The sequence below is a fragment of the Hibiscus syriacus genome, unplaced genomic scaffold (genome assembly GCF_006381635.1).
Source record: "Hibiscus syriacus cultivar Baekdansim isolate YM2019G1 unplaced genomic scaffold, ASM638163v2 tig00000738_pilon, whole genome shotgun sequence".
NCBI lineage: Eukaryota > Viridiplantae > Streptophyta > Magnoliopsida > Malvales > Malvaceae > Hibiscus > Hibiscus syriacus.
The window spans coordinates 1541793-1650844 of NW_024061816.1; the positions used below are offsets into that span (position 1 = coordinate 1541793).

The 109052-nt window shown below is 32.8% G+C and overlaps 13 protein-coding genes and 4 pseudogenes across 19 annotated transcripts; 11 read left to right on the top strand and 6 right to left on the bottom strand.

Moving 5' to 3' along the window:
* The first annotated feature begins 318 nt into the window (after window positions 1-318).
* Window positions 319-3068, top strand: LOC120213959 (probable serine/threonine-protein kinase WNK9). Its single transcript, XM_039211990.1, has 7 exons — window positions 319-605; window positions 698-735; window positions 901-1128; window positions 1230-1450; window positions 1599-1756; window positions 1850-2294; window positions 2377-3068. Exons 1-7 carry the CDS (start codon window positions 528-530, stop codon window positions 3066-3068), a joined length of 1860 nt encoding a protein of 619 aa, XP_039067921.1. The 5' UTR covers window positions 319-527.
* Window positions 3069-6463: 3395 nt separating this feature from the next.
* LOC120213348 (40S ribosomal protein S24-1-like) lies at window positions 6464-8693 on the top strand. Its single transcript, XM_039211531.1, has 5 exons — window positions 6464-6633; window positions 7071-7112; window positions 7218-7388; window positions 8319-8405; window positions 8519-8693. The coding sequence occupies exons 1-5, from the start codon at window positions 6562-6564 to the stop codon at window positions 8549-8551; spliced, it is 405 nt and encodes a 134-aa protein (XP_039067462.1). The 5' UTR covers window positions 6464-6561; the 3' UTR covers window positions 8552-8693.
* A 2742-nt stretch (window positions 8694-11435) lies between these two features.
* Window positions 11436-13937, top strand: LOC120213339 (guanosine deaminase-like). The gene is made up of 5 exons (XM_039211521.1): window positions 11436-11560; window positions 11941-12000; window positions 12797-12987; window positions 13434-13538; window positions 13677-13937. The coding sequence occupies exons 1-5, from the start codon at window positions 11545-11547 to the stop codon at window positions 13863-13865; spliced, it is 561 nt and encodes a 186-aa protein (XP_039067452.1). The 5' UTR covers window positions 11436-11544; the 3' UTR covers window positions 13866-13937.
* Window positions 13938-16008: 2071 nt separating this feature from the next.
* Window positions 16009-16773, top strand: LOC120213329 (rubredoxin-like). The gene has a single exon (XM_039211513.1). The coding sequence runs from the start codon at window positions 16168-16170 to the stop codon at window positions 16756-16758; it is 591 nt and encodes a 196-aa protein (XP_039067444.1). The 5' UTR covers window positions 16009-16167; the 3' UTR covers window positions 16759-16773.
* Window positions 16774-22584: 5811 nt separating this feature from the next.
* Window positions 22585-22736, bottom strand: LOC120214033 (annotated as a pseudogene).
* A 3919-nt stretch (window positions 22737-26655) lies between these two features.
* LOC120213359 lies at window positions 26656-28331 on the bottom strand. Of its 2 annotated transcripts, none has more exons than XM_039211546.1 (3): window positions 27965-28331; window positions 26974-27637; window positions 26656-26940 (listed from the first exon to the last, which is right to left on the bottom strand). In XM_039211546.1, exons 1-2 carry the CDS (start codon window positions 28300-28302, stop codon window positions 26983-26985), a joined length of 993 nt encoding a protein of 330 aa, XP_039067477.1. In that variant the 5' UTR covers window positions 28303-28331; the 3' UTR covers window positions 26656-26940; window positions 26974-26982. The 2 variants fall into 2 exon arrangements, with proteins under 2 accessions (XP_039067477.1, XP_039067472.1); XM_039211541.1 differs by having other exon boundaries at window positions 26657-26943; window positions 26977-27637.
* A 3713-nt stretch (window positions 28332-32044) lies between these two features.
* Window positions 32045-32449, top strand: LOC120213967 (S-protein homolog 2-like). The gene has a single exon (XM_039212001.1). The coding sequence runs from the start codon at window positions 32045-32047 to the stop codon at window positions 32447-32449; it is 405 nt and encodes a 134-aa protein (XP_039067932.1).
* Window positions 32450-42287: 9838 nt separating this feature from the next.
* On the top strand, window positions 42288-50203 carry LOC120213375 (annotated as a pseudogene).
* A 1765-nt stretch (window positions 50204-51968) lies between these two features.
* On the top strand, window positions 51969-55512 carry LOC120213385 (probable nucleolar protein 5-1). The gene is given in 10 exon segments (XM_039211554.1): window positions 51969-51998; window positions 52273-52377; window positions 52724-52765; window positions 52856-53035; window positions 53127-53291; window positions 53804-54004; window positions 54176-54673; window positions 54763-54894; window positions 54982-55206; window positions 55208-55512. Coding segments are annotated over 9 exon segments (1665 nt in total). The 5' UTR covers window positions 51969-51998; window positions 52273-52299; the 3' UTR covers window positions 55352-55512.
* A 2789-nt stretch (window positions 55513-58301) lies between these two features.
* On the top strand, window positions 58302-61926 carry LOC120213397 (annotated as a pseudogene).
* A 9361-nt stretch (window positions 61927-71287) lies between these two features.
* On the top strand, window positions 71288-73289 carry LOC120213406 (myb-related protein 2-like). 2 transcript variants are annotated; one of them, XM_039211567.1, is made up of 7 exons: window positions 71288-71458; window positions 71548-71730; window positions 71826-71902; window positions 71979-72036; window positions 72114-72198; window positions 72291-72360; window positions 72448-73289. In XM_039211567.1, exons 1-7 carry the CDS (start codon window positions 71359-71361, stop codon window positions 73096-73098), a joined length of 1224 nt encoding a protein of 407 aa, XP_039067498.1. In that variant the 5' UTR covers window positions 71288-71358; the 3' UTR covers window positions 73099-73289. The 2 variants fall into 2 exon arrangements, with proteins under 2 accessions (XP_039067498.1, XP_039067505.1); XM_039211574.1 differs by having other exon boundaries at window positions 71292-71458; window positions 72120-72198.
* A 1169-nt stretch (window positions 73290-74458) lies between these two features.
* On the top strand, window positions 74459-80588 carry LOC120213423 (CCR4-NOT transcription complex subunit 3-like). 3 transcript variants are annotated; one of them, XM_039211580.1, is made up of 16 exons: window positions 74459-74737; window positions 75101-75232; window positions 75435-75572; window positions 76071-76121; window positions 76331-76420; window positions 76508-76654; window positions 76827-76931; window positions 77194-77250; window positions 77400-78113; window positions 78194-78349; window positions 78550-78715; window positions 79110-79252; window positions 79486-79761; window positions 79853-79993; window positions 80077-80258; window positions 80396-80588. In XM_039211580.1, exons 1-16 carry the CDS (start codon window positions 74645-74647, stop codon window positions 80460-80462), a joined length of 2658 nt encoding a protein of 885 aa, XP_039067511.1. In that variant the 5' UTR covers window positions 74459-74644; the 3' UTR covers window positions 80463-80588. The 3 variants fall into 3 exon arrangements, with proteins under 3 accessions (XP_039067511.1, XP_039067522.1, XP_039067517.1); XM_039211591.1 differs by having other exon boundaries at window positions 75456-75572; XM_039211586.1 differs by having other exon boundaries at window positions 77403-78113; window positions 80396-80587.
* A 7760-nt stretch (window positions 80589-88348) lies between these two features.
* On the top strand, window positions 88349-91272 carry LOC120213508 (glucan endo-1,3-beta-glucosidase 8-like). The gene is made up of 2 exons (XM_039211622.1): window positions 88349-88890; window positions 90132-91272. Exons 1-2 carry the CDS (start codon window positions 88550-88552, stop codon window positions 91228-91230), a joined length of 1440 nt encoding a protein of 479 aa, XP_039067553.1. The 5' UTR covers window positions 88349-88549; the 3' UTR covers window positions 91231-91272.
* A 1672-nt stretch (window positions 91273-92944) lies between these two features.
* On the bottom strand, window positions 92945-95205 carry LOC120213978. Its single transcript, XM_039212008.1, has 5 exons — window positions 95122-95205; window positions 94571-94737; window positions 94218-94296; window positions 93191-93245; window positions 92945-93102 (listed from the first exon to the last, which is right to left on the bottom strand). The coding sequence occupies exons 1-5, from the start codon at window positions 95203-95205 to the stop codon at window positions 92945-92947; spliced, it is 543 nt and encodes a 180-aa protein (XP_039067939.1).
* A 1017-nt stretch (window positions 95206-96222) lies between these two features.
* Window positions 96223-99121, bottom strand: LOC120213516 (TATA-box-binding protein-like). 3 transcript variants are annotated; one of them, XM_039211640.1, is made up of 9 exons: window positions 98824-99121; window positions 97911-97998; window positions 97731-97802; window positions 97521-97571; window positions 97354-97398; window positions 97119-97211; window positions 96791-96892; window positions 96637-96710; window positions 96223-96565 (listed from the first exon to the last, which is right to left on the bottom strand). In XM_039211640.1, coding segments are annotated over exons 1-9 (606 nt in total). In that variant the 5' UTR covers window positions 98904-99121; the 3' UTR covers window positions 96223-96564. The 3 variants fall into 3 exon arrangements, with proteins under 3 accessions (XP_039067571.1, XP_039067568.1, XP_039067564.1); XM_039211637.1 differs by having other exon boundaries at window positions 96223-96568; XM_039211633.1 differs by having other exon boundaries at window positions 96223-96710.
* A 1028-nt stretch (window positions 99122-100149) lies between these two features.
* Window positions 100150-101715, bottom strand: LOC120213989 (annotated as a pseudogene).
* Window positions 101716-101947: 232 nt separating this feature from the next.
* On the bottom strand, window positions 101948-105646 carry LOC120213496 (T-complex protein 1 subunit theta-like). Its single transcript, XM_039211612.1, has 13 exons — window positions 105343-105646; window positions 104944-105206; window positions 104692-104838; window positions 104418-104579; window positions 104207-104284; window positions 103950-104083; window positions 103689-103761; window positions 103522-103599; window positions 103317-103439; window positions 103039-103133; window positions 102508-102732; window positions 102338-102395; window positions 101948-102245 (listed from the first exon to the last, which is right to left on the bottom strand). Exons 1-13 carry the CDS (start codon window positions 105488-105490, stop codon window positions 102177-102179), a joined length of 1653 nt encoding a protein of 550 aa, XP_039067543.1. The 5' UTR covers window positions 105491-105646; the 3' UTR covers window positions 101948-102176.
* Window positions 105647-109052: the final 3406 nt, after the last annotated feature.

The window sequence follows — 109052 nt, forward strand, 5'->3', positions numbered from 1 at the left end:
TAATAACAACAGTGAATGGCAATGGTAACTAAAGGAAACCTAATATTTTATAATAAAAAAATGAAAAGAAAATATCCGATACGATGTTAAAAAAATTAATAGTTAACATATTAAAAATAAAAATATTAATGTTATAATCATAATCTTTTATAATGTAATAATTAGAACCAAAAGCACAATTAAAGTTTAGTGATTAATATTATAGGTTATCAATATATAAAATAAAGAAAGGGCAACTATCTTAAAGAGGGTCTATGGGAAGCTGTGTTGTAAACAGGCCAAGCCAACCTATGAAAAACTACCCTCCAAGTAGCCAAAACCCCATTTCTCCTTTCTCTCAAAAAAGCTTCAATAAATTAGTTTAATTTATTTTCATTTGTCATTTTGTAAGAAAAAACCCATTTCTCCCCTTGTTTCTTACACAGTTTACAAGGATAAATCTCTGTAATCACAAGGAGAAAGGGAGAAACAAGGATAACATTAGCAAAATAAAGACTTTTTTCTGAGAAAAAATTGAACTTTGGAGGATGAATGGTCTTTTACATGTTGAAGAAACAGATTGCTCAGAGTTTGTTGAAGTTGATCCAACTGGAAGATATGGCAGAGTATGAATAAACTAACTCTTCCTTCTTTATCCCCTTTTTTAGAGCTTTGAGTAGCAGTTTTTTATACTTTTAGGCCTTTTCTTTTGTTGCAGTACAATGAAATCCTTGGAAAAGGAGCTTCAAAGACAGTGTATGAGTCAAAACTCCAATATTTTTAATTTTTTTTCAATACCCAATTCATATTTCTTCATCAAATTTGCTTCTATGCATCTTTTTTAAAAACAGAATTTGAGCTCTATTTGCTTCTATGCATCAAATATTGTCTTTTAACACAGATTGTTGATCTTTGTTGCAGTTATAGAGCATTTGATGAGTATGAAGGGATTGAAGTTGCTTGGAATCAAGTCAAACTGTATGATTTTCTTCAAAGCCCTGAAGATCTTGAAAGGCTCTACAGTGAGATTCATCTCCTCAAGACATTGAAACACAGGACTATTATGAAGTTCTATACTTCCTGGGTTGATACTGCCAACAGGAACATTAACTTTGTCACCGAAATGTTCACTTCTGGAACTTTAAGACAGTAAGCAAAGACATGTCGAAATCTTTGTTTTTTGATGTAGTTTAGATGTTTGATCTTTTTTCTGTGTTGGGATTCCCTTGATTTTTGTTTATCTATGGTAGGTATAGGCTAAAGCATAAGAGAGTCAATATTAGGGCAGTGAAGCATTGGTGTAGGCAGATCTTGAGAGGTCTTCTTTACCTCCATAGCCATGACCCCCCAGTGATTCATAGAGATCTTAAATGTGATAATATTTTTGTCAATGGCCACCAAGGAGAAGTTAAGATCGGGGATCTTGGCCTCGCTGCGATCCTCCGGAAATCTCATGCTGCTCACTGTGTTGGTATGTTTAACTTGACCCATTTTCATGTTTACTTGAACTGAACTTTGTTTGGCATCTTGTATGATAAATATCGGACCTTTAGAGTAATGGGAGGGGGCTGAGTCGATAAAATGAAAGTCATCGTTTTTGGGGCTTGCTTTTTCTCCAGGAACACCGGAGTTTATGGCTCCCGAGGTTTACGAAGAAGCCTACAATGAATTAGTTGACATTTATTCATTTGGAATGTGCATTTTAGAAATGGTTACTTTCGAATATCCTTATAGTGAATGTACGCATCCGGCTCAAATCTACAAGAAAGTTATCTCTGTAAGGGATTTTTCACTTTGCTTGACTTGCTTTTTTGCTTTCTTTCTTCTGCTGAACGACCGGACTTCCATTAACAAGTTTTGTTCTTTTCAGGGTAGAAAACCGGATGCTTTGTATAAAGTTAAGGATCCCGAAGTTCGACAATTTGTTGAGAAATGTTTGGCGACCGTGTCTTTGAGGCTTTCCGCGAGAGAGTTGTTAAATGATCCTTTTCTCCAGATTGATGATTGCGAATCTGATTTGGGACAACTAGAGTATGCTTATGGGAGAGAATTTGATGGTATGGGTCCCCTTGTTAGGCTGCCGTATCTCCAACTTCATCACAATAGTAATTCTTATTGCAAAGGATACTCAAACGGTTATGGTTACGAAACACCAAAGGAATGGGGGTATCATCCTGCTGAAATTGAACCGTGTGGAATCGAGCTCTTCGAGTATCAGGAGGATGAACATGCTGCAAATGTAGACATAAGTATCAAGGGGAAGAGGGGAGATGACGGCTGTATCTTTTTGAGACTCCGGATTGTGGATAAAGAAGGTTAAGAACTTATTCATCTGTTCTTCTCAACTTTTTCGTTGAGAAGATCTGACTCAAACTTTCTCTTTTTGTCGACTTGCAGGTCGGATCAGAAATATATATTTCCCGTTCGATGTTGAAACTGATACAGCATTGAGTGTTGCTACTGAAATGGTAGCAGAATTGGATATCACTGACCAAGATGTTACTAAAATATCCGACATGATTGATGGAGAAATTGCCTCCTTAGTACCCGAGTGGAGACGAGGGCCAGGAATCGAGGAAACGCCCCGTTTTTCAAATCAAAACTTTTGTCACAATTGCGCTTTGCACCGCACATCTACGGGTTCCCTCTTAGATTTTTTGACGCATAATGGAGGTGTCAATGACTCGCGCCTTCTTCAACGTTGTAGAACCGGATGTACTTCGATGCATGGCCGGTTTGAAGAGGTTACATTTCAAGTCGAGGAATCCGAGCATTGCGTGACGGATGGTGCACCGAATGAGTCGAGCCAATCAGACAATTTGCATTACCAGGAAATATGGGACCAGCAAGAAAGCCATGAACATAGCCCGGAGGGCTCTGGACACAGACATTCAGACGAAGAGTTCGAAAAACCCGATCACTCGTTCACCGCAAACGACGAGAAAGAAGCTAGAGAAGGAAAGAAAACATCACTCCCTACAAGATTTCTAATTCAATATTTGGCAGGTCATCGTTCTTTCTCCACAGCTCACTCATATTATGCTGCGATATCTTCGACGATTTCGAGAATGAAGTCCTACAGGAACTGAGATGGCTTAAAATCAAAGTACCAGATGGGAATTAAGAGAAATCAACAATTAGGGACTGTATCATACTCTTCGAACTGCAGTGACAAAGACAAGAACAGGACCGACGGGGTTCTGTCATTATCGACATTCACCCCTAACAAGCACTCCAACTCCGGTTCCACGTACCGGTGAAATCTCCAAGAGTTAGGGACATGGTGAGACTCTTCGAAGGACAACTTCCCCTCCAGTTGATGATGTTGATACATAAGATTGAATTTGGAAAATGAGAATGTAAGTCATCGTAATCATAATGAACCCACTACCATTTTCTAAATATATGAAATAAAAACTGATATTTAATATGATCTTCAGTTATACAAATCGAACTAACATATGATATTTGGTTATAACACGTACCTGTTAGAGCTGAGTGGACGATGAATCATTAGGCAAATTGCTATTTCTAGCTGGCCAGGCCGGTCAGTCATGTTCAACAGAAAGCAAATCTAATTAATTATTAAATGGAAGCTGGCCAATGAAAAGTTTTCAAAGAGCTTTAATCCTTGATCTGGAAATTCAATCCATTTCCATTCACTTTTAGTATTTTTCATGCATTATAATTTTATTTAAAATACTCTTATAATTTGAAGTCGAAATTAAAGTCGGGCCGAATAAGTTATAATGTATTAATTGATCGAGTGGTTAAAGATGTTCATAGTATCTCACTTTGCGTGGACTTAAATTCAGACATATATTTTAAACTATAATATCTATTTATGTAATAAAAAAAAGCCTGAATTGATATATTTTTTTAACCAATTGATATCGTATTATTTTAAATTACTTTATGTATTGGTATTATTCGGAGATGCCGGATCTAACCCCAGAGTCTCAATGATTGGGTTGTGTTCATAAATTAGATGGGACCCCGATGGATAATGAGATTGAGAATCATGTCCCATTCCCATGCATTGCATGTTCAGCACTTTGAGATTGGCCTCACACCATGTTCCAATGACATCATTTTAGCTGACTTTGATATTATCTTTTCTAACAATTTATATATTTTTTTAACATGGATTACATCATTTTAATATAATATTAAAAATTAATTAATGTGACATTTTCATTAATTTAAATCCTCGTTAATTATTAAAATATTGATATGTAATAATAATAAAATGGAGGCCTTACAGGTTGTACAAATTTGGGTACAATTATAGGGAAATGAGCACTGAAGTTACGTGTTGATTTGGTCAAATTTTTCAAAGCAGTGTTGTGAATAAGATGGATGTTCCTTTCATGCCTCCACTCCAATTGGAAACTCATTATTTCTCAAAACAGAGAAAGGAAACGAATATATATTTACCCAAAAGTATATACTTGCATTATTACAAGAGTTAATTGCATCATATGTCCTCAAATTATGACACTCATTTTAAATTAGTCCTTAAACTTTTTAATATTCTAATTTCACCCTTAAACTATGACTCTCATTCTAAATTAGTCCTTAGACTCTTGAACATTTACATTTCATCCCTTAAACTATGAATCTCATTCTAAATTGTTCCCTAAACTTTCAGAACTTCCAATTGCATCCCCAAATCCATCTGAATATGCAATCAATTTCAACAATAGTTTAACCTAAATTTTATTTTTTTAATACATATAATAATATTACTTGGTCTAATGATTTTATTAGCAAGAGATGTGATTAGTGTATACACATAATTTAGGATAAATTTGAAATATTAAAAAGTTTGGGAACTAATTTAGAATGAAGATAACAATTTGGGGATGAAAATGAAATGTTTAAATTTTTAAGGACTAATTTAGAATGATAGTCACAGTTTAAGGATGAAAATAAAATGTTTCAGAGTTCGAGGACCAATTTGAAATAAATGTCATACGTTGGGGATGTATGATGCAATTAACTCTTATTATAAACTTAAGGGTAAACTTCAAGTTTAGTAGTGTATTATTGACATAATAATATAATTATCCACAATGTTTGCACAAATGATCGCTCTATCAAGTATTATTTTTCAGCATTTTACCTTAATGTTTAAATTTTTTGTCAAAACAACCCTATTGAATGAAAATTATTGACGTGATATTTTTTACATGTGAACAATTATTGACATGACATGTGTTATGTTATCTTTTTGTGGTCATGTGGCACATTCCACATTATCATTTCGGAATGACATGACATATGACACGTCATTATTTCAGGTGATATGACACATGACATGCCATTATTTGGGTAACGTGATATATCTCATGCCATCAATTGATCACATGTAAAATTGTCACGTAAGCAACATATGTTGGCCGTTAGTTAACTAATTATTTTCATCTAACATAGTATACTTTAATAAAAAATTAAAACGTTAGTAGTAAAATATTTGTGTATTTATCACGCTTTTATAATAATATTTGTGGAAGATTATTGATAGTTGCTAGGTCTTTGTGGAAGATGAAGTATGTATTCAAATGAAGATTTTAATTTTATTTTTATTCGCTCCATTCGGGTTTTTATGTTGGATTTTGCTATCTTTGCTAGGTTTGTAAACGAGTCGAATCGAGCTCGAGTACTGTGGAGCTTGACTCGATTCCAAAGTTTAAAGTCGAGCTCGACTTGAAAGCTCGTGAGTTTAAAAACTTGGGATAATTGAAAAAACTTGAATTTGAAACATTCTTAGACTTAGCCCGTGAGCTTACGAATTTGGTTATAAATGAAGCTCAAGGGTTTGTTTCAAGCTCAAACCAAGTTCAAATATGAGTCGTAAATACATAAAAGTCTTATATTGTATTTAAAACAACAATTTATAAATGTTAATTTTATTAATAATTTAATTAGAAAAATAAAAAAATAAAATACTATTTTATAAAATTACTCACATGCTTTTCGAATAAGATATCTCATATCCTTAAGAACAAAAATCGAGAAATGAATTAGACTTAAATATCTCACGATACGTCTTATTTCATTTATTGCCCTCGCATCTTTATTTTACCTTACTTTTTATTTAATAAAAACTTAGTTTTATTTCAAAAATAATTATCACGCCACATTAATAAAAAAATGACAGTTAATTGACTATTGATTGTATAATTTCTCATCAAAATTGTATTTTTTTTTGAGAAAAAAATTGATAGTTAAATAACAGGGTGATACTGCGAAAGAAAAAACGTTAAAGAGTGAAACTAAAAAAAGAAGTAAAGGTTAATAAAAAGGTAAATTTAACCGTTTATTTAAAAAATAAATAAAAAAGCAAGGCTAACGGGCCTTATTACGGATAGCAAAATTAATGTTAAAAATTTCAGCCCAATTCAAAACCTAAAATAAACCCTAATCGGCTTTGAACCCGATCCCGTTGGCAACCCTATAAAACCTTGATTTTTCTTAAGGGTCACTATCTTCCTTTGAGCTGCAGCTGCTGTTTGTAATCCTGTGGTGATTACACTGCGTCAAAACCAAAAAAGAAAAAAAAATTCTTTTAACTTAAACATGGCGGACAAGGCAGTGACCATTAGGACAAGGAAGTTCATGACGAACAGGTTGCTTTCCAGGAAACAATTTGTAAGCTCCATTTCCATTTTTTGGCTCATTTTCTCGTTAACCAAACATGTGCCAGCGTTAATTTAAGTCTTGCAGTGTATTTTTTCGTTTTGTTTGATTTTTTTCCCCAATGCATACTTTTGGCAGGGTTCAGTTTGAGTCATAGATCGGTCAAAGAAAGAAAATAGAGAAAATAAGTGTTTATTTTTTGTTAGTTTATAGAAATAGAGTTGGATTTTTGTAAGTTTACTTATATGATGCTTATTTTAGGACTTACCTTGATTTGCCATTTGAGAATAATAGACCTTTTTGCTTACGAAGTATGAAGCGCTCAACATTGGTGAAGATGAATTGTTCGGGAAACTTAAAATTAAAATGAGCTTTATTTGTACAACTTAATTGTTTACTTGGAAAATGGAACTTGTTATTTACTTGTTTTTCTTTTTTAATTTTTGTAGATCATCGATGTTTTGCATCCTGGGAGGCCCAATGTTTCCAAGGTAAATGTGCAATGTTTCTCAATAACACTGTTGTATTATCTTAACTGCATAAGTTTAGACTGCTTGTGTTAATGTGTTTCTGATTTGTTTATCATGTTTTGTTAGGCTGAGCTGAAAGAGAAGCTTGGCAGAATGTATGAGGTGAAGGACCCAAATTCGATCTTTGTGTTCAAGTTCAGAACTCATTTTGGAGGTGGAAAATCTACTGGATTTGGTTTGATATATGATTCTGTCGAGAATGCGAAGAAGTATGAGCCCAAATACAGGCTGATCAGGGTAATTTCCAATTCTTTTCTTTTCGTTTTCTCTGGATTTTGTTAGTAGCGTGATTGTTTCATTACTGGTATGTTGAAGTCTTATTTCTTGACATATGTTTGTTTGCGGTGTTTGCTTTCATGCTTAAGTACTGCTCGAGTCCTAGTTGATTAAACATCTTCTTATGGTGACGCTAGTGAACATGGAAACAAATTTGTCTTTTAAGCCTTACAAGTTGGATTTAGAAGTAGAGCCTTTGTTATAATTGGTGCTTGCAACTGCTTATTGATGAAGAAAACATGTACAGTAAATTCACATTTTAGGTCACTTAATGTGCGTCAACTTTAATTAGGTCATGAAATCCCAATGTTGGCTATGTTCTGCAAATGTCACGTATGCATGCTAAGACTGCTTTTATATAAATATAGTCAGCAGGGGTGATCTGATTTCTTAATAATAGAAGTTCATTGATATGATTGAACAGAATTAAAGGATTACAACTTTTATGAAAGTTGATTTTCAGTGATCCCGCATATAAATCACCCTATAACATAGTATGCAACTTTTCATTTTTCTTTAATTACCCTTGAATATGATTGTCATCTATATCGGACATATATTAAGTCATGGATACGAAGATATGACCTTCTGAATTTACTTTTATCTGACATATATTAAGACATGGATACTCACACTTCAGTGAACATAGTTATGCAATGCATTGAACCAGTGCTTCAATTTTCTGCCAAGTTGTTTGAGGTCAGAAATAGGTTGTGTTAACTTAAAAGTAATGTTATTTATCCTCTTGATATTTCTAGCATTCCTTTTCTTTCAGTTAACCAACCTGTTTTTGTCTTCTCATTGTTGGTCATGAATTTCATTTGACCCCTTTGCTTTTAAGGGGCATGAGGTATGATACAACATGCTAATTACTTTGTGTTGTTATTTCAGAATGGATTGGATACCAAGGTGGAGAAATCAAGGAAGCAAATGAAGGAAAGGAAGAACAGGGCAAAGAAGATCCGTGGAGTAAAGAAGGTAAGATTAATCGTTTCTTTTTTTTCTTCTTGTTGCTATAACCGCTTTCTCTTTCGAACCATTCATGACCGATGACTCTTATTTTCCCACTATTTTGCTTGTTTAATATATAGACCAAGGCCAGTGAAGCAGCAAAGAAGAAGTGAGGTTAAAAGGGGTGAAGGAAAAGATATGAAATCTGTGTTTCTGGGTGGCAATGTTTTCCAACAGCTGTTGTTTACTAGTCTCAACTATTTAGGTGTTATTGAACATGTGTTCCTTTTTGTTTAATGGAATTGGATTTTGGTGCTGTATTTTGGTCTTGCAGAGTAGAATTTGGTAGGAATTTTATTTCCGTACTCTATATGTCGGTGCGAAAATCATTTATTCAAATTCAACGAATCTGGGTGTTCCGTTGTCACTTTGGATTGGATCTTGTCGAATTTTAGAGCAAGTTTCGTGGAAGCAAAGAACAATCTTCGATATGAAATTATTTCGAAGCAAACTGTTTATCACTAGGAATGTGCTTGCGCATGGGACCTTATTTGATGGGTTCTGACTCGATTCCATCTAGTCGGCATTTTTAAATTAAAAGAAAATTTGAGTTTGGGTCAAGTATGGGTTTAGGGTGAGAAATATTTGAATTGACTAAAAAATATAATTTTACTTTATATATTTGGGTATAATTATAATAAGTTTTCTGTATATTTTATTTTTTATTAAAAAATAATATTTGTTTATAAATATGTTATTTTAGGTCGGCAAACTACTAGTCGGATTGGGTGGAAGGTATAAAATTCTGGGTTCGGATGAAGTAGTGGGTGTATAATTTTTAGGTTAGATCAGATTGATCAAAACCTAACCCGACTCATATTCATCCCTTTGTATTTTTTTCTCGAGAAAAGAGTTTGATTTATTTTGAAATAGAAAAATAATATTTTGTAAATAAAGTGTAAATGTGGCATGTTCATTCTTTTAAAAAGCTATTTTTTAACAGACATATTTTTATCAACACTTAATGCAAAAATAAGCAATTAAATTATATTTAAAATAAATTTTTGATGTTTGAAATTTTTTGAGTTTAAAATATGTGTCTAATGTTTTCTCTGTTATTCTTTTATATGTCTATTGCATAAAAAATATCATTAAGTGACATATATCACATTTATATTTTTTATTTTTAAAAAATAAAATATTATTTAAAAAATATTTTTGCAAAAAAATCTAAACGTGGCACACGTCACTTAAAGGTTTTTTTTAATAGTAGGTACCTAAAAGTATAATAGAAAAAACATTAGACATCTATTTTTAATGAAATATTTTTTAGGTCCTAAAATTTAATTTTGAGTATAATTTGGAGACTTATTTTTAAATTATACCTTTTATTTAAAATAAAAAATATTCAAATTACAATTAAAGGTATTTAAATACAATTTAAACTAAACATGTAATAATGATATTTTTCTATAATTATTAACACAAAAAATTAGCGACTTAAATCATACAAGACCATACAAGGAAAAAATTAAATAACCTAATGAAAAATACAAATAAAAGATATATAGGAACAAATATGACCGCATCGACAAACGAATCACAAAAGAAAATTAAGCTATTGAAAGACCATGAACAAACTACAAATTAGAGTCGAGCGACATGATAAAATTATCTACGAACGTAAATCGTATTTCTAAATCTAATTAAAGGTTTCAATGGAGGAAAGATTAACATAATGACAAATAAATGTCATCTTAATCAGTCGTAACGATATTAAATTCAATCATTAAAAAGAACAAATAAAAAACAACAATTAAATAATAAAAAATATACAAAAAAGTAAAGGAAAACGTGTTTAAGATATAATCATTAAAAATAATAAGTACTAAAAATATAATATTATAAAATATAAAAGAAATAATAAATACTAACGATTAATACTAAAATTGATGTCACTATTAATAAAAAATAAAAAGAAAAAAACCCGATAACGGCACAAAGAAAAAAGAAGAAGAGAAAATCAGGATTTTTTTTTTATTCTTAACCTTTAATTAAGATTTAAAGGCTAAACTTTTAAAACGTGGATAAGTATCATTGTGTCTTTACTTTGTAATTTCTATCCAAATAAGTTATTTTATGGTAATACGTATCTAAATAAATCTAAATTAATAGGGGATAAGATATTAATTTTTTAACAGTTTAAATATTAACGTCGCCTTTTGAACAATTTTAGCAGATATGGTATTTGTGCTCTTGTACTTAAATTTGTTACTATTATAAATGAAATACTCGTGTGTTCTTTTTATCAATTTAATATTTATATTTTCAGATATTACATATTTGATATTTATATTTTTTATTCGAAAAGTGAAATCTTCTAAAAAGCAATATAAAAATAAATAAATAAATATTACATATATAATTAATAAATATAGGTATTAAATTAATTAAAAATAATAGATTTATATTATAAATAATATACAAAGTATACACTTTTTTATTTAAATATTTATTATATTTTAGTTCAAATAAATATTTAAAATTATTTTCTTGATCAAGATAAGTACTTAAAATATTCAAATATTTTTCATCTAAACACCTAATTTTTTTTTTAATTAATTCAACGTGTCAGTTTTTTAAAACTTAGATGAAAAAGATAGATTCTTTAGGTATCTATATTTTAAGTACTTATTTTAATAAAAAATAATTTTAAATATTTAATTTGATCAAAATATACCTTAAATACTTAGAAAAAGTATATATTTTACGTAATTATTTATATTATAATCAATAATAATAATATAATGAGTCGTTTTTAAAAAATAAAATTAAAATGAAGTTGGTGGTTGAGAAAAGCCTCCTTTAAGAAAATATAAATTATTTAAAAGACGTTGAAAAGGAGAACAAATGAACTGAATCAACCTCAAAATAAAAGTTTATTATTATTATTATTATATGCATGTGTTCGAAGTTTTTCTACAACTTAATTTAGTTTTCATATTTTTTTTCTCCTCCAAGCGTTTATATAAATACGAGAACAAGCCTTGCTTGTTCTTGTATCAATCTCTCTATCATTCTATCTTCTTCTCTTTTTCCCAGTTTTCGTTGACTACCAATTGCTTTTGATTAATCAAAGTTCTTAATTTTCTTCTTCTTTTTCACCATGGAAGGGACAAAGGGTATGTTTTTCTTTCCGGGTTTTTTGTTTTTGTTTTTTTTTTATATATTTCATTGAGATCTTTCTTTCTCTTTTTGTTGTTTTGTGATCTTCCATGAGGATTTTCAGTGTTACTTTAGCAGAATCTGGGTTAACTGAATTTCCCACTTTGCCTTAGCATTTCTAGTTTTAGTATTGGACAGATCAATTGAATTTGTTAATGCCTGGAATAAGAAAAAAAAGGAACTCACTTTTCCCACAATTTGGTGAGGAAAAAAAAATCCAGTTTTTAGGGTTCATGCATACATTTGAGACTAATATTTGTCTGAATTTTCAATCTTATTTGTAAATATTTGGTTACGATATTAATGGTTATTTTGCACCCTTTTGTTTTTCTAATAGTGTTGGAAGCTAAAGAAGGAACAATTGCCGTTGCTTCTGCTTTTCCTGGTCATCAAGAAGGTAAATTTCAACTTTTTCGGAGGATTTAATGTTAAAAAGCTAATATTAATTGGCCTCCTAATAGTAGCTACTAGCTAGCAATAGAAATATTCCGTTGAATTTTACCATTTGTTTGGTAATGGAGATTTACTTCCATGAATATTCTGGTTGGATTTTTACTTTGTAGCTGTGTCACAGTTTGTAGATCAGACTGATGGTTATGGTCTGGAATATTCCTTGGGTATGTTGTGTTGATCTGGACTCGTGGGTGGGTCAGGACTCGGGTTTAGGAAAAAACGAAGAGTCGGATAATGTAGGCGTTATCTAGTGTTAGATTTTTAGTTTTGTCACAGCTTATTGATCATAGTGATGTCTATCAGGATTGATGATCTGGTGTGTCGCTTAGATATGTCGTGTTAATCTATCCTACCCGGACTCGAGGATGAGTGCATGTCCATGTGGGTGTTAGACATGGACATGGTTTAGGAAAAACAAAGATTCCAATGAACCTAAGTGTTATCTGATTGTAGTTTCTAATTAGTGCCACGGTTTTGGGATCATAGTGATGGTTTTCATCATTGATGATCTAGTAAATTGCTTGGATTTGCTGTGTCAATATGTTCCCAGACTTCAAGCTGAGTGCAAATCTGTATGTCTTAGATATGGGTTTAGGAAAAACGAAGAGTCCGGACAACCTAGGTGATAATGATTCGTACATACTTGATTGCCGATGTAGACTTCTTGGGAAGACCTCCATGCTTGATGTTTGTTAGATGGATATAAAAATGCTATTTTTTTCTGTTTATTGTTCAACCAGCTGTACAAAATAGAGACCACAAATTCTTAACACAAGCAATTGAAGAAGCATATAAAGGGGTTGAATGTAAAGATGGAGGGCCATTTGGTGCGGTCGTAGTTCACAACGATGAAGTTGTTGTGAGTTGTCACAACATGGTTTTGAAAAACACTGACCCTACTGCCCATGCAGAGGTTACCGCTATTCGAGAGGTCAGATCAGAAGAACATAACAAACAAACAAAAAAAATAATCAAATTGCTTCATCTTATTCGTATGTTTACTTTAAATGTTTGTACGTTTCAATCCCCGAGATCATGAAACGCTTTTAAAAAGATTAGATTTCGTTTGTTGATTGTAAGAAAATGTGAGAGCACCATTGGAAGAAATACATTTTAACATGCAGGGTTGTTTAGCATCATTCTGTGATTTCTACTGGGATTTGTTTGCCCATCTTTTTATACTCATCTCATAATGTGTTCCGATTTGGTGAAAGTTTATCATCATTAGGTTTTTGTATTTATAAGAGTCATGTAATAGTTAATAATTTTTGCATATATGTTCCTCAAGATTAGATGGTAATAAATGAAAATTACTAAATGCGTGCGAATACACAACTGATTGATCTCGATTGTAATCAATGGTGAAACCTATGTCAGGCATGCAAGAAGCTGAATCAGATTGAGCTCTCAGACTGTGAAATATACGCTTCCTGTGAGCCTTGCCCAATGTGCTTCGGTGCCATTCATCTATCGAGAATCAAGGTGCGACGCCAAAACTATTTCTTAACGTAAATGATCTTTTGTCAGGCTAAAGAGGCTGCTGTTTTAAGGGTAAAAAGGAACGGGGTCGTTGCAGAGTTGGAACTCTCTTTAATCTTTTATTTTTGCTTTTTGGAACAGAGGCTGGTTTATGGAGCCAAAGCAGAGGCAGCCATAGCAATAGGGTTTGATGATTTCATAGCTGATGCATTGAGAGGGACTGGGTTTTACCAGAAGGCTAACTTGGAGATCAAGCAAGCTGATGGCACAGGTGCTGTGATTGCTGAACAAGTATTTGAGAAGACTAAGGAAAAGTTTACCTTGTACTGATTTCTTACAGTTCCTTTTCAAATCTTTCACAGCTAAAAACATCTTCAAGTTTATGCTAAAACTGACCTTTTTCTTTTAAAGTTTTGAATAAGAAGTATGCATTGTTTGATTTCAAAGTTATTATTTGTACTTTTTGTAAATGAGACGATACAAGTTACACATTATTTAAGTTTGATTTGGTTAAAGTTTGGTTAACATTTGATTTGAATGGACTCGAGTTCGATCTTAAACTTGAACTAGACTCGAGTTGTCGAATTCTTAACGTGCCAAAGTTAATTGGTACCCAACTCAAAAAGCTCGAGTAACTGGACAAAATAATATATATTTTTTCAAAATTTTTAAATCAAATTATTTTAACATTGGCATTTATATAGATGTGTATAAGATTTTTATGTATTTAAGGGTCAGGCTCGAGCTTCAATCTAGTTAAGTTTGAGAATGTTTTGAGTTCAAGTTTTTTCGAGCTCGAGTCGAACTTCAAAATTTATGTCAAACTTAATAATTTTGAACTCACAAATCTTTAAATCAAGTCAAGCTCAATAATCCTCAAATTCTACTCTATTAGTTTACAACCCTAGGTGGAGCCACCCAGTGAGATTGAAGTTGAACCTGTTAGGCCAATGGCCGAACCACCACCCATATGGTGGTGGTCTAGTCCCAAAAGGAAATGGCCGCCCACTTGAGGGCCCAAAAGACATAAATGAAACCACATTTGGAGGCACATTAGGTACGGGGATCAAATAGGGTAATACCTGTTTTAGTTTGTACTACTCAAATATGGTAAAGCATATTGGTAACGGCTGTTTATCCCATGTGTTCAAATCACATAAGCATGTGGTAAACATACTATTTAGACTTAAATTTCTTTATAAACTTAACACTTATTATTTAGAAAATATTAATTGTTATTTAATAGACTTTATAGTTTTATAGCTTTTATTATTTAGCAAATGAAATATTTTGTTTGGATTTAAATTTTAAATAAAAAACAATGTTAGTTTTTAATAATAAATGTGAAATCTATAAAGAATTTGATATTTTTATTGTATAAATATTAACTAAACCATTTAATATTAGAAAGATCTAATAAATACTTTCACTCTTCAAATTTAAACATATAAATACATATAAATTAAATTATCTATTATTATAATAAAAAATATTATAATTTTATGTATATTAGTTATTAATTGATTTAATGAAATAAAAAATTTAAATTATAAAAATATGAATAAAATAAAAATAAATTAATAAAATTAATTTATGATAAATTATAATAATATTTCAATGTCAATCAATCAATAAATATTAAGATAAAGTATACAAATAGTCACGACTATAAGTTGTTGTTTTGTTGAAATAGATTAAATTAATAAAATTAATTTTATGATAAATTACTATAATACTTCAATGTCGATTAATCAATTAATGAATATAATATTAAATATTAAGATAAAGTATACAAATATTTCCCGATTATAAGGTGTTGTTGTATTGAGTCTGTTGACTATTAAAGTTATAATATAGTTTTGACAGTAAAATAAATTAGTTTTTTGTGTTGACCAATTATTAAAAGTTACAAAATGATCGCCCAATTATTTATATGTTTAAAATCGTCATTTTTTTTGTTAAAAAATTGATGTCCGTTTGAGTTGGACGTTAAGATGTTGATTAAGATATAATAAAATTGTACTTTAATGATGCCTACTAGTAATATAGTTACTTTTAAGAATTGGCTTCACAATATAATGTTTCAAGTACAAGTTCGATAATATAATATAAATATAGATATGATCTATAAAATACAACTAAAAAAATTTTAAAATCAAATTCTATTGTATCCTAGTTAACAAATTATCGTTCATCTCAGATTATTATCATTTTTTTATTAAAAATAATAAATTTAAAACATATAAATATCGAAAAATTATTTTATAATTTATAATAAAAAAAATCTAACAAAGCAACATCGTATAACTAAAATACTATTTATGTAATTTATCCTAAATATTACATATAAGGAGACAATAAAATTGGAATGGACACTTGGACCTAACACAAACCAGGTTTATCCAGATCAAACAAAAGGAATTAGCGCACTACAAGAATCTACTACATTCTACTGGTAGACAGACACTTCCCTCATCTTGTCCGAACTCATTTCTTTTTCAAACGACAAGAGCATGTGCCCCTCCCATGGATCCCTTTCATTTCTCCTACACCCACTCCCATAAAAATCATTAAACAAACTTAACAACAACAACAACAGAAAAAATCCAAATCAGAAACGAACTCCATTGAAATGGCATCTGCAACCACAAGGCTCAGTTTTTCTTTTCACCACTTAACACAACCTAACCCAAAGCCAAAAAATCCTCACCTCTTTCACCTCTCCCACAAACTCCCCAAAACAAACATCAAACCCCAAAGAAACCAACACCCCCACCATTTCATCATTCATTCCATTGATGTCTCAAAAGAAGACAGCCAAGAAACGCCAGCTTCAAACTCAGAAAACCAATCGCAAGAACCGAGTGGTGAAGAAGAAAAGTTCGATAAACGGAGGTTAGAGGAGAAGTTTGCAGTGCTGAACACGGGGATATACGAGTGCAGATCATGTGGGTTCAAGTATGATGAAGCGGTGGGTGATCCTTCGTATCCCATACCGCCGGGGTATCAGTTTGATAAGTTACCGGATGATTGGAGGTGCCCTACTTGTGGGGCTGCCAAATCTTTCTTCCAGAGTAAGAGTGTTGAGATTGCTGGTTTTGCTCAGAATCAGCAGTATGGTTTGGGGGGCAATACTCTTACCTCTGGCCAGAAAGCTCTCTTGATTTATGGAACTTTGTTCTTCTTCTTCGTGCTCTTCTTGAGTGGCTACTTTTTGCAATAGGTATCGAATAATGTGTAATTCTTCTTTGTTTGTGTGGAAACTTTTGCAAATAGGAAAATTTATCCATTAACTCCCCCAAAAATAAAATAAAAAACATGTTTCTTTAAATTTTTTGTTCAATTTTGCTAAATTTTTGAAACTGTAGGGTCATTGATATAGTAATTTTAAAAATGATTTTTACTGGTTGTGAGAATTAAATTAAAATAAAATATAATTATACAAAATTAAAATTTATATATTATATTCAAATCAAATTGTAAGTTTTATATTTCATATTACATTTTATCTATGAGAATTGCATATCAAAGTTTATATAACTAATTTAATTAGTTAATTACTAAAATTTAATGATATTATTTGATGAAACAAAAGACGAATTAAATGGCTTAAATAAAAATTACCCAGATTTTTAAGTACTAATCATTGGCTCTGGCATGAGACTTTGGGTTAATATGCACAAGACTTCAAAGAAAAGATTATATTATAGCATGCTACTAAGGAGACAGCAAATCAGAAGAACTATTAACAGGGCAAAATAAAGTTCCAAATATAGGCTGTCATTTACATATGTATAATGACATAAAATTCAGCTTTTTCATACAAGAAATGACCTTGAAGTCAAGAACATGTTAACAACTACATTTTCTCTACTGGCGGCTTTGCCGGTTACAACTCCTACTGAGAATAATAACAGCCTGTATCGCTCGAGATCGACATTCTATGGTTGTACAACTTCTACCCAACTATATAGAAGAAAAAGCTTACGCAGCTTACAACAGACGTCCTCCTGGTATCAACACAAGTCCTAGTTTTGGATGTCACACAAACAATTATGGTGTTCTGAGAAACCTATAGTTTAAGCTTCAAATACATGATCCTTTGAACTCTGATGCAACTACAGGCTCCGACTCTTCTTAAGGTTCGATTCTAAGATTAATCACCTAAACCACCTGTCAATATCCATTTGATTTTGAAAATGAGCATTACAGCAACATTGCTTCGGCCATATGACCGAATGTTGCTCACATGAAAAGTTCATTGATAAAATCATACATGCCTGTGTCAAAGAAACAGGCAACAAGTCCAGCCGATATAGTGATCACTGCTGGTTAACTGGAGCAGTCACTCCCCGTGGACGAGACTTAATCTGATAAACCTTCTTTTTCTGCTTCTCATAAGCTCCGCTCGATGTATTTTCCTGTTTCCTGGTATTGTTTACACTCACTGGTTTACTGATCCGCGTGTTGGGTGGTGTGGGAGGAGTACCAGTGTTCTCAGACCAGAGATCTAAATTCTGCGAGTATCCAGAATTTGGCATCTTCGAAGACACCTTATGTGCACTCCTCTGCTACTTCCCTCGAATGTCAAAGCAGACATTCCGGCCCTCAAATCATAATATTGTTCCTCATTCTGTAATCTATCTTGTGACCTGAAGTTGTTTCTGATTTGCATACCGTTTGGCGATGGATGTCTTGGGTTTCCCAATATCCCTTGTGGATGATTGTATTGGCCATAATAATTTGTACCATTTCCATATCCCCTTCCATAACTTGATGGTCCGGCTGGGCGTGGCTGGCTGCAATAATAGTAATTTGGGTCATCAAGAAAGCCCCTTTCATAATCTGGTGGTCCTGCAGGCCTTGGTCTAATGCTGCAGTAGTTGCTTGAGATATTAAAAGATGGTGGTTGCTCTGTTGACGAAGAGGTTGACCTGTTCAATTTTACATTAAGAGTACTCTTAACAAGACGATGAGCTGCCTCTCCTAGCTGAGGCCCAATTGCTGCACCAGGTACTAGTGCCCTGTCAAACAAATTCAACAATGAATATCATGGTAACCACTGGCAGTTTTGAAAGCATTTGAATAAATTCTGAGGACATTCTGAACAGAAAACATATACATAAGATCTCTAAGATCTTGTATATTCCATGAAACTAAGATAATGCATTCTCACCTCTCTCTGGCTAGCTGGCGCCGACCACCATTGTCTTCATGCCAAAGGAAAGAAAAGGTTTAATGTCCAATGGTGCAGAACCTGCAAGCGTGACATGTATGTGTTTAAAATTAAACTTGGGTGACGGATCCACAATGCTTCTGTAATGTTTCTCAGGATAAAAGAAAGGATTAAGGAAGAAAGGTAAATGGTAATCTTATGCATCCTTGAGTTCCCTTATCAACCTAATAAATTTAAAGCAATGCCTATGTCAACAATTATATACCTTTTTAGGTAGCACAACACCCTGTGGAGGCCTTGGAATGTGTTTATGATCTGAAGGATTAAGATACGTAATATTCCTGTGAAAATCATGAAATGAATAATTAGGATCACTAGGATTCTAGGAGCTTTCGAGAAAAAAAAAAGGTATAGAACCATGGAAGACTTACAAAACTTGGCTAACTTCTATATCTGGCAACCCCATGACAGGGGACGAAACTACACGGTGCCAACCATTCATTTCGGATAACCAAAGAAATCCATTCATTCCATCACTGTGAAGGACAATAGATGAGGATGTAAAACCAACAGATATTCCCTAAATAGATTCAAATGTATGCACTCAATTAATGATGAACAATGAAGTTAACCCACCTAGCATTTGTGTTGATTGGCAATAAAAATCTTTCATGAGGGCCATTCTGGAAAACCAGAGTTTTTAAATTTCCAGATTGACCACACTATGACTCCTAGGATAAGAGTCCATATGCACGAATGAGGGACAAGATCGTTCCAGGCTGACAGGAGAGTGGGAATGTCCAGAGGAAGTGTGGTGAGAAAATGGAGGTCGGATTCGGATTTAAGTTGTCGAGGCAAAGTGACCCATGAAATTTGGACAGAACAACCACCATCTACGACGGTCGACGGTGGCTGACGGTAGCATCCGACCACCTTATTTTTATTTTATATTAAATAATAATAAGAAAATGTCATGTCATACATAAATAACAATAAAATAATTTAAGTGTTCAAAACATCGAAAGTTTAGTGAGTAAATTTAAAAAATTGAAAATACATTGAGTAAAATATGAGAAAGAGTATAACTCAACGAAAAATGACGTAATTTACCCAAATTAAATTATAAAATAAAATAAAGTCTTACACTTTTACTCTTCGTGATTATAATAATAAAAAATATATATTTTATCTTGTGTAAACATATAAATGCCAAAAAAAATATCATTATATTTAATATTTTAATTTTAATTATTGATTTTTTTTAATTTTTTTGGTTGTTCTCCCAGTTTCAAAGTTTTACCTTAACTAATCGGACCGACTTGCATCACACATTTGACTTTGGTGGATGAGTCTCCCAGCAGAGATTTTCTGCATACACAATGACTCAAACTCGAAACTTTGCTTTGATATCAAGTTGCTTTGATATCAAGTTGCTTATCACTTGAACTGACCATGTTAGTATTGACTTTTTAATCTGTATATTATAAATTATAAAATGTTATAATTACTTGATTTGATTTTTCTATTTATTATTTAGTGTTATTGCTTTTTATTTTTTATATAATTGAAATTTAAAATAAATTTTAAAATGTAAGTTATAACTTAATATAAGCAAAAAAAAAAAAAAAGCAAACTTTTAAAATTAAAACAAACAACATTTAAAGAAATTTATTAAGGTAAATACGCTTCAAAAAATTAGAGTAGGGATAGGAGAAGGGACACAATTAGAGAAAATAGTCTCAGTGACTAAAAATCTCAGATAATATACGATTTTGACCAATTTTTTTTTGATTTGTGAAAATGACCAACAAAATCGCAATGCGATCTCTAATTCGCATTGCGATCTCCACTATCGCAAATTCGCGTTGCGATAGTTGAAAATCGCATTGCGATAGTCTAAGTTGTCGTTGCGATAGTTTCCAAATTCGTTGCGACAGTCTACAGTTGTCGTTGCGATTTTCCAAATTCGTTGCGATAGTAAAAAAAAGATTTTGTTTCTTAATAATTTTCTCTAAAAAGATAGTATCCGCGCGTACGTGTCGAAGACATGTATTACCACGACCACGACTCGAGACGAGGCGGCAGCGACGCGCGAGAGTCCCCCTTGTTTTCTTCCACTCAACAAGGAAGTGGGAAATTCAAGCCTTAAATACCATTCCCAATAGTGTTTCCAATACTATGTGAGATTGAGCATTACCAACACCATAAAATCTTAGTTCCCGACCACATATCAAAACCGTTTGATTATTTCAGATTCATTCGATTAAAGAAGAAGAAAGATATATACCAGACCACAGATTTGAGATCGCTTTCCATTATCACTTGAAAGGCATGAGTCATATCTAATTCACTGCTACTTCCCTAACTTGACTTTCAAAAACAGTGGAGAATGAACATAGACAACTATTGCTAACTCAATCAATAAAAGACGACACCGCAAATCAAGCCCTTGAACCAATCATTTTAGCGATTAATTTCCAATAAGTTACTCTTGATACTCATGGATAACCATCATAAGACGCATTAAAACCACCGATCAAGTAAGATTATCTAATACTTTCACATGTTCCGCTACCATAATATTAACTGAATAGAAATGTTTCGAGGAGAAAACAACTGCCTGTACTTATTTACTATATTCTATTAGCATTTTCCTATGCAGAGATTTAGAAAAATACACATATATCAAAGAAATGCATGCTCATTACATAGTCAAGGAAGCACTAAAACAGATGCTTATGTATGCAGTTTAACAGTTCATTCATATTTCAGTCTCTTTGATTAGTAAGTGGTGGTCGGGAACTAAGATTTTATGGTGTTGGTAATGCTCAATCCCACATAGTATTGGAAACACTATTGGGAATGGTATTTAAGGCTTGAATTTCCCACTTCCTTGTTGAGTGGAAGAGAACAAGGGGGACTCTCGCGCACGCCGCCGCCGCCGTCTCGTCTCGTCTCGGGTCGTGGTCGTGGTAATACGTGTCTTCGACACGTTCTTTTTAGAGAAAATTATTAAGAAACAATTTTTTTTTTAACTATCACAACAAATTTTCGCAACGAATTTGGAAAATCGCAACGACAACTGTAGACAATCGCAACGAATTTGTAAACTATCGCAACAACAACTGTAGACTATCGCAACGAATTTGGAAAATCGCAACGACAACTGTAGACTATCGCAACGCGAAATGCAACGCGAATTTGCGATAGTGGAGATCGCAATACGAATTAGAGATCGCATTGCGATTTTGTTGGTCATTTTCACAAATCCCAAAAAAGTTGATCAAAATCGTATATTATCTAGGATTTTTGGTCACTGAGATTATTTTCTCACACAATTAACTTCAAACCTTATATGGTACAAAATATCTTCAAAATTGTATTAAAACCCAACGTACACTGAATAACAAAATTGAAATCAAACTATTATTTACTTTATTATCCAAAAATGTCACTGAAGTGACCTATTTTTCATCTTGATTAATGGGGTTTTATCTGTGTTTAATTTAAGAAAACAATTGCTAAAACATTGGTAATCTTGTCGGGTTTGAAATGAACAGTTGATTGGTATTGTAGATGGATTCATGGCTCGAATTGCGGTCAAGTTAGAGTAAACGAATCCCTGCTCCAGTGCCGAGGATATTGTTATTACAAAATATATGAACATAGCAGAACAAGCAAAATTCTCTCCACTAAGCAACTCACCACACGTTTCTCAACAGCAAACCATTTTTAATAAACAAGGTTCTTCGCATGAAACATCAGGAATTTGTTTAGTTTTTTGCTAAACAGATCGGTTTATAAATTGATTACTTTGGTTTTTCAAAGTCAAGAACACGACGGAACAAGCAAAATGTTTAAACTAACATCAGACGAGGGCCGTTCGAACGCAGCCCCCACTGCCACAAATTATGACGTGGGCTCTCCCTCTTGGGGAGACCTTAGGTAAGCAACTCTCCCAAGTGCAATGGAAATCACTAACCAAAGCCATGGGCCTTAATGATCACCCATCGACCCCATCTTCTCTTTTTATCTCACTAATCAGAAATGGTTGTAAATCAAACATTTACCATCTAATGCAACAAATGTTACAACAGCATCAGCAAAGGATATAAAAACCATTAAAATGCAAAAATCCAGAGTTTTCTATGCAATGTGATGAAATACAAATGCAACGACAATCACATGCAAAAGCAATGCAACGATGTAACTTACTATGAAAAATGTATACGATGGGCACAAAACATTCCTTAAAATTGTGTAAAACACATTTTTTTTACTACTATCAGTGGCGCATAAGATATCATTTTTGTTTATTTTTCCGATATAAATAAATATACATGGGGTAACAATGGCAACTTTCTTATTGTTTAAGGGGGTAAAGAAAATAGCACCAGTATATCTAATGCACTTCCATCTGCACTTGACATTACACCAAAGCCCAGAGCCACAAGAGTTAATATTGTATAAGCTTTTACACATACGAAATTACAAGCTTATTTCAATTAATTGATGGTGTTCGTTCCCTTCTTTCCTGATTCATCAGGCTGTCCAAAAGGAGAAGGCGAAGGCAAAGGAGAAGAAAAAGAACCTGCATCACTTTGTAAATTCGTAAATTTTGTTCGTACATATTACCCAGAATCGATAATCTCTATATATAAACAAATATACCTCGACGAAGAGTGGCAGCACTTTTAGAGTCGAAGGGTCCAAAGAAGCTACCAGCGGAGATCTTATGCACTTCCATTCACACTTGATGTGACACCAACCTGAACCACACGAATCGTTGCAGTCCTTCATACAATCGGCTGCACTCACAACTGCCTCATGCCCCCAAAATGATTATCACCATTACTATCATAATCATCTTCCTCCCTGCATTCGTCATTCTTCTCTTCTTCTTTTTGATTCGCCTTCAACGTTGGAAAGCTATTGGTTTTGTTGTATTGTCCCCACTATGAAAAAAATAATAATAATGGTTATTTTAAAGGAGAATTCATGGGGATGATCTTTTTCACATATGTAAACAATAATAGTATATTGAACTTTTATGTATGCTAATAAGTTACAAACTTATTTGCAATTAATCCATGATAAGCTTTCTCATCTTTCCTAATCCATCAGGCTGTGGAGAAGGTGAAGGCGAAGAACCTGCGTCCAAATGTTGCATTTTCATATATATTTCAAAATATAAATAAATAAAACGTGTGATAACTTTAAAAACATTCGTTCATACCACTAAAAAGTTTGAAATTACCCAGAAATGATAATATACAAATAAGGTATAATATCAAAATCCATCCCTAATATTTAAAAAATAATCATTTTGATTCCTATTTTTAATTAAAGCTTGGTCCCTAACACTTTATTTTTGGATAAAATGTTTCGTGGTTGGATGAAAACTATTAGTTGAGTAACGATCAAAGCATGTCGCTGATGGAACAAGTCATATGTGTCCAAAGTGATAGCACAAGATGCATCATATAAAAACTTATACACACATGACATGAGTAATATCATCATTTATATATATGTAGTATGTGTCACGTCATCACTTAAATACACACAAGAATGGAGCCATGATTAAATATTAGGAGGGGCAAGGTACACAAGTCCAAAATAGTAAGGACTTATTATTTATTTAATCTAAAAATTTGGAAGGGAACAAAAATCTATTTTTAGTTAAATTTAAATTAATAAGAACCTAAAATGCTATTAAACTAAAAATTTTGGGAGGGATTAGAGTCTCTCCCACTCTCTGTATAGCTTCGTCTTGTCACATATGATCACTTATGTACACGTAATGTTATGTCATCACTTTGGATACGTAAGACTTGTCACATCAACGATAAATTTTGACCAATAATTAATTAATAATCTCCATCCAACTAAGAATCATTTTACCCTAAAATAAAATATTGAAGATTAAAATATTAAAAAATAAAATGATAATTTTATCAGATGTTTTAGAGCGTTGCGCCTATAAATAAATAATACCTGGGAAAGAGTACTAGCGTCCGCGTATATGGGGGCATAGGAGGCAACACTAGCAGATTTAATGCACTTCCATTCGCACTTCACATTGCACAAAAATCCCGAACCACATGAATCATTGCAGTCCCTCATGCAAGCAACTGAGTCCTCCCCGAATACCGATGCCCCATCGCGCTCATCACCATTACTACCATCGTCATCATCTTCTTCATCCCTGCATTTGCCATTCCGTTCCTCGGTCGAGAACCCTTCCTCTTCGTCTCGCCTTCGATGTGGAAAGCATTGGTTTGTCTATTTCCCATTATGTTAATCTCTTAGAGAATTTTTCTAAATTTAGCGCCATTTTTAATGCTAACAAAACGGACTTTGTTAGGGAAAATGAGAACGAAATTTCTGGTAAATATTTTAAAAAGGAAAATTTTGTCAACTAAGATCCAACATTATTGTATTTACCTTTAAAACATCTGCATCGATATGTGAATACCATGTAGTGAAGATGTATACTATATTACTCGAAATTTGGATGTGAATGTAAAAGTACGACTGTGTACTTGAAACTAGTTTCTGCTTCTGACTAATAATTCCACGTCCCTTCATTGGGATCTTCTTTTTCTTTCATTTCCACGAAAGAGATGTTCTCGGTCCATTTTTTTATCTCAACTCTTCTCACCAAAACGGTGCTTTTTTTTTAATAAAACCAAATCTGGAAATAGCGTGTTAAATATATTTGGGTAAACTACGTATTTAACCACCCAATTATTTCTATGGTTCTGCTTGGTCACTAAACTATTCTCTTTCTTAAAATCATACCTAACTTATGTTTTGTTTCTATTTTGGTTACTCACTGTTAAAAAATAAATAAAAATGATGATTTGATAATTTTCAATGATTTCAAGTGTAACATTACCTTATGATACACATCAACATCATCATTTTTTTATTTAATTGTATATATTTAATTGACTTAAGGGCTACTTTTACCCTTAGTATACCCAATTTATCATTTTTGCTCTTTGATATTTTCGCATCAATTTAACCATTGAAGTTATTTAATCGTCAATATTTAAAATATTTATTATTTTTTAAGGTTTTAAGTTAGGGTTTATGGTTTAAGGTTTAATGCTTTTGGTTTAGGATGATACAATTAAACAACTTCAAGACTAAATTGATACGGAAATACCATAGAGCTAAATTCTAGTGCAAGGAGTTTTGCATATCAAACACAATTCTCTTTTCCCCACATACTTGGTGATGATTTTGAGAAAAAAAGTAGTTGGGTGATCAAAATGAAATCATTAAATAATCGAGTAATTAAATATGTAATATATGCTTGTGTTTTTAACATTAGTAACATTTTTCGATTACCGTCCCGAAAAAAACCTTAAAAAAACAAGTTGATACAGAGTACATTGTTTAAGAGGAGACAATACATTTAAATCCTAAATACATATTGTGATATTCCTTCACATGTAACACACGTGAGAAGGAAACGAATCAACCGAAGTATATCGAATATGGATAATAAGTATCTAAATTTAAATCTATCATCCGTAAATATAAAATAGACCCAAATCATAAACATCCGCATCCGATGCATAACATTGAATGTAAATATGATCTAAACCCACCAAACAAATCAAAGCATCTACAATACTCAAATTCACAGCATGAACCATTGCCATCCCAATTTGGAAATCACGAGTATAGATTATGTTTTGCAAACTCAAGTATTATAGCCAGCACGTTCAAATATGTATTATGAAGATACACTCAATCCCTTCAAATGTAATAGAAAAAAATGAAAAGTACCATTTCCCCATACAAATTAATGAAACCTGCAGAATCGTGCATGAGAATGAACGACAAAATTAATGAAATTGTTCAAATAATGTTTACCACGGGAAACCAAGCATCCATTTAAGCAGGCAAATAGCTTTGCAATAATGTTCAGATTCCAACCAGCTTAACCCAATACATCACTTGACAGCCATTTAAGTTCATGAAAGCTTCAGCTATCTGATTGTTCTATTCAGCTTGAATACCTACATTAATGTTTACTGCACAAACAGATTATCCATTCAAACAAAAATATGATAGTGATTAAAGCCCCCCTTTTTTCACTTTCCTATCCCCTTAAACGATGGTACAACAGCCTTAAACCTTCTAAGAGAATGGTGGAATTGATCGAATGGATACGAAACCGAGGACATCACCTGTATCTTCTCTCCTGGCTTCCTGAATTCCGAATAACAAATCTCCGAAAGAATATTGGAACATCTAAGCTTTAGTCCGCCTAAACTCGAACCAAATCTCATAGTGATTGAACAATAAACTGTCGTGTGTATGCTTCCCGAGATACTCGAGCCCTAAACTTGCAAGCCTTTTCGTGCATTTTTCCCCTCCCAATCGCGTACAAAACTTTATGTTATGCGAAACAAATATGCGCCCGTCATAAGGTTTCAACTTGTTCACTAAACTCTCGAGTCCAACCCACACGAGCTTATCCGGCATGTGAAGAAAAACAGCGCTAGCATATATCAAATCATACACAACATCCGATCCAAACTTCGTGAAATCCATATCCTCACCACGAACGATTAATGGTCGCTTATGTAAAAGCCCTTGCGAAGGAAGCTCATACCTATATGCAGCCATTAAGGAAAGCTCATCCCTTTCAAGACAATGGAAGTGCTCCGGTTTAAGATACCGGATAAAATGCAATCCCACACGAAGTGTTCCACAACCTATCTCGAGAACATGAGAATTAGGTGTTAGGTGACTAGATTCTGCAAGGAACTCGAAGACGTCCCGGCCTCCAGCCCATGGCTCCCCATAATTACTATGGTGCTCTTCAACAAGAAGCTCACCCGGACATGGAAGAGCAGTGTGGTTGTCTGCTTCAGATCCTTCATAGTGTGAAATACCCTTAAAGCTGAACATTCCACAAAATTTTATCACTAATTTGAAATATAAACACAAGTTCAATATAATTCTTTGATATTAGAGTACAATCAAGCTCTCTTTATTTATTTCTTCTAATTTCTTTTATTTTTATTTATGGTACAATCTAAACAAAGCAACATTGATCGAATTTAATATCAAATAAGTTAACCTTCACTACTGTTTAAGCTAATAACCTTCGTTAATCCATCTATCTTCTCCATTTCAACTTATTTCGAGGGAAAAATAAAACAGATAAAAAAACACAGGAATTGAAATCCAAAGCTTAAAAGGAAAAAAGAATTCGATCGAGAATTACTTGTTCAGATCTTCCAATTGTCGAGCACGTGTTCGAGGATTGATCCCTTTACGAAGCACATTATCGTGCATATGTAATCCATTAGCTCGGATCTGATCTTTCACCCACTCTATATCATCTCTGCTGGTAGAAATCCTCCGATCCGCATCTTCTTCCCTCATTGAACCACCGGATACGGCGGCGGTAAAGGCGGTGGGAGGGATGGAAGGAGGGAAAGTGCAAGGAGAAGGAGAAGAGAGGTAAGAAGAGATGAAGAACAAGAACACGGCGGCGGCGGAGACTGAGAGAAGTAGAACTGGAATCGTTATCAATATCCCTTTTTGTGATGATTGCGCCATTCGTCAATTCCCCTCCACATACGAACTCTCGACAGTTTCTGAGATTGGGAATTTTTTATTTATTTTTGTTTTAAGAGCTCTTTGAGAATGTCGGTTTCAGTGGAGAAGAGAAGACCGACGTCGTTTGTGCATTTTTTAATTCTTCAACTATAAAAGTTTATGAAATAACGCTCGATTTAAAAAATTAACAAATTAATCTGTTATTGTAAAATATTATGGTTAAATTCCACGTTTAGTAACTCAGTTATCATTATTGTTCCGTTTTGGTCATTCAATTATTTTTTAAAATCATACTAGTGTTCTGTTTTGATCTCATTTTAATCAACTACCGTTAAAACATTTACGGTAATGGTACGTCATAGTTAAATTTTTAAAAAATTATCATATCAGCAGTTCTGTTAATTTTCTAACGACAAATAACTAAAAGAAAATTAAAATATAACACTAAATATGTTTTATTGTTTGATCATTAATAAAATTAACATAACAATAAATTTGTCACCCAAAGTTAAAATTTTATCTTAATTTAATTTTTATTTTAAAAATAATTTTTTTAATTTTTTAATTTTTTATTGATTTAATCCCTACTTTCACCTCATCTTTTTCCTTCATTTTTTGTGACATTTTGGTTATTATTTATTAGTTCTATTTTCTTGTCGTTAATATTTTAGAATTAGAATCAAACTAATATAAGAAATAATTTGAAAATTAACTTTTTTATTGCATTATTTTTATTAACTACCATATCATTTATATTAAATTTTTAATAATAACGAATTCAGAGATATGCGTAAGATTTTATATTAAGGGATAAACTTATAAAATTTTAGGAGAACATAAATAAATTATCAATAAAAATATATATATAAATTATAAGAGAATTTAAAATTTTTAAGGGCAACAACGCCCTATCAACCCTCCTCAATCCATCCTGAACAAATCAATTTATTACTTTTTTTCAAAATAGATGGTGGTTTTATAATTTTTCATAGTTGAGTAATTTAAAAAAAGAGACCTATAATTATGGGACAATTGCTCGTTTTACCCTTATTATTATTTAATTTCTGATAGCGCGGGTTCTAAATATATAATTTATATTATTTTATTTAAAAAATATTGCTGTCGGTCCTCGGATCGTGGAAAGTTCGACTGGGGAACAGAAACTCCTCTCTCTACAAGAACTTAAAATTATAATCGAAGATCGACACAAAGAGACTGTCGGAGACAATGGCAGCAAAACCTAGATTAGGTTTTGAAAATCCAACGGATTTTCCTTTGCCGTTTCATCTCCAGCAACGGGATGCCGCCTAAGCCCCGTCCGTTCCTGCCACCAGTCGCTACTGTCTCCGGCGTCTAATCACTCCTACCAACAGGTTAGCGGAACAGTATACTGTAAATATTTCTATTTCTTTTCTATTATTTTTCAATTTGGGATTCATGGAATTTGCGACTTACATTGGGTTTCAATTGTTTCACCGATTTTTTTTTTTGCCAACATGGAAATTTACTGTGTTATGGTGTTAAGGGTATTAGGGTGACTGTTGGATCAAGTCAAACTAAGTCAAAAGATTTTGAGTTATAAAGTCTTATTCAATTGAAGTCAACTTAAAAATCAATTCACTAATTACTATTTTTTTTATTATTCGAGTTGTATTTTATAATTCTTTGAATTAATAGGGTGCTTAACGAGTTGATCAATTCGAACTCGACTCGAGATTATTTTGCGTACGACACGATTATTTTCTTGAGCCAGTTGAATAACATTTAGCAAATTTGAGGTGTATTCTGAGGTGCTTTGAAGTGAGCTCGGGATTAAGTTTAAACTTTAGAAAATCGTGTTTGACAGTAAATATTGGATTTTTCGAATGCAAGGTTATATCTTTCCCTTTTCAGGTCTAGTCCAACTACAAAGAAAAATCATAGGTCGGGTATTTAGCCAAGTCAGGTAACTTTTTTTTATAGAATTATTTTATTTCCTGGGTTCGAATTAACGGGTCAATATATCAAATCAATCGAGTAGAGTATGTTTGAACACCTCTAATTACAATAGGTTAATGTACTTGGGTCATATTTTATTTTTGCAAATGGAGTTTCGTACTAGTTACTTTGTCGTACTATAATATCATAAATTTATAATCTCATAATTTCATCAATTATAACTTACAAGTCAGGTAAATATTATATCAATTCAATTACAAGTCATATTATTTACATGTTAAGTCAATTACATGCCAAATTCATAACATATCAAGTTGATAACAGGTTGGGTAATATCAATTATTTACCAAATTAATCTCGATATGATTTCATATTAGGTCGGATGTAGGTAGAATTCGATTATCATATTATCGGTTCAATTCAGTTTCATATAGTTCTTAGGTAGGGTGTAGGTTGGGCTCAAATCCGAAATTTCTAGGTCCAACTCCATTTTAGGTCCATACCAATTTAGACTTGAACAGATTGTAGATCACCACCACCTCGAATCACAAACAGCTCCGACTTAAGTCTATTTTAGTCAATTTTATCGGTCGGGTACATCCCTTAAAGATAGTGATCACTAGGAAAAACCATCGGGCAGAGTAGCAATCGGAAGACGACGCCCTACTTGCAACGCTTCATGAGCAACCCGCCATGCAAAGATGCGAATTTTAGGCAAAACTTTGAGCGTGGAAATAATCTGACATGCCTGCGACGGTTGCCCAATATCATGATATCGCATGACGGTATGAACCATTGATACCCAGACCTTGCAGAGTACACTCCCGAATAATGGTTGCCCCATACGAGAATATCCTCCCTACAAGGCGAGATCGAGACGCGCCGAGTCTCCTTAGCTTCGACATTCACAAAGAGCCTCCTAATTTTCTCCTCGTTCCAAACAGCCCGGTCCTGCAACATGAACTCTTTGCAAAGAATGGGGTTTTTCAGTATTATCAGTGTAAAGCACCAAGGAAGAAACCACGCGGACCCACCCCATCAATCCCCGTGCATTCGTGTATTACTCTCAATACCAACACGGTAGAAAAAACTCGAGCATAGGGAAATGAGCAAGAATTTTTTTTTCCTCATCTTCTTTTAACTTCAAATGCCATTGATTACTTAAATTGATGGGTTATATGTTTATTGCATAAATAAGTTGGTAGGATTCTCGACCTTAAGTCCCATTTCATCTCTTTTCCGTCTCCGTAAATAAGTCGGATTCTTATATAAGTCGCTACATATAACTAAATGGAGGAGGTTCTCTCTCATATTATTCCGATCTTCGAAATCAAGCGACATTTATTGATCGTCTGTAATTTCACTATGAAATCACCTCACCCTCATTCATCTCTTTTTTTGGTTTTCAAATAGAGACAAAATAATTTTTGACACCAGTCAACAGTCATCTGATCATCGAATATAACTCTTTTTGAAATCAGAAGAGATGAACCGTCTATAACTGTGGTGACACATATTTCGCATCAACAAAAAATTATCGATACATTTTATGCTATATTACAATTCATTATTCACTCTACTTTCACCGAATTGATTATTTTTCATTTAAGTACAGGGAATCAAATGTAACCTAAATTCAAATTCAACATACGATATAAAAATTAATTGCTTAGTTAAATAAATCTTAATGGTTCCAGTTTACCATAAATTGCAAGGCGTTAAAAGATTGAGAGCAGCCCGTTTCAGTGGAGAAAATCATTTATAAGGTTGTATGGTGTTTTGGTGAGCATGAGGAGGAGCAAACATGAATCCATGTGCGATCAGGTTGGCGTGGTTGCTGTTTGCAACGCTGGTTTTGGCTGCGAGCATAGAGGCTGTGCTTGTGAAAGTAATACTCTATAACGATTTGGAAGATAAGAAGGAACTGACCATCCATTGCAAATCCAAGGACGACGACCTCGGCGTTCATGTTCTTTCTTACAGGGAATCCTATGGTTTCCGATTTCAACCAAACTACTTCGCTCGGACCTTATTTTTCTGTCGCGTGACATCGAATGGAAAATCGCATTGGTTCGACGTTTTCGATGGAGAGAGGGAATGGACTTGGGGTGAGGGTTGCCTAGAAACAGATGATAAATGCGTGTGGAATGTAAGACAAAACGGTCCTTGTACGGGGACTTTTAATCATTGTTACGGTTGGAACAAGTAGGGGTTCCTAAATCACTCTCAAAATCTATAATAATCACTTGTATTAACTGAAATCTCAACTGCTGGTTTGCATGTCAACTGTGTTTTACCTTTAATTAATTCACGACCACATAAACGCACAAACCGGTAGAAAAGAAAATTTTTATGTTAGGACAAGTTTTCAAAATTTTAAGAAGGGACGATTGCTCAAGCCATCTCTTCGATCCATCCATACATCCTCCCTTTATAAGAATCATTCATCGTTTTTCTTGATGAATTCGTCATCAGTAGCAACCTTCACTGTAGTTTATCTACTGATCTATGTGGGGGGAAAGAATTCAACTTTTAAAGACAGTAAGGTACACATGTAGTCTACACTTCCTCAATCCCACCACAATTCTCCACCGGTCCTGCATCTTTAACATACAAGTTAGCAAATAAAACATACGATAAATTTTTAGTACTTTAACTATCACTTTTATTCTATTTTTATTATCTAATATATTTTTTAAAATCATAATTAACGTTTAGTTTTGGTTTTATTTTTGTCGTTCATCGTTAAAAATTTAATGGTGACGTTGACAAGTCACCATAAGATAATACCACATTATCATTAAAAAATAAAAAATATCAAGTCAGTGGTTCTATTATTTTTTTAACTGTAGGTGACTAAAACGAAACATAAATTAAATGTTAGGTATGATTTTAAAAAAATAATTGTGTGACAAAAACTGAACAAAATTAATAGTTAGGGTACTGACCATGTAGTTTACCCTGAAACATATAGTCACAAAATATAAAAAAAATCAAAGAAAACAATAGCTTCCTTTGAAATTGCTTGTAAATTTAAACGGAATTCAAAACTCAACTCTAATTTCATAAACTAAATTAGATTTTGAAAAAAAATTAAATAAAATTTAAATTATAAAATAAAACTCCTCAAATTTTAAAATTAATATTTTTAAACTTGATTCAACTCGATCGAATACTCAACCCTATCTAACATTTTTGCGTTACTGAAAAAGTGGAAAATAAAAATTGGATGCAGCAAGTGAGTCTGCTGCATCAAATTTTGATTGTCTTTTTCTTTAATTATGTTCTTTGGTATTATTTGAGTAATCTACAAAAAAATAATTTATATGGTTTTAAACCTTAATTTTTTTTCTCTTTTCTGTCATCGTTAGTTTTTTTTATCTTTGTGATTGGTGACGACATTAATTTTAGTGTTGATCACGACTGTTTCTATTCATTGTTTTTTTTGTTGTATATATTTTTTTTAATTTTAAAAATGTTGTCTGGTATGTTTTCCTCTTCATTTATGATACGTTTCTTCTATCTTTTAGCATGTTTTCGATCGTTTGGTTGCTATTTTCATTTATTTTTTTCTCAAGGCTTGATTTAATATTGTCACGATTTGATCAAGATTGTGTTTATTTGTAATCATGATGATCTTGTAACATCTTAAATCAGGGTCAGTGACTAAATTACAAATTTAAAAACTATGTGCTCGATTTCGAAATAAGTTAAAAGTTCATGGATTTAATTGAGGAAAGTTGATGTTGGATTTAATGGTAAAGTTTGGAAATAACAAGGGTATTATGGTCTTTTCTAAGAGAAGGTTTTTTAATCTCTTTTTAAGGGATATAAAAACGTGGGAAAGGAGATAATTTCTCCATAGTATTCTTCAGTCTTCTTCTTCATCCTCTCCACCGTGAAGCCTTGTATAAGGTAAGTGGGTCTTCAGTTGGTTAATTCTTTCGTTTTAAAGCTTGTTTTGATTCTTGAGATGCTAAGAAAGATTAAGGAAAGCTTTAGGTGGCTTAAAACTCAAAGATTAGCAAGTTATGAGAAATTAAGAAAAATGAGCTTTTAAGTGAATTTTTGAAATAGAATGAGTTAATAGATTTTGAAGTTTAATTTGACTTGTCAAGGGTTAAATTAAGAGATATGAAGTGATAGACTGGGTTTTAGAACATGTTGGAAATTTAGTGTGATTCTTGAATGTAATGTAAATGATAGAATTTTGAGTTTAAAGAAGTGATTATGGAGTAGAAATGAGTTTAAATATGTGTATGAAAGTTAGGAATATTAAAGGGAGTGAAGTATGAAGTGTTGAGCTGAAAATGAAGTGATTTTCGAGCTGAAAATGAAGTGATTTTCGAGCTGAAAAATATGATTTCTGGGCAAGGGGAACCGATACCCCTTCAAACGAACAAAAATTTCCAGAATGTCATGAGGGAATCGAACCCCCATAGTAGGGAACATATTCCCCCTAAAGGAAAATTGTGAATATTGGTTTAATAAGTTGTTTAAGTTGTTAGTATCAAATTACAAGGTATATGTATCTAATAATTGTCTTAAAATATATAATTATGTAGATTCAGAGCCTAATAAAGTTCCAGAATCATTGACAAGTAAGATCGATCAAGGGGAAAGATAAGAGATTGGAATTAACTAGTGAGGCCAGGTGAGTGCATACAAGTTAGTTTATGATGTTTAACGGAAATAAGACTTGCGACAAGTCTATTTCCTATATTAGAATGCCTGAATGTATGATCATATGCATATGTTTGATTTGGGTATATGTGATATATATATATAATAGTATGTATTAAATGATTTGTGTGAATGCATGCAGTGTGATAAGTTATAGGAATTAATATGAATGATCTATATGATTACATGAGAATGTGAAATAGGTTATATGATAGGTGACCATACATGTTACATAGTAAATGTGATCAATTATAAGAATCAATATAATAGATTTATATGACTACAGGAGAAAGGTGATGAGTTAAATAAGATTAGACTATAGAGTAATATGAGAATAATATATTAGTGAAGGGAATTGAGTATAAATGATAATGCCAAACTATAAGATAAGTGTTATAGAGAAAAGTATATTTAAAGAGAATTATGGTATAGGATTTAAGTGAAATTTAACTAAATAAATAGATTAAACTGGTATAAATGGAAAATGAGATAAGTTAAGTAGCATTTACCTAGGAGATAACATAAGATTATATGAATAAGTAGCATAAATGACATAAGGAAAACTTATGTGTTATATGATTTCAGCATTGAAATGAACAAAAGATATATTCAGGTGAAGTTATTCGGTGATATGAGTATATGTCATTATTATACGGTTTAGATGAAATACTAAACATGAATAAATGTGATTGTGTGAGAAATGATAGAAACTATATGAGAACATGTATATGTGAAAGTAAACTATGTGGTTATATGTTATATGAATACAAGAACCTGAGATATGTAACATGTGAATTATATGGAAATGATCTACGTCTAAGTGAACTATGTGACTATGTGATTATATGAAAATGTGATATTGAGTTATGTTCAAAAACTATGAGACTACGTGCCCAGGTAATATGAATATGTGAACATGTGAAATGACCTAAATGATAATGCCCATGTTATGTGTCATGAGAGCTAGGGGTATAGTTGGCATGCCAAGAGTCGAGGGTCTACGCGGTTCTTCGGGACATATATATATTCTTTGAAACATGTGTGAAGTCTTGTGAGACACATACTTGATCCCTAGTATATGTATATGATTCTTAAGGAATGATATGTGGTCCTTATGGACATTATTATATGGCACTTCGGTGCATTTCTACGCGGCACTACGGTGCAATTCTACGTGACACTTCGGTGCATTTATACGAGCTGTGGTGACAGCATTAGTGCACAACCTCTATAGACTCACATATCTATAGTTCTCACATGTGTTCATGGGCTAATAAAAATAATAAGATAAATAAACTTGGTATGATTATATGTTTATTTCGTTGTGAACTGATATATGTGCTATGATGTGATAATTAAGGATATTATGGATAAGAGTATAAAATTATAAGGACTAATGTACAAATTGATAATATAGAAATGATTGTACATAAATATGTATGTTTTGATATAATGATATATGTGTTTCTTGTGACATGGTACAAGTGCATATATATGTTGATGTATATATAAATGAGCTATATGATTTGATAGCATAAAACAGTCATGCATGATTAGTGGGTATGAATTTCATTATATGTGTTTTTTATGCCTCACTAAGTCATCGACTTAGCGTGTGATTGTTTCAAACGTAGGTTACAGAAGCGAGAAGAGAAGAGAAGAAGAGTAAGACAGGTCAGCACCTCCCTTACAAAATTTCAGATCAGAAAATAGAGGATTTAAATGTTTTTGGTTATTTTGAGTATAGTTGGCATGTACTAATTGGTTGAATTAGTTATGATCTGATTGATTTTGGGTATTGTGGTCAATTTATGTAACTAAACCGCTTTTACTTTAATGAAAGATTTAAATTTTCTTTGAATTTTGTCAAGAGTCAAAGTTTGAAAAGTCAATGTGACATCTCAGACTCGTATCCAGGTCGGGTACGGGTTGGGGGTGTTACAGATCTTCTCTGCTTTAGACTCTTGGATTGAATTTGGATACGCGACTTACATTTGTGAATAGTTTTCTCACGTCGCTCGATTTTGATTTATGATTTGTCGGTGGTCTTTAAATAACTTAATCTCCTATTTGTGGTGTTTGTTTATCTATCCTTTATTCGAGATTGTTTGGCTATGTTTTTAACATTTTTCTCATATGATCCTTGTGTGATCTTAAGTTGTTGAGATTTAAGGCTCTATGAGATCAACCGAAAAAGTGGCCAAGAGGGGTGAATTGGCTTAATTAAAAATTTTGGGAATTAAGGAGAAAGGATAAAAAAATTGCACAATGATTTATAGTGGTTCAACTTCCTCAATGAAGTTTATATCCACTACCTTAGCACCTCAGTAAGGATTTCTAACAAATTCACTAATTTGTTCTTTCTTTTTCTAGGCTCAAGAGTAACTTTTACAAATTCACTATCTTTTCAATAGCTAAGATAGAACCAAAACCCCTTTTACAAAAATAAAGAAATGTAAACAAGAAAACCTCAAAAAGGTAGGTGTTTACGAATTAAGCTCATAAAATACTCTATATACAAGAAAAAAAGAAAATAAGATTGAAAGAGCTTTTCTCTTGATGTGGATTGTTCGGATAGGTGTTGTAACCTTCTTCAAGTGTATCAACTTGTTTTTATATGTTGGAATGAGTTTGTAGTCATTTCTAGCCGTTGGGGATTAAATTTCCTACAAAATAAAACTGCTCAGACTAGGGAGTATCAGTGCTACAATAATAATAAAAACTAGTCATTTTCAACCGTTGGGCGAGGAGTATAGATACTAGAGTTTACAGTATCCATACTACTATACAGTAGTATCGATACTCCTAAGAATATCGGTACCAATTTTTCATTCTAGAATTGAGCACATTTAAAACCATAGGCAATATCGGTATTGCCATGAGAGTATGATATTTCTCTTACCTTATGTATCAATACTACAAAAATAGTATCGATACCGTTCAAGAGGTATCAATACTGTAAAAACAATATTGGTACTTTCTCCCAGAAAATTGTTTTGTGTCCAAATTATAGTTTAATGAACTTTTGAAATATTTTTGAAAATTTTGAAAAAATAAATTTAGTCCAAAAAATATTTTTCCCTTAAGTTTTTTTTATATCAAAATAGGTTCAACAGTCTCCTCCTGTTTGATATAACAAAACATTTGAAAAATGACATTGACAAAACTCTCGCTTAATAAAACATTTAATGAAAAAGAGAAGTATTTTAGAAAATATTAAAGCTCCCCTTTTTTATTTTTAAAATTGAATTTTTCAAACCTATAATTCTCCCCTTTTTGTTATATCAAAAATAATTCAAACATTTATGTTAAAAAATAACAATGGAGAGTAAGTAGACATTTTAACATAGAAACCATTTGAAAGATCAAAAGCTCCCCCCCTCAACAAATGCATTCCAAAAAACAATTTGACTTTAAAAGCTTGACACTTAAAAACTATTGAATTTCAACAAAGATGAACTAACATGTTAGTAACACATTAAATTTAATATATCCAAATCTATTCTACTTTATGCAATATTAACATGAGACATTAAAGTTCATATGCATAAAGCTTTTCAAAATGTTATGCATTTGAAAATTGATATAAATTGTTAGAGAGGTATCATTTGCAATAAAAAATACACGCATAGCATTTAAATTTAAGGTCAAAAATAAAAGTTTGTAAAAAACATTAAAACATATTTGACCAAAAATCATTTGATGAATTTTTTTTATGAAAAATCAATAAAACTTTAAAAATGTTCATCATAACACATTTTAACATACATGAGATGAAAAATAATATACAATCATTTATGCTCAAAACTCATGCATGCATAAAACAAAATAGACAACCAATTATGTAAAATTAAAAACATTAAGTGTAGAGATTATCTATTCCTTTCCTTGTGTGGCTAGAACATTTGATATTTCTTCACTTTTATCACCATAGCTCTCACACACCTACAAGAGGCATTTACTTTGTTTTTGGTGCTCAAATTTTTAAGTCCTTGAATGTTAGTTTCAATGTCCCTTGTTCCCTTAGGAACCCATAGTTGTCTAATTTTAAAATGTTTTCTAAGTTTTAAAAGACAAGTATGTTCTATATGACCATGAAAATGACAATGTGAGCATTTTGTTATTTTTAAACATGATGAATTGTTTTGAGAAATTATTTCATTTTCTTTTATTAAGCATTTGAGCTTAACTTTCAAATCAAGATTTTCTTTTTCTAAATCATTGATTTTTTTTTGAAAGCTCTAAATCATTCTTCAAAATTTCATTTTGTTTTTCAAAATCAAACTTTGCTATTCAAAATCAAATCATTTTTAACTTTAAATTTTAAAATTAATTTCCTATATTTGGAATTCATGGTCTCAAATTCCAAATACAATTTAAATAACTAAAGTTAGAAGTTACCTTTGAATCTTTTCTGATGGCTACGAGACATAAGTTTTCTTCATCATTAAAGTCAGAATGGGACATTCATATTTGACAAGTCATGTTCTTTGGCACTCAAAGCACACTGGGGGACCTTTTCTCTTACTCGATCCATGTTTCACTTTTTTTTCTTTGGAAGACATGAATCTAGTGAATCTTTCGAAGAGCTTGGTCATCTCTTCATCTTCATCCACCTCTTCACTTGAGTCTTGATTACTCTCATTAGTGATTCTTACCTCATTTTTTTCTTGTTATTCTCTTCTTGTTCTTCTTTCTTATTTTAGAGTTTTACCTCATGAGTGAGTAGAGAACCGATAAACTCATCGAGGGTGTACAACTCCAAGTCCTTAGCTTTTTTAATGGTGGTTGCTTTGCCCTCCTAAGACGTAGGCAATGAGGCAAGCATATTTATCACTGTTTCTTCATTGGGATAGATCTTCCCAAAGTTCTTCAAATCATTAATGATTGAAGTGAATTGATCAAATATCATTTTTATGTTTTATTGGGCTTCATCTTGAAGTTCTCGTAGTTAAGAGTGAGAATGTCAATCTTGGACTTCTTCACTTGGTTTGTTCCTTCATGGGTCACCTCCAACTTGTCTCCAATCTCCTTAGCATTGGAGCATAAATATACTCTACTATATTCGTCCAAGCCAATAGCACAAAAGAGAATGTACCTGGCTTTGGCATTGAGTTGGACAAGCTTCTTATCTTCACTTGTCCATTCCGATCGATTCCTTAGATGAACGAGAGAGCTGTCAACGATGACATCCCAAATCGTAGGGTCGATGGCTTAGATGAACAACATCATCCTATTCTTCCAATATGAATAATTTTCTCCATTGAAGTAAGAAGGCCTATGGATGGAGTAAGAGTCCTCAAGGTAGTAAACATCGAATGTGGAAGTCATATTATCGGTTGTGTCAGAAATTGATAAAGAGCTTCAAAGATCTTCACAAGGTTATTAAACCATTGATTTGTGACCCACTCTGATACCAATTGTTGAGATTTGAGGCTCTATAAGATCAACCGAAAAAATGGCCAATAAGGGTGAATTGACTTAATTAAAAATTTTGGGAATTAAGGAGAAATGATAAGAAAATTTGCACAATGATTTATAGTGGTTCAACTTCCTCAATGAAGTCTACATTCACTACCTTAGCTCCTCAATAAGGATTTCTAACAAATTCACTAATTTGTTCTTTCTATTTCTAGGCTCAAGAGTAAACTTTACAAATTCTCTATCTTTTCAATGGCTAAGATAGAACCAAAACCCTTTTTACAAAATGATAAAAAAATATAAACAAGAAAACTTCTAAAAGACATGTGTTTACAAACTAAGCTCACAAAACACTCTATGTACAAGAGAAAAGGAAAAACAAGATTGAAAGAGATTTTCTCTTGATGTGGATTGTTTTGATAGGTGTTGTAACCTTCATCAAGTGTCATCAACTTGTCTTTATATGTTGGAATGAGTCTGTAGTCGTTTCTAGCCGTTGGGATGTTTTGGAACCATTAGGAATTAAATTTCCTACAAAATAAAACTGTCCAGACCAGGGAGTATCGGTACTCGACTTGGAATATCGATACTGCACTAATAAAAAACTAGCTATTTTTCGATTGTTGGGCGAGGAGTATCGATACTAGGGTTTACAATATCCATACTACTATATAGTAGTATCGATACTCCTTTGAGTATCGATACCAATTTCGTAATCTGGAATCTGAACACATTTAAAACATAAGGCAATATTGATACTACCATGATAGTCTCGATACTTCCTTTACTTTGGATATTGATACTATAAGAACAATATCGATACTGTTCATGAGGTATCGATACTGTAAGAACAATATCGATACTTCTTCCCTAGAAAATTGTTTTGTGTTCAAATTCAAGTTTAATGGACTTTTGAATTGTTTTTGAAAACTTTGAATAAATTCAATTTAGTCCAAAAAATATTTTACCCTTAAGTTTGTTATATCGAAATAGGTTCAACATAAGTGTCTTGTTTCTTGTATTAATGATTATAGAAAATGTTATTATTATATGTTTTAATACGATTGTTGTTGTAAATTTTCATTATAATTTAAATAATTTTTAACTTTTAATAAAACTAGACTTTTGTATCTTGTAAAAAATAATAATTTATAAAATATAGTACTTATTAATTAAATGATAAATAAATTTATTTCCTCAAGTTACATATATTCACACTTTCAATTTAAACGGCGTTTCCTCTGGTCTTGACTTTTTTGTTTTCACTTTCCTATTTAGTATTTATTGAGAGAGAGTTTTTATTAAGTAAATATATATTCACACTTTCAATTTAAACGACGTCGTGTACGTAGTTTTTTTTAATAAGGCTGATAAGGCTTTATCATCCATCCTCTTTCCTCTGGTCTTGACTTTACCGTTTTCACTTTCCTGTTCAGTATTTACTTGAGAGAGAGTTTTTATTGAGTAAATTATACTTTTTGTACTTAAACTATCTATTTTTGTCTATTTTAGCATCTAAACTTTCAATTTTTTTAAATCATATCTAAAATTTAGTTTTTATTTCATTTTAGTATTATGCCATTAAAAACTTTAGTTTTTGTTTTATTTTAGTACATCATTCAAAATTTATTGTTAAGTTTTGAAAATTAAAAATTTAGGTACTAAATCATATTAAAACTAATAGTTTGAGTACTAAATGCGTTAAGTTTTTAACGACGAGATATTAAAATGAAATGAAAATTAATCGTTAGATATGATTTTGAAAAAAATTAAAAGTTAAAGTAACAAAACATATCAAAATAGATAATTTAGGTACTAAATGCGTGGTTTACCCTTTTTTATTTGCTGGTTTAATTAGTGACCATTCTTTCCCAATTATTTAAATCTCTTCATTTTCTTCCCTCTTTCAATAGCGAAGGAAAAAAAATAAAAAATAAACTAATACATTAATATTAATTTATAGAGTTTGATTTCATCGCCCTTTTCAACAATTCATTCCTATAGCTGTCCGATTTCTTCTTGGAAGATTGTCCCGGTAAGTCCAAACTCTCTCCCCATTTCGTTCTCATCGATAATTTGTTTTGATTTATTCAGTTTTTTATTTTGCGAAATTTTGGATAGATGGTATATTTTTTTGCGGCAAATGTTTTGAAATTTGCATCGATCTTTTTATTGTTTTTGTTATTGATTGTCTAGTTTTATAATGTTGGAAATTGCAATGGATGCGGTTGTAGTCATTTTTAAAATGTCAATTTGAGTTGGAAATTGGATTTAATTTAGAGTTTTGGGTTATGAATGTATTTGTTTCTGTAGAATCATGTGTAAGGATTTCTATTATATATTTTTAAAATACTGATTATCTGTTCAAGATAGATTGGTTTGATCTGTTTTGGCTTTGGTGCATATCAGTTGTTTTATCCTTTCCTTAAGTGATATTTAGTTGCAGAATGTAGGTTATTTTTAATAGTGTGGTGGTATTAAAGTGTATAGAAGCAATGAGAGATAGGGGTAGTAAAGTTATCAATTTTCACTCGACTGGTTATGTAGGGGTTACTGCAATGCACCGAGTGGGCAGTGCGGGGAACAATAACAATTCTAACCGCCCACGTAAAGAGAAGAGGCTGACATATGTGTTGAATGACACTCCTGACACAAAGGTGATGTGGTTTATGTTGTTGATTTTGTTGTTATTTCTTCTTTAATTCTTTCATTGCTTTCCCACTTCATTTTTCCTCTTTCAAGTTTATGAGTCATCTTCCTTAACATGTCTTTGTCAATCTCGTGTAATTTTCATGTTCAGATGTTATTAGGAATCTAGTTTATCTGTGTTTTTCATTCTAATGCTACATTCTAGATTATTAGTGTTTCTGCATCTTTGATTTATATGCTTTTACTTATCCTTTTATGCAATCATATTTTAGTTAAAATATAATAGAAGCTTGTATTTGGTTTTATTTGTTTTCTTATGTGGGAGCGTTCTAGTTGATGACTGATTCACAGAATAACCATTTGAACATATTTGCATTTGTATCCTTGTGTAGATTTGTAATACCATGCTATATATATATTAATTAGGTTCAGTGAGATTGCTTATTATATATTTGCAAAGTTGATAAACTTGGCACATCTGAAATCTACTTTGGTTGAACTTCTTAATTTCCTTCTCCAAGGTAATGTTGTGCTAATTTCATTGTTGAATGCTTTTTATCCTTTAGGAGTTTTGGTATACTGAACTAAAATGGAAATGATGTCTTGTGTTAATTCATTCTATTATCCCCACATTCATCATTAATTTAGGACTATGTTTGCAATCAAATTTGATTATGCTGCTAATCCTTTTCTTTATACTATAAAAATTGTCATGATCTTGAACTGTAGTTGAGACTTCTATAATTTAATTTTAGGTATAGGCATTAGGCATTGATGTTTCTCTGTTGTTTTGCAGCATTGTGCTGGCATAAACTGTTTGGCTGTGCTAAAGTCATCTGCCTCTGATGGGTCTGACTATCTTTTCACTGGAAGCCGCGATGGCACACTTAAGAAATGGGCACTCGGTGAAAACACTGCCACTTGCTCTGCTACATTTGAGTCTCATATTGATTGGGTACCTTCTTGCTGTTCATGATAATCTACTATTAGCTAATTAGCCTGACCTTCATACTTTAGTCTATATTTTTTTATTACTAATCTCTGGTTCGGAGGGGGCAGACTTTTAATTTATTTTCTAATTTGGTCCAATAGAATGACATATCCTTGATGTGATATCAAATATGAATTGTTGCTTATTAACCAACCAAGCAATCAGCTTACCAGAAGCAAAATCTAGAGCAAGTATTGTACTTTACGATTCAATTAAATCAATTTTCAATTTGAATGTTTAGAGCCCTTTATCTGCTTTTTTGGGTCCAGTTTGTGGAACTCACCATTGAAATATGTTACATATATAATATGTGATATATCTGTAACCTTGTAAGTTATGATTGAGAACAAGGTTATTTCCTTGTTTTGCAGGTAAATGATACTGTTATTGCTGGTGACAGTACACTTGTTTCCTGCTCGTCAGACACAACATTGAAGGTTTGTTTTTAATTAATGTGTTATCAGTGTTGTATTGACCATGTCAGTTAAGTATTGACATTTTCTCTCTCGTTGATAAACACCAGACATGGAATTGCTTTTCTGATGGAACTTGCACCAGGACATTTCGTCAACACTCTGACTATGTTACATGTCTAGCTGCTGCTGAAAAAAATGTAATTCCGGTCAGAATAATTAGTTGATTTTATTTGCTGAATGCATTAAAGGTCATGCAGTGCAATATTTCAGTTTAGCTTTCATGTTTAGTTTGGCAGCGTAATTGTACTTTAACTTATGGTGTTGCTAACTATGGAATTCACTTTTTGATTCTTTTCTGTTGTTGTACATTTTAGGCCAATATAGCTGCCTCTGGGGGTCTTGGTGGTGAGGTTTTTGTGTGGGATATTGAAGCTGCAGTTACCCCAGTATCTAAGTCCAGTGATGTGATGGACAGTGATTGTTCCAATGGTATCAATGGTTCGATAAATTCATTACAAGTGTCAAATTTGCGAACAATTACCTCAAGTAACAGCATTCGAACACACACATCTCAGTGTCATGGATATGTCCCTATTGCTTCCAAAGGCCATAAAGAGTCGGTCTACGCATTGGCAATGAATGATAGTGGATCCTTCTTGTCTCTGGTGGAACTGAGAAGGTAGTTTTTGCTTCTTGATTAAATTTTTATGATAAAGACATTTTTCTCCTCCCAAAGACTTTTTGCTAAAGATGACCTTATCTTTACCTCTGTTGGTCATTTGATTTATTTAACAAATTTTCAGTAGCTATTTTTGTTTCCTGCCTCATTTTCATATAGGTTGTGCGAGTTTGGGATCCAAGAACTGGTTCGAAGAATATGAAACTAAGAGGGCACACAGATAACATTAGGGCTTTGCTTCTGGATTCTTCTGGCAGGTTAGTACAATGAGTTCTACTTGATAATCTTTAGATCTTAGTGAAAAATAATATTAGCTTGATGTTAGGTGTAGGCATTATTGTTTTGTCATGCAGCTTTAATAACCATTATAACATGCATATTTTTAACCTGATTCTTCTCTCTTGCAACCACTGAATGCAACTTTGGCAATGAGATATATAGGTTGGTTGATTGCTGATGGGTTCTTCCCTTGATTGACTGCTATTGGATTTTGTTCTTTGATTTTATTTTTCACTGTGATTATTTTGTGAGTGAAGTTTTTGACAGATATTTTATTTCAGATATTGTTTGTCAGGGTCCTCTGATTCTATGATCAGGTATATGATCTGTGCATACATTTTTCTGTTGTATTACCAGAAGCCACTTTCAACCTTAAAGAATCTTACATCTTTCTTTTAAATGCTCTTATTTTTATTTTGCAGGCTATGGGATCTCGGTCAGCAACGTTGTGTGCATTCATATGCTGTGCACACAGATTCTGTTTGGGCACTTGCAAGCACCCCAACATTTAGTCATGTCTATAGTGGTGGTAGAGATCTTTCTGTAAGTACATATTCATACCAAACCATTTTAACCAGCTTATTTATCAGTTTTGCAATGTTTTGATGTAAAATCGAACAAGATATTTTATGCTGATCAAGGACAATAAAGTATTGGAAAATGGAAATTATTGAACATGAATTTATTGAATAAAGAGTTTTGAGAGCAATCCTGTGCTGCGCTGCTACTTTACCAGTACTTGTGAATAGTAAAGTGAGGGTTACTGATTTAATTCGATGATGAATTTGTGCGGGTGGGATTGAGGTATGTTGGAAGTATTCAAACTTTATTTGAAGTTGAAGCCAAAGCCGGAAATTAGAGATTAAGGAAGAAGAATAGGTGATTTAGGCTTCACACCTATTAATATTATACAACGATTTGCTCAACAGTTACTTAGGATTTGATAAAGCTGTTGTCTAGTACTTGCGAAAGGTCATGCTCATTCGTCGAGTTCTAGTAATAATATTCCCAAAGGTCATGGGATCCAAGGGTAGGAAACTTCCTAAGCTGACTTGAGCAACCCATGACCAACAAATAGAAACCTAATAACAAACAACAAACTTGGTAAACATGATTTCTAGTGTAATATTCTTCAAATTCCAGTAGGTTTTGAAACAACCATGATTCGTTTGGCATATTAAAATGACGGTAAAAGAGAATAAGACTCTTCAACTTTAATTCAATGTAACTTAATGTCAAGTCTTGATAATTTCTATTCTAGCACGAATAGCCTTCTGAATGATTCTGACATCAACTAAAGTCTATATTTTTCGCAATGTATGTAATTTTGACAATTCTTAACGTCCTTTTCGGTTACTTCTAATTTTTAGTTTTTAACTCTCAACTTGTGTTTACTTTTGTGCATACATCAGTTATATTTGACAGACTTGACAACAAGAGAGAGTCTTTTGCTTTGCACAAAGGAACAACCAATTTTGCAGTTGGCATTACATGATGATAGTATATGGGTTGCAACTACAGATTCTTCGGTTTCTAGGTGGCCTGCCGAAGGACAAAATCCTCAGAATGTATTCCAAAGAGGTGGTTCATTCTTGGCTGGAAACTTGTCTTATTCTAGGACAAGAGTTTCGTTAGAAGGGTCTACCCCAGTAAGTATCATGTGTGAGTGCGCTTGCGTGTGTGTGTATATATATTCATGTTTGTATTTTTTTGCTTACAGAAATGCACCTTTTTATCATGAGAATTTGTCTCGTTAATCCTCGCTTCCGCTTTATTAGTTTGCGGGAAGTATTATTAATACATAAAATCTGCACTGTGTGGCAGTTCTTTTCTTTATATGCTTGAACTGTGGTGAATTTGGTGCTGCTCTTCAGGTTGTTAATGGTTTTCTTCCCTTTCGTTACTTGCTCATCCGAACCTAAGAAAAAGGAACAAATATTAGAATTTCTTTTATAAGGAATGACATGCTTTGTTATGGATATCTATTTGAAGTTTGGCTGTGTCTGAAGTCTGTTTAACATTTATCTTGTATGCCCTTCCCTTCACTGACGTGCTGATGCTGTTGGTTATTCTAAGGCCCCTGTCTATAAAGAACCAAACTTTACCATTCCTGGAACTCCAGCAATTGTTCAGCATGAAATTTTAAATAATAGAAGGCATGTATTGACAAAGGTAAAAGTGGTAATTCTTCTATTTGTTGGTTTACGTTCCAAAGGTTGTCCTGGGAAATTTCTTTTTGAACATTTATGATATTTATGCTTCTTTAACAGGATGCTGCTGGTTCAGTAAAGCGCTGGGAGATAACCAGGGGTGTTGTGATTGAGGACTATGGACAGGTGAATGAGAATCTCTCACCACTTTCTCTTTTTCTCCTCCTTGATAGAATTGGTCTGCACTTTGCTTTCTATGTACAGTTTAACAATAGACACTTGTGTGTTCATGGTTATGTCTTTGCTGTACATATTTATGCATTCTTATATTTGATGTCCAGGTTTCATTTGACGGGAAAAAGGAAGAGCTGTTTGAGATGGTGCAGTAACTATTTATTTGATATATGCTTGCTGATTATAATATATCTTCTTTATGGAATTTACTTTGGATCTTTGCTTAAAACCACTCTAGGTAAGCATTCCTGCATGGTTCACTGTGGATACCCGACTTGGAAGCTTGTCTGTTCATTTAGAGACACCTCAATGCTTTACTGCAGAGATGTATTCTGCAGATTTGAACATAAGTGGAAGGCCCGAGGATGATAAGGTAATATATGTAAATATATATATTTATTGTGTCAAACTTAAGAAGCTGATATCTGTGACATATCTTTGTGCATCTGTTGTTGGCTTGTCTTTGGCAGGTTAATCTAGCTCGTGAAGTCCTGAAAGGTCTGTTGGCTCATTGGCTGTCCAAAAGAAAGCAAAGTCACGGCTCCCAGGCTTCTGCTAATGGAGACATTTTGTCAGGAAAAGATATGCCAGCACGAAGTGCTGCTCATTCAAGGATTGAGGTAGATGGAAATGCTGAAAATGACTCCATGGTCTATCCTCCTTTTGCGTTCTCTACTGTTTCCCCTCCCTCAATTATTACCGAGGGTTCCCAAGGAGGTCCTTGGAGAATGAAAATTACTGAATTGGATGCAACTGAGGACGAGAAGGACTTTCCTTTGTGGGTTTTGGATTGCGTATTAAATAATCGGTTACCACCACGAGAAAACACCAAGTAACTTCTTTGACCTCATTAAACTTTGCTTAATTAACTTTAGGAAATAAGTGTGTTAGGAACTTAATTGAATAGCCATTCAAGTACAGTAATCTGCCATGCCTTTTGTTTTATTGTTCCTTTTGCCATCATCATAAAACCTCTTCTCCATCTCTTGTGATCAAATTCTATTTTTTATTTTTGCAGGTGCAGCTTCTATCTTCATCCATATGAAGGATCAGCTGTTCAGATATTGAAACAAGGAAAGTTAAGTGCACCTCGAATATTGAGAATGCATAAGGTATGTTTTGGTAGTATAGTAATTTCAAAAGGATACTTCTTTTTCATGTCATGCGTTAGTATAGAGTAGGATATGTTGTTAGCATAAAAATTTATAACTCTCGGATTAATAGTCTATCATCTATTTCATATTTTGTTGCACGGACGCTTGAGGGGCAAAAAGAGCAATGTTGTATTTTAGGATACAAGTACGTTGGTAGATCCTTTGACTTAGTTGTTGCAAATACAAAATAGGAACAAATTTAGGATAAAATAATCTTTTGAATAAACTTTTTAGAGCGTGATGCTACTAATATTAGAGCAAGATGCCTTTTTGAGTTGTCTAATTTCTCTTCATTTTGGTTTCAAATTTTGGTATGAGATGGTGTATTGGAAGATGATTTATGTAGTAAAATTTTTTAGTCACCAACTTGATTTTAATGTAGAACTGGTGGTTATAGGTTGTTTTTGTATATAAATGTTTTATTGGGTTTCTGGTATAATAATTCATTCTCTTGTTCTGGTTGTCTAGGTTGTTAATTATGTCATAGAAAAGCTGGTGCTTGACAAACCGATTGATAGTGTAAGTACTGATGGGCTCGGAGGACAATCGCAGTCTGGACCGAAGCCTTGGCAAAAACATCGGCCTTCTATTGAGATTTTATGCAATAATCAGGCAAGTAGTTTTAGACTAAGGTGTTCAGTTCAAGTTCATTCATTATATTCTAGTCAGTTATATACTAAAGAATCTTACTATGCGGTTTTAGACGGTGGTTTAGCTCCGGTTCAATCATACTATATGACCAGTCAGTCATTTGATTTGCTGCTATATGTTGCAGGTATTATCTCCGGATATGAGCTTAGCTACTGTGCGGGCTTACGTATGGAAGAAACCCGAGGACTTGGTACTTAATTATAGAGTGATTCAAAGAAGGTGATTATTTCGACTTCTGGACCAGGTGAGTGACAACTTATTCTTGATTTAAATTCTATGTATTTCTTTTAAAAGAATGGTGCATTTGTAAAGTTCATTCGCTGGGGAGTATTATTTCTTACGATAAATGCAGATACAGTTTCTCTTTCCGATGAAAATCTCGAGCTTCTGCGAAGTGTTGGGATTCATAGTCTTCTGAGGGTGCCTATCATGAGCAGAAGTGTCTGCGATATCCTTGTATATATGGAAAGATGATGATTGGTTTTTGATCCGGGGCGTTCTTTAGTCTTTCTCAAGACCGTTGTGGGTAATGTTAGACGTGCATGATTTTGCCGTACATCAGAAAGCCATAGGACGGACATGCAAGTGGCAGAACAGTCTATAACTCCGGGGGACGATCGACCGGAAAAAAACCAGGTATTTTATGAGAAAAAAGAAGGGTATATGATGTGGGAAGCACTGTATATTTGAATCATGGGGGTACATTACACATATGGTCATAGAAACTATTGTTATGAAGTTGAATATTGTTCTTCATCTTATTAACCCTGGACCGATCGATTGAAGTGGTTCAACTTAGAGCCCATGCCCTTTCTCATTACAAACGGGGAGTGCAATGAATTGATTTTTTTCTTTTTAATTTTTCAAAAAGATTGAATGGACGCGTTCAATAATTATAGGATAAAATACACAAATAGTCATTTAATTATAGGGTTTTGTTTTATCGACTCTTAGTCAACTATTAAAAGTTAACAAAATTGTCACTTGAGTATTCGTATGTTATAAATTTGTTCTTTTTTGTTAAAAATAATTGGTAGTTGTTAGAGTTAGACATTAATTTGTTGATTGAGATTTAATAAAATATGATTCTAGAATTGTTTTAATTGTATAACAGTTTGAGGTTATAAGATAAGATATTATCATATTCTAGTCAACAAGTTAATAGACATCTTAAACTGTTAATTTTTTTACGAAAAAATGACAAGTTTATAATATATGAATAGTCGAATGATCATTTTATAATTGTTAATAATTCGGACTCAACGAAATAATATCCTATAGTCGATGAATTATTTCATAACTTTTAATAGTTTGGGACGCAGTGTTTTATAATCGGACCAACTTTACCCACAATCATATGTGTTGGGTTAGTAGATTGCCGATTAAATCATAAGTTAAAGTTGCAGTAAATTTGTGTTGTATCCAAAATCACTATCTAAATCCACAATTACCAAATTAAACTGAGTTTTAGTTTATCAAACATGTTTTTTCCTTCAAAAATTAGATTTATTTACTAAATATTTATTTTCAACGATAATTATTTCAATCGAATTATAATTTTGATTCTTGTACTATTTTCAAAGTTAAAAATTAGTCCTAATTTGTTCCTAATATAATTATCAATATCGGACCTATTAATTGATTAATATCAAATACTATAAAGGTTCATTATGAGATGATTTTTTTAACTTAATTTATTTTATCCATAAATATTATTTAAAAAATCTTTCAATTAATCTGACTTATTTTAATCTTTCTATTTTTATAACTTTATTATCTAAATAGTTGGTACATACTATTTTGATCAAAATATTAACATTTTTCTTCTTCATAAAAACATAATTTTGAATACAATATTCATGTCATCATGATATGTTAGAAGGTGGGTTTTTAAGAAAAAGAATATATCAATAATTTAATTGAAATAAGTAATGGGTTAACTATTTGGGATAGTTAGTGACAAAAAAATTATTTTAATTCAAATATAAAGATAAAATTTAAAATTAAACATGATAAAAAGATTAAAATGAAATTTGAATTATTATTTTATACCATCAAGCGGATCGCTTGCATTTAAGAAATTTATGACATCATAATTGTTCATTTATGTGAATTATTCAAGAGGATCTCATCCATAAACAGTAATACATATTCTAAATTTATGTTATATCAATCAAAATCATATCAAATTAATAAAAATATTAATATAAATATCAATTCTTTTTAGTTATTCACTTTCAGAATTATATCAATTAAATTACTTTTCTATGAAGGTCATTTTGTCAAATTTTAAAATTAAGAAGGACCTATAGGTTAATGTACCAAAAAGTTTTTTTAAAGGAAAAACCCTATTGCAAAAAGTCGTAACATCTAGTAAGCAATATAAGCGGTGGCATAAAACCCTAAACCCTTCCTTCAGACTCCTCCATAACGCAGCAGTCCAGAAAAAGAGTTGGGTAAAAGGAATTTAGGGTTTTCTTTAACAGCTTCCATTTCCCTCACTGTTCATTAGCATGTTCCTTTGATTTTGCTTTGCTATATTTATTTTTTGGTGGTGGGTTTTGTTTACTGTAACATCAACACTAATGGGATCCTTTATAAACGCCTAAATTTTGATTCTTTTTAGCAAATATTGTTTCTTTATAATGTTTGGGTACTTTTAAGCTTATTGGGTTTGAAGTTTGATCATGTTGTTAATTAAGCTTATTGTGATGATTATGTTTTTAGGTCTTTTTTGGAGGAATATTGAGAAATGCTTGTGTTGTTCGAGACTCCTGCGGGCTTTGCCCTTTTCAAAGTATTGGATGAAGGAAAGCTAAATAAAGTTGAGGTATTTTGTTCTCTACATCTTGAGATAGGAGGAAATTGATATATATATATAGGATCCACTTACACAATAAAATATTTTAGTTTTACATGTTTTTAGTATCGATAGATGAGTGGAAATAGGCGTATGAGATTCTCAATGGTAAATGAGAAGACATTCACTAAAAGAACAAAATATAATCTCATTAGTTTATTTTCTCCCTAACTTAAATTGTATATGTGGATCTTATATATATAACGTAGTTATGAAATGTGGTAGAGTGCCTTGATTGGATAATTACTGGTTTTTTGTGTTTTTTATGGAACTTCTTGATTTGGAGTTTATACTGAAGTTTGTGGTTTTGTTGTAGGACTTGTCAAAGGAATTCTTGGCTGCAGATTCAGCAAGAAAGGTTATCATTTTTTTTTACGAATTTTGAGCACGTTTTTATTTTGGATCTTCTTTAACTATGAGCTGACCGATATTTAAACAATGTTATTAGGTTGTCTCATTGCAAGCCTTTTCCAAGTTCGAAAACACAGCAGAAGCTTTGGAAGCAGCGACAAAAATACTTGAAAGCACACCTAGTAAAGGTCTGCGCAAATTCTTGCGTGCTCATTGTGACGGTGAAACGTTGGGAGTGGCTGATTCAAAGCTTGGAAATGCAATTAAGGAAAAACTGGTCTGTTATTCTCTTCATATATGGATTCTATGGTGATATTCCGCTTTTCCATTCAGTTGATATCTTATTTAGTGGAAGTACTTGTCTGCAGAAAATTGATTGTGTTCACAATAATGCTGTTATGGAGTTGCTTAGAGGTGTGAGAACTCAGTTGTCGGAACTCATATCGGGTTTAGGTGCTCAAGACTTGGCTCCGATGAGTCTCGGTTTGTCTCATAGCCTCTCAAGATACAAGCTGAAGTTCAGTGCTGATAAGGTACTTAAATGTTATGATAACTTCTTGTGAACTTGATTGAGCCTTATCTATTTCCTTTTGAACGGAAGGGTTTATTTTAAACAATTCCGATGGTAAAATATATAAATAAGCTGGTTTAAGAATTTCGGACGGGATTACTTTAATGAGATAGAATTTCAGTTTACAGTCTTGTAAATCATTGCATTTGTTTGATTTGACATTAATGACCTGTTGATCACTGAATGAAAGCATTAAAATCATAAATGAGTTGATCATTTTCATAGAGCTAGTCCTTCGATGCCAAAACAGAATTTCCGTTCGCTTTTCTTTAAAAAAGCTAATCTCTACTAAACCAGTTCCGTCTCTCTAATTTGGACTTTGGGAGAAGCGTTGACACGAGTAGGTGGTGTCCCGATATAAGGTGGAATTTGTGAGCTATCTGATATCTGTCTGCTCTAAAGAACTTTCATACTGTTAAGAGCTGTAGTTCTTTGGGACTATCATGATGGTATACTATCCCTGTATTGTTTTAGGTTGATACAATGATTGTCCAAGCCATCGGTTTGCTTGATGATCTTGATAAAGAGCTCAACACGTATGCAATGAGGGTTCGTGAATGGTATGGTTGGCATTTTCCAGAGCTAACTAAGATTGTACAAGATAATATCCTTTATGCAAAGGCGGTTAAGCTAATGGGTGACCGTGCTAATGCCGCAAAGCTTGACTTCTCAGAGGTAAGACTCTCAATATTCAATTCATAAAGCTAATGCCCGAGCTTTATTACCAAGTGTTCCAATATGTCAATATGAAGCTTATCATTGTCTTGCAAACTATCGTATGTAAAAGTACTTGAAGTAAACTTTTTTCTTCATTTTTAAAGATTCTCCTCGCTTGAATTTTCATAGATATTACCGGAAGAGGTTGAGACTGAAGTGAAGGAGGCAGCAGTTATATCCATGGGAACTGAAATTAATGACCTTGATCTTATTAATATCAAAGAACTATGTGATCAGGTTCTAAATCTTTCTGAATACAGAGCCCAGCTCTATGATTACTTGAAGAGCAGGATGAACACCGTTGCACCAAACTTGACCGCTCTTGTCGGTGAACTTGTTGGTGCTCGCCTCATCGCTCACGGTGGCAGTTTGTTGAATCTTGCAAAACAGCCTGGAAGTACTGTTCAGATTCTTGGTGCTGAAAAGGCTCTCTTCAGAGCACTTAAGACGAAACATTCAACTCCGAAATATGGGCTGATCTACCATGCATCCTTGGTTGGCCAGGCAGCACCAAAGCACAAGGGAAAGATTTCCAGGTCACTTGCTGCAAAGGCTGCATTGGCAATTCGATGCGATGCTCTTGGAGATGACCAAGATAACTCTATGGGACTTGAGAACCGAGCCAAGGTAAACCATAAACGTGTTTGGCTTATTTATCCCGTCACACCTTTGAAAAAAAATAAATGTAAGGTTTTTTTTCTTACTATACATTGTAGCTTGAAGCAAGATTAAGGACACTTGAGGGAAAAGAATTGGCACGTTCTGCCGGGTCTGCTAAAGGCAAGCCAAAGATAGAAGTCTATGATAAGGACAGGAAGAAGGGAGCTGGATTAATAACTCCTGCTAAGGTTTGTGCAATCTGATTTCATTATTTGTTATATTTAGTGTGTTTAGTCCTTTAAATGGTTACTGATGCTCTTTTTCTCACTATACAGACCTACAATCCTGCAGCAGATTCCCTTATTGGGCAACTAACAAACTCCGATGCTCTTGAACAAGACACTGTACCGAAGAAGAAGAAAAAGGTCGATACCGAACCTTATCTGGCAGAGGTACCTTCCGGCAAAGAGAAGAAGAAAAAGAAGAAAGCTGATCAGGAGGCAAGTGGAAATGAACCCGAAAGTGAAGAACCTGCTGCACCAAATTTAAAGGAAAAGAAGAAAAAAGAAACGTGAAGCTGAGGATGATGATGAGAATGTCGAAGTAGGAGAGAGGAAAAAGAAGAGAAAGCATGCTGAACGAGAAGAACCCGAAGTGCAGACCAAGAAAGAGAAGAAGAAGAAGAAGAAGAAAAGTGAGGATTAAGGAAAAGAAAGACTGGTGATTGACTGCCAAACAAGTTTTGGGAAATAGAGGGCTTTAGGTAGGCAGTTGTGCTTGTAAAATGTGTTACTTTTTTAGTTGTTATTTATATGGAAGTGCAAACCTTATTTTGTGATTGCAAGGAAACATGGGAACTTTTTTTATGCCACATCTTCACCAGTTACTCTTTGAGCCATGGATTTAAATTGTGATTGCAGTTGCTTTTTTGGTTGCATTTATCGTAATTGTGGACATAACAGATGCTATTACGGTTATTTAATAACTGTGTTGGACGGTATTGTTACTGCCACATAATGGTCACTATTTCCATAGTAGATTGTTATTTAAATCAGTGCTTCATTAGTTGAATTTAGTTGTACTTTTCCTTCTAATTACCAACTAATTATCATTAGTTGGTATTTCCTTTTCAGGGAGAATATCTGGAAGATGAATGTTTAAACTAAACTTAGAAGCTAATGAAATGGATGATGCTAAGCATTTCATCTTCCTTTACCTATCCCCCCCCCCTTTCTTGTCCAACACTCCATTTTATTCAAAATTCAGACTTTCCTAATATTAATATTATGTATATATATATTCCTTCATAAATTTCTTTGGGGAAAAAAGCAAAAATAATTAAAAGAAAAAGAGAGAAATTTGATTGACTAAGTACTCTTTAGCTTTGTATTATCTTCTTTAGTAGACAAGGAAAATAAAGTAAAAAGTGTAATTACTGTTTTGACTTGAATCCAACCCTTCTTTTAATATATAAATGATTTATTATTTAATGCAACATCATGCAAAAAAAAAAACTTTTATAAATGGTTTTAAAATTACGAAAAATGTATTTATTTTTTTTCAAAAAAATAAAAGTAAATTAGCTCAAAACAATTCATCATTCTTTTTTAAAAAAAGCAAATCATCATTTTTAAAATCGTTTGTGATATTATATTTTTATCGAGAGTATCACAAATTAATATTTATATATCTGATAATTACTTGACATATTAAAATCGATTTTTTTTTTAATTTTATAAATAAAATTAATGTTTTGAATTTACTACTATATAAAAATAATAATATATAAATAGTTATTATTGCAATTATTTTTAAATATATCAAAATTTCACCATTTCATTTATTCAGCAGAGAATATATACATAGTTTGTAGAATTATTTTTTTCTACTATTAAATAATAATTCGATTTTATTTATGAAATCCAAAGTTCATAACTTTTTTAACATTAAATATTTTCATTCGTAAATAATTATTTTATATAAACATGATAGGAAAAATAAATATTATTTTAAAAATAATTATCCTTTATATATACACACACCTAAGACAAGTAAATATTATTATTTTTTATTCCTAAATTATTATGTTTTATATGTTTACACACTTGGGACAAAAATATATAATTGTTTTTTATTTTAAAAATGGCTCGACTACATTTAAATTCAATTATATGAATTTAAAAATATGTATATTTTTGTTTGATTAATCTAATAAGTACAAGACAACATATGTTGACATTGAACGTTCACATGGATGAACCTATGCGGGGAGGGCGGGGTGGTCGGCCTCGTATAGAAAATATATTTTTGTCTTCTAAAATTTTATAAGTTCAAATTCGCTCGTAAAATTTTATAAGTTTAAATCCACCCCTTAACATGAAATTATATGTTTATCCTTAATATTTTTGATGCTCAAATCTAAAACTTAAGAAATAACAACAATTTTCTTATTTTATGTTAGTGCAGAAAATATGTATATTTTAAATAAAAAATTAAAAAAATCGAAGAATTATCTGATAGATCATGCCTTTAGCTTTAGGGGGTGTTTGGTTTAAGGATTGTGGATTCTCATGGGATGTGAATCCCACATTCCTATGTTTGGTTGGCCGGGAATCTCATTCCCGGTAATGTTTTATTACCAATAGTAGATTTTTGGGGTATATTACCGGGAATGTCATTACCTCCATTCCCTTAGGTATTATAATATTTACGTTTTGGATTAAAATGCCCTTAAATTTTTTATTTTTTTTCCAAAATATCATTCTTCTGTCATTGAATAATAAAAATTCTACGAAGGTTAAATTACAAATTTATCCTTAAATTATTTTAGATTTACAAAAAAAAGTCAATAATTAAAATTTTATATGAAGTTCAGGGGTTAATTTTTTTTTTACCATTTCATTAAACTTTTTTTATATTTTTAATTTTGTAAAAAAAAATTATATAAATATTATGAATTTAATTTTTTAAAGAAAATATATAAATATTTTACAATTTGTAATATTATACAAATATATAATAAGGACAATTTGGTCAAATATATATTCCAATAATCTTTTATTCCTTTAACCAAACACGATAATCTTACATTTCTGCTAAACCAATTAAACACAAAATATAACATTCCCAGTAATCATATTCCCTGATAATCTTTATTTTCACTGATAATCTTACATTCCGTGAACCAAACGCACCCTTAATACATAATGACAGTAATTATATCTTACTCTCATTTTCTTTTTTTCATATATAAAAAATAAAATAAAAAGGGGAAAGTGTCCAGAACACCAACAGGCAACAAAAGAGGCCAAAAACCATTTTACCAATGAAAACATTGAAGCCATTAGTAAATCTCTGTTTCTTCTTTCAGATTCAACCAAAGTAAGTATCAAATTTTTTTTTTTCATTCTCTTTAAAAACAATAACCCAACTCACTAACCAAACTCCATCCAAACACACTTTTTTTTAATAATTTTTTTCTTTTTCTTTGTTCTACTTTCGGATCATTTTCCATTTGACTTCCCAAGCTTTCTTCTTGGAACCTTTCAAATTTCCCTCTTTTACTCACCCGCAAGATCTTTTTGTTCATTCTGTTTTTGATTTCTTGCTGAATCTTGAACTTCCCAAATCTAGAAGTGAAAAGGGTAGGGTTTTATGATTCTTTTTGTAGAGTGAATTCTTAGCTTATGTTAGAGTTTAGATTGTTAGTTTACTTGGGTTTGTTTATGATTTCAAATAATAGTCAACTTTTTTTTTTGCTTTTTGGTGTGCAGATTTAGCAGCTTGATCACACTTCCTGAAGCTGCTTGATTCGTGGATAGTTAATAGTTTTTCGATTTGTTGTCCATTTTGAGCAAGACCCAGATTTTAACATGTTGGGAAATGAGGCCTAGATTTAAGAAATGGGGTGTGTTTTTGGAAGAGAAGTATCTTCTGGGATTGTTTCAGAGTCTAGAGCCAGTAGGAGTGGTTGCTCTGAATCCAATAGGAAAGTAGTACAAGTCACGGTTTCGAAGACCAATGACGGTGTTGTAGGGGTCGAAAATGATGGTGCCCCAAAGGAAGAAAAATCTGATGGGGAAAGGAAACAAAAGGGGGAAAGAAGAAGGTCAAAGGCAAACCCTAGGTTGAGTAACCTACCCAAGCATTCACGAGGAGAGCAGGTGGCAGCTGGATGGCCTTCGTGGCTGTCGGATGCCTGCGGGGAGGCACTTAATGGATGGATTCCACGGAAGGCTGACACCTTCGAGAAGATTGATAAGGTGGCTGGTTTTTCTTTTCGTTCAATATTTGTGTTATTTATCCTTATTATTTCGTGATGATGTCGTACAATGTAGTTTGTTTTTATATGATAGTGAATATATCTTGTTGTAGTTGTGTTCTTTGTTTATTAATGTATGTCATATGGATGGATGGTTTTGTCTTTAGATAGAAGCAATTGCCTTAGATCATCTTGAGTGCAGTTTAATTATAGTTCCTTTTCTTTATTTGTCGATGCTTTTGGAGTTTGTATTTTGGATTCAGATACTTACCGTTCCTTACTGATGGTAGATTGGCTCAGGAACATACAGCAACGTGTACAAAGCTAAAGATATGGTAACAGGTAAAATTGTTGCACTAAAGAAGGTTCGTTTTGATAATCTTGAACCCGAGAGCGTGAAATTCATGGCTCGAGAGATTCTCATATTGCGGAGGTTGGATCATCCCAATGTTGTAAAATTAGAAGGTTTAGTTACTTCAAGGATGTCTTGCAGTTTGTATTTGGTATTTCAGTACATGGAGCATGATTTGGCTGGGCTTGCGGCAAGCCCAATAGTAAAGTTCTCTGAGCCGCAGGTTAGCTCCAACTTGGCTTTTGATTTAAATTACTGTAAAATCCATATCCATGGTTTATATGTATGGTTAGGTAGTGACCCTAGAAGTATGGTTAAAATGTATGTTATAGGTTAAATGCTACATGAATCAACTACTCTCTGGCCTTGAGCACTGTCACAACCGTGGAGTGCTTCATCGAGATATTAAGGGGTCGAATCTTCTTATTGATGATGGAGGAGTTCTTATGATTGCTGATTTTGGGTTGGCTACATTTTTTGACCCAAACCGCAAGCATCCAATGACTAGTCGGGTGGTAACACTGTGGTATCGAGCCCCTGAGCTTCTTCTTGGTGCTACAGATTATGGTGTTGGCGTGGACCTTTGGAGTGCAGGATGCATTTTAGCGGAGCTCTTGGCTGGGAAGCCCATTATGCCTGGTCGAACAGAGGTAGATTTTGCTCTGTATGTTCAGTTTATCATGCTTTGCATTATTTCCCATATGGCTGTGCAAGAATATAGGAGGATATTTTTGTATCGTTGCTTGTTGATTTAAGTTTATTTTTTTTTAAATTGCCACTCTGTTGCAACCAAGAAATCGCAGTATCAGATCTTGAAACTTTATCATGTACCTTTTGTTCACCACATGTTGAACATTAATAGGTGATTCTATGTGGTTGTTCCACCACATGTAATTGCTAACTTCGTGTTTCGTTTTATGATTGAGTAGGTAGAGCAACTGCATAAAATATACAAGTTATGTGGTTCACCATCAGATGAATACTGGAAAAAATCAAAGTTGCCAAATGCAACCTTATTTAGCCCGAGAGCCATATAAAAGACGCATAGAAGAGACATTTAAAGATTTTCCAGCATCATCGCTGCCCCTCATTGACACTTTACTTGCAATTGATCCAGCGGAACGTTTGACTGCCACTGCTGCATTGGGAAGTGAAGTGAGTTTGATTTCAGTGAACACTTTCTGGTTCTACCTTCTCTTGGCATCTTTTGACTTTTTATATCTAAGGATTTCTTTTTCTAGAAGTGTCTTTTTTTCACCATTTTATCACTCGTATGCAGTTCTTTACGACAGAGCCTTTTGCTTGTGAACCTTCGAGCCTCCCAAAATATCCACCGTGCAAAGAGATGGATGCAAAACGACGAGATGATGAAGCTCGGAGGTCAGTTCTTTTGCTTTTCCGATATATACACTTTAATCATTGGATTTTGATGACCAAAGGAGATGGTATATCCACTTCTATGCATCATAAGAACAATATCAACCCTTAAGCACATGCTTTGTCCGGAACTCCTTTCCCATCTACTTGTTTGTAGTTTACAGAGATAGAAAGAGTCGAATAAACTAACTGATGTGGTTTGCATGCACAGATACATGGATTCAGGTTTCTCTGGAATTATTTTACTTAATTCTGGAATTTGTTAAATGATTCTTCTCGAGGAACTTTGAATTTTTCTAGAAAGGTCGATACTCTAGTGTTTTTAACCGTGTGCAATATAATATTTGAATTGTTCGATGTCAGAGCTACTGCAAATATGCGATGGCTTAAAATTTTAGTATTTCATCCGTGTTCGTTATTGGCTCCATTTGAGTTTGACTGCACTGTAAATTTGCATTTGAAAGCATTGTCATGTAACTATCTAGTATATTTCAACTATTATTTTCTATGAACCCTTTCTGTTTCTGGTATACTTGTGCAGACTCAGAGCAGCTAGTAAAGCCCAGGGTGATGGCGCGAGAAAGACTCGGACACGTGATCGTGCAAGGGCGGTTCCTGCTCCCGAAGCCAATGCTGAGCTTCAGTCTAATCTTGATGTATGTTATAATTCAGTTTGTCAACAACTATTATTTTGTAGGCTTAGCTTTGAGTGGCATCCGACACCTGTTTTTAGTTCTAATATTTTAACTAATGTTTTTCTTCTTGTGAAACAGAGAAGACGCCTAATAAACCATGCGAATGCAAAGAGCAAAAGCGAAAAGTTTCCCCCACCGCACCAGGATGGCACGCTCGGCTTTCCTTTAGGAGCATCACAGCACATTGATCCATCGTTTGTTCCTCCCGATGTCCCCTTCAGCTCCACATCTTTCACTTATTCAAAAGAGCCGATCCAAACTTGGTCCGGTCCATTGGTAGACTCCACCAGCATGGGTGCTCCAAGGCGAAAGAAGCATGGTGCAGGTGATTCACACGGACCATCTAAGCCTCTTACGGGATCCCAAAAGGACAAAAGTGGCGACTCCCTTGTTAAAGGGAAGAAAAGCATCCTTTAAGCTCGTACCGCATACATAAAGAAAGATTTATGAGAGCAGAGGAATTCATTTTGCTGACATTGTTTTCATGGAGTCTTAACTGCTGCTTAATGCAAGTATATTTAATAGGTTGTTTGTTTTTTGTCGTAGAAGCATGTGTTTTGTTTAAAATGTGTATTCAAGGGTTGAAAACAATTTTTCCTTTACTTTTTCATTCTTTTTACCCCCAAGAATCTCTCTAATTTGTTGAAACCTTGAGTATAATTGACCACTGTTATGTATATTTTTTCCCTGAAACCCTTTGTTCTTTAGCTGGTATTTATGTTATTGAACCTTTATTGTTGCCAAAATATTCTATGTATTGCAGTCTGTTTGTTTTATCCCATAAAACATGTTCTCCACAGGTTGTCTTGTTCATTCAAATCAGTGAACTATACTGTCACCATCAGTGGACTAGTCCTCTCATCGAGTTGCCTCACTCCTTAAAGAATGTCTGTTGGCGTTCGCCAACTCGCCGTACTCCTTGAAAGAATGCCTATCGGTGTTTGCTGTACTCGGCTAGTGAAAGAATGCCTGTTGGTGTTGGCTGTACTCGGCGAGTTCAAGCTGTTTGGACATCGCTGAGGCACTAGACAGAAAACTGTCAGATACTTTGAATGACGATTATGATTGTTTCTTCTTTGATCCAGTAAGCAATGTGATGGTATTTTCGATAATGACTCCTGCGCTTCAGCTCTCAGTGACTGCCGCGACCATGAGCTCTTCATTCGAGGCAACCAGGTAAATAGTTTCACATTGCACAAGATTGAAGCAGTAGTTTTGGATTAAAGTTAGCTACTTGTTACTCCATCTGTGTTAAATTATTGTAGGTTTGGTTTAGCAATAAAAATGGACAAAATTATACAGTTGTTGGATCGATGATATTAATTATATGTAACCTATTTACTCCATGGTCACCTAAAATTGTGGCAAAACAGTTCAAATCCCCTCAATGTGGGACTATGAAGAAGGTTTTGAGAATGGTAGGTTTAAGAAGAATAGCAGTTGGAGAATTAAGGTTCAAACATGGCACATCTACATGTGTGATGGTAGATGGGTCCTTTGTTAAGGTAACTTCCTATTATAAAACTAGTTTCCATCAATATTTTGCATCTTACCCTTTATTTGTTATACAAGTTTCAAGCTTTCTTGTTTTTGGTTCCCTCCATTGCTCACAAGCTGAGAAAATGGGACCAGGTGTACCAGGAGGGCCGTCGGGATGGGGCGGCCCTCCTCCCCCCGGACCAGGATTTTTCGGTGGTTTTTGCGACGTCATTGGTGCTTTGTAAGTTTAACCAGGATTTAGTACTCGAACTCAAATTGAAAATTGTTAATGTTGTTAAGTTGTTTAACTGGTATTTGTTTTGCAGTGTGAATATTCTGTCTTCGGGACTGTTTTGGAGGTCCGATGGGTCCACCTGGACCACCTGGATTTGGACCTCCTCCGCCATGATTACATGCTTTCTACCTCCATTGTATCCAAAGTCTTTCTTTTGGGGTTTAAACTTTGCCATCTTTATTTATATGCTGTTTCTTTGCATTTTCAGTGGAAGTTATGTTGTTTGAAATCAAAATGACTGAAATTGTTCTCAAAGGTTTGATCTTTCAATCTTGTTATTTGCTACCATTAAATTGATGCAAAAATATTCATTAATAAGATTGAACTATTTTCACATAAAAACAATTAATTTTACTGAATAAATAAATATATACAACAAAATTATAATCTAAAAAATAATTAAAATAGACTAATCACCTAGAAAACTCATGTTCTTTTGAAATTATCGAGGAGTACAAACTAATCACCAAAGAATGAAAACAAGACGATATACGAAAATGGCTAAAACATCCAACGAAACAACACAAAATAATGTTGTGCCAATAGTGTTAGTATTAGTGATATAAGGTCAAGTTCGAATTCTACCACTATGACTGTTAATGAGAGTCACCCTTGACCTAAACTTTTTTGTACAAAAAAACACAAAATAATGTGGTATAAGATACGAACAATCACTAATATCATAGGAAAAGATAAACAAAATGAATGCTAATATAAAAATAAATATAACCGGTCCTATCCTAATTTAAACGAGACTTAACTGAGATGATTACGAGCACATATTAATATAAGAGAATTAATGGAATAAATCAACAAGATAATTACATTAATTAGAGTGATGACATCGTATCAAACCCTAAAAAGATGTGATGCAAGAATAGAAAATTGTCATTTTTATTGGAAAATAGAAAGATTTATTAAGAAAAATAACATAAAATTGAAAAAAAAGAGAAAATAGAAGAGAATACAACAATAATTAAGATAAAATATAAACACAGTCGTTTTAATAAAAATCAACGACATCACCCTCCTAAATAATAAAAAATAGAAAAAAGGAACTTTAAACGACTACATAAAACTAATAAATATAATAATAAACAGTAAAACTTATTAATGTAACGGTTAAACTTCAATTTGTTAATTTCCAACTCATTATTATTAAACAAAACCTTGAAATTATAAGATTGAAATATTTCAAAAATCATACTCTTTCATATCCACACTCATGGTGGTCCTTGTAACTTTCAAATTCACATATGAATATTCTTGACTTAGTGCTTTACATATAAGCATCATTCAAATAAACACACCCAATGTTTTCGACTTTTAAGCGAAAAAAATAAAGGAATAAAAAATCAACGTATGATTTTATGTCATGGGATAATTTTTAAAAAGTTCTATTAAAAATTTTAAAAATACGAAATTAAAAAAAATTACGTAGTACATAATTAAATCATCAATAAAAAATACTTACATTATATAAGATTTTTGAAATATGCCATGGCCTAACATTGGAATCTTATTTTACATTTGAGCATTTGATTCAGTGATGGATATATACTTTAAAAATATAACATTTATTTGACCTAGTTAGACCTTAAACTCAAACTCATCCCACTATTGCTTGAATTCCCTTTGAAAATTTAGTTGCCATTGATCTAATATTCGGCTAGTGTATACGTCTAGTTCTTTCTGCACCTATATATCAATGGGATATATATGGTTGCTCTTTTTTATGATTTGGTTCTTCAATGTATGATCAATATTAGAGAACGAGAGAGATCACACTTTTATAGCCTATTTTGGTACCTAAAGTACCATTGAGTCACATATTTTCATCTAATTTTTAACGCAATTAAAAAATTAAAAAAATACATATGACACGATATATATTAGAATACAACACATGACATTCTAAGGTTAGAGAATCATATGTAGGGTTGTAAACGAACTGAGTCGAGCTTGAGTATTGTTGAGTTTTACTCGATTCAGAATGTTTAAAGTTTACCTCGACTCAAAAGCCATCGAGCTTAAAATTATCAAGTTCAACTCGAAAGCTCATGAGCTTAAAACATTTAAGCACGACTTGAAATAAAAAATTGAAGCTCGACTCAAGCTCGAAAAGACTTGAACGTGAAACATTCTCAGATTTAGCTCAATTGATGTTCAAACTCGAGTTGAGTTCAAGCTCGAATTCGAACTTGAACCTTAAGTACATGAAAGTCTTATATTGTATTTTTTAAAATAACATATAAATGTTAATATTATTAATAATTTAATATAAAAACTTAAAAATTTTAATATATTATTTTTTATTGGCTCACAAACTTTTCGAATTAGATATCAAGTAGATCATTTCAGCTAATTAAAAACTCGAGTCGAGTTCGAACTCGAGTCATGGTTCTACCAGGAGTGAGACTTGGCAATCGACACTAATTTATGTAGTCAGGCAATTTTTTTTAATAAATCTAATATGAATAGTATATGTGTTTAGTTTCAAATATGAATAAACTTATGTACACTTATATATAAAACTACTTAAACTTAAATCATCTAACAACGATCTCTTTATTATTAGGACCATTCATTGAGCTCTAAATAACCAATAGTTGAACGGTGAATAAAGACATATTTATAAGAGAGTGTGGGTTAAAGTTGAGGGTACATGATGATGGCGGCGGGGCTAGTAGTCATGAGCCAACCTCAAAAAGTTTGTATGATCACCCCATGAAAGTTGGAATCACATTCTTTGGCCATGAAAAGTGTATAGATGCAATCAAATTAATATCATTGTTTTCGTCTGAAATTGGAATAATCTTCTCTCTCACTATATATATATATATATCAAATGAATTTTTTATTAATCTGAGGTAAGTAAAAGGCAGCATCAGTTCAAAGATAACTCTCGACCATTTGACATTAAATGTTCACACCCAGACATTCTTGATATTAGAACATGGGACCTCAAGAAATAACAATAATTTATTTACCACCGATATCGTTTGATTCGTGCAATTGAAAAAAATTTAAACACCTTTTAAACCGTTGTATAGAGGGAGATGATGATTGAAGTGGAAAATGATGAAATGGTGAAAAGTAATCTATTTTAAGCTAAAAAGGGAAGAGAACCCGCTGTCTGTAGTTTTGGGTAGAGAAGAATAAACAAATCCCCCTCCACAAAATTTAAGAATTAAAATTCCTAGGCTCTGAGAATATGACTTATTGGCTCTAGTTTGAGTTCAGATTCCTAGATTCTAATTCTTTGAGAATCTTTTTGTTTTTCCTCCCCACAAAGGAATAGCATTCCGTGGTCATTTCTCACTTTCTATCGGTTACACGTGTTCTCGATCGCGACATGATAGCAAATGACGGCTTAAAAAAAATTATATATAAAATTTCAAGGGTTTAATGAGAGATATTTTTAGAAAATAGGATCTAATTAATTGTTTTTAAAATTTTAGGAGGACTAATGAGAATCTACAATAACTTTGAAATCCCAATTAAAATTTTCAAAAATATTGGGGTTTCATTAGAAACTCAAATTTGAATGGCTGAATGCAAAATTCATATTTTTCTTTTGCTTTAGATCTTGTCACATTTTGTTCCACCTCTACTTATGCTCAAATTTGAAATTTAGTCCCTATATTTTAATTGGGTAAAATTTGAATTTTTTACTTTTATAATTTCATCAATTTAAATAATTAAATTTATGTTAATTATTTTATTTAAAATATTTATGTGATTCCCCCCTTAAATTTACCTCTTTCAACTCATCATACATAAAAATACGTGAATATTTAAATTAAAATAATTAGTTCAATGGTAGAGCATGCCCCTGATAATTGCGTCGTTGTGTCTGGGATGTGAGGGTTCTCAGCCACATAGATAAGTCAATATACTCATCAGCGCCTGATCCTGAGATGTGGGGTCATCCAAGACACATTAGCATGACATACTTCTCCTGTTCGAACCGGTGTTTGAAATCAAACTTCTCCTCATGAGGATAGATGAGGTGATTCTGGTGGGATCCAATATATATCCAATTTTTAATTCACCGTGGGATCTCGATCATTTGACAATGAATGTTTAATCACCCTGTTGTAATTGTTTGTGCTCGAACCCATGACTTTTAGGAACAACAACGATTCCTTTAACCACTGAAGTAAGTTGATTCGTGCATATAACATATATATTAAAAATGAATTATATTATATACTAAATATTAAAAAAATGATAATGAAATAAAGTAGTAGTAAGTAGGCTAAGGTACTTGTACTTTTGAGACATCAAAATTAAAGTACATTTTCTTGTCTGAGCTAAATTACTTTTGTCTGTCAACATAATACAACTGATAAATGGGAAATTATACATATGAAAACTTCAAAAACATTATAGGATAATTATCATCTTTTAGCTGCTACATCACATGGTCTATACATGGGTAAGATGTCATTGTTCATAGTCATTTTAGTCATTAAAAATGTACCCATCAAATTTATTCGAATTAAAATTCAAACACAAATATAAATATCATATATCATGTGTTTCATATTCGGTAATTAAATTTTTAGTGTATATATATATATATATATGGTCCATTTGTAGATATTAAAATTTATTGTATAAGAAAATTAAATATGAAAAGTGAGTTGATTTATATATGAAGCAAAGCCTCTCGTGCAAAATATTCCAATCCCACATGCCAGCAAACTATTTAGGGATTCTTCTTTAATACTTTTGTGAAAAGGCACAAAGCATTGATATTAGATTTTCCCAAACTGCACCATAACATTATATATATATATATATATATATCTTTTCATTTTTACACATTTTTTAAATAGTTGGATGATTATAAAAACCAAGCTACTTCAATAGTTAAAGGGAGGTTGTTGTTCATAGAAATTTCGAGTTCGAACATCAATGTATGCAAATGTGTTTAAACATTTATTGTCAAATGATTTAGAATCTTTAGAACGGAGACTACCTTGTAGTCGCCTTAGTTTAATAAAAAGAGAATAGTTAGATAAGTGAAAATGTACGATCAATATTAATTTATTGTTTTTTTAATATCAGTATTTTTTTTTGTTAATCTCAATTGTTTATTTTCAATCCTATAATGATGTTTAAAAAATATAAAACTAAAAAATTATACAGGATGTGAACAGATCCTGCTTATATATATATATTCATCAACTGTTTTTTGTTTCTTGGTTTATATGATTTGGCACAGAATTGGTCCTTGATAACCTAATATTACGCATTTATTCTGCATTAACTCTTGATCATGATGGAATTATTCTTCATTTTATTTAATTTTAGTATATTTAAATTGGTATGGTATAATTCCTAGTTATTGTCAAAGATTGGATCGATCCCCTCAGGGTGCGTTTGGTTCACGGAATGTAAGATTACCAGGGAATAAGATTACTGGGAATGTTGTATTTTGTGTTTGGTTGACTTAGCAGGAATGTAAGATTACCGTGTTTAGTTAAAAAAATAAAAGATTATTGGAATGTATATTTGACCAAATTGTCCTTATTATATATTTTTATAATATTACAAGTTGGAAAATATTTATATTTTTTCTTTAAAAATTAAATTCATAATATTATATATTTTTTTTACAAAATTAAAAATATAAAAAAAGTTTAATGAAAGGGTAAAATTTTATTTTAACCCCTGAACTTTAAATAAAATTTTAATTATAGACTTTTTTTTGTAAATCTAAAATAATTTAAGGATAAATTTGTAATTTAACATTCTTAGAATTTTTATTATTCAATGACAGAAGAATGATATTTTTGAAAAAAAATAAAAATTTAAGGGCATATTAGTCCAAAACACCGATAATCCAACAATACGTAAGGAAAGGGAGGTAATGACATTCTTGGTAATATACCCCAAAAATTCACTATTGGTAATCTTACATTACCGGGAATGAGATTCTCGGACTAACCAAACGGGAGAATGTAGATTTCATTCCCATGAAAATCTCACATTCTCCTATCCAAACATCCCCAGTGCCATGCTAGCTTTAGCGGTACCACAGCATAAATCAAGAACTTGCAGTTCCCAACAGCAGCTCACTATGTTATTCGAATTCGAGTGTTGGTTTCAGATACGAGTATGTTCAAAAAAAAATTTGCAAGGCTTTTAATGCTAGAAGAGTTTTTCCATATCGATATGCATCAAATAGAGTGTCGAATACGAGTACTTCAAAAAAATAACGAAATTTTCTTGGCCTGCATGATTTACCCATAGTCCCCATAATTTCTACGTGCTGGTTCATGCAGGAAGAAAGGAAAAAGGATGAGCTTGCATGAGCTCTTAGATACATTCATTTAAGCAATTTACACACATGAGTTAGAATTCACTTATACAATGTAGAATTATTTTAGTTTTATACAAATTTAGGACCGTTGAAAGAGTGAAAATAGATGGTTGAGATTAACTCATTGTTTATTTTTAGTGGATATAATTTTCTCATTTTCTACCGTTAATCTCATCTGTTTATTTTCATTCATCTGTTTATTTTCACTCATCCAACAATCTTGAATATGTATAAAATTTAAAAAAAATTACACTATACAATTGGATCATATATATAAAAAAGAGTTAGGATCTACTTACACTAAAGTTTTACACCCTTTTAGGATAGTTAGATGAGGAAAAATCAAAAGTTGAGATTAAATCATTTTTTCTATAAATATATTATTATTTCCTACTATTAATATCAACATTTAATTTTTTTTTGGATAATCAAAAAATTTTATTACCCAAAGAAGTAATGTCTGCTACAAAACAATTATCGATCATTGAAAAGAAATATTGTTAATATACAAAAAGGGCGATCGGTTAATCAATACCACAAGAAGTACAAAGATTGGAGTTTACCTAATCAAGCCTATTAATGTTTTCCCCCTAAGCTTATTTTTTCGATCCTAGAAAGGTATAAAACTTTTTAATTTTACACTATGTAATATATATATATAGTTAGGATTCACTTGCACCCAATATAAAATTAAGAGTTTTACATCTTTTTATGACCATTGGATTGAGATAAATCAAAGTCTAAGATTAACTCGTTGTTTTCGAGTGAATATATTTTTATTTTCTATTGTTAATCTCAACCTTTAATTTCTCTCCTCCGATATTATTAAAAATGTGTAAAACTAAAAAAAAATTACACAGAATAATTGGATCTTGTCCATATATATATATAAAAGAAAGTTGATCAAATAGAGAAAGAAGAGCGTATAGATTCAGACAAGAGAATCATGGAAAGAGCACAAAAGGCACAAAGTCAAGGGGCAAGTTGTCATCTGCAAGGCCATGGAATTATAATAATCTATTTCAACAAAATGCAAGCAAGTACAATTACCTTCTTTTTAATAATTTTCTTTCTTTTCATAGTGCCCTCAATATTGATTATGATTCGAACATTAAGACTGCCCTCTGCCTATTGGATCCCTTCCTTACGATTACCGAAAATTAAATATATCCTATATGAGATAGTTTTTTAATGCATCTCCTACGAAATTAATTGCTCAAATTCGAATCTTCTAAGGAGAAAACATTATCTTTTATCAGTTACAGTGAATTCGATACAGGATATATTTTTAAAAGGAGTTGTAAAAACCTACAGAAGGAAACAAAAGGGAATGTATTCCAATATTCCATTCATTGCCCTCAAAACAATCTCCAAGAAAAAGCATCTTTCTTTTCTTTCCCATTGTTTGTTCGTTTATTTCCCTTTGTATGTATCTAAACACAAGGCTTCTAGATGAACCGGTCAAAAGAACCTTCCGCCCCTAAATCCCCAAATAAAAAACCAATTAAAGACTTTGTTTATGTCTCCATCTGCATATCACTGTGACACTAAAATCCCTAATTTACATCCTCATTACTTCATTGTCATGCATACATTTACAACAAGGTGAAGAACAAAGGTATTAGAGTTGAAGAATCTTCCTTTGAAACTGAGTCCATGGAGCTGGTTGAGCCTCTACATAGTGGATTCCCCAAACTCTTATATCTTGGGATATGATTCTTTACCTTTGCCAGTAAGGACGAATACGAATATGAATTCCCGTCATATATTCATACATATATGTATATGTGTATGTGCTTTGCACTGTCTTGGATTCGGTCCGGTTGTTCCATCAGTTGTGTGATGTGCCCCAGCTTTTATGCCTTCTCAATGCACTACTACTCATTAGCCTCCCTTTTGTTGCTTTATAAAAGCCCTGCATGGGGTTATCTTTGCCTTGTGGGAACTTGAGAAGCCTGCTGAAATATAGTCGGGGTAAGATTGATTATCAAAGATTAGAGATCGAAGCGGCTGGATCAGGTACAAAATCGAAGCCGTGAATGGTTATTTAGTTCTGTTGGTTCAACAAGAAGGTTTAACTTACATGTTTGAGTACTTTTTGGAGGCAGAAAATATGTACCAACATCAAGGGAAGAGCATGCACCCTGAGAGACATTTGTTCCTGCAAGTAGGGAATGGCCTCGGAGATTCCGGTCTCGTTCTTTCGACCGATGCCAAACCAAGACTCAAGTGGACGCCCAATCTTCATGAGCGGTTCATCGAAGCCGTCAATCAGCTTGGAGGTGCCGATAGTGAGTACACGAAATTAATGAGGATTCGAACAAATCCATGCATAAATCGCCCTAGGCTAATACAAATGACTGTACCTTTTCCCCTAATGTTGCAGAGGCTACACCTAAAACAGTAATGAAACTAATGGGGATTCCTGGCCTTACTTTATACCATCTCAAGAGTCATCTTCAGGTAATTAATTGACATCGTGAATACGAGTTAGTTTATGTTTTACAAGGGCTAATCGGATCCCTTCTTCTGGCTGCAGAAATATAGACTCAGTAAAAATCTTCATGGACAAGCTAATAATGGAAATAACAAGATAGGTAAGATGAGAGTGATTAACTTTCCAGTTAAGAGTTTTCATTTTTGATGATCGAAAATATTAACTTGATCGCTATAGGCGCGGTTGCAACGACCGGAGATAGAATGTCTGAAGCAAATGGAAATCACATGAATAACTTGAGTATTGGACCTCAAACAAACAAGTAAGATGATCAATGAGCTAGCCTTCATATAGAGATTTTACATTCATTCGTCTGTTTTTTTATGTATCGATTTTGGTGTTCATGAACTGCAGAGGCTTACAAATCGGCGAAGCGCTGCAAATGCAAATTGAGGCACAGAGAAGGTTACGTGAACAGCTTGAGGTACATAACATGATAACATTCCTTCGGAAATTATTTTTTTAGGAGTTTTAGTTATGCCACGGTCTGATAAGTTCGATATGGAACCAGGTGCAGCGACATTTACAGCTTCGTATTGAGGCTCAAGGGAAATACTTACAGGCAGTGCTGGAGAAAGCTCAAGAGACACTTGGACAACAAAATTCGGGTAACATGGGTCTCGAAGCAGCCAAAGTTCAGCTATCTGAATTGGTGTCCGAAGTGTCCAACCAATGCCTGAATTCGGCATTTTCGGACTTGAAAGACTTGCAAGGCTTATGCCCCCAGCAGGGTCTAACACAAGCAGTTCCACCTACTGATTGTTCAATGGATAGTTGCTTGACATCATGTGATGTATCTCAGAAAGAGCAAGAAATACACAACAATGGGATTTGCTTAAGAATATACAACCCCAGCTCATTACCGGAAGATCGGTTGCTACCGCAAGCCGAGCTGAAATCGTTCAACGACATCAAAACAGGCCGTTGCACCGGTGATTTATCCATGAGTGTAGGACTACAAGGAGAAAAAGGGCACCCCAACAACAATGGCAGAAAAGAGGATCAAGAGAGTTTCAAGCTTCAAACAGTTAATAGATTACCTTATTTTTCGACAAAGCTGGACTTAAATCTCCATGAAGACAATGATGCGGCTTCAAGCTGCAAACAGTTTGATCTGAATGGCCTTCAGCTGGAACTGAAAAGGACCGATCGATCTTCGTAGCTAGAGAAACCAAAAGCGATCGCAGTTCATCGGAAGAGGAGACTCGGAGAAGATAATGCCGCTCTTTCTGATTCACCTATGATCAGCTTGAAAAACCAAAATCCATCCAACCTTTAACTGAATAAAGGATAGATTTAGCTTCATGCAACTTCTTAAAACATTAGATATGCAGGAAAACATGGATCGAACTGATTAGAGCATTAAGTGCTCAAAGACTTTGCTTTCATCTTTGTACATCAAAACTTTTTAATTTTAACATAATAGATGTGATTTTACTTTTGTTCTTAGTTCCATGCCTTGAAGTTGCATAGCTAGATTTCAGCCATGGAAAAGTGGAAGATTAAAATATTAGATTAATTGCATATATAAAAATGCTCAAGATGCATGAATTGGTATTGTTGTTATATAACTAACAATTGAATGATAAAAAAATAAAAATTAGATGATATAATAGGAAAAAAAGTTGAAGTTAATAGTGATATATAATTGTAGACAATCAATCCATGAAAGCTACTTGAGCTTGACGCATTTTAAATTTTAGAATGATATAAATAATATATGGATAAACAAAATTAAATTAGAAATGAATAATTTTAATTTGATTAATAATAAAATTTTAAATATTATAATTGTAGAGTTGGTACTATTACATAGATAATAGAGATCATATATAATTGAGAGATATAGAGGGCAGATAATTTTTTGGAAATTTTAAATTTTCATGATTAACTATGTTTTTATTTTATTTTATATTATTGATTTAATTCTATACACTTAAAATTTTATAATTTTGTACTCGTAAATTTTTAATATATAGATAGATATAGGTTACATGTTATAAATTCTAAATAAATATGTATTTTAAATTTAAATTTAGGGTCAAATAAAATTAAAATAAAATTTTCTATTAATACATTACAAGGTTGATTAATAATTTTAATTTATTAGCATCAACCAAGCAACTTTGATGATTAAAGGGATGGTTTTTATATCTAGAGGTTATGAGTTCGAGCACTCGCGATCGTATGATATTTGAGCGTTCATTTTCAAATAGTTGAGAGTTTCTAAAATTGATATTGCCACTTTTTTTATTGTCCTCTCAATTTCAAAACTTTATCGTGACTAATCTGATCGTCCCGTGTTACACACCCGGCGATAAATTGTTGAGTCTCTTAGTGGAGATTTGATACAACCACTTAATCACTCTAAATTAATTAAAAAATAATGATTTTATTTTATATCATATGTAAATAACTAAGAATTATTTGGATTTACATAAGCCCGGCCCAATTTTTATTTTCATTAGTTAAACGATGTTGTATCGATTCCTCCTTTGTTCACTCCCGAATCCCGATATATACCATCGTCTTATCCTCACCCAATTTAATTTAGGATGTCCTAGAAAAGAAAGATTGAAACTCACTGAGTCACGCCAATCTCCAACTCCACACTTAAAATTGAAAAACAAATCGTTGTTAGGGTTTTTGTATTCTACCAATTGATTATAATTCTCCATAATTCGTCTTAAAAACATTCCGGTTCAACAATGGGAGCGAGTCGCAAGCTTCAAGGAGAAATCGATCGTGTCCTGAAGAAGGTCCAGGAAGGCGTTGATGTCTTCGATAGCATCTGGAACAAGGTTAACCTTAAATTTTCATCAATGCAAATATGTATTTTCATTTTTTTCTGTTTGGTTCCCGACGAAATGCTGGAAATTAGAGCTTAAATGATAGTCGAACTTTAGTTACTGTGAAATGGAAGCGAACATCTCTGTAGCTACAGCCTTAATCCTTTCTGAAATGTTCTTTGAAATATTTCAAATGACTTAATAATATTATTTATTGATGATTAATTTGTTTTCCTTTCTTTCTTAATAAAAAATGAAGAAAAAGGTATTGAAGAATCGAACGATGTTTTGTAGTTCCGGTCATTAGTTTATCTACTGTGAAAAACTGCAAATTGAATTGTGACTTTTTGCTTTTTGGATTGTATGTCGTGTTAGGTTTATGACACTGATAATGCAAATCAGAAGGAAAAGTTTGAGGCAGACTTGAAGAAGGAAATAAAAAAACTGCAAAGGTATAGGGACCAGATCAAGACATGGATTCAATCAAGTGAAATCAAGGATAAGAAAGTCAGTTTCTGGTTTCACTTGTCTATTTTAAATGATTGTTTGCATCGTTTATTTGATTTAGTATGTTTCCATCTAATAATTCTTGTAGTTGTGATTGCATTTGTTTGTTACTATATTCAAACAGTGTTTATGTGGTGTTGTGTACTTAGTGTTTTGAAACTGATGATTATTCTTTTTTTCCTTTTGATATTTGTGAACATAGGTTAGTGCCTTTTATGAGCAGGCTCTGGTGGATGCTCGGAAACAAATTGAGCGTGAAATGGAAAGGTTTAAGATCTGTGAGAAAGAGACTAAGACAAAAGCATTCTCTAAAGAAGGTTTGGGCCAACAACCTAAAACTGTAAGCATCATGCATAACCCTTCAATGTTCTATTACCTATTAATGAATGTTAACCACAACTATACAAATCAAGTCTTTTGCCCGTATATGGAGTCTGCTTTACGACTTCATATTGCGCCATTGCCTCATATCTTAGCTGTTAGTGAACTAAAATGGAAATGAAGTGGCTCATCCTGGGCGTAAGTAGAGTACAGACCTCTAATTGGTCTAATTGAATACTTGACCATGGTTTTTGTTTGATGATATGCAACCATCCTAGTCAAACATAATTGTGGAAGTGAGTTGGTAGTAAAATGAACAAGTAAAATGAACAAGATCAATCTTCTTCTTCTTTCTTTTGTCTAATTCTCTCTTGCATCTTCCTGGTCAATTTATCATATATTCCTTTTCACATTGAAATCTTCTACCTCACTTATGAACTTAACATTGATTGGAAGCATGTAATCTTGATGTTGTCCATTTTGTTTGATCATCTCCAATGCATCAATTTCACTGTAGGATCCGAAGGAGAAGGCTAAATCAGAGACAAGGGATTGGTTGAACAATGTGGTATGGATGACTGCAACAGCTCTACGCAGCAAGTTTTTGGTTATTCTCATAATATTTTTTTTGTATTTAAAAAATGTCATTTTTAACTTCCACTAGTTTTGACCTTTTTTCTCTGTATATAATGCTGTTATGGAGTAATTATTACGTTTTCACTTAGGCTTAGTGATATGTTGAAACTAGAATGTAACATGAATTGTTTCCCTGAGCAGGTTGGGGAGTTAGAATCCCAGAATGATAGTTTTGAAGCTGAGATTGAGGGGCTGACTGTGAAGAAAGGAAAGACAAAACCTCCTAGACTGGTAAAATGGAAAGAGAATATATTTTGAGACTAAATACATTGTTTTGAGGTAACTTTGTGTCCTTTTGTTGTTCTTTTTTCCCTTCAGACACATTTGGAGACATCAATTTCACGGCACAAAGCTCATATAATGAAGTTAGAATTGATTTTGAGATTATTGGACAACGAAGAATTGAGTCCCGAGCAGGTCAATGATGTGAAGGACTTCTTGGACGATTATGTAGAACGTAATCAGGTTTTGTTCTATGATATTTTTCCCTTTGCTGTGATTTTTGGGTGTTAAAAGCATCTTCCATTTATCTTTTAATCACTTTTTCTAGCACACAAACATTATCAATATGCTCTCATTTGGACATTTCGTGGGTTTTACTGTCGCACATATATATTTATTCTAGTTATTTTTGTAGGAAGACTTTGATGAATTTAGTGATGTTGATGAGCTCTACAGCTCATTATCTTTAGATAAGGCAGATTCTCTTGAAGATCTAGTTGCTATTGGCCCCCTTTCCAAGGTAAACTCTATTTTTTTCCATGGTGGATTCTCCTGTGACATTACAACTTACTGTGACATGCTGTTGCTTGCATATGGTTCCCAAAAAATTGTTCATGAACCATCCTTTATCTGGCCAAAAAAGCTTTCTATCTTGTTTTATGGTGTTCACCAATTTCAAAATATCAAATGGGTTAATAAATTTGTGATATTTTAACAGAAAATTAGTGGAACAGTTTCTCTCATGGAAAATAACTTGGAAAGGAAATTTTTATGTTTGTCAGGCTGCACCAATTCTTGGATTGAAGCCGTCTTTGGTATCATCGGCATCTCAAGTGCCTGTAGGTGTTCTCTTGTCTCTGCCGTTTGGATGTTTAATGACTCAGTTTATAAAGATGTGCTGGTTGTGTTATATATGTTGTTTCATTCTTAGTTTATGTCTCGATGCTCACATTGATGTAAAAGAAATGATCATGTTTCAATAAATCAGCAGGTTAGTTCCTCCCAGGAGCATGCTGAAGATACAACTTCCCAGGATAGTAATTCTGATATAGCAAGGACTCCTCCCTCGAAAAGCAGTGTCATCAATACTTCTGCTGCAGCAACACCAACTGGGAGCTATGCTACCCCTGCTCCACTGAACCTGTCACCTCATAGTTTGTCTGTTGCTTCAACACCTCCAATTGTTCTTCCAGGCTCAAATCCTGCTCGAAGTGTTTTGGAAAGCACAGGCACCAGCAATCCGTCATCTCCTGTAAATGTGCCAAATGCTACAAAAGAAGAAGATATCACAAGCTTCCCTGGTCGTAGACCATCTCCATCTCTTGCCGATACTGGAGTACGAGGCATGGGTAGAGGAGGCCTCTCAAGTCAGACTTTATCTAGTGTTCCCATTGTTTCTGGAAGTGTGGCATCTGGCAATGGAGCCCTTGGTGTAGTCCCTTCGGTCTCCGACATGGCAAAAGGAAATATTTTGGGGGCCGATGAGAGACTTGGGAACAGTAGTATGGGGCAATCTTTGGTGTCCCCTCTTGGTAACAGAATGATCTTGCCTCAGCCAGCCAAGGCTAATGATGGAACTGCATCTGTTGATTCTAATAATCTTGGTGAGTCTGCTGGAATACCTGGCAGAGTTTTTTCCCCTTCAATGGTTTCTGGTATGCAATGGAGGCCTGGAAGCACCTTTCAGAATCAAAACGAGCTGGTATGCTAGTCTGTCATGTGTCTCCACCTATGCTGTACATTTGTCGTGTGATATGGTAGCTAATGTGTTTGTATGTTCAGGGGCAGTTTCGTGGAAGAACTGAGATAGCACCTGATATGAGGGAAAAATATTTGCAACGGCTCCAACAAGTGCAGCAACAAGGCCATAGCAACCTGCTTCTCGCTGGAGGAAATCTTAAGCAGTTTTCTGCACTACAAAACCCGGTCATGCAGCAGGTTCTTTTCTTAGACAAATTCCTTTCTCTGATCCAAGTTGTTCAACTTATCACAAGTAAAGATAAATGCAAATCTAGGTTTATGTTGATTGTTTATAACTTAATATCACACAAGAATGATGTATCTATGCACTGCAAATTGGTTAGCTTTCTCCCATGAAAGAAAACAGTAAATAATCTTTTATGATCTTATTCTGGCAGTTCAATCCTCAAAGCTCATCACTCTCTATCCAACCGGGTCTAGGGCTTGGTGGCCAAGCACCTGGCCTTAGTAGCGTAACTGCTGCCAGCTTACAGCGGCAACAAAATTCCATCCTCCAGCAGTCTAGTCAGCAGGCATTGGCAACAAGTGTTCCAAAGGATGCTGGTAATATTCAGTTTCCGTAATTTTCTTTTTGGACCTTATTCTTTCTGAAGGGTGATCTTTGAGGTATTTGTGAGTGATCTCTTATCATTGTATTTATAGTAGAAGGTTGCCCGATTATGAACTCACTTCCTCCTTTTGTGTCTCTATCACTATCCTTTTTTTTCTTTTGCTATGGCTTGTTTGGTTTCACAGTAAAACCAGTTCATTTAAGAAAATAATTACCGAGGGAATCTTTGTTGAGGAGAATAACTTTTGTTTTTACTACAACATAATGTTTCACAGAGCAATTAGTGGAATATCTTTTTTAACATATTGGAATTGAAAAAGCTATCATTAGAATACTTGTTACTGGAGTGATTTACACACAATGATTAAGAGCTTATTCTGCATGCAGATATTGGCAATGCAAAAGTTGAGGAACAACCACCCCAGAACTTACCTGAGGATTCAAGTTCTGAAGCTTTTCCAACTTCTGTGCTTGCCAAGAATCTCACAAACGAGGATGATATGAAAGCTCCACATTCAATTGGTTCTCCTGTATGTTAAATACTTCTTATTGTTGTGTGTCTTGATATAGGTGTTATATCTGTTGTGTTACTATTTCTGTGATCATGTTCCTTCTGTTAGAATCATTATTAACTTTGCCACTTAATTTGGCAGTCTGGATGGTCCGGTTAGTCGATTATGTCTTTCTTCTACATGTCTTTGATTCGTAAAACTGTGAGCTATCAAAATGACGTAAGTGATCTGTCAATGGTTCTTTGCTGCAGACTGCTGTATCAGGCTCTTTGGTGGAACCTGCTCAAGTTATCAGGGATATTGATCTATCTCCAGGGCAACCCTTACAATCTAACCAGTCTTCTAGTGGTCTTGGTGTTATAGGCCGGAGAAGTGTTTCTGATTTTGGTGCCATCGGTGACAACCTCAGTGGCTCAATGAATACCGGAGGAATGCATGACCAATTATACAATTTGCAGATGCTCGAGGCCGCGTACTATAAAATTCCCCAACCTAAAGACTCGGAACGTGCTAGGAGCTTCATTCCGGTACAGGAATACTACTAATCTTCATTTTTCTTCAAAAGATAGATGACAAATGTGTAGGTTCAAAGAATGGTGTTTTGCTTGTACTCTGCAGAAGCACCCTGCGGCAACGCCTGCTAGCTACCCTCAAGTTCAGGCACCCATTGTGAATAATCCTGCCTTCTGGGAGCGCTTAAGCATCGACGGATATGGCACTGGCACTGATACCCTGTTCTTTGCATTTTACTACCAACAGGTAAAATAGGTTCTTCTTCTCTCTGTGTTTTTCGTGCAATACAAGAACTTGGTGAGCTCTGCCACATGTAAAATTTTGTGCAGAATACTTACCAACAATATCTGGCCGCAAAGGAGCTGAAGAAGCAATCTTGGAGATACCACAGAAAATATAACACATGGTTTCAGCGGCACGAGGAACCGAAAATCGCGACCGATGAATTTGAACAGGGAACGTATGTATACTTTGATTTTCACATAGCAAATGATGATCACCAACATGGATGGTAAGTTGCCTTGAATTATGAACTTTTCAATTATTTAGAAAAGCATTTTATACCTGCAATGGTCTAATCACATTTTCACTTAAACTCTTATGATTATGCTAACATGTTATTCTTAAAAAAAATGCTGTGATATTCAGGTGTCAGAGAATTAAGACCGAGTTCACGTTCGAATATAACTATCTCGAAGACGAACTTATGGTATAACAGTAACCCGCTGAATTTTGCCTACACGTAGAGTAAGTTATGTCCTGTCACCTGCTGAAATTTCATTGAACTTTCTAGAAAGGCCTCATGCCATAGATGAGATGAGTTGAGATGTCAAGCTTTGTTTAGAATTTTCCATTGTTCTTTGCTTTCATTTATGTTTGGATATTAATTCTCTTGCTAATCATTTTCTGTTTGATCAAATTGGTATCGAGCTAACTTTAGATATTGAATTCAGTCTGGAAGTTTTTAATATATGATAAACTTGTTTCCACTCATAAAAAATTGATTTCATTTTTTTTAATTTCAAGTTATTTGATTTGAGCTAATTCGAGTCAACTCGGATTTTTGGTTCGAATCTCAAGTTCGACTTTGCGAAGCTTGAATAATCGAAAAGTAAAATGATATTTTGGTCTTAACTTTTGGTTGAATTCGTAATTTTATCTTTTGATTTCCTTTTTGTTTATTCAATTTCTCGTTCATTTTAAATTATATTTTATTAAATCTGATCCGCATGCTCTTCAATGCCATGCGTAAATTCAATTCGTCTTTTTTTTCTCCTTTTTCCAATTAAGTCTCATTCGTGTTTTCTTTAATTTGGTCTTCCAATTGGAATATATTTTATATATTTTTATCAATTAAGATTATAAATCTTATATGTTGAAAAGAATAATATGCTTGTTGTACATGGTTAGAGAGAGAGAACCAATTAAATCAAAATCATTTATTATTCTATTTAAATTTTATGAATCTAACTTAAAATTTTAAATAATAAAACAATATATAAATATATATTCACTTATCTCGATTGGATATGTCTACGATAATCAAAGCTTATCCATTGCTGATTCAATTAAAAAATGCAAAAAGCAATACTAAATAAGTAAAGATTATGTTCTACATCACATTTTCTAGAAGATGGTTATTGGTTGAGCATGCTTAATGCAATGTCATTTAGTCTAATTGCTTTGCATTAACAAAAATTATAGTAATTCTTTTGCCCTTATTTTTTCGTTTGTATTATACCTTGATTTGATTTCTGATGTAAGTTTTACATAAAAAAAATACAAGTGAAGTCACACACGTTTAAACTTATTTTAATTAAATATTTGGCTTTTTTTTTTTCAAATAACGACTATAATGAGGAAATTATAATTTAAAAAACAACACAGCTGAGATCTTCAATTGGTTTCATTGGAAATTTGAATTTAAAAATTGAATGAATAATTAATATATTTTTGGAAGGACTGAAAGTTTGAATTTTATCATTAATAAAAAAATTAATCTGTTTCAATCAACTATTAGTCATTTTTAATGGAATGATACTTTTAACTTTTTTAACCACGTCAAAAAATTGAATTTTAATGTTGTAAATAGAACAAATATATATATATAGGAGGATTATCCCAATTAATAAATTTTTGCAGTACTTGATTTAAAAATAATTAATTTAATGGGCAAATCAAATAAGCATATTATTTTTTATTGAACTGATGTTAATTTATCAACTATGATTAAGAAAATTATTGGTGCCCTAATTTAGTCATATTAATTTAATTTGGTGGGCCGGTCTAGTAATTTTCTTTTTAAGCATTTCAAGGTGAAACCAACTCTGTATCTTGAAGACGAGAACTATTTGACGGTTAAATTGATAGAGGAAAGTGAATAATTGGGGGTTGAAAATGAAAACTAGAAAGATTGTGGACCGTTTCAAATAAAGTACTATATCATCTTAAGAAGAAAAATTACATCAAACATGGAAAATGATGTGGAACCACGAAACACCCATCTAGGCTTATATAAACACTCGTTTGGGTCTAATTGTGATGTTAGTCCTCCTAATATTTTCATATTTAAACCCTATACTTTGAATTAACATAATTTTTTTTATAATAATATTAGCCTGTTCGAATTAATAATATTAATTGTTACAGTTAACAATAATGACATGAATTTTCTTTGTTTAGGCCTAATATTTAATACCAACATTACAAAGATAAAAGGGCCTAAACTATGTCTATGCTTGTCAAAAAATTCTGATTGGATTGGATTGGATAGAGCTCATTTTTTTCTAAATTAAATTTTGGAGCAGGTTCGATTTTTTATTAACATTTTAAGATCAAATTTAGGTGAAATTCGTCTCAATTTATTTATTAATGTTATTTTTTAATTATTATATATGATATATTTGAGAATTTTTGTTAAATTTTTTTAACATAGATTATTATAAAAGTAAGGTCAGGGTTCCAATTGCAAATTGAGCAAATTGGGTTGAGAGTATAGCCCTTGCCTCTGCAGTATTCAATCCGGGTTAATCGATTAATAGATCGGATACCGGTGGTTTACAAAAAAATAAAAGTAATTTCAAATTTTAACATAGTAGAGGGATTAAAACTAAAATTAGATTTTTTTACAAGCTTTTCATTTTATGAAACCCAAAAATTGTTTAATTACTTCACTACTCATATTAAAAGTTGTGAATTTTTTATATATAAATTTGAGCGAATGAATTATCTCAAATCCAAATTTTCTTTTGGTGGAAAAAATGAAAAGGCTGTCAAGGCATAAAGAACCCCATGGAAATTGGGTCGAATGAGATGTAAAGAGGTGAGTATGACAATGGCATGTGATGGATGCCCTTTCTTCTATTACTACTTTGTATCGCAAAGGATGGAGTCCCCATCCCCCACTAATTTTCTCAAACAAAAACATTATTATTATTATTATTATATTATTATATTATTATTATTATTCTCCCGTTTCAGGCTTTACTTTAATTAATTCAAATCGACCCACGTCGCACACCTAATTTGTGTTTAATATTATCGATTTTATTATATATTTATTTATTAGATTTGTGTGGGGTTGACAATGGCATTATCCAAAAATTGAATAAATGCAACTGCCAATAGGTTGAGGCAACTACCAAACGTTAGTTTCTCACCACTAATGCTTTAATTCATTTCAATCTCAAACTTTAGAATGTCGCCCGTCACATTCAATCAGTCAAATGCCACCCACCAATCAACACTATTTTCATTCGTCAATAGGGACCAAACATATTTTTATGTTAAATGATATAAACCTAAGAAATTATATAGAAAATGTATGAAATAAACAATCTGGAAATTGATCTTATTATTTGAGACATCGGATTTAAACATCACGTGTGTAGAGATATAAACGTTTAATGTCAAAAAAAATATTAACAAATAATTTTTCTTTAGTATTTTAAAAAAATTAAAATTGATTTATTAAAAATATATATAATAAAAAAATCATGGAAATTTAACATTTTTGTAGTACAGCAGCACCCCTCGTATCATCCTTGTTTGTAAATGCAATTTCAGTGTCCAATTATGCGAAATAAATTGTTTTAGGATTTTACCCACTATATTTTAGTTTGGGTAAATTAAGTATTTGGTATTTAAACTATTAATTTTAATCTATTTAAACGTTTATTTTTTCAAAATAATACATAAAGTTTAGTTTTTGTTTTATTTTAGTACATCATTCAAATTTTAACGTTAAGTTTTGAGAAAAATTAAAAATTTAGGTGTTAAAATAGACCAAAATTGATAGTTTAGTTACTAAACGTGTTAAGTTTTAACGATTGGTACTAAAATGAAATAAATACTAAATGTTACGTATGATTTTGAAAAAATAGAAGTTTAGGTACCAAAACAAAGGAAGACTGATAATTTAGATATTAAATGTGTAGTTTATCCTTTTTTTAATATATATATATATATATTCGAGAAGAATATATTTTAAGAATTATAATTTTCTTAATATAATAACAGATGTTTTAAGGATATTATCGCATAAAAATTTAACTATAATAATTAAGGGTAAGAAGGATATATATTTTCTACTAAGTAAGATGAGTTCAAAAATTTATATTGAAATTTAAAAGTATAAATTATTAAATAAAAATATTGAATAATTTTAAATAAAAATAAGCAAAGTAGATCATAGATTTCAACCTGATTGATAGAATTAAATATGTTTTTATTTGAATAATTAAATTTGAAATTAAGGTTGAATATTTTAATTAGCTCTAATACACATAACGAATTTTAAATCATAATTAATTTCGGGCACTATGATTTCGCAATCTCGAAAAGAGTGTCTCACGTATGATGCAACCCTGTCGGTGACCGACCAATGACTTAAAATATTAAGGCTTTATCTTCAAATAAAGTTACTTAAAATCCCAATAATAATATTTTTTATATATATATATATATATATTTATTTATTTGTTTACATGTCTGGCTGATTTGGCATGGATTGCTGTGCATACAAAACATGGGCTGTCACCGCTCCACGTCATGGGTAATTTTAAACTTTAACCAATAACAAATCATTTTATTAAATAAATAAAATTAGAATCTTAAAAAGCTAAAAAATTAAATAGACTAATTACATCACTTAATTATTTATTCTAAAATCAATAAATAACGAAAATATGGTCATATAAAAAATTTAAAAAATTCAATCAAACAATTAGAAAAATAAAATATCACTCTCAATATTAAGGGTGTTCACATCCGGATGTCTGTATTTTTAATTATCCACATTTTAAATCATGGATACTTTATTAGTATTTATTTTATCTTATTTAGTTTATATTATTTTTCTAGAAATATTCATATGGAAAAGACATAAAATTTTAAATTTTAAAGTTTGTAATACATAACATAAATATAAAGTTTGTAAATTCAAATTATATAATATAAAAAATAAAATTATAACTAAATTTAAAATAATTTAAGATTAAAATAAATAATTTAAAATAATAATTTAAATGTTAAAGTGAAATAATTTGAAAAAAAAATTATACTAACGTTAGGGTAAAATAATTTTGAAATTATAAATAAAAAATCTAATGTAAAATAAAAATAATAATAAAATTAAAAAGAAAACCTGGTCGATAGGTCGTTGGATACCTGATTAAGAGTAATTTTATGACTCATGCCCAATTTGAAAACTCGTCAAAATTAACAAATCGGGTATCTGATCCGTAAAATCAAGAATTTACCTCTAAAATACATGATAATTTTATATTAGATCAACGAGTCAGTGAACCGAAATCACGTAAATACTAACACAAAAATAAATATAATAATAACGATACAGTCATAATTAATTCTATCATAACAATTCAAACATGGCAAATATAATATTAGAAAACCAAATCGAAGTCCAAATCAATGATAAAACAACAGAGAGAAATGAACTTTTGAAACCTCTTAATTTCTAGAGTAATTTAATTAAGGGTAAACTATAAAATCCATCCCTCAACTTTTACTTCACTACTGTTTTAGTCACCAAAATTTAAAATTTTTACTTTGATCACTCAATTTTTGAATTGCTCTATTTTGTCACTTGTGTATTATCTTTGTAATGGCATAATAGCATGTCTTATTTTATTAATATTTATGTGATAATATGATTTATTAACATTTGAATCATATAAACATCGACTGATATTTTGTTAATATTAATTTTTATGTTCTCTATCGACCACTTCCTTCGTAGTCTGTTATTCTTATTCTTCGTTCACTGTTTATCATCTTAAACAACTATTAATCGAACTTTCCCGACCAATCTTTGTCGCCTGTCATCCTTAAACACTGTTATAAAAAACTATCCCAAAACTTTTAGTCACCCCACTTGACAAACTAAAAAATTATCAAGCATAAAAAAAACAACTAAAGTTAAAAAGGAAGGAAAAAAAAGTTCACATTCAACTTTAATAGATTCTCGATGAGCATCCATTTAAAGATTCTACCAGTGGAGAGATCGTCAACGAGGACAATTAATGGTGGTTGAAGCTATGAATAATATAGTGACCATAATCTGGGTTGGTTCAAATAGAGAAGAAAGAAAGAAAAAATAACTTTGATAAGGATCCAATATGACATCATTTAGATGGTTTTTGTTTGAATCTAAAGTGATATAGTCTTGATGTAAACTATTATATTATTTATTGTTTAACATTTAAGTGAAAAATAATTTTAAAATTAAATGGTTGAATTAAAAATTTTAAAATTTAATGACAGGGAGGAGTAAGATAAATTTGAGTGATGAATTTGTAATTTACCCATTAAATCAATAAATGCATGAATAAGTTCATGTACGATTGTTATTTATTTGTTTATATATTCTTTTATTCTCAGGAGATAATGACCCCTTTTCAAGGTATTTTTACCTAAAAACCACTCAAATATTATAATATTACTTATCATATATTGTTTTTCCAAATTTTATTAATTTAGTACATTTTATAATAAGGCGCACTACGCGAAACACACCTTGCTTGGGTGGATCAAAGGCGCGTTCCTTAAAACGTGTCTTCTAGTGAAAATGTTGACATGATACCACGAGGGAAGACACGTTTCAAAGGGCACACTTCCTAAGGTTTTCTTGCCACATCAGATTTTCTAAAATCATATTAAAAATATATATACATTAAAAAATTGAAAATAAAACTATAGGGACTAACATCATAATTTAATATATATTAGTTCCAAGAGCATAACGGGGTTAGTTTTTATAGACATATTGTAGTGTTTATTATGTTTCTTGACAATGTGTGATAAAAGCTAAAAAGTATATTATTTAATTTTTTTGTATCTCTATATCTAATGAATATACTTATACACTATTGTTAAATTACATTAGATTAATATTTATTATTAAGGTTTATTAATTAAGATTATATATTTTTTATATGTTAATATATTTAAATACTTATTTTTTAATTACGATTTTAAAAAATTTATGTAACACAAATTAAAAATATTTTATTGGCATATAAATATATTATTTATTAAATATGATTAATTAGATCTATAATTTAAGTTGAATCTGATATAAAAGTATGAAAAAAATATTGCTTGATGCCGTGAACATGTAAGATGTGAGGTTTATATAATTTAAGATGCGAGGAAAATAAAAATTCATCTATGGTTTGATCCTACAGAATACTACCAATATTTTAACTTAATGTAATCTAACAATAAAATATAAGTAGATTCATTAGATATAGAGATAAAAAAATTAAAGTATATAACTTTTAGCTTTTATCTCACCTTGTCAAGAAATATAATCTAAACACTCCAATCTGTCTATATAAATTAACCTCATTAAACTATTTAACTCATAGAACTAATATATATTAAATTATAACGCTAGTCCTTATAGTTTTAATTTTTAATTTTTTAAAGTATTTTTTTAATATGCTTTTAAAGAACCTGATGTGATAAGAAAATTTTGAAAGGTACGTCTCTTGAAATGTATCTTCTCACGTGGTGTTGAATCAATAAAATTTGAGAAAATAATGCTGACATATAATATTACAATATTTTAGTGATTTTTAAGTAAAAACGCAAATTTCAAAACACAATTCGTTGCAATTTACACCAAAATACAAAAAAAAAAAATCCAAATCAAAACCCAGATTTTAGTTCACATTTCCCAATTTTTAAATTAAAAAAAATATATATATACACTTTCTTAGATTTCTTTTTATGATTTGGTTTCATCAACTTGGTTACCACTACTACTGTTGATTTATTCTCTCTTTCAAAGTTCAATCTTGCTTCATTTGTCAGCTTCTTGAAAAATTCTCATTTAAACACCAAACAAAGTATTAATTTTGTCTGCAAAATTTGATTCCTTTTCTTGTTACCAAAAAAAAAGTTCTCCCCTGTTTGGTCTCTGTTCTTGAACCTCCATTGCTGTCTCAGTATTTCCTTTAAAAAAAACCATCTCTTGTTTTCAATAAAGTTTCAATCTTCTTTCCCTTTGATTTACCCAAACAAAACCAATCAATCTGTTTTTTTTTCTCTCTGGGTTTTCTTGTACTGAAATCTTCAAAAGAAAGTATAGAGTTTCACCTTTTTCTCTTCTTTTTCAAAATAGCTACCAATAACAATTAAAATCCCATAGCCAAAAACCTTGCCTTTTCTTTGTTCTATTCCCAAGCAATCTCCTTTTACCTCAAGCTTCATCCCCTTTTATTCTCCTTTCAAAGCTTTCAATTTGTTTTTTTTTCATCAGAAGACTAAAGAAAAAGTATGGGAAATTCTTGGTTTTTAGGAGTACTAATTCCAATATTCCTTTGCCTTCTTTTCTTTGGTGGTTTTGTTAATGGTCTGGGTGTGAATTGGGGCACCATGGCATCACATAGACTGCCGCCCAAGACGGTGGTTCAGATGTTAAAGGACAATGGAATAAAGAAAGTTAAGCTGTTTGATGCAGATTCAACCACCATGAATGCTCTTGCTGGGAGTGATATTGAAGTGATGGTTGCTATTCCTAATGATCAACTCCTTGCTATGAACAGCTATAATAGGGCTAAAGAATGGGTCAGGAGGAATATCACAAGATATAATTTCAATGGAGGTGTTAACATTAAGTAAGTTCAAGTTTTAACTTCTTTATTTAAAAAAATTATGGCTGCTAACTTGAGTTGATGGTGTTGGGTTTTTGAGGTTTTGATTGGAATTGTTGGAGTTTTTTTTATTGAGGATTTTGATAAATTGAATGATTATTGTGGAAATTTTTGGAGGTGGAATTAAGAAATTTTGGTTCTAAATCCAAAGTTTTGGCATTGAATATGCTTGCTTATGTAGGTATGAAACCATCTTGTTATAGGTGTGGTGCTGCATATATATATATATATATATATATATATATATATATATATATCTATCCTTACTTAAGGATCTAGTACAGTAGACCAACGGAGTTCCATATATTATTGAAAGTTTTTATGCTTCTTGAATCTTGATAAGAGGGATAGCTTCTATTTCGGTTAAAACACTAATCACTATGTATTTGGTGTACCCAAATAAGCCATTATTCTTTTATTGATATCCAGATAAGCCAGTTTTCAAATGAAAGTGATTTTATTCAAGTAAAAAAAAATTAAAGGTTAAGGGTTTGCTTGAATGAAAAGTAAAGCTTAATGGTCATAAAAGTATAGGAAATTACCCTCTATTTTCTTTGAAAGTTTAGCTTGGGACCATTATTAGGAAAATTAATTAGTTTTTTTTTAGCAGGTAGAGGGATTAGTTTATTAGTTGACCTAATTCTTGAATCTTGATGACAATTCTTTTTCTTTGCATGATCATATGCATTCAATGATCTTGTTTGACTTGTCTTCCCTTAGCTGTGAAATTAAGCCAACTGCACAGGATGTCAACTTTTCCTGGAAAAGTTTTCTCAGGAATCTTACCACTGGATGTTATCCCTTTGGTACTGATTCCTTCGATTTTTGCCTTTCTTTTTTGCAGCTTTGTTATTGACAAAAAAATCGACATTATTACAGGGACCATTTTTAGAATTTGACCACAATATGCATGAGGTTTTCTGGAAATTTGTTGATGGATGAAATAGTTACTAGTTGATTGGATTGTTACACCCTGTGTTGTCCTTGTGATTAACGTTTAGAAGATTCTGAGCTCAACTTTGCTCGATGGTGATCGAAAGAAGCTAATGACTTTAAGTTCCGTTAATGGTGAAGGAAAGAACATGTTCTTATTGATGCTGCAATTCAACCACCTTTCTTCTTCTTTTGTGTGTGAATTTGTTGATTGATACATACATACACATATATATTATGTATATTTAAGAATACTTAATGCCATTGCACAGGTATGTAGCTGTTGGCAATGAGCCGTTTCTCACGACCTACAATGGCTCCTTCATAAACATCACATTTCCTGCACTTCAAAACATTCAGAATGCACTTAACGAAGCCGGGGTAGGAGACTCGATAAAGGCTACCGTGCCTTCGAATGCTGATGTCTACAACTCACCAGAAAACAACCCTGTTCCGTCTGCAGGGCGGTTCCGGCCTGATATCATTGGTCTTATGACACAGATTGTCGAATTTCTGGCCAGGAATGGTGCACCTTTCACCATAAACATCTACCCTTTCCTCAGTCTGTATGGAAATGATGAGTTCCCCTTCAACTATGCTTTCTTTGATGGTGTAAACCCGATTGTCGATAACGGGATTCAGTACACTAACGTTTTCGATGCCAACTTTGACACGTTGGTTTCATCTTTGAGAGCTATAGGTCATGGGGACATGTCCATTATCGTTGGGGAAGTTGGCTGGCCCACGGACGGGGACAAGAACGCGAATATAGCTAATGCTCAGAGATTTTACAACGGGCTGATGCCTAGACTTGCAGGCAACACCGGAACTCCCCTGCGGCCGGGATATTTAGAAGTATACTTATTCGGCCTTCTAGATGAAGACATAAAGAGCATCGCTCCGGGAAACTTTGAGCGTCATTGGGGAATCTATAGGTACGACGGGCAGCCTAAATTCCCGCTCGATCTTTCCGGCCAGAATCAAAACCGGTACCTCATCGGTGCTCAGAGCGTCGAATATCTTCCCCAGAAATGGTGTGTGTTCAATCCAAATGCAAACGACCTGAGCAAGCTTGCAGACAACATAAACTACGCCTGCACCTTCTCGGATTGCACGGCGCTCGGGTACGGATCATCTTGTAACATCCTCGATGCGAACGGGAACGCATCGTACGCGTTTAACATGTACTACCAGGTCCAAAACCAGAATGACATGGCCTGCAATTTTCAAGATCTAGCCACGGTTACAACACAGAATCCTTCACAGGGGGCTTGCAGTTTTATCATTCAAATTGCTTCCTCTTCTTCTTCTGTTGGTCCCTCACTGATGAAGATGGCAGTTTTTGCTGTATTAACATTTGTATTACTATGAACTCGAATTCTGTAGATAATTAGGATTTACTTTTATTTTTTTGCTCTTATATTATTTTTTGTTAGCTTTTTTTTTTATGTTACAGATTATGGGTTATATATTTTTATCATTGATTTTAGTAATAAATTCATAGGCTTATCTATTCTCATTTCTCAACTATTAAAAGTTACAAAATGTTCACCTGATTATTCATATGTTTCGAACTTATCTTTTTTCTGTTAAAAATTAACGATTGTCTGAGTTGAACATTAACATGTTGATTGGAATATGATAAAATCATATTTTAATCATGTCTATTACCATTTTCGTTGCTATCAACACTGGTTCGACATCATAGTGTAAACGGAGAGTCAATCCATAAAATATAGCTATAACAATTTTGAGATCAAATTTTATCATATCTCAGTCAACATGTTAATTTCCAACTCAAACCACTGCCATTTTTTTACTAGAAAATGATGAGTTTGAAACAAATGAATAGTTGAGTGACCCTTTTGTAACTTTAATAGTTGCGAGACTCAACAGAGCATCGTCATGTACTCAAGAACTCTCTTGTAACTTTTAATAAAAACGACTCAACAAAATATCACCCTATAATCGGGAGATCATATGTGTACTCTACCAAAAACAAATTATAGTTGGGTTGAGTTATTATTTAATAATAAAAATATGAAAATTTAATTATGAAATAATATAATTTTATTAAATTATTTAGACTTAAATATTAAATAAATTCAATATAGGACTCAAATTCAGTTGTGTTTTATCTCAATTGAATTATCAAGATGAGCACACAAACATTAACAATAAGTGCCTATGAGAGGTCCATCTCACAATCATAAAGCCTCAAAATTCCCCACCAACACAACAAAGACACTCTCAATTGGAAAGTAATACTCTTTGATACCTACAATTTTTTTATATAAATATAAGGTAAATATAAAATGATATCTGATCAAATACATTCATTTATTTGATAATGAATACTCACATTCTTGACATTTGCAGTTATCGTACTCGAAACTTCAAAAATAACAACGAATCCCTCAACCATACACTTCTCTCATGGACTATGTGTGGGAATCAATATCACTCGGCATATCAATAATGAATTTGTTTAATAAAATGAAATTAATGTCATATTTTTTTATTAAAATTAATAATTCAAATTTTAATATTATGAATAGAACAAATAAGATAGAGAAGATAATCCTATAATATATCCTATAATGTTTAATCTGAATTAATCTATCAATGAATTAGATATAAGAGATAATATCTAAAAATATATATCATTGACCATTTAAATGTTCTTGTTAAAGGAATTGTTGAGAGTATTTGAGAGTTAAAGGAATTGTTGTTACTAATAGAGGTTTTAGGTTCAAGCACCAGAGTATTTGAACGTTCATTATCAAATGATTGAGAGTTATTAAAATAATACTAGCACTTGTGAATACCTTAGATTAACAAAAAAAAATGCTTTTATAGATAATCACATTTCTATTATTATATCATTTTTGTTTTAGTTTTCATTTATTGGGTAATTATAAGTTCTCAATTACTTTTTAAGGTAAACAATTAGCTAAATTTTTTAAATAATGTAGTAGAAAAAAATAGCCTGAATAATGTTGGAATAGATTTATTTACTTGAATAGGGTGAAATCTACCGTGAAGTGGGAGTTACACGGTGGTCATAGCGTCAAGGGTCGGTGTCTCATGGTAATCCATGCGCTTTCCCCCTCTGCATACAACGTGAGCCTACATGCATGCAGTCTGCCCGTGATGAACCGCCTGCAAGCTTTCTCCCGCCCATGATCCCTGCATGCAGTCTACCCAGCAGCAATAATAACTGCATTATGGTAGCAATAATGGCTGCATTTTTGCAACAATAATAGCAGCATTATTGCGGCAATAATTGAACCCAAAAAACTTTGCCTATATGTGGTTTATGGAGGCTAACCGGGAAGATTAAAGATAGAAGAAAAGAATAGGAGATTAGCCGGGGAATTCAAAGCCTAATACAAGAATTTCAGGGAGAAAAATAGGAAGAAAGAAGAAGTAATATCAGGTAGTAATTGTATTTTATTTATTTATTTAGTTAGTTAGTTTCTTAAATTATTTTTTTATGATTAAAAAACATTTTTTTGTAGATCGGTTAAAATCGAAGAACAAAATGAACTGTTTCATCTTGACGCTCAACATATTTCTAGCCATTTGGAATTGATGTTATTCCTATATTTAATTTAATAAAATATTATATTTTATTTGATAACACAATTGTTATTATTAAATGGTGAAAGTTGGTTTTATTATCAATTGCTTAATTTCATGATTTAATTAATTGTAGGAAGACCCACAATGAGTCCTCCGTCACCGAATCAATATTCCCAAGAAATCACATGAGTTGATTGAAAATAACTTGAAACAGACTGGATTTTACCATGTTAATTTTGTTCCAGAATTCAAGTTGGTATCGATTTGATCAATGCATTGATTGAACGTTGGAGACCAGAGACATACGTTTCATTTTGTGTGTGGAGATTATACGATAACTTGGAAGACGTGGCCATGCAACTTGGGTCCCAACAAATGGGATGCCGATAGTGCATGATAATAATTACTCGATGGATTTCGCTTGCAATAGGTTACTTGGGAAGACGACAGTAAAATATATTTAAACGGCCGACGTTTGAGGCTATCATGGTTGCCTAGTCAATTTCTGCTCAATGAGCATAGTACTGAGCAAGAAGTTTCATGTGCAACTCGAGCATATATATTAGAGTTGATTGAGGTAGTTTTGATGTCGGATAAATTCGGTAATTTAGTTCACACTCAATATCTCTCGTTTTTTAGCAATTTTGAGAATCCTCGTCCATATAGTTGGGGATCGACAATATTGGAGTTATTGTATCTTTAGATGTGTAAGGCGTCAGTAATCGTGAATGATATTGTTATAATGAAAATCGATGGATGTCTGATGTTACTACAATCATGGGCTTGGCACGGACTTTCATCTCCACGAACTCCAAACATATATCGTTCTTCCGGCAAACAACATTGATCGGCCTGTCCGGAACGACAACGATAGTTCAAATCATTAGACAGGTATCAAGTAAAGGAGAACTCATGTTGCAGATTGAACACAAGGGAAATTGCTGTCAGATAATTTACCTATACAATCACCTATAGTGAAAACCGGACCATGCAATATATAAGTATGGAGTGGTAAAATGCTACATACATGTTAACAAATACCCTTCTCGAATCAAGCTAAAATAACAAAAGAAAGCATCCAATTCAAACAAGAAAAAATGGGTAAATGAAAAATGTTTTCTTTTACCTGTAAGAGATATCGAGAACAAGACCTATAAAACAAGCCAAGTCATCAACTACAAGCTCGCTATCATAATCCTTATCATCATAAATCCCTTCATCACTAACATCAAGACTTGCCTTTGCATTAAAGGTGTTGCCTTTCTTCAAGGAGGAGAAGAAAAGTGGTGTTTTCTAGTAGTAGAACCAAGAAACCTGAACATACCCTTTTGAAAATGAAGTGATCTAAGCCCACCGGAACCAACAAAAAGGCAAATTTGACCCAATACTGTTGGTGGGCTAATTATTTAACCCAATACCGACAAAACAAATTAGTTTGGGATTTATGATATTTGGTATAATGACTTAAAACTCGTCATATTGATTTGATGAATTTTAATAAAATTTATCTTTCATTTAAATATTTCTTCTTGATGTGATAAATTCTAATAAAAAATTATATTTTATTAGAATTCGTCACGTCAACCTACCGTAAACCCCAAATTAATTTTAGAGATGCCTAACAAGCCAATTTTTTATCAGCTTGCCCTATTGCACCCCACCAAAAACATGGCTAACGAGCTTGTTATGAAAAGGGTCTTTTGGTTCCACTCCACCGTGAAAGAGCAGCTTCAAACGTCCTTGAGCAGTGAATTGAGCCATGAACTGGACCAAGAAACCGGTTTAGCTTTCGAACTAGTTCAACTTAAGGGTCTGTATTAACTTTAGCGTTGCACTTAGCAAAATTTAGTTTTTATTTCATTTAATATTTCACCATTAAAAATTCAAAAAATAACGTTAAATTTTGATATTAAAACAGACCAAAATTAATATTTTAGATTAAACGTGATAAATTTTTACAATGGATACTAAACTGAAATGAAAACTAAACGTCAAGTATAATTTAAAAAAATGAAAGTTTAAATAGTAAAACGGACCAAAACTAATAGTTTATGTACTAAATACATAATTTACCCTATCTTCTTTACATAATTCATGACCATGACCCTTTTTTAATTAAAGACAATAACTTTTTGACCCTTGAACTTCATCACTTGATGCATTTTAATCCTTTCACTTAATTTGAAATTCCCATCCCAAACCTTTTGATGACAAAATATTCCCAACTTTAACATTTTAATCTCAACATCTCATTGATACAAAAAGATCCTCTTATTAATCAACGATTAAATAATCACTTTTAACTTTCTTGCAAGAATTTATTCCCAACGTCTAATTGAGACAAAAAAGTCATTAATCAACAAACGATCAAAATAAAAGCCTTTGCCTTAAAATAGAACATTGTAGAGAAAATACTAAAAAAGAAACTGAAATCACCATATAGTAAATGAAAACATTATAAGCCCAAATGCTTTGGTGGGGGGTGGGGAACACGTCGAGAAGAAAAGTTTAAATAAAAGATATATTTTATTAGAAGCCGATCTAATTTATCACATCGAGAAGAAAACTTTTCTTACCCAAATTCTAGGGATTTTCTAGCTGATCTAATTTCATATTTACAGCATTTTCTAGCATCAATTTACAAACCTTTACAAGCCATTACTAAATCAGTTCCATCAATAAAAAGCACAATTAAGGGTTAGTTTTAATGAAGTTACCATTACACTTTTAATTGGAAGCAAAATGTCCACATATAACACTCAAGTTATTTCCCCCCCCCCTTTTTCAGTTTTTTTCCCTTACTAAATTACTAATTACATGCAGGATATTACCTAGCATTTAAGCACCATACTTACTTTTGGGGGGGGAAGAAAACCCGATATGAAAACCACATCCGAAAGAGCTGGTGCCGATCCAACGGACCAGATTCCCGAAACTTGCAAATCCCTGTTCATTATATATTCATAATTGAAATCGAACTCCTGAAAACCAGGGAATAGGAAAACCTAGTATCCACAACCGAGTTGGTGAAGGCTGTAACTCTGAAAAGACATGTCCCATTCAAAGGTTTATTATTTGCCACCAAACTTAAAGATCAGACAGAGGCGAGGTCCGCAACATTCTTCTGAGACGAACGGAAAAACAATAAGATTCAATCACCTCAAAGGGAGGAGAGAGGATGTAGTATCTTACCATTGTTGGTTTTTCCGGAACTCTGTAAGGACAGGATATATGTTCTCAAAGGCTGTGTATGTCTCATCTCTAACCTGAGACTCAAACAAAGAAAATTAGTGAACTCAATCATAAACAGCATGCATGAAGGTTGAACACAGGCCTGAGGTATCACCTTAGCTCCAGTGATCACAATCTTCCCTGACACAAAAATAAGAAGCACAATCTTTGGTTGTTTCATACGATAGATCAGGCCCGGAAAGAGTTCTGGTTCATACTGCATTAAAAGAAAAGGCTATTTTACTAGACAAATGATACACCACTTTCAACAAATATAAGGGTAAGAAGACTCCAAGGGGCTCGTATATAAATGAACATACACATGGATAAATGCATACAGTCTTGTACTCATATCTCGGACTCCCACATGTTCACTTATAAAACATGCATATCAATGTTCTCATACACAAGGAAACAGACCCAATAAAAAGCACGTCACTTACACTTGAAAAGGCACCATGGGAGTATGCAAGACCTTCAAGTCTGATAGGAAATTTAACATCACAAGAACCAACAATGTTCTGAATCTTGAAGTCCTGCCAATCACAGCAGAATAAGGTAAATGACTAACCAAGTAGGGGAAACCACTATTGAAGGATGAGATTTCAGTCAATACATGAGATTTTATGAGCATTGTTTGCATGGGAGAAATATAAAAGAAATCAAGCATTACGGTACCTTAAACTTAGCAGGAAAACCAAGCTTTTGGATAATTCTGGCATACTGAAAAGCAAAAAATATTCTCAGTTAATCACTGGTTTCATCATTGTATCTTCCTGTTCTAATGATAAGAATAACTAACACAACATAGTTAAAAAAAAAGCATGTCAAAGATAAGTATCTACCTTCCTTGCAGCCAGTTTAGATTGCTGTTCGCTTTTTGCACCAGTGCAGACCTGAAGCGGCAAGGAAAGTTTTTTAGTAAATCAATAATTGAATAATGTTAACACACTAGCACTATTTATTTACTAAACAATTTTGACGCTAAAACTTCCATTTTTCCACGCAGCCAAATAGCTGCATATGATTGTGATTTTCAATAAGAAATGAATTACCATCTTTCCAGAGGCAAAAATCAAAGCTGTAGTTTTGGGCTCCCTGATTCTCATAATGACTGCAGCAAAACGCTGTAGGTTTTTTTTTAAAGAAAAGGTTAGCGACCAAATAACAGCAGCAGAATCAGAGCTGCACAAACTATAATAAATAATAACAAGAACCATCAGTAAGTAGTATACCTTCGGATTATACTCGGCGTTTCGAGCTTGCAGTGCAATCTGCTTAAGATCCAACTTGCAATCTAAGTTTACAGTTGATACAATGTTTCTAGAAACACAATAAGAGTAAACTGGCAAGTGAATTAAGCTTATTAATGATAATTTATATAATTTAATTATATTACACACCATCTATATCTAAGAAACTCTATTCGCATAACGAAACACAAAACAGTATCATCCAAAGACATCTAAAAAGCCTTCCACTATTATGATACAAAATCACAATCAATTGTCTTTTAAATTTCCATTAAAGCCTACTCAACCAACATAAAAACATAACTCATTTCTCTAATCTACTTTTCAACATTCACAAACAAAATCACAAGCTAACATATCATATCCCTAAAATCCCCATTGTTCCCGCAACATAATCAAAACTCATTTCACAAACTTCTCGTCATCAGCAAAACATAAAGTGCGAATATATGCGTGGGAGATCGTACAGGCCATTCTATCTTCAGCTGGTTCTTAAAAGGTAGGGGTCAGTACAGACCCCTTTCTAAAAAGCACCAGCTGGAGTTGAAGAAAGTTGCTACAGCTTAGGTGAAATGCTCAGCATGTCATCAAGCAGGTGAATGGTGCTATGGTGAGGCCTTTCCAAGGGGACATGCATGATGTGGCAGTCAATTACCCGTGATTTAATACACAATTACCAAAAGACGATACCGATCCACAAACTCTATTCAGCCAAGAGATCATTCAACTTATAAAACCGCCGAGACTCTAACACCCATATCCCCAAAACACCTTTCTTTTTCTCCTGAAAGTCCCATCTCCAATAACACCTAATCTTCTAAAGATCTCCCCATCTATAACCTTATATAAAAGTGTCAGAGTCGAAGAGGACGAGAGAGGCAAAATAGAGACTTACTGAAGAGTAGGAACAATGCCAGATGGATGCTTAGAAAGATCCACTGGTTGGCTCCCTTCCAAGCCACCTTGTTCCGCCATTCTCTTCTTCGTTGTTCACCCAAAAATTCCGAAAGAAAATCCCCAATATTTCCCAGAAAAAAGTCTGGGTTTTCTTAAAACACACAATTCCAGAACAACCCAACCGAATTCGCCAAATCTAATAAACCCGTTGACCCAAAAATTAGGTTTTCTTTTTAAAATGTTAAAATATAAACAAATTTAATAAAATTCAACCCGTTAAAAGACACGTAGTCTACAATTTTGTAGGGAATGAAGAAAAAACACAACACAGAAACAGATCAGATCGGGTTCATTCAAATCCAAGCAAATTCACCAGTTTTTCAATGGAAATAGATTGGGGATTTTAAACGATTGTGTATAAATATATGAAAATCGGAGGGAAAATTGATGGTAAAAGTTTGAAAACGAGAGCCTTATATATATATATATAGAGAAGATTTTGGTTTAAGATAAAAGAGAGATAAAGGAATGGATTTGAGAGGACATGGATTTGATAATGAGATTTCTGAGGGTTTGGTTTATAAGAAAGGGGGAGAGGCTGTGTTTCTATCGGGTCGTCCTTTTGTACCCTACTCTTCCTATTTATAGACCTTGACTCTATTGCCCGGTTAAGAAACGTCTGATACCGGTTTTTACCGGTTAGCTAATGTAGTTTATTAAAATAAGGGTTAACTACATGAAAATCACTTATGTTTATATTTTATCCACTTTTGGTCACTGATTTCAAAAAACATAATACATAATCACTTTCGTTTTTATTTAATTAAGATGTGGTCACTTTTGTTTTTATTTAATTAACACGTGGTCACCCCGAGTTAACTGTCGTTAATAACAGTTAAATATTTTGATATAATCACATATTTGGTCACTATTATTTACATATTCTCTCAATTTAGTCATACTTTTAATAAATTTAATCCTCCAATCGAATGATGTCACATGTCATGCCACATAGGGGTGAGCTTTCAATCGAGTCGAGTCGAGTCAAATTTTCAAGTTTCTGTTTAAATTTAATTATAAATATTTATAATATTATGATATTATTTGATTCCAATTTAAATGGTTTATTATAACCATATACAATACATGTGTATTTCTTCATATTTTTTTCATATGTGATATACATTTATAGAGAGGTCAAGAAAATGCACTGAGTTTGTGCACGGAGAAAGTTTTGTTGGCACGACAAGCTTATGATTTAGTGAGTTTCTATTGTTTGTTTTTTTAGTATTTTTTAATTGAGATTGCATTATTGACTATGTCTTTACTGAGGTTCCTTGTGTATAACTTCAAACCCCATTCTTATTATCCTGAAGAAAAGTTCTCTACCCTGTAAAATGAACCGATGAATAAGCGAAACTTCAAAGATATACATGTATATGTATATGTATATGTATATGTATATGTATATGTATATGTATATGTATATGTATATGTATATGTATATGTATATGTATATGTATATGTATATGTATATGTATATGTATATGTATATGTATATGTATATGTATATGTATATGTATATGTATATGTATATGTATATGTATATGTATATGTATATGTATATGTATATGTATATGTATATGTATATGTATATGTATATGTATATGTATATGTATATGTATATGTATATGTATATGTATATGTATATGTATATGTATATGTATATGTATATGTATATGGTTGGAATAGGACAAGAAAGGGTTTATTTTACCTGATCAAGAGTTTCATAGTTTGAAGGTGGTGTCTCGAAATATGGCTTCTGCCTCTCTGGTGGTGGAGCAGCATAGGCTCTACTGAGCTTGTCATTCAGTATGGTGATCGGCACATCTTGTTTGGTCCAAACACCTGCTTTATCTTCATTATCGGAACCGAACCATCCCGAAGACTTGGTTTTCATTGCTTTGGATGGGGATAAGAGCTCGAACGGCGAAGACAAAGTGCAGTAAGAGCAGCCTCGGAGTCCGTTAATGGCTGTGCGACTTCTTTTCTTGAAGCTCAAATGGCTAAGTATGGCACTGGTTAAACTCGCATCTTTGCGGCCATTGTTCTTTACAATGACTGCTGTTGCTATGCTTAATGGATGGAGAGAGACAACATAACTGATATCTAGAGTCCCAGCAGTACAGCTCAACTCAACCTGTTCATACATTATACGAACACAAACCGATCATGAACGGTCTTAAATATAAACTATTAATCACAAACAAATCCAGGTTCATTCAAACTCGGCTTTGTTTACAGCTCTAAACAAAATCCCATAAAACTACATGAACTCGGACAAGTATGTGTCTGCAAGTGAGAAAATACCTGAAGAGCATCAATGGCGTCATTATCAGCATCCTTTACATCCCACTCATAACCAGATAGAAGCGACCCTTTCGAACTTTTTTTCGGTTGCATCATTGATAAACAAACCAATCCCTCCTTTGGACTTGGTAGGGTCTGTTCCACCAGCAGGGACTGTGTTAAGAATATCCTCGAAGCCGTCATCGTTCCAGTATACTTTAGGCTTGTAAAAAGTGACATGGGCATCAGGGATTCTTAGTAATGGAAATTGTTGTGCTCCGAGAATTTGATGCCTTTGCGGCTGAATTTTTCGTCGAGAGCCTCTGGAGAGGAAAGGGTAGTTGAAGTAGGAGTCGCAAGAGGAGAAGTAGCTTTAATTATGTTTGGTTTTGGAAGAGAGAAACAAAGAAGGGAAGCCATTGTTGGTAGGAAGAAACTCTGTTGGCTTCCACACAGTGGACTAACTAAGCTGGTAGGCTCATCCTTTAGCTATTGTTTTGTTTGGACATGCTTTTTTGGCCATCCATTTTCACATATTTGCACTATTGATTTAGCGATATTATATAATTTATTTTAACTCGATTAATATTTTTATACCAAGTTTTCATGATAAGTTTCGGCTTGAAAACTGCTCAGTTTTTTACCCAACAGTTAAAAAAGGATGGATAGAAAGTTTGCATTCATTATTTCAGTTTTTAGCCTTTTCGTATGTTTCTTTCAATTGGTGGGTATGAAACATTTAGAAGTAAAAGATGAAAACAAGAACTTGGATCTAACAAAAGGTTAATAGCCAAAGGTGACAGCATTCACCAAATTTACTGATGGGAAAATTACAGAATTGATAAACACAACACAAAACCTTATAACATTTTCAAAATAAAATCAAAACTTGGTTTCAAAGTGTTTAAAGCATCTCAAAGATGCCTTACAAAATCCCAAACCAAACACAGTGAGATACGAGAGAAAGGTAATCGACATATGATGCTGCAGGAGAGACTTTGCTTAGTCCTCATCCATTCCTGCGGGCTGCTCTCTCCTTCCTGGACCTCCAGCTGGTTTAGCCATTATAATCTACAAAATTGAAGGCATGGCATAAGTATGCTTGGTGAACAGAAACAGTCGAAACCAATATATATTTTCAAGCCCTGTTTTGAGTTAATTACCTGATCTACCCGTAGAACGGTGCAGGCAGCATCAGCTGCGAATTTGAGAGCGAAAAACCTGTCGAAAGAAGAAAGAAACACAAGAAAAGAAGAGAGTTCGTACTGTTGGTGTGCGTCCGTATGAGAAAGTACTTATGAGTCGGATTGACAAAGATCAAAATGCGACTTACTTGGTGACATAAAGATCCCAAATATTGAGGGTTGACACATCCTTGCAAAAACCATCCTCGGAATCACCTCCCTCCAAGTCGATGCCCACTTTGGCATTTCCAGATGCATGCTTTTCATACAGCTTAGATATGATATCCATTGGATTGAGTCCAGCATTCTCTGCGAGGGTTCTTGGTACCATTTCAAAACTTTCGGCAAACTTAGCAATGGCATATTGATCCAATCTGCAAAATATCCATTTACCCAATTAGCCAGTAGTCCAAAATCTACTGTATATTCCAAAATTTATATATATATATATGTATAATAAATGCGATACAAAAGTTTGAAAACGATGCTTCGATTCCCAAAAATCCAGCTCAGCCCATGTATAACATCAAAAAGTGTTACTAGTCCAAAAACATGGTGGCTATGCAGGTAAAATGCCATCATGACTCGATCATGCCATTCATGCAATTCAAGAGCAGCACATAATTGCAGGATGATACTTTATAGTAAAGAAGTAAAAGCAGAAAAAAAAAATAGATCACCCTGTTTCCTTAAAGGAGAATTCTTTCAATCTTCTAGCCAACTCAATTTCAGTAGCTGCAGCTCCAGGAACCATCCGACTGTCCCTGCACATTGCCTAACAAAAAATACGGCATTAAGAAAGTGACAATGATACTTCCCTTGAAATTTACATCCAAAAATAAACAAAAAAATGTCTCAAAAGGTAAGAAATACAGAACTCAATAAAGTTTACAGAGGAGAAACACAACAATACTCGGAAGAATACTAAGAAACAAAGTAAATATTTGGCAACTATCACCTTATATGTATTCACCCCATCATCAACAGCTCTTTCAAGATCATCCAATATACTATCAGTACTTCCTCGTAGAAGCACAGTGGCAATCTTGTTACCACCTTCTTCACTTCTCACAACAGTGACCTACACTCAATAGATAATACAAAACAAACTGAATAAAAGACAAGAAACCAAATACGAGTAAAAGAAAACTCATAAAACATACCCGAGAACCACCGATTTCCTCAACTGAAATTGAATCAATAAATCCCAAATCATCAGCCTTCAGTTGGCTGAGTTTCAACTGTCAAAAGAATTAAAAGCTCATCAGATTGCAAACGAAAGACATTATCTTTTTTTTTCCTTTTACTATAATCTAGATAGAATGCTCACAAGAGCGGAAGTTCCTGTTGTGCGACAAAAACGCCTCAGTTCAAATTTCGAGCTGATTTTCAAGACCATTAACCTGCAAGAAAAGGATCCAAACTAGACATGTAAACAAGGATGCAAAAGCTACAAAAGCAAGATGTTCCAATCTATCAAACACTTGGCATAATTGCATAAGTATCAATCAACTACATAGAACAACCATACATCCAAAATTAACAGAAAAAAGAGAGCAGAATTAAAATATGAAAAGAAAACTTCATATACTTGTAACGTTCACAGAAATGCAATGCCATTTCACCAACTGGTCCTCCACTGACAATAACTTTGGCACCAGAATCAGCAACTGCTTTGATTAGATCCTCAACCCTAGCTTCTTCAGTTTTAGCATAATTCTCTAGCTGAAAGATAAGAAAACCTTCTACATTAGACGTATTTGACCAAAGAAAACCCCCAATTCCAATTACTTATCAGCACAGAGTTGGATCTAAGACAAAAATATATATATTATTCTCACAATTTACCTGCTCAGCAGAGTGAATCAATACAGTGCCTTTTGTTTCAGTGGCAGATGTATCAACGCCACTGGCAAACACGGCCACCTGTTACAAAGTGAACACAACATGAATCCGTAAGCCGGAAAGCAATAAGATTTACCAATAAAAGATTATAGTGAAACTGTTATAGAAACTAATTAATCAACCAGGAATGGAAAGGAGAACAATGAATGTGTACCTTTGCCTTCTCAATAAGCTTTATACTTCCCACAGCGTCACCTTTTAAAACCATCCCACGAACAATTGTACAATTATGCAGACCTCCTCCAACAAGCTTTGAGACTCGGACATTATCAACATCAAAGTTTGCAGGGTTCTTGGGGCAGACTTGGATGCATGCCTATGATGCAAAATAAATAAACAAAAAGTAATCATGATATCCTTCAAAAGTTATCAGCAAATAGGCAAACAGATCAATGATAGACAAGAGAAGAGGAATAAGTTGAAATTACATCGGCTATAAGAGAACATAATATATCTTCCTGTCCGTGTTGCTTGCTAGCAACAGCAGCTTTCATTCGAGTAACAACTTGCTCTTTATCCCGAACATCCATAGTTTCAGAACCTTCCTCCACAAGTTCCCCCAACACCTCAATTGTCTACAAATATTAAAAGATAAAAACTATAATATCAAATCCGACACATTATCGTAATTAGCACAACACCTCAAGTCATATAAGTTACTTGGGAAAGCAAAGGCAAACCTTGGTAATTGCTTTAGTATAACCACTGATGATCTCACTTGGATGCAAACCCATCCTAATAAGCTCCTCTGCATTCTGGAGAAGCTCACCAGCGAACGAAATCGTCAAATTAGCACCGTCTCCGATCTCCTCCTGCTGAGCCTTACCGGCCAAAACTAAAATCTTGGCGGCGGGATGCTGAACCTCAAGCTCATTGACAATAGTAGCAGCATCATTGGTGACAAAGAGCTTGTCCAAATGATTAATTACCATCTTATTCATACCTAAATAAACAGTGGACCAATCAATAAAAGCAAATGGGGAGGCATTAGAAAAATAACACTTGATCTGGATATCAAACGAAAAGTATTCGGAAAAAAGCAGCAGATTTCAAATGAAAAGAGAACAAACAAAGGGTACCTTCGGGGCCGAGGGAAGTGCGGGTGATGGTGGAGAGTTGCTTGCAAGCATCGATGTTTTTGAGAACAGCTTCGTCGAGACCTGAGAGATGCTTGTGACCTTCCTTGAGCATGGATTGTATGCCATAAGGCTGCATTGAGAACGCCATTTTTCTTCTTTTTTACTAAAAACTTTAACCTTTGGAAATGGAGAAACGAGGGGAAAAGGTTTAACCTTTACGTTGTTGGCTTTGAAGAAGAGGGGATATCGAAGTGTCTAGTTAAGTGTTTATGAGTTTTTAGTCCCAGAAAGCCCTAGGAGGTGGAAGAAACCATTTTCCACGCGCCTTCAATTCACGTGAGAGATTAAAATTGGCCTTTTTAGAAAAAATATAAATAGTTTTGAAATTAGATTTATAAATTTGCTTAACAAACTATAAAAAAAAAAATTTAATCTCAAATAAGTGTCCAAATTATATTTTTTTGTCAAATAAGTAACTATAATTTTTTTTATTCATCCGGTACCTAACATTACAGACATTAGCATTTTAGATGATCGGGCCGTCAACGACGTTAATTTTCTCCGTTAAGTGACACGTATCACAACCTGATAATTTAAAAAAAATTATATATATTTAAAAAAATAAAATTATATATTTTAAAAAAAAAATACATAAATTTTGAAATAACTCCTAAACTTTGAAAACATTTATTTCAACTCTTAAATCCATGCTAACCGCCACCGTTTGCCCTCGAAGAAGCTCCATCCGACCTCTCCTCCCCGACGACCAAAACCCTTATGAAATAATAATCGGTTGACGACCAATCGACAATAAATTGATGTTTTAAATCCCACAAACCCTATGATGAAAATCAAGATCCCACGCGATTCGATGGTAAATCGGTGACAACTACGGTGACATATAACTCGGATGATGGCAAGGACTATATCGACGGCGGCGATCGTGATCAGAGAGGGCGACGACAACGGATTAAAGTTAAGATTTGGGATTTTAGGGTTGTTTTATAATATAAGGTTAGTTTTTTTTATATAAATATAATAATATTAAATTTAAAAAATATTTTTTTAAATTATCAGTTATGACACATGTCACTTAACATATAAAACTAACATGTTGATGGCCCGACCACCTAAAATGCTAATATTTGTAACGTTAGACACCCAGATGTCCCAAAAAATGTAGGCACTTATTTAACACAAAAAATATAATTTGGACACTTATTTAGACATTAAACCAAAAAATATATACAGATGGTAACTAAAGTATTTTTTTTTTTTGATACACAAGTAACTAAAGTATTATTAAGTTTCTTTTTTATATGATATCCGGCGGGGATGAAACTCAGTGATGGATGGCCCAGTCATTTTCCTGAAATTTTGAAATTATTATATATTATAGATTTTTTTCTATGTATTTTCTATTAAAAATATTTTTTTCTCTTAAAATTTTATAAGTTCAAGTTTGTCCTCTAACATAAAATTTTCGTCTGTCCAATATCGGGTGAATGATAACGATACTACATGAATCAATAGTGATATTCTATTTTTAAAATACTCAAATTTTCTTATAATATTCAAAAGATATTGCAAGAACAATATTAATATCAAAAATCATATTTGATCTCCTAATTTCTAGCTCTAATCAATTTATATGACCCTCAAATTAATACCTAAGGTCATTAGTACTTCTAAAGCATTAATTTACAATACTTATACCAATTTTCAACATAAAAAAATCATAATATATGAGTTAATTCATATAACTTGACATTTACGCACCAAACATACATTTTCACAATCTTTGAATTTATGGCTCACATGAATGCACTAAAATAAAAGTCCATTATCTTAAGCTAAAACAACAAAAATAAAGCTCTTTGATCCTTCTTTAAGCTTTCTTTAAACCCATCTCGCTCCACCCTCTTCCTCTGCTAAATTGGTATAAGATGCTAAACTAGTCCTCCCTAACGCCCCTCCCAAAAACCACCTCGTTCCACCATCTTTCGCTGTTCCGACAACAATACTGCTATGTCTCGATATACTCAAAGCATGGCAAGACGCCGTCTCGGGGTTGTTCACTTTCAATGTCAACAATATACAATCTCTGACGTTAACGTTCGATTAGTGTTTAAATTATACATTATTTTATGATTAACTACTTCTTGATTAGATAATTTTAGTAGTTAACTTGGGCATTTTCATTTATTTTCGATGTAGGCCATTGAATTCCAGAAATTATAGTAAGAACAACTAAATCGTACAATTTTTTAATTTTCTAGATTCATGGTCGAATTAGTGGGCACGACTTAGGACATGACACACCTGACATGGCATCTAGTTAGCGGCTGATATGGCAGCTGATGTGGTGATGACGTGCACCCAGTCAATTGCTTCTAGAAGGCCCAATCAACAGCTTCTAGAAGATCCGATCAGTAGTGGCGTAGAGAAAGAGACTTAGCCGAATTTTTTATTTTAAATTAGGATTTATCTTATTTTTTATTTTTAAGAATTATCTTTTGTTTTAAATATTTTCTAGGTTTTTTTATGATATAAATACCATATTAGGGTAAGCCTCTAAGCATCGATTTTCATTCAAAATTCATTCAACTCTTGTTTCTTTCTTCCTTTAGATTTATAAAAGTTTTTATTTCTTTTTTTTTCAAGTTACTTTATTTTTCTTTCTTTCAAAATGTTAAGTATGGTTTCTACCATGTTTAGCTAAGTTTAATATAGCCAAGGGCTAGAGATTCTAGGTCGTAAGAATCGAAAAGCGCTTCATACCCTCAAGGGTTACATTTTTCAGTTTTTGAAAATCAATGATCAATAATCGTCCATCATTTTAAAATCAATGCAATTTCATTTCAAAAAGTGCACGTTCGAATTGAATTTCGGTTTCGATTAATAGTTGGGAGGAAGGATCGGTATGTGGCACATTCATTTTCTTGTAAACACACTTAGTGACGGATCGTTAAGGGAAGCTGAAATCGGGTTAGATTCTCAATTGAGACGATAGAATCTGAGTCGGATTTTTCCAGATTTTAAAAGCGTTGAATTAATAAGTATTTGCCGCTATTAACTCACAAAGAGTTGAGATCTGAAAATTGATTTTAGATTCTCAATTCATTTGAGAGAAAAACAAGTTATAGGAGTTGGGCCCTATAGACTGTAAAATCCAATTCGAGGATCGATTTAAATCGAGGCAAAAGCTTTAGCCCAATGCTGATTTTTACCAATTGAATTTTATTTTCTTTATTTACTTTTTTATTTTATTTCAATCAAATTTATTACTTCGTTTTAATTCTCCAAAACACCCTCTAATTTCTTTTACAAATCACGCCAGAAGTCATATCAAAAGCGAGTAAATCGTCAAACTCCCAATTTCTGTGGATCGACCCTTACTCTCACCACGACGCTTTCAAGGTATGAGTCAACTAAAGTTGGAGGATGAGGTTCAAGAAATTTAAAACGTGCAACTATAGAGTTCGTTTATGATACCGATGATGCAAATAAGCTCAACTACATTCTTCAACTTTCAGGATTTAGTGATCCAGTATATGCTGAAGTCTATGTCACTGTCCATCACTATGATATAGCTCTCGATATCACAGTTATCGGTCAGACTAAGGAAACCCTTTAGAAAATTGGCAGCAATGGATTATCCGAAGCTTGTGGAGCGTCAAAAAAGTATACCCTAGCTCTTGAATCTAGCA

Coding starts and splice junctions, on each gene's coding strand:
- LOC120213496 (XM_039211612.1), bottom strand. CDS start 105,490: ATGGCGTTCTCAATGCAGCCTTATGGCATACAATCCATGCTCAAGGAA. Junction 103,134..103,316: donor ATGGGGTGAATACATATAAG/GTGATAGTTGCC, acceptor ATTTTTTGTTAG/GCAATGTGCAGGGACAGTCG. Junction 102,246..102,337: donor CCGTTCTACGGGTAGATCAG/GTAATTAACTCA, acceptor TCAATTTTGTAG/ATTATAATGGCTAAACCAGC.
- LOC120213348 (XM_039211531.1), top strand. CDS start 6,562: ATGGCGGACAAGGCAGTGACCATTAGGACAAGGAAGTTCATGACGAAC. Junction 7,389..8,318: donor CCAAATACAGGCTGATCAGG/GTAATTTCCAAT, acceptor TTGTTATTTCAG/AATGGATTGGATACCAAGGT. Junction 8,406..8,518: donor AGATCCGTGGAGTAAAGAAG/GTAAGATTAATC, acceptor TTTAATATATAG/ACCAAGGCCAGTGAAGCAGC.
- LOC120213508 (XM_039211622.1), top strand. CDS start 88,550: ATGGGAAATTCTTGGTTTTTAGGAGTACTAATTCCAATATTCCTTTGC. Junction 88,891..90,131: donor AATGGAGGTGTTAACATTAA/GTAAGTTCAAGT, acceptor GCCATTGCACAG/GTATGTAGCTGTTGGCAATG.
- LOC120213967 (XM_039212001.1), top strand. CDS start 32,045: ATGAATCCATGTGCGATCAGGTTGGCGTGGTTGCTGTTTGCAACGCTG.
- LOC120213423 (XM_039211580.1), top strand. CDS start 74,645: ATGGGAGCGAGTCGCAAGCTTCAAGGAGAAATCGATCGTGTCCTGAAG. Junction 76,122..76,330: donor GGGATTGGTTGAACAATGTG/GTATGGATGACT, acceptor TTCCCTGAGCAG/GTTGGGGAGTTAGAATCCCA. Junction 76,932..77,193: donor CTATTGGCCCCCTTTCCAAG/GTAAACTCTATT, acceptor TATGTTTGTCAG/GCTGCACCAATTCTTGGATT.
- LOC120213359 (XM_039211546.1), bottom strand. CDS start 28,302: ATGGCGCAATCATCACAAAAAGGGATATTGATAACGATTCCAGTTCTA. Junction 27,638..27,964: donor CAATTGGAAGATCTGAACAA/GTAATTCTCGAT, acceptor TGGAATGTTCAG/CTTTAAGGGTATTTCACACT.
- LOC120213329 (XM_039211513.1), top strand. CDS start 16,168: ATGGCATCTGCAACCACAAGGCTCAGTTTTTCTTTTCACCACTTAACA.
- LOC120213516 (XM_039211633.1), bottom strand. CDS start 98,903: ATGGCGGAACAAGGTGGCTTGGAAGGGAGCCAACCAGTGGATCTTTCT. Junction 97,572..97,730: donor TTTTTGCCTCTGGAAAGATG/GTAATTCATTTC, acceptor TTGCCGCTTCAG/GTCTGCACTGGTGCAAAAAG. Junction 97,399..97,520: donor CTAAACTGGCTGCAAGGAAG/GTAGATACTTAT, acceptor TTTGCTTTTCAG/TATGCCAGAATTATCCAAAA.
- LOC120213406 (XM_039211567.1), top strand. CDS start 71,359: ATGGGGTTATCTTTGCCTTGTGGGAACTTGAGAAGCCTGCTGAAATAT. Junction 71,459..71,547: donor GATCGAAGCGGCTGGATCAG/GTACAAAATCGA, acceptor TTTTGGAGGCAG/AAAATATGTACCAACATCAA. Junction 72,361..72,447: donor GGTTACGTGAACAGCTTGAG/GTACATAACATG, acceptor ATATGGAACCAG/GTGCAGCGACATTTACAGCT.
- LOC120213959 (XM_039211990.1), top strand. CDS start 528: ATGAATGGTCTTTTACATGTTGAAGAAACAGATTGCTCAGAGTTTGTT. Junction 1,129..1,229: donor ACTTCTGGAACTTTAAGACA/GTAAGCAAAGAC, acceptor TATCTATGGTAG/GTATAGGCTAAAGCATAAGA. Junction 1,451..1,598: donor TCATGCTGCTCACTGTGTTG/GTATGTTTAACT, acceptor CTTTTTCTCCAG/GAACACCGGAGTTTATGGCT.
- LOC120213339 (XM_039211521.1), top strand. Junction 12,001..12,796: donor TTTTCCTGGTCATCAAGAAG/GTAAATTTCAAC, acceptor TTGTTCAACCAG/CTGTACAAAATAGAGACCAC. Junction 12,988..13,433: donor AGGTTACCGCTATTCGAGAG/GTCAGATCAGAA, acceptor AACCTATGTCAG/GCATGCAAGAAGCTGAATCA.
- LOC120213978 (XM_039212008.1), bottom strand. CDS start 95,205: ATGGCTCAATTCACTGCTCAAGGACGTTTGAAGCTGCTCTTTCACGGT. Junction 94,297..94,570: donor GTTCTCGATATCTCTTACAG/GTAAAAGAAAAC, acceptor CGTTCCGGACAG/GCCGATCAATGTTGTTTGCC. Junction 93,103..93,190: donor TTCTATCTTTAATCTTCCCG/GTTAGCCTCCAT, acceptor GCAAAAATGCAG/CCATTATTGCTACCATAATG.